Consider the following 144,179-nt stretch of genomic DNA (forward strand, 5'->3'; position numbering starts at 1 on the left):
TCCCGTCGATCATCCAATCATTTCTAGCTTCAATTCCGTCTTGAATTTCTCTCAAGGTTTGGAAAATGCTTCCTTCGATGCTTCGAAGCCGCTAGAAATGGACTCTGGTGAGCTCTCTTTTAATGTTTTTGTTAAAGATAATAAAGAAATTGGAATGTGTTTGGTTGCCGAGAAAGTTAGGGAAACAGAAATAAGAAAAAAATTAGAGTATAATTTTGTCTGAGGGCTTTTTTTATTTATTTATTATTATTATTTTTTTTTTTAAAGGGAAGGGCTAGGTTGAATTGGGGTATATTGTTTTTGGGTCCAATGGGATTCAATGGGTTTTTAGTTAAAACCCAATAATCACTAAGTCTAATTGGGTTGATGTTCATTTAACCCCACTAATAATTGAGTAGGTTTGGGTTCAATTAGAGTGAGTAGATTTAAGTGGACAAATGAGTTTAGACTTACTTTGTCACCCCTACAACAAGTATTTCTCTAGCTAAAATAGTTTTCAACCACAACACGGAAAATTTCTCGCTTGGATAACGTCCGAAGAAACGGGAATAATGTCAACAATCACCAACCAGTAGTCAACATGACGTTCTATTCATCAAGATCAATATGCTAAAAATTTTCATTAACTTTAAAAGTGGTTGTTTTAATTTTGGTTTGGAAGTGACTCACTGTTTTCTAGGATTCATCAATCACTTCTACTATTATTAATTTTTTGGGTTGTGTTAACGCAGTATTATGTCTTCTTTTTTTTTTAGCAACTTTATAATCTTGTAGGCTGTAGAGACAACTTTATAATGAGAAAAAAAATATATTATAATTGGTCCCATAGCCTATATTAAATAACATAGGCTGTAAGACTAACTTTTTGTCTTTTTCTTTTCATTTATCTAATTTTTTTATTAAATGAGACTCACGTTAGTTCAACTTTAATAAATATTATACAGTGCTTGTTAATATTTGCCTTATTTAAATAAATAAAAAATCAGGTACCACTTAAAATAGAATAAAACAATATTTTTGTTATAATTGTCCCCATGGCTGATTGTATGTAGTTGAGAAAAAGTGGTAGTCTATGTGAAAGTGACAAAAAATTAATCATAATTGCCTATATATATATATATATATATATATAACCGAAATCTTTGAACCTCTCACAATTTTTTACATTAGTACAATATTTAAATAAAATAATCATTTTATTTAAATAAAATTATTATTTTTAGTCCAAATTTAACAATGAGTGAAACTCTATCTTTCTAATAAATCTAAGGTAAACTCAAACTCATCATTATCATTTTTTAAAAACAAAATTATTTTTGTTTAATCAAAAATTAATAAGAAGTGGAATTCTATCTCTCTAATAAGTACAACTAAACCTCAAACTTAAAAGTTGATAATCTATATAAAAACAAAAATTCTGATAAGACTAAAAAAAAAAAAACAAAGAAAAAAAGAGACTCACGTTAAAAATATGACTAAAAAAAAAGACTCACATTAAATTATAAAAAATAGAGAAAGAGAGAGAGACCCCTATTAGGGCTTTCTTTCCCCTCCTCAAAGTCCTAACAATTACCACCTCAAAATCCTAAACTTAACTTCACTTTAGAATTCAACCAAAAAAAAAAAGGGAGAGAGAGACTCACGTAACAAAAAAAAGAGTTAGGATTAAGAAAAAAAAAATGACTCCTGTTAGGAGTATCTTTTCTCTCCTCAAAACCTTAGCAATTACCACCTTAAAACCCTAAACCTAATTTCACTTAAGGATTTAAAAAAAAAAAAAAGAGACTAACATAAAAGTAAATAAATAAAGACGCAAACAATCTAATTCAACTTTCTTCTTTGATTAATGAATTTTATGTTAAATTTTTTTATATTGTTATTATTAATAAAATTTCAATTCAACATATGTGGATGTTTGTTTATATTTTTATTAATGAATTTTATCTTTTATGTCGAATTTTTATTTACTTTCATATGTGCTTGAGATTTTCTTTCTATCTTATTCTTTTATTATGTTTAGAATTGATTTTATTTTGAGTATTTGGGTTAATCTCTATATTTATATTGACATTGTTTTCATGGGTTTTGTTTTTAGGTTGAAATTTCTACTAATTTTTTTTTAATTGTATATAGCAGATAAAACATCTCTATTTTTTTGGAGAAAAATTAAAGCTACAACCTATGTCTTCCAGCCTAAAGAACAATAAATTTTTGTTTGGTATGTTATATATAAATTTGTTAAATTTGATTTGATTTTGAAGTAGAATTTGGGGATTCTATAAATTTGGTTTTGTATTTATATCTTAGTAGGTTGATCTTAATTCTTCACCTTAAATACTTTTTATTTAGGTTCATGTGATTTTTTGTTTTCTTATTAAAAGTTATGGTTTTTGGTTGATTAATCATTTGTTTGGATTAATTTCAATTAATTACTTGTTTGGATTCAACATAAAAGATAATGGAATTAGGTATTATAATTTTGATATTGTTCCATGTTTTGAATTGTCTATATTGTTATTATTACGAGAAAGACATATTGCTATTCAAATTTGAAACTTGGTGTGTATTCCTCGTATCATGGTCTTTGTTTATATATTTGCAGTTTATATTAGTTTTGAGTGTGTGTATATATAACTATTAATAGTTTTACTTTATTAATTTAAGAATGTTAAATTACTTTGTAGGTTTCGGTAACTATGCACTTGCAACTCAATAACGTTCAATGTTAGACAACACTTCTAAACTATGGAAAAGTATAGAAGTTAAATATTTCTTCATTTTTTTTCAAAGTCAATAGATTTTCTGTGCATCGCACGAGTTAGCGACTACTATATATATATATATAAAACCAAAGTTTTTAACTTTTTGTTAGCCTCACAAAAACTTTGCCAAGTAGGCTTTCATTTTATTTATTTATTTATTATAACTTTTATTTTTAGTCAACAACTCACCTGCCCTAATTATTTTCTTTCTCCCTCTTCAATCACATCCCATCCCTCAACTCAACCAAACCCCACACCCGTCCTTTTTTTCTCACAAGCGCCAACCAAGAAGATGCAGGGAAAGATGTGGTCAATTCCAGTACTGGTGTAACTCTTTAGGGCATTTAGGGCATGGGATCAAACTCTTTAACGTTACGTTTGATCGGATATGCAAATTCCAATTCTGATTGACATTCAATTCGTGTTCCAAGGCAATCAGCAGAGTAAGGGTCGGAGAGAGATTAATATCCGTTTATTTTGCTGAAACTAAAATTTTTTGTGTGTAAAGTACTATAAATAAAAATAAAAGTTAGCTGTATAACAAGACTCATGAATAATATTAAAAAGTGTAATAAGACCCATTAATAGTATAAAAAATAAGCTAAATAGTAAAATAAACGGCCAAAATTAATCATGACATACCGACCCATTGTGTTTTTTGAAGAAGCTTATGGTATGATGGGAATTGAAAATTTTAAAATAGAAGAGACATACACATGGTGATATACGTGTAGGCCTATAATCGAACCTGCAATTTGGATGGTGTGTTGGCATGCCCTACCTCCTATGTAATCTATATATAAAACCGAAACCTTTGAAACTCTCACAATTTTTCACGTCAGCACAATATTTAAATAGAATTATTTTTGTTTAGTCTAAACTTAACAAGTAGTAAAACTCTATCTCTCTAACAAGTCCAACTTAAACTCAAACTCATCATTTTTTTTAAACAAAATTATTTTTGTTTAATCCAAACTTAACTAAAAGTGAAACTATATTTCTCTAACAAGTTCAACTTAAACTCAAACTCAAACATTATTATTATTATTATTATTATTATTATCTCTCTACTTCACTAACATGATATTTTATGATACAATGCAAACTTATAGCCATGGATTATTCTTTTGAATGTAACTCAATCTTTTTTTTATATTTTTCTATTTTTATTTCATATATATTTTGTTTTGTTTCAATAATTTCTAAGCCGTGAATTATTTTATTCTTTAATATTTTTTACTCTTTCAAAAGTTTTAATATCTGAATTTTTAAGTTATTTTTTGCAGTATCTGAAATTGCCTGACAAATTTTTTGTAAGCCATTACACGTTCAAACCATGGCTTTTTCATCAAATTGTAACACAAATTGAAGTCATACAAGAGCAAATAATGTAATGGTGTAGTTTCTTAAATATTATAAAATTATTCTAGTCTACTTCACAAATAAGTAGATTCTCGTGCATAGCACAAATTAGTGACTAGTAGTCTTATAGCATTGTAAGCTTTGATAATCAATAAAGTTACGTGGTTTTGACCTCAAAAGGATAAAAAGTAAAAACCTTATCCTAATGTGACTAATAAACCATCTCTTTTGATTGCACTTTATAGCATTTTGATGGTGTCGTGTTTTAGTGCATATAATTTTGCCAATCAAGCACCAGTAGTTTTAGATTGGCATTATAGTAGCCAATTAAGCTAGGTTAGGTCTCTCTCTCAAAAAAAAAAAAAAATGAAGCTAGGTTAGGTTGCTAACATTACTATTTACAATCTTTGGGACATACATTGAGTGATAGATAGTATCAGTTTGATCTAAGTGTACTACACATCAGAAAAAAAAACTTATTGTTATTTTCTCTTTGAGACTTTCATTAATTTATTTTCTGTACTACACATATAAGTAGGCTTCTATGCATCGCTTGGGTTTGCTGCTAGCAATTGTAAAAAATTGTGATTTTTAACGTGGTAATAGAATTAGTGAATTACTCTTTAATTTTCTTTTTTCCTTCTATGCCATAACACATACTTTATGCAAGACAACATCCTTTACGTATATAGAGGGGAACGCCCTTCACTATGTGCTGGTTTGGATCCAGCTTATTAGTGCTGCGTCTGCGTTTTGCTTCTTTTTTTTTTTTTTTTTTTAACCCAACCGCAAGGTTGGACTTTTCAGCCATGAACAGTGCACAAATGCACTGTTCATGAGTCCCACAAATTTTACTTTTCAGCAACTTTTTCATTAAAAATAGGTCCCACGGTACTATTCACACATTTAAAAATTATTTTGCTACAGTGTTTTCAGTTTTCAATTTTCAGTTTCAGCAAAATAAGTTCTATCCAAACGGACCCTATATATCCCATAGGATTTGATTATTAGAAATAACAAAATCAAAAAGAAGAGAATGCTCCACCACTTTGCTTCTGTTATCCCCTTTAAATCTAGTCTAATCTCTCTCTCTCTCTCTCTCCTGGAAATAAAATTCCAAAAGGATTTTCATTGGAAATTCACAATTCATATTCTCTGTCCTCCCAATCTCTTTTTAACTCTAATTTGTGATCTTTATAATAGCACCTCATGGACACTAACTAATTTGACTATCTATAACCTATAAAAAAAAAATTGATTTCATAGAATAAGAGTGGTAAAAGACATTAAACTCAATCAACCTACACAATTAAGATACTTCTACCAAGTACCAACCCTTCATGAATAGAAATTAAGCCAATCTAAACCATCCTTTTATACATATGCATGTGTTAGATGTTGAAGTTGTAAGTTATTATCAATAGTCCAGGGGCAGCGCTACGTTGTAGTCAAGGGGTTCAAATGAACCCCCTGACATGAAAAAAAAATTATATATATAATATTTTAAATAAAATAAAAAATTGTTTTGAACCCCTTATTATGAACATTTGCACACCTTGAAAACCCTGAAAGCCCAGTTGAATTCAGTTTTAAACTCCAAAAAAAAAAAAAAGAGTTGGTCTTTAATCTCAGGGAAAAAAAAAGAAAAAAAGAAAAAAAAAAAAGGCCAAACCAAACCTAAGAGGAAAAAATGTAGTCTTCTTCCAATATCCCTCTTCACTCTCCAAACCCAAAGAAAAAAGGTAGCCACTTCACCCACAAACAATCTGTTGCCATCTTACTCAGATCTACCGCCACATCGCCAACGCCTGAACAGTCCTTGATCTACCGCCACCACTACTTGATCTGGTATTTTCATCTCTCTTACATTCACTACGAGAGTGTGTGTTTATAGTATTTTGATAGACTTCTGTCAGTGAATCAGGGTGTGTGTGTGGGGGGGCCGGGGTTATAGTGTTTCGATACTTTGGTGGAGTTTGGATAGGCGTTTCTGCGTCCGCGTTTTGGTTTTTTTTTTTTTTTTTCCTCCAGCCGCAAGTGTTGACCCAATTTTCTGTGAACAGTGCATTCGTGCACTGTTCACGGACCCACAAATTTCACTTTTCAGCAATTTTTTCATTAAAAATGGGTCTCACGGTACTATTCACACATTTTAAAATTATTTTGCTACAGTGTTTTCAATTTTCAATTTTCAGCAATAAGTTCTATCCAAACGGACCCTTTATCTTTGAGTTCTGAGTCTTTGGCTAGTTGATTGTCTCTTTCTATGCACCTGTACTATTAAGTTTTTGTAGTATTTGATATTAAGTATTGAGTTATGAGTTTTTTCTTTTGCTTTTTTGAGTCTTTGACCGTAGTGTGTGGGATTGATTGTTGCTACGTTGGTGGGTCAGTACCTTAAATGAAGAGTTGTAAAGAAAATATAAAATAATTTATCAAAATGTCTAGCAAATTCATAAAAAATTGGTAAAGAGTAAAAAATATAAACTAATAAATTAAAGTATCCTAAGTAATAATAATTGAAGTTCACTTACAACAATAATTAATATGTTATTGGATTAAAAAAAAAATGTGTCAAATGAACTTATAGTGTTTTTTTTAATAGATTTTATAAAATTTATGTTTCTTATTGATCTCTTGGAACAAATATCCTAGAGCCGCCACTGCAATAATCCAACTTTAACTAATGATATTTTGAGTTGAATTATGGGTGATTGATTGATTGTCATGACTCAACTCTCTCAGAATGAGCTTCCTCATTCATACTGGGAAGCTAATCAATATTGTGGGGTTACTCTATCGAAAATAATTATTAGGGCCTCATTAATCGTTTAAAAATTCTAGATTATACTGATCATGTTATTTCTCTATTTGTAATTTTGGATTAAGTTGATTATTGGGTGTGCCATTTCTACAATCAACAAACAATATCATGTCCCTACCATGATTGCTCTGATCTAATAATAAATAGCTTCGCATCTTTAATGTCTTCTCCATGAATTATTGCTGTGAATGGACCCAACTGCTTTTCCATAATATCATATATGTACACTCCTTTTTTCCACTCTATCTCACCTGCTATTTCTCACTTGCTAGACATACTTGACCATTAGACTTTATCTCACTTGCTGTGAAGAATTTCCATAATATCATATATAGTGAGGAAGTTAGTGGGCATGAGCCATTGCTGTGAATTTCAACCATATGTCCCACTTGCTGGGAATGGACCCAACTGCTTTTCCATGAAATATTCTTCTAATGGTCAAGTACGTCTCCTACAAGTCTCTCTACAGTTTTCAATAACAACAAATAATTAAAAAAGTCATGGCAAAAAGAAAACACACTATAAAGTAGTAAGATCAACTTTATTTCAAATATAATTTATAGTTTATATTAAACTTTACCAATCAATTAAAAATTTAAAAGTATATCAAGTACTAAACAAAAAATGTCACACTATCAAGGAAATAAAATCTCTGTACATTTCAAGTGTTCAGCATATAGATTTGGACAAAGTAGAACCAAGTCAGTGGCCCTCTGCCCTCTCTCTCTCTCTCTCTCTCTCTCACATATGGCTTCCATTACCAAAGAGGTAGAGAAAGAGCTTATCCCATTCGTCCGTCTCTACAAGGACGGCTCAGTTGAGAGATTAGGGAACTCTCCCTATGTGCCTCCATCGCCACAAGACACAGAAACTGGAGTCTCATCAAAAGACATCACCATTTCACAAGACCCCTCCATCTCTGCTCGTCTCTACCTCCCAAAACTCAACCAACCCCACCACCAAAAGCTCCCCATCTTGATCTACTTCCATGGCGGAGGCTTCTGCATCGAATCCGCCTTCTCCTCTGATCACCAGCGGTACCTCAACAGTTTGGTCTCTCAAGCTCAAGTTGTGGCTGTATCAGTTGAGTATAGACTAGCTCCTGAGCACCTTCTCCCCATTGCTTATGAAGATAGCTGGGCTGCTCTCCAATGGGTTGCATCACACTTCATAGATGATAATGTTGTCATCAAAGAACCATGGTTGATCAATCATGGTGACTTTAACCGAGTTTTTCTTGGCGGTGATAGTGCAGGAGCTAATATTGTACACAACATAGCCCTTCGAGCTGGGGTTGAAGGGTTGCATGGGGGTGTTAGAATTACAGGAGCTTTTCTTACACATCCTTTCTTCTGGGGCTTAAAGCCAGTGGGATCAGAATACACTGCTGAACGTGAAAAAGGACTGGCTTATTCGATTTGGAACCTAGTATATCCATCGGCACCTGGTGGTATAGACAATCCAATGATCAATCCGTTCGGTCCAGGAGCACCAAGCTTGGCTGGACTTGGTTGCTCTCGGTTGCTTGTGACCGTGTCTGAAAAGGATAGGCTGAGGGATAGGGGTATTATGTACTACAACGCAGCGAAAGAAAGTGAATGGAAAGGTGAAGTAGAGTTGATTGAAGTTGAAGGAGAGGGCCATGCTTTTCAGATTTTGGATTGTGGGACTGAGAATGCTAATAATTTGATCAAACGCTTGGCTTCTTTTCTCCTCAAGTAAAATGATCCTTCTCTGGTGGTCTTGTTATTTGGTATCTTTTATATGTAAACCCAAATGTTAGTTCTTCAAAGTTTCAAAATAATTTTTACATTTTATATGTAATACCCAAATGCTAGACCATGGATCATTTGTACTTCGATTGCTAATGAAGATTCTTAGCAGATGTTTTTATGGAAAGCAGGCAAGTGTTTTGAGGAAACTACTTGTACACTGGCTTTACCAACTGCAATTTACTATATTTGGCTTGCCTGATTGTAATGCTAGAGCATAGAATCCACATTAATGCTAGTTCAGGTAGATTGTCTTTCACTAATTAAGAGCAGAACATGACCAAAATACATTCATAAATGTTTGGGACTCCAATCTAGCTAAGGTCATGGCTTCTAACTTCTAAGATAATCCATTCGTGACCAGCAAAAAACAAATTTTGTATCTCTTTCTGCTGAAATTTTTGCAGGTCTTTCACCATAACTGTTAGTTGCCCGGGTGGATTGGATCCTTCTTTCTAGTGAAGATGTCTTCTTCTTCTTCTTCTTCTTCTTCTTCTTCTTCTTCTTCTTTTTGCTAGCCTCTGAATTTTTGAAAAAAATAATTATTAGTATATGGTTTTTATAAATATTATTGAACTATAAGGTCATTCACTTTATTTAAATTATTTAATTATATGTAAGTTGCATTTTAAAAATCTCTAACATATATATCATTAATTGTTGATTTAATGGCATTTTTACTTTGTTCTTTTTACAAGAAGTAGAATCTTATATATATCAATCAGATTTTACGATCCGAATTCTCCAGACATTCTCACCAATTTTACAGAGAATCCCAATTTTAATAGCCCACACAGCCATAGTCCTCCATAAAGCATGGCTGCATGTAAATATTCTACTAGCCATGCCATGGAGATAAAGAGTACTCTTTCCCAAAAAGAGGACATCATCCTAGTGCCACACCTTTAACCTCTAAGATTTCTACCAATTGACTTGAGAAATAGAGGACAATAGCCCACACCCACTATGCATAATTAGTCTTTGTCTCCCACCCACCATGCATTTGACCCAACGCTAATATGGATTTTTTTTCCAATCAATAACTTGTCACATTGAGATATTTTTTATGACTCTATCCTTATTATAACACAAATTTTTTTTCACAACTATTCAAATAGTATATTGTGATTTGTGACCAACAAAGGTGGTGAAAGTAACTAATACATGTAGAAGTGGTATTAAACCTAAACGGTACCAATCATAACTTATTACTTTAATGGGAAAAAAATTATACTTTTAGCATCATTCTTAGTCTAGCTTTATGTTATCTTTATTCAAATTGTGCCAGTAATATCAATGTTAAAGCAATATTGGTTCTGTAGTACTCATGAGATTGAGACACTCTAACCATGAATAGACACACAAAGAAAAAGAAGTTATACTTTGGTTTTGAACTTTCCGCATCTGATTGCATGGCTATAAATTAAAAGGTGGGATTGCAAATTAGACATAATCATGGAAATAGGATTTTGAGTTACTCTCAGTCTGTTAGTAAAAAAATGTGAATAGATTCTTTTTAATGAGTGTCTTAAGAACACAATACAAAGAATATTAAATGTTTAAAAGAAACGAATTAAAATTGAAAAAAATTTACTGATATGTGGATACAAAATTCAAGGTTGTTGTATGTATGTATGTTTTTTTTTTTAAATTAATGTACAATTTAACTTTATTTTTTGAAAACAAAAATCATTTTTTGCAACAATGATTGTTTTTATATAGAAACTCATCAGGTTACATATAGTCTACCCTTTAAAGTCAGATTTCTATTTTTCTCAATTTCACTCAAACAAAGAATAGCAAAATGTACCAACTTCAAACGGTCATTATTTACAGCCAGATGTTTGCTTTCTTAATGAAACAAGATTCACTTAGAAATTATTTATGATGATAAATGTTCAAAAGATCATTAACTTACCATTTTTGAGCAAATCAAAACCTCATCATTTTTTAATAGCTTTTAACCTAAACTTAACCCTAATATAATTATATTGATAGCATCCATTTTTTTTTTATGAAAGATACCATCCATATTTGATTAGATTACAGTTCTAAAAACTTTTGACATAAGAATTTATCCAACAAACCTAACAGCTTTTAACCTATATATATTGCTGATTGATAATGTTTTTTTTTTTATAAATTCAATAATTTGATAAGAAAAATTGTAATTATATATGTTGCCCCAAAGCTTCTTATCAATATCTAGCATCGCAGCACGCTTAGATAGCAAATTTTTTTTTAATTTTTGAATTGTATTTGAGATGATAAATTATTATAAGAATTAATGATATTATTTTATTATACACTAATTATAACAAATCAAAAAAAATTATGAAAAGTTATTAATCCCTCATTTTTTTTCAACTATGAGTTAGATAAAAGTAAATTTATTACTGCAAAACGGAAAGATGATGAAAAATAAAAGTAAATTTGTGAATATCATTATATTTATTATTTGATTAAATAAGATTTAAAATGATGTGATATTATATACCCTTTTAGAACTCAATAAAACTAAAATGATGTGCAGTATACATATTCGGTTTGAAGTACTCTTGAAAGGAACTAGAATCCCATTTTCCAGTCATGTACTTCTCCAAAAATGATGGCAAAATGATGATACGAACACGAAGTACTGTGTAACACTCATAGGTAGAATTGCGTTATAGCCCTTTAATGAAGTGCAACTGCTAACTGATAAGTAGGTAGCATTGCTTTAAAGGTAGCTAGCATTAATTGCTTTATATAACCTTGTATGATCGTTTTGTAACTTTGTCTTTAGAGGCGGTTTAGCTTTTTAATGAAAATCCTGTTTACCAAAAAAATCTGCTAACTGATAATGCAGCTCATTCATTATTTCACCCAACCACGTTACGTGCCAGACCTCATTTTGCTCATTATATATATATGTATTGGATGGTGCTTATTAGGGAAACTGTGACTTCAATGTGCAGTTTGTTCATGTGAAAGCTTGTATGATAGGAACTGATTTTTACATTTATTTCTTTGCATCCACCCACTCCATCTCTCTGTGATTCTTGACTCTTACTCTCTGAATTCAGTACGTACCATACTACAATCTCTCTCTTTATCTCTCTCTCTCTCTCTCTCTCTCTCTCTCTACAAGGCTTCAATGGCTTCCACCACCAAAGAAGTAGCCATTGAGCTTCTTCCCCTCATCCGAGTCTACACTGACGGCTCGGTGGAACGCTTGTTTGGTTCGCCAATTGTCCCACCATCACCTGATCAAGACCCAGAAACCGGAGTCTCATCCAAAGACTACCATCTCAGACAACCCATCAATCTCAGCCCGCCTCTACCTCCCAAAACTCACTCCCCATAACCAAAACCAAAAGCTCCCCATCTTGGTCTACTTCCATGGAGGCGCCTTCTGCATCGAATCAGCCTTCTCCCTCTTCTCCCATCGCTACCTCAACAGCATCGTCTCCGAAGCCACTGTTGTGGGCATCTCGGTCGAGTACAGACTTGCACCAGAGCACCCTCTTCCAGCTTGTTACGAAGACTGCTGGGCTGCACTTCAATGGGTTGCCTCTCACTCAGCTGGTAACGGTAAAGAACCATGGCTAATCAATCATGGTGACTTCGAAAGAATTTATATAGGGGGTGACAGTTCTGGAGCCAATACAGCACATAACTTAGCCCTGCGAGCTGGGACTGAGAGCTTGCCTGGTGGTGTTAAAATTTCTGGTGCTTTTCTTTCTCAGCCTTACTTTTGGGGTTCGAAGCCAATAGGATCAGAGTCTAAGGAAGGACATGAGAAGAGCTTGACTTCTTTAATTTGGAGCTTAGTGTATCCCTCCGCAACTGGAGGCATTGACAGTCCACTGATCAATCCATTGGGGCCTGGTGCGCCAAGCTTGGCTGGACTTGCTTGTGATAAGCTGCTTGTGTGTGTAGCTGAGAAGGATATGTTGAGGGACAGAGGTGTTTGGTATTGTGATGAAGTGAAGAAGAGTGGGTGGAAAGGTGAAGTAGAATTGTTTGAAGTGAAAGGAGAAGATCATGCTTTCCATTTCCTCAATGTTGAGGCTGAGAATGCTAAGGCTGTGATCAAACGCTTGGCTTCTTGTCTCAAGTAAATCTGTTCCATCATCAAATTACTAGCTATAAGGAATATGTTTGGGACTGTAATAGCCATAATATTGAAGCATTTATGTGTAGAGAGAGAAAATTTTCGACCTATCACAAGCTCACGCGTCATTATATACTATCAAGTCCACAAATTTCAGGCAATTACAAAACGTCACGTACTGCTGCTAGGTTTTACTATTACTATTCAAAAACCAATAGAAATTTGCCAAGTATCGTTGAAATAGGGGCATAAAATGCATGCAAAAAAAAAAATCATGCATTAGCATGTGTAAGCAATGACACAAGCAATCCAGCGTGTGTAAGCGATGACATAAGTAGACCAATCAAGCTGTGAAATGTGTCACCAATCAGACTCCGCCACGTGTCACTCACCCACCCCCAAACTCCTATAAATATAAGTCTTCCTAAGGCATTTCAAGGGACACCAAGCCATCTAGAACATAAGCAGCATCAAAAAAGATTCAAAAGTACTCAGAAGTACAGAAGCTCTGCAAGAATCAAGCCTCAAAGCCTTCAAGAACTTCAACCTCAAAACCAAAGAACATTCGAAGCAAAACCATCCAAGCTATCAACCTAGATCTTGAAGTTTGCTGGAATCAAGCTCAAAAGTCTCCAGAAACCTCAACAAACCATAAATTAACGAAACTCTATCGATTCAAGCCTCTAAAGTACCAAAGAACTTCCACCACAAACCTTCGAAGATGAAGAATGCGAAGAACACGAAAAACAAAGAATTTCTAACAAGCTCATAGCTAGAGATTCATTGTAATTCTATTTCAAAGGTCTTCGATCTATCCTTCAGTCAAATTGAAGGATTTTTGGTGTTCAAGTCAAAATCATATTATTAAAATTCCAATCAACAAGTCTTTCAAGGAGATCGAATTAGAGGATCACTCTTTTGTAATTTCAGAGAATTGAAACACATATTCATAAATGCAAATTCGCATTTGTGAAACTATTTCACTCGTTTAATAAATTTCAAACTAGAAATTTAGCCGTCTACACCATGAATGCTTCATGAGTCTTGATGCTTTGGTTTTCTCCAAATCTTCCCTTTAGTTGTTTCAGTTAAGTTATGCGGTTTGATTGATCTTTGTGTCAAAGATCATTTGTAGTAAAGTTGGTTTCTTTCAAAGGGATCTGAATTCTAAGAAAAATTCTGATACCACACCAGAATTGCTCGAATTCTAATATTAAGCTGTCTGTCTATCTAACATACTCAAATACTCTTTGATCTTTTTCTTACTCTCATGTGAGATAGTGCCACTCAAAAGTTTCTGCCTGCACATGCCTAAGATCTAAATCTAACCCACATTGGAACCCGAAAAACCTGGAGATCTACAAGTCAAAATTTCTCAAACAGATATTCTCTGCTTAATGGGATGATTGGCTCAAGCAATCCAGGTAAAGAAGACTAGTTTAATTTTACTGGCTCAACCAGATATTCTTTGTTACGTTGTCTTACATACAAAATAATTAAGAAGAAGAAACGTCAAAAATTTAAAGTGAGGAGTGGCTTTCTTCATTCATGACTTGTTTGTCATTTTGCTTGTCATTACTTCAGAGTGTAAACACATAGGCATGGAAATCAGAAACACAAAGAACAGGCCCCAAATACCACTATTGGCAAAATATGTAGTATTTTACTACTATTTGAGAAATATTTAACAATTTATTACTTTTTTAGAACTCGAGTTTCACAAACTTGAATTTGGCACGTTACTCGAGTTCTATAAAAAAAAATGGCCACCATGGCACTTGGAAGTGACAAAGCCAGGATTTTAGGTTGGAGGCAAGATCAGAAGAGAGTAAAATTAATCAGAAAAGTATTAATTGATATTAATAACAAAATAAATAAACAACTATATGCAAATGTAATTTTCATAGAATTTGGGTTTGTAAAAAACACTTGGGTTTGAGACTAAAAAATGTTGGTAAGGAAAGAAAAAAATTGTTTTACAAAACAGAAGTGCTATGAGTAGTTCTAAACTATAAATTATTTTATAACTTTTTTGTCAAAACTCTAATATAGTAGACTATGAATGATTAACAAATACTAACACATAAACTCAATTTTTTTCAACAATCATATCCTACCATGCAACAATTGTGTCAAAAATTTGTGATCATTGACTTTTTTGAGGTGCTATAGTGACTAGTGAGTGAAAGTAGTTTTTTTTTTAATTTTATTCAGAAAAATAGTGGTGGAGAAGTAGATTGTATAAGTGGTTTTATTTTATTATAATATTATTATAAGGTAGGACCCTTTTTTAAAAAAAAAGAGTTGCATTGGCCCCGAATGTGAAATGATTTTTCTGTGATGAACTAATACATAGTACAAGTACAATAGGTATGTAAAAAAACTAATTGTCCTTGTGTATGCAAATAAGATCTTGTACTACATAAAGTAATATTACTTGAGAATTTTTGGGGCGTTAGGGGGCATTTGCCCCCCTCCCTTCCCTCCGCCCTGCCTAGAACTTGAGTTCCATAAACTCGAGTTCCTTACAAATAAAGTTCCACATACTTAAAATTTCTTGCTTACATAGTTTTATTAGCATGCAAACCAACATTGACTAACTTTGCTCTTTGAAGACTTCCAGTTATTGTCTTCCTTGCACCTAACAAATACACAAATGAAGAAGAAGAAACAAAGAGAATCTCCAAGTGGTTCTTTGGTATTTATTGTATGTTAGTTTAGAAAGTACGCTAATGTAGATAGAAAGCTACATCCCTCTACCCCATGTCCAGCACCACTATCAGCTTCATTGGAATAGTTTCCCTTTCGGTTTCCAATATCTTAGATAAAAGAGTTAGAAAGGCATGCAAAGTACACTGATATAATGTGTACGTGGTAAGAGATTTTTGTTTGTTTATTTTTTTGAAAGTAATAATGTGTAGCCGTGTGAGTGCTATTATAAATTTTTTTTTTATTTGGTTACAAGTCTAGTTCTTGTTGCTACAGTGTTTTTTCTCTCCAATCACCAATCCCCTCTACAAGGGACTTATTTATCTATTATATACCCTGTCCTTCTTCATCTCCACTGTCTGCGTGTAGGTCAAATTGCTGACTTTGATCCTTGTCCTATCAACACCTTCTTGAAGTTTTTAGGAGTAGCTGTAAGGCTGCTGGCCACTGTTTAGGTATCACCTCCACATTAATGCGGCCAAAGGGTTAGCTGCAAAGCATTTAATGTGGTGGTAGCAGCTTTCCCTTAGATATTTCTTAGCTTCACTTCTTCCTATTCTTCCCTGATGTTTATCCTTATCAATAAAACCTTCTGAAGCGTTATCCTCGAGGGCAGACCAATCCTTTTGACCTTTGCTTTGCTTAGCCCAGAAGGAATTCCTCCTTAAACCACCTTCCTAAACCTTTGCAGTCATAGTTTGTTCGTGGAGCTCTAACTCTTATGTCTTCCATATAATTTGTCTATCCTTGAACCACTAAGCGTCCTCGAACAAGGCCCACGGCCCAATATATATCGTTGGGCCCTTTATCCCTACAATAGCCCTTCAAAATTTCCTTCTTTTGCTCCTCGGAAAAGAAAGGGAATTTGATACTACAATCTTTGTTCTGTTCTTCCCTCACATCATTCCTATCTATGTAGGTGTCTTTTCAATAGCCTAGAAGTATGCTCCTGACGCTTCAGCATCCGAAACACCCCTGCAATTAATTCCTGCAGCTCCATGTTCCTCACATTCTACAGTACGGTGGGGATCCACCGATTGGAAATTTTTATGGGAATTCGAGCAGGAATTCTCCTGCTTGCTTTTCTCTCTCATATATATATACTGTTCAGAGACCTCATTCGCTTCACTTTATGCACTCAAAAAATTCAAGAGCTAGTCCGAAGAGCCTTTCTTCCTTCCCCTAAGTCGTTTTTAGCCATCTCTTCTTCCTTTCCTCTCTTCTGTCCTTTCTTCTTCTTCTTTTTGTTCATTTAGATATCTTTCTTCCTCGGCCTATCCCATTTCATCTCATCTCTTTAATTTCTTTACTTTTCTTTGCACATATGGGGAGATTCGCTTATTTAGTAAACACTCCCAAGGGTCTAGAGAGTTTTAAGACTTTATATCGAATCCCACCAGGGGTTTCCATTAAATACTGTAAACAGGGAGAGTGGCACACCATGAGGTAGGAGGGAGAAGTCGTAATCCCTATTATTGCCTTTATAGAGGGAGGGGTGACAATCCCCATAAGCATAGTTATAAGGGATTATCTAATAGCTCATAGGCTTTCCCTTACCTAATGTGCCCCCAAAATGTTTGGGATTTTAGGTAGTGTAGACGGCCTTAATGAGAAAATGGGCCTAAACCCCACCCATCACGATGTCAATTGGATTTACAAACTTCACTACTTAAAAGGGTAAGGATATTACCTAAAAACTAGGGTTCTCGAGGTTAGGCTCATCTCATGCTTCCCTAAATCCAACAAAGGCATGAACAAAAACTTTTGAATCATCTCAAGAGAGTGGCACGATGGCCTCCACTGCCCAACGAGAGATGGGATACCAGGTGGGGTTCTTAGGTCTAGGTTTATTACTCTAAAATCACCTCTTTTTCTCTTTTACCTCTTCTACATCCCTTTCTCTCTGTTTGTGTTTGTAATTGAAATTTTCTTTGATTCATGCCATTTTTTTGACAAAAATTTTCTTTGTTTTGCAGATAAGCACACCGTCGTTCCAAACCCAAGTCTTGTCAACCAGCCAAACCTAGACAGAATACTTAAAGCCGAGGTTTTCATTCACAATGACAGTCAGTTACAAGCGACCCACCTCGTCCTCGGCTACAACCCTTTTTTGTCTAGTTTTCAAGAGCCGAAGTGTGTGATCAGGGCGAAAGATCCACGCTTGCACTAGATAAGCATTGCTACTGCGGGTTTCCTCGTCACCGGCCCTACTCCAATAGGTGCACTTGAAGTAACCCTGCCATCTCAGTATATAGCCGGAGAAGCCACCTCTTCCCAGCTTGCTATCAAAGAAAAAAATGAGAAAGAGATAGTTGACGTCTCGAATTCCGAAGACAATTTCAAAGTTTTCAACCTACCCTCCTCCTCGGAAAGCCCAGTTGGTGACTTCAGCCTTCTTCCCCCAGCACAAGTAAGTCACTCACAAGAAGACCCTGCCATCTCGAACTCTATGGTAATCCAACGTAAGACCATATCGAGTCTTCGGGACCTGATGAAGTCCAAGACAGAAGGCCATGTGCCAAAGAAGACTGCCCAGACCAAACCTCCCACCCCTCCATCCACCCAAGCTCAACATCCCGACCCTGCTGATCTTAAAAGGAAGAGGGATCAGAGAGGTAAGGAGGTGATGGAAGGGGTAAAGAGGCACTTTTCCAAGGAAGTTGAGCCCCAAAAGGTAGCCAAACAGGCCAGACTAACGCAGACAGTGGTGGAGAAGAGAGGTGACTCTCAGATAGCTGCTCTAGCTTGGTCTCCTACCCTGTTGTTGGATAGAGCTACCCTGACCGCTGACTCCTCCATCAGGGATTTCCGACAAGGAAGGGTTGGTAAGTCCACCAACTCCCCTCTTTATCTTATTTTTATTATATTATTATATACATTTTTTTATGCTCGTACTTATACTTGAATTCTATAACCTCGGTATTTTTTGTTTTTTATTATTTGAAAGGCTATCCAAGTTGCCCATAGAGTTGTAGAAATAGTCATTAGCTCCCATAAATCAATGAAGGAGGAGGAGGCTTGGTGCATTGCTACTGTGAACGCTTTCAAGTTAGCAGAAAAAAAGATACAATAGCTTAATACTAAGCTAACTAGAGTTAAGCAGGAAAAGAAAAACGCCAAGGCCGCTTTAAACGGGGCGGAGAAGCAGGCGGAGGCTTAACGCAAGCAGCTCTGTCAGGCGGAGGACAAGCTCGTCATGGCTAAAAATCAAATAAAAGTCCTGACCAAGAAATTGGAAGAGGCCAAGAAGGCCAAGGACCAAGCTTATTGACGGTCTTGTATGGCTTGGAAGTAATGAGGGAGTTTACGCGTAGCATGCACCACTGCCAATATGGCATTTTCCAATGGTAGGTACTAAACCTCTGCTTCATGTAAGGACTTGCTCATATAATAGACTGGCTTTTGCACCCTGCCATCAACCCGTATCAATACTAAGCTAACTGCATGGGAAGCCACACTAATGTAAGCAAATAGGACCTCATGCTCCTTAGGCTTTGACATGATGGGTGGTCAAGAGAGATATTCCTTCAACTGCTAAAAGGTCAAGATACATTCCTCGGTCCATTCAAACCCTTTCCACTTATTCAACAACTAGAAGAAAGGTCTGCACCTGACCGAGAGATAAATCGGTTCAAGGTGGCAGTCATCCCTATTAATCTCTGGACTTCTTTAGGGTTTCGAGGAGGCTGCATACTGGTAATTGCTTTAATCTGGTTAGGATTAATTTTAATTCCACAATGAGTGACCATGTACCCCAAAAACTTTCCTGAACTAACCCTAAAAGAGCACTTAAAAGCGTTAAGGCGAAGGCTGTGTTTCCTCAATATTCCAAAGATATCTTCAAGGTCATTAACATGCTCAAATTCTAGCTTACTCTTCACCACCATATCATCTATATAAATCTCAATATGTTTTCCTAGTTGTGGCTCAAACATCCTGATCATTATCCTCTAATAAGTGAATCCTGCGTTCTTTAAACCAAAGGGCATCACTTTGTAATGGTAATTTCCAGTAGGAGTAACAAAAGTTGTTTTCTCTTAATCATCCAAAGCTAAGGGTATCTGATGGTACCCTTGGAAGGCATCTAAAAAACTCATTCGAGGATGGTCTACAATGACATCTACCAACTAATCTATTCGAGGCATAGAAAAGGGGTCTTTGGGGCAAGTTTTGTTCAAATCCGTGAAATCTACACATACTCGGCATTTGTCTTTTTCTTCTTCACCACCACCATGTTGGCCAACCACTCATAGTAGAACACCTCCTTAATCGCTCCAACCTGCTTGAGCTTGATTACCTCCTCTTTGACAACCTCAGAATGCTCTTTAGATAAGCGTCGAGGTGGTTGCTTTTTAGGATGATGGTTGGATTGACATTTAATTGATGGAAAATGAAATTTAGATCCACCCCAGGAACTTCATAAGCGCTCCATGCAAACACATATTCTTCCTAAGAAACACTATTAGCTCATCTTTCTCCCGGGGAGGCAACTGAACTCCTACCTGGAAAAACCTTTTCGTATCATTATTTATAACAACTTTTTCTAACTTCTCACACTTTGCCACTTTTGTTGCCTCATCCATAGATAAAACAGTAATTTTTTATTGCTATAAGCCCTCTCCAGCAAAGGTCGAGGACTCCATCCTAGTCTGATGCCTAATTGCAGCCACCAAGTATTGCCTAGCTAGCTTTCAACCACTTCCTCCACCCCGTCTCCTGATGGGTATTTCACCTTGAGATGTAGAGTGGAAGAAACGGCCCCCATGGCATGAAACTAGGGTCTCGCCACAATGGCGGTATAAGAGAAGTAAGCATCCACAACAATGAAGTCCACCTTGACCACCTTTGAACCTGCCTGGACCAGCAGTCTAATCTGACCCATTGGGAAAACAACTTTTCCATCAAAGCATACCAAAGGTGAATCATAACTTGCCAAATCTTCAGGTTTCAACTTAAGCCCCTTGTACAAATTAGGGTACATGATTTTTACTCAATTGCTCTGATCCACTAACACCCTCTTCACATCATAGCCCCCTATTCTAGGAGTGACCACCAGGGCATTGTCATTTGGCTGCACCTTTCCAACCTTATCTTCTTCAAAGAAACTCAATGCTGGTCAGACCTCCATTTCACTCCTCTTTGGCGCAGGGAAGGAGTCCTCTGCGAGTAGCTGAACTATGAACAGTACCCAAGAAAGGTGGGAGTCGGTCCTTCTCGGAGCAGGAATAACGCTAATTGTGCTCATAGGTAGCTTTGAAGAAGCATCTCTCTAAGACCCTGACCCTACCTAGCCTCATTGCCATTAGGGTGATATAAAAATTACTTTAACTTACCACCTCAAACCAGCTGTTTCAGGTGATTCCACAAAGTTCTGTAATCCTTCGTAGTATGCCATCGCTCTTGGTGGTATTGGCAATGAAGGCTTTAGTTACGCCTCGTGGGTCCCCTCCCATCTTATTTGGCCACTGAAAATATGGTTTGTTCTTAATTTTTTCTAAGATTTGATACACTGGTTCCCGGAATACCATGTTAATTACCTGAGCAACAGCAGCCCCAAATTGCCTAGAAAAATCCCACTGAGGACATTTGTTATTATACTTGTCTAACCTAAAGCCCTTCATATCCTAAGAGACCACCTTGGCCTTGCCTTTACCCAGTTGTTGGTCCTCCTCAGCCCACTTATACATGTCAATGCGGTCCATGAGTTGACGCACATTTTTGATAGGTTTTCCAATTAAAGACTTCCTCAAATCGTGATCGGCAAGTAGGCTGACCTTGAATGTCCTTATAGCTACGTCGTCAAAATTCTCATCTATTTCATTAAACATTTCCCAGTATCGATTAGAGTACGTCTTTAGGGTTTTCCCCTCTCATATAGTCATAGACAACTGGGAGTCCAAAGGTCAAGGAACTCTACTGCAGGTGACGAAACAAGAACCAAAGGCTCTTGTAAGCTCTTTAAAGGAGGCAATAGATCCTTCCTCTAGACCTTTAAACCATCTCATCACCATGGGACCCAAACTGGATGGGAACACTTTGCACATCAAGGTTTCATTTTTGGAGTAAACAGTCATCCTCTGGTTGAAGTGGCTCACATGCTCCACAAAGTCTATCCTATTATTGTAGATAGTGAACATTGGCTGAGTAAACCGCCGAGGAAGCTTCCTCCTCTCAATCCTTCGAGTAAAAGGTGACTTAGAAATCTAATTCAGGGCCTGCTCATAGTATCGTTGCCGAGGCCACTGTGAGATGGACTTTTCCCTTTCCACCTATAATGGCACTCCTCGTCACACGAAAAAGACTCACTGGAGGGAGTCCTTGACCTAGGTCGGTAATTGCTGTCACTATCAAGACTAGAAGAATGGTCAAAACTAGAGGGAGTCCCCCTACGTCGCTCATGGCATAACCTCCTACGCAACCGGTCAATCTCTAGTTGCATGCTTCTAGTATTTTTCTTCATGGGAGATGTGACTTCCCCTACGAGACTGGCGCCTACTAGTGTGTGTGGTGTGCACACTAATCTCTCAGTCCCTTCTTCACTCAAGATTAACAAAGTGATCCTAACGTTGAGACCCAACGGACTCCTCCCGGTTTGGCCCTATGTCCCCCATAATTGAACGCTAATCTCACCAAAGCTTAAGTATTTCCCATAGACAGCGCCAATTGTAAGGCCTTAATTTGGTTCTTAAATCCAAATGGAAAAGGATCTAGGTACAAAGAGCCTAATGCAATGAATTTGTAGAGAGTGAGCTAGAAAACTAGGATTTAATAAGCCAATTAGTAGTTATAGCGAGTCAAAATGACAAGAAAACATGAATAAACTGGTTTTTCCCAAGGAAAATCGTCCTTGGCACGATCTGAGAAAACTAATTCTTATATATAAATTTCTTTTGAATTTGGTTACAAGTCTAATTCTTGTTACTACAGTGTTTTTTCTCTCAAATCTCTGATCCCCTCTACAAGGGGCTTCTTTCTCTTTTATATACCCCGTCCTTCTTCATCTCCACCGTCCACATATAGGTTAAGTTGTTGGCTTTGATCCTTATCCCATCAGCACCTTCTTGAAATCTTGGGGAGTAGTTGTAAGGCTGTTGGCCACTGTTCAGGTATCACCTCCACATTAATGCGGCCAGAGAGTTAGCTACAGAGCATTCAATGCGATGGTAGCAATTTTCTCTTAGATATTTCTTAGCTTTTATTCGTCCTATGCTTCCCTAATGTTTATCCTTATCAATAGAACCTTTTGAAGCGTTACCCTTGAGGGCGGACCAATCCTTTTGACCTCTGATTTGCTTGGCCAAGGAGAAATTCCTCCTCAAACTACCTTTCCAAACCTTTACAATCATAGTTTGTTCATGAAGTTCTGACTCTCACGTCTTCCCTATCGTTTGTCTGTCCTCGGACCACTAAGCGTCTTCGGACACAGCCTACGGCCCAATATATACCGTTGGGCCATTTATCCCTATAGTACCAACTTCAAACAGTCATATATATATATATATATATATATTTCACTCACTTAAAATCCAATTAGGTCAACTTTGTGTCCATTATTTACAACCCGATGTTTGCTTTCTTAATGAAACAAGATTCACTTAGAAATTATTTATGATGATAAAATGTTCAAAAGATCATTAACTTACCATTTTTTAGCAAACCAAAACCTCATCATGTTTTAATAGCTTTGAACCTAAACTTAACCCTAATATAATTATATTGATACCATCCAAATTTGATTAGATTACAATTCTAAAATCAAACTTTTGACATAAGAATTTATCCAACAAACCTAACAGCTTTTAATCTATATATATTGCTGATTGATAATTTTTTTTTATAATTAAATTCAATAATTTGATATGAAAAATTGTAATTATATATATTGCCCCAAAGCTTCTTATCAATGTCTAGCATCGCAACACGCTTAGAGCTATTTTTTTATTAAAAAAAATGAATTGTATTTGAGATGATAAATTATTATAAGAATGATTTTATTTTATTATACACTAATTATAAAAAAATTATGAAAATTTATTAATCCCTCATTTTTTTTTTCGACTATGAGTTAGATAAAAGTAAATTTATTACTGCAAAATGGAAAGATGATGAAAAATAAAAGTAAATTTGTGAATATCATTATATTTATTATTTGATTAAATAAGATTTAAAATGATGTGATATTATATACCCTTTTACATAGATTAGACTTAAAACGATGTGATATTAAAATGATGTGCAGTATACATATTCGGTTTGAAGTACTCTAATATCCCATTTTCCGTCATGTACTTCTCCAAAAATGATAGCAAATTGATGAAACGAACACGAAGTACTGTGTAACACTCATATTTTAGTTTTTTTTTATAATCACTGTGTAACACTCATAAGTAGAATTGCTTTATAGCCCTTTAATGAAGTGCAACTGCTAACTGATGAGTAGGAAAAACTTCTACATGCATCTGGTGTATGTAATACCTTCTCGATAAGTAGGTAGCATTGCTTAAAAGGTAGCTAGCATTAATTGCTTTATATACCCTTGTATGCTCGTTTTGTAACTTTGTCTTTAGGCGGTTTAGCTTTTTAATGAAAATTTTTTTTTTACCAAAACAATCTGCTAACCGATAATGCAGCTCATTCATTATTTTCACCCAGCCACGTTACGTACCATACCTCATTTTGCTCATTATTTATTGGATGGTGTTTATCATGGAAACTGTGACTTCAATGTGCAGTTTGTGCATGTGAAAGGGTGTATGATAGGAACTGATTTTTACCCTTATTTATTTGCATCCACCCACTCCATCTCAAACTCTTGACTCTTACTGTCTAAATTCAGTACCATCTCTCTCTTTATCTCTCTCTCTCTCTCTCTCTCTCTCTCTCTTCAAGGCTTCAATGGCTTCCACTACCAAAGAAGTAGCCACTGAGCTTCTTCCCCTCATCCGGGTCTACACTGACGGCTCAGTGGAACGCTTGTTTGGTTCACCAATTGTCCCACCATCACCTGATCAAGACCCAGAAACCGGAGTCTCATCCAAAGACATTACCATCTCAGAGAACCCCTCAATCTCAGCCCGCCTCTACCTCCCTAAACTCACTCCCCATAACCAAAACCAAAAGTTCCCCATCTTGGTCTACTTCCATGGCGGCGCCTTCTGCGTCGAATCAGCCTTCTCCCTCCTCTCCCATCGCTACCTCAACAGCATTGTCTCCCAAGCCAATGTTGTAGCCATCTCAGTCGAGTACAGACTTGCACCAGAGCACCCTCTTCCAGCTTGTTACGAAGACTGCTGGGCTGCACTTCAATGGGTTGCCTCTCACTCAGCTGATAACGGTAAAGAACCATGGCTAATCAATCATGGTGACTTCGAAAGAATTTATATAGGGGGTGATAGTTCTGGAGCCAATACAGCACATAACTTAGCACTGCGAGCTGGGACTGAGAGCTTGCCAGGTGGTGTTAAAATTTTTGGTGCTTTTCTTTCTCAACCTTACTTTTGGGGTTCAAAGCCAATTGGATCAGAGTCTAAGGAAGGACATGAGAAGAGCTTGACTTCTTTAATTTGGAGCTTGGTGTATCCCTCGGCAACTGGAGGCATTGACAGTACACTGATCAATCCATTGGGGCCTGGTGCGCCAAGCTTGGCTGGACTTGCTTGTGATAAGTTGCTTGTGTGTGTGGCTGAGAAGGATATGCTGAGGGAAAGAGGTGTTTGGTATTGTGATGAAGTGAAGAAGAGTGGGTGGAAAGGGGAAGTAGAATTGTTTGAAGTGAAGGGAGAAGATCATGCTTTCCATTTCCTCAATGTTGAGGCTGAGAATGCTAAGGCTATGGTCAAACGCTTGGCTTCTTTTCTCAAGTAAATCTGTTCCATCATCAGATTACTAGCTATAATGAATATGTTTGGGACTGTAATAGCCGTAATATTGAAGCATCTATGAATGCTTCATGAGTCTTGATGCTTTGGTTTTCTCCAAGTTTTCCCTTTAGTTGTTTCAGTTTAATTATGCGGTTTGATTGATCTTTGTGTCAAAGATCGTTTGTAGTAAAGTTGGTTTCTCTCAAAGGATCTGAATTCTAATATTACGTTGTCTGTCTATCTGACATACTCAGATCCTCTTTGATCTTTTTCTTACTCTCACGTGAGATAGTGCCACTCAGAAGTTTCTGCCTGCACATGAATGAGATCTAAACCCACATTGGAACCCGAAAAACCTAAAGATCTACAATTCAAAATTTCTCAACCAGATATTGTCTGCCTGATGGGATGGCTGGCTGGCTGGCTCAAGCAATCCTGCTGAAGAAGACTGGTTTAATTTTCCTTAATCATTGTGCGTGTGATTTTTGTAGTGTTGCCCTTTTGTTGTCTTACGTGCAAAATAAATAAGAACAAAAGTCAAAAATTTAAGGTGAGGCGTGGCTTTCTTCATTCATGACTTGTGTGTCATTTTGCTTGTCATTTCTTCAAAGTTTTCCTGTTGTTTGAAAAATATTTAATAATTTATCACTTGTTTGAAACTTAAATTTCACAAACTCAAGTTTGGCATATTACTTAAGTTTTTAAAACTCAAATTTTATATAAAAAAAATGACCACGACACCTGGAAGTGACAGAACCAGGATTTTAGGTTGGGGGCAAGCTTAGAAGAGAGTAAAATTAATCCGAAAAGTATTAATTGATATTAATAATAAAATAAATAAACAATTATATGCAAATGTAATTTTCATACAAAATTAAAATTTGGGTTTGTAAAAAACACTTGGGTTTGAGACTGAAAAATGCTGGTAAAGAAAGAAAAAAAAAATTGTTTTATAAAAACAGAGGTGCTATGAGGGAGTCCAAATCTTCTGTCCCACTTTTTCTGCTCCACTCTATACTCCACTAATAAAAACTTGCCACGTGTTCATCTAATTAATTAAATACTACCATTATTGACTTATTAATGCTACCGTTATTAATTAATAATAGTATTTAATTAATTAGGTGAACACGTGGCAAGTTTTTATTGGTGGAGTATAGAGTGGAGCAGGAAAAGTGGGACAGAAAATTTGAACTCGCTATGAGGAGTTCTAAACCATAAATTATTTCACAACTTTTTTTATCAATTGTGACAAAAAATTGTTTTTTTGGCATATAGCAATTGTGACAAAAATTTGTGAAAACTTTGTGATCATTGACTTTTTTAAGGTGCTATAGTGGCTAGTGAGTGAAAGTTGTTTTTTTATTTTTTCATAATTCTATTCTGAAAAATAATGGTAGAGAAGTAGGTTGTATTAGTGGTTTCATTTTATTATAATATTTTTATAAGGTGGGATCCATTATTTTTTTTTAAAAGAGTTGCAATGGCCCGAATGTGAAATGATTTTTCTATGATGAACTAATACACAGTACAAGTACAATTGGTATGGAAAAAAGCTAATTGTCCTTGTGTATGCAAATAAGCCTTTTACTCCATAAAGTAATAATATTACTTGAGAATTTTTGGGGCGTTAGGGGGCATTTACGCCCCCTCCCCCTTCTCTCAACCCTTCCTAGAACTTAAGTTTCATAAACTCGAGATTCTTGCCAATAAAGTTCCACAGACTTAAAATTTTTTGTTTACATAGTTTTATTAGCATGTGCAAACCAACGTTGACCAACTTTACTCTTTTAAGACTTCCGATTATTGTCCTCCTCGCACCTAACGAATATGCAAATGAAGAAGAAGAAACAAAGAGAATTTCCAAGTGGTTCTTAGGTATTTATTGTATTTTGGTTTAGAAAGTACGCTGATGTAGATAGAAAGCTACATCCCTCTACCCCATGTCCAACACCACTATCAGGTTCATTGGAATAGTGTTCCTTTCCAATACCTTAGATAAAAGAGTTAGAAAGGCATGCAAAGTACATTACTGTAATGTATAAGTGGTAAGAGATTTTTGTTTGTTTATTTTTTTGAAGGTAATAATATGTGGCCATGTGAGTACTATGGGATCTGGGAATTGGGAATGGTGTCTTTCTTACATGGAACTCGAGTTCTTTCTTACATGGAACTCAAGTTCTTAAAACTCGAGTTCCATATCATTGCTAAATATTTCTTAAATAATGGTAAAATACTACATTTTTTTCAAATAGTGGTATTTGGTCATTTTGGCCTAGAGACTAGTGCTTTGAAACTTTGATGACCAAAAACACTAAAAATGAGTAAAATTTTTTTTTCTTTAATATGAATCAAGTAAGTAAACTTTAAAGTAACAACAATGTATTTCAGCTATTAAAAAAAGAACATATAATATGCGCAATGCTCATAGGTTTTTTTAAGGTTCAGTGGCTACCATTTTGGAAGGTGTGAATGGGCAACAATGATAATTAGTGCTTAGCCCTACAATTATTATCTGAAAATGAGGATAGAAATTGGGAGAAAATGATGATAAAAAATGGGGAGGATGAAAAAGTGAGAAGATAGAAAATGGGAAGAAAATGAAGATAGAAAATGTAAAAATCATTACCTGAAAATTGGCTCCAAAATTTTTTTTTTTTAAATTTTTTTCATGTTGTTTTGAAAACAAAAACAAAATCCTCCTACCAAACAAGTCCTAAGATTTTTTTTTTGTGGTATGATATTGTTTTATTAAACACTTTTGTAAGGTCACAATTTTCACTTGGACCCAACAGTGTGAAGGAAACCGGCCCAAAAAGCCCAATACATTATAGAGAATTGGCTTGAAACCTAGGTTTTATGGATATGGGATAACGCAAATGATAAGCTAGATCCGCGATTCACATGCAACAAGAGGTTTACGTAGCAGAAAGTCTCATCGAACGTATGCCGAGAACGATTTATATTGCTTTCCTTTGTTCTAAAGATAGATTACAATTTAGGGTGATGGTTACAGTCTTTTTTTCCTTTCTTTTTTTGGATCCCCCTACTCAAATGTCTTTCTTTTCCTTTTATATCATTCTCATTCTTCCCTCCATCTTCCACGTATGGGTCAAATCCATGACCAAGATACTTGTTCCATCCACCGCCCTCTTGAAGTCTTCAAACAATAGTTGTAAGATTGATCCCCACTGTTCAGATGTCATTTTTCCATTAATGCGGCCAGAGAGGTAGGTGTAAAATCTTAAATGCGGTGGTAGCAGCGTTCTATAAGATATTTCTCATTTGTTCTTCCTCTCTATGCCTTTGGGAAATACCTCTTCATCCACAAGACTTTTTAGTATGTCACTCTTATAACTATGCAGTACCTTTTGACCTTCATTTCACTTAGCCAAGGAGTTACCCCTCCTCGAACTATTTCCCTCAGCTGTTCTCGCCACAGTTTGCCTATGGGCTTTTAAGGTCGATACTGTTACTTCCAATGAACTCTCATCGGACAAATTAATACCCTCGAATTAGGCCCAAGGCCCAAAAACATATTCTAACCCTTCTACCCCCACAACTTTGAATTTTATTATTCGGTCATTGATAAAAATTCATTTGATTTAATGTGACCATGATCAATTTATTTGTAATTTGAAGTACAATTTTTTTATTATTATAACATGTTTTAAAATTTTAAAAAAAAATTCCAGTTAATGGATTTTCTTAAAATATTTATTAATAAACTATTTTAGGAAAGTTATGATACCATATTCATGAAAAATATAAAATAGTTACCAAAGAATAGTTACTTTTTTTTTTCCTTTAAAGAAAATTATAATAGGTTTAAGCGGAACCCCGTGAGATGCAGATAAGATAAGGTAGTTTTCTCCGACATGAGCGGAGCAATAATAGGGATGGACAACAATCCATCCTCCAATCCTACCCTTTCCATTGCCTTAAAGAATGGCCGATAATATAATGTTTTTATACTAAATAATGTTCCTAAAAAATACTAAATAATTCACACTTTTAAAGAGTTTTGATAACAAATTAATAATATATTTATAAAAAAAAATAAAAAGAAGATAATGGATTAATAATGCATAGTGGCATCAAATCTCTCACCCTTTTAAGACTACGTGTCGTGAAACGACTCCAACAGCACGGAAAATAGATGCGCATCCCAGCCACCTAATCACCAAATTCCACAACCAATCACAGCCGTCCATCTGGCCCCCAAAAACCCTGAACCCAAACCCTAAAAATACTCAGTCTCTCATATATTGCTCCCTTCTCCTCCAAAACCCTAGCCTCCACTCTCTCCCACACACACGCACACACAGAGAGAGCACAAAGCCATGGCGGCGCCAGCAGTGGAGTCCGTACAATGCTTCGGCCGCAAGAAAACCGCGGTGGCCGTAACCTACTGCAAGCGCGGCCGAGGTCTGATCAAGATCAACGGCTGCCCGATCGAGCTGGTGGAGCCGGAGATCCTACGGTTCAAAGCCTACGAGCCGATACTCCTCCTCGGACGGCACCGTTTCGCCAGCGTCGACATGAGGATCCGCGTCAAAGGCGGAGGCCACACCTCTCAGATCTACGCGATTCGCCAGAGCATCGCGAAGGCACTCGTCGCTTTCTACCAGAAGTACGTGGACGAGCAGAGCAAGAAGGAGATCAAGGACATTCTGGTTGGATATGATCGGACTTTGCTCGTCGCCGATCCGAGACGCTGTGAGCCTAAGAAGTTCGGTGGTCGTGGCGCTAGGGCTAGGTTCCAGAAATCCTACCGTTAGAGACAGAGACACAGAGAGAGAGAGAGAAAGAGAGAGGGAGAGAGAATTCTCGAGCTTCAAATCGGTTATTTTATATGTCGTTTTAGAACTGCTTGTGTCGTTTTGTTTCTTGTTTTGTCGTTTTAGGGAGATTAATCTGGATTTAAAATTTTGATGTGGATTTCATATTTGGCAAAATTTTGATTTATGATGAATTAGTTGTTTTTTTTATTTATTTTTTTAATGTTTGTTTGTTTCGAATTTTGATATGCTTAAAACCATGTTAACTTGTTTACTTAGTGAAATCATTAGCTGTGTTTATTGAAAATGTGAATGGAGGAGTTTTGTGTTAATTTTGTGCTGTCTGTGAATTGTTAGTGCATAATGTAGTGCCGGGGTAAAGCGGGAATGGCGGTAGAATTAACTGAATGGCAATAATGGTTTGATAATTTAGTTTGTTGACCTCAGGTGTTTGGTATTGGATTGAAAGAAAAGTCACCGATTAGGGGCTTAGGAGCTGGTGAGGGAGGGGTTCTAGTCGTAGGGCTTGGTTTTTCGGTTTTTAGTAATTTGCTTACTTTATGTTTAGTCCAATTATCAATACACTAGTTTGATACTCTAAACAAGGAGGGGTTGCTTTTGGGTAGATAGTTTTGAAAATGAGTACTACAAATGTGCAATTTTGATGCTACAAAATAAGAATTATGGCACTGGATTAGAGTAGATGATGTATTCAATAGTCATTGAACTAAGATTCTTTTTTAAGGACTAGATATCCTCATTTCTTCTTGGATGATGCTAGCAAATAATCATCTTTTTAAGGTTTATAAGTTGAGATTAGATACTTTGGGTAAGGCTTGGGTGTTTTCCTTTTTATAGAATTGAACTTGGTGAAAATGAAGAAGTATTTTTTCTGTAACGTTTGAGACTTTGAGGTGATGGAGAACTATTTAGTTGTAATAATGTTGTATGGGATCTGGCAAACTCTTGTGGTTGAGAGTTGAGACTTGAAAGTACAATTTTTTACTCCTTAACCAGTCATTTTAGTTTCATAAATTATTTGCTTTTCACAAATGATTTGGCAGCCTAGGCTGGGTGTATCCACACTTTACTATCTACTTGGGGAAATTAGTTTGTTTAGTATAATGATTAAATTTTTTTAGATTTATTGCTCATCATAGTATTTTAGTTATCTAACTGTGAAATATCAAATTCTTGGCTAGGCATCTTTATGAGAAATGATATTGATTTGTGAGAAGGACATGTTTTGAAGTTATCTGCTGCATATTTGTGCATGTTTTGCCAGTGAGCTCTAGCACAAATGGTAACGCCTTATCCCAAAAGAAAGCCATGGATGGTGAATGGTGAGATCATGGGTAACTAGGTTTTACATGTGATATGATTGTGACCATAGTTACCTTTCAAATCATGTATGGTTGCTATGTTTTCCATCTAAATTTATGTGAGGCATGGGTATTGGGTAGCCATACCTAGTAAGCTTATTGTTGTACCATGTTTAGTAGTTGCTTGTTCATGCCATAGGGTCATAATAATGCGTCCGGTGATCCCTGCATTGGATGATCAAATCATCTCTAAAGTAAAAATAGGAATTATGGAGAGGTTGACTCTTGTTGAATTTAAGGTGCATGTAATTGGAATCTCTGCTCCCCTTGCTAGTACTAGGTGGAGGGTGAGGTCGTGAGTTTAAGATTAATCGGATGTGTAAGCAACTTTCCAATAAAAAAGAAAGGAAGAGGTGTATGTCACGTGCAGGATGATCTCTATGCCTCAAAATCAGTGTTTTTAAACTATTTGTAGTGTCAATGCTTCAAAATATGAAGTTTTCATGTGTTTGATTACTGAAATCTTTGTTCAATTTCTGTCTAGGCAGAAGCTTATATGTATGGTAGTTACATCAGCATGAATTCTCAACAATGTCATTACGTTAAATTAGTTGTACTTTCTGTTTAGCTGATGGATGATCAACTTTGTATAGACTATTCTTCTGGGTGTAAATAGTCCTCTTGTTCAAGAAGCACCACGCAATTATAGGGTGGAAGGGGTTGGCAAGGAGTTTTAAACCTGGGACCTTATGATTTTTATGAGGACTTGGAAATTACTAGACCAAACCCCTTGGGATTTGGCAATTTTCATGTTATTACTTATTGTCATACGGTGAAAATAAACTTTGTAAGTTCTAACCAGAAACCACCAATTCAATGCAGAGTCAAAACCTATGTTATTGCATGATTGTTGCTCGTTGCACATCTGTCTTCCACCTGACTTTATCTCGCTAGAAGGGAGAGATTCGAAGCCCATATGCTTTATTGAGTAGGACCTAAGAGCATCCACAGTGGGCTTGCAATATGCTAAATGCAAGCCCTATTTGGCATTTAAGCCCAAAATACACCCAACAACTAGACTTGTAAAATTTACATAGGCCAAATTTTTTTGGCATAGTGCTACAGTACCATCTCACCTTTGAGATGGTACTGTAGCACTATGCCAAAACATAATACTATATTTTAATTTATTCTAGCCTCTCTCTCTCTCTCTCTCTCTCTCTCTAGTACCAGGTTATGCTCTCTCTATCCCCTCTCTCTCTCGCCATTGTTAAGCTTCTCTCTTTATCTTCGAATCATCAAGTCTCGCTCTTTCTCTCTGAATCACAAAGCCGCTGTCACCCTCTTTCTCTTGGTCCGAGCTCTCTCTCATCTCACATCTCTCTTTCTCGTTCAACGCTTGCACCGAAGCTGGGTTGGGTTCGTGGTTTGATCTGGGCATGGTGGTGGGTTGGGATCGGTTGATGGTGGGGTTAGATCGGCGTGGATCAGCAAGGTTTGGGTCGTGCTTGGTTGGCGAGGTTTGGGTTCTGCGTTTTGGTAGGCATGGGTCACAGCGTGGGTTTTTTTTTTTTTTTTTAATATGGGTTTTTGTTCCGATGGGATTTTGGTGGCAATGGTGGCGTGGTGGGCATGGTGGAGGCGCGGTGGTGGTGATTGGGCAGTGGAGGCCAAGCGGGTTTGCTCATGGGTTTCTGGCGTGGTTGTGGGTTTGAAGGATTCTCTGGGCGAGATCGGTGTGATCAAGGATCTGGTAATTATTGTAGCGGCAAGATTAGTGTGGTTGTGGGTTTGCAAATCGGATTTGGTTGTGGGTGGTGATGGGTTTACTAATCGGTTTTGACCGTGAGTTTGGAGCTGAGTTTCAGTGGTGGATCATGGTGGCATCAATGTGGTGGGCCGTAGGTTGTGGCGGCACGGTGGGTCTGGGGCTGAGTTTGGCGGGTTTGCTTGGTGGGTCAGGTGGATTGGCGTGTGTTGTTGATGGTGGAACAGTGGGTTTTTGATAAACTGTGTTGATGGCGGATCAATGAGGTTTTTTTAGGTTCTGTGTTGGTTTTTTTTTTTTTATAAACTGTGTTGGGGTTTTGGGTCTTCACGGTGGTGATGGAGGTGATGAGAAAGAGAGAGAGAGAGAGAGAGAGAGGGGGGGGGGGGAAGATAGACAAAAATTAGAGAAAAACATAAATATATTTTATTGTGTAAATATATTATTTTAATAAGTAGAATAGGAAAATAAAAGTTGGAATATTAGAAGTATTGTAAAATAATATGGTATAATGATAAAGTGACTTTTTAAAATGGTAAAATAGAATAAAATTGAAATTTTCAGCTGTGGATGCCCTAAATGCCTATTGTAAAAATGTCCCCCTTGGGCCAAGAATTTCACCAACAATCTAATAGCACTAATGTTGTACTATCGCTAAACACATGTCTATGTTCCTTCTGCTGTTTGCTGCTTCTCTGGTCTCCTACGTTTCGGTGGTATATTGTTGACTTATGGCCAATTTGGAAAAAATGAGAGTAGAGTAGAGTTGGTTGGAAATTAGGTTAATAGTTACCACCTATTGGTTAGTGCAAGTTTCAAGTTTGAATTCCCTCAAAAAGAACTTGGAGTCTAAGAAAAGTCAATTCAGCAAATACTACCTGTGTCCAACAAAAAAGAACGAGTTAAATCTTGTCCATGGATGGGCTTTTTTCAATCAACTTATTCACTATGTATACTTTTTTTTTTTGGTTCTTTTTTTAAAAGTATGATTGTATTTTTGTTAACAAAAAGCTAATTATTTGGAGTTTATTAATTTATTAGCATTTTTTTTTAAGTTCCATGTTATTATTTGTAAACCAAACACAGTAAAAATATATTCCACAAACTTTTCTCTCTACGTACAAGGTACAACACACATAAACGGCCAGTTATTTGCCACGCCTCTTTTCCTTATTTCTCTCAAGTGCAGCCAAACACAGAGCACAAAATACTAAAAGCAAGTCTGCAATGTGGTTGCATATAATGGATCCATTATCTGGGACCGCACAATGATAAGGCTATTTCTTTTACATTACGACTTACCTCTACCTATGTGGTCCTAAAAGAATTTATTCCATAACAAGAATTCTCCTATAAAAAACTTCCACACTAATGTGGCAATAATGTGATTTGATACTATACTACCATTTTAACAATATAACAAATGTAGGTTTGAATTGTTTTTTTGGGTAATTAGTGACATTAATTTGTAAGATTAATGTAATAAATTTATAGTATTCTAGCATCATGCATTTTGTCAAAATATCTCGTTTTCATAGGCTTTCGACAAATGGCATAACCATTCTTCAACATGAGACCATTTATGGAAGAATATGAAGTCCCAATCTTCGAACCTGAAACCATATGTATTTCAAATTGCTTCTATAATTGTTCGATTTTCACTAGGTATAACATGCAGAGATTCAATAAACCTGCTATTTGGGAGTAAATCTCGCTTTCACAGCTTTTTTATTATTTTTTTTAGTATAAGAATTTGCTTGGCATATATTTTATGTAGATAGTTGGATATAGATGTGGAGGGTCCATCATCTGAGCAGGCTACCAAACCTCTGAACATACCATACCAAAGTTTTGGTGCACTGTTAAAAGATGATTGTGACCCTGCTGTGTGATAATGACCAGTTGTGGTGGTTGGTAGTCTCATTTTACAGGTAATAGTAAAACCATAAAAGGCATAACTCTCACAGAAATTAAGCTTGGTTCTGGCATTTGTAACTCTGTTATTTTGTCTTTTTTTTTTTTTTTTTTTTTGGCCAAGCAAGCAAGCACAAGAGAGACTGAGTTGCACTGAAGAGAGTGATTGATAAATCCAATAACCATGATGGTTTTTTTTTTCTTTTTTTTGGTGGTGAAAAAAGATTCATTAAATCAAATTACGAATGAAAGACTCTAGGATAACAAACATCCATGCATCAACCTTAAGTAGAGTTACAAGTTACAACACAGCTTCTATATTTTGGGATAGGTATAGTCAATCCAAAATGCCTCCAAAATTAATGGACAAAGAAACCTGCAATCATTAATAAGAGTACTACACGGGTTAATGTTAGAGCAACCACATCAGTTCATCTATAATCTTCTAAAATAGAAAAAAGTACCAATTTTACACATTCTAACCCAAAAAATATTCACATCAGTTTTTGTAAAAATGTGCAAATATACACAATGGACGTGTAAATGAGCAGTAACCATGCACATATGCACGGTTATTTTTTACAGTGTAAATGACTTTTTTATTCTTTTTCGTCTCTCCTCTCTCTACCTCTAACTCACCTCACTCTCACCGATCAACTCTCTCTCATTTCATCACTCTCTCAGATCAACTCTCTCGCCAACTCATGCTGCCGACCCAAGCCCCATCGTCGATCTATTGGTTACTGGGTTTTTTTTTTCTAGTTTTTTCCCCCATCGCCGATTTGTTGGTTGTTGGGTTTTTTTCTGGTTTATTCCCATCGCCGATGGCCGATCTGTTGGTTGCTGGTTATTTTTCTATTGTGGTGGACTATTTCTGTTGGGTTGTTCTTTGGGTTTGTGGGTTCTAATTGGTTGTTGGTGTCAATCTTGTTGCACAGTTTGTTCTGATTGGTTGCTGGTGTCGATCTTGTGTGGGTTCCAATTGTTTCGATGGTGACTATGTGGTTGTTTGGGTTGTGTTGGGTCTGTGAGAGATGACCGTGTGTGGATTGTGTTGGGTTTGTGAGAGTGATGACACTGTTAAAGAAATTGAATATTTTATTTGAATAAATGTGTATAATAGACAAACTGATGTAGATGTTTTGTAAAAATAGATGTGTAAAATAGAAAAAAGTAGGTTTTAAATGTGCAAAATGGAAAAAAAATTTCCACATACTGATGTGGATGCTCTTAGATTTAATATTTGATTTCAAGCTAATAAGAGCAATTACCAATTGTGCATTCACTTCAAGAACTACATTTCAGATTTAGGATGTGCACTAGTCAAGTTGGGTTAAGTTTGAGGTATTTTTGGGTTGAGTACTCTCCGATTCAACCCAAGTCATAGTGGCTCTCAAAACCAATTTAACAAATATAGGGATCGAGTTATAGGACATCAAGCTAAATAAATAAATAAATAATTGTGTTTCTATTCATATATCTAAGTCCATAATTTAATCCATGATTACAATTTACAATTGAGTGCCATATATCAATTTCATCAAAATTAAATTTCAAAATACCAAACTAACAAATTTAAACTTTATTCCCAAAAAATAAAATAAAATTAATGAATTTAAAATTCATGTATTTTTAAAGACTATTAATAGTATGAGTTGGGTTGTTTTACTTGTGTAAAAAGTTTTGTCAACTTAATTCAACCCAAGCTTCCAAAAAAAATAATCTCCAATACATGCACTAGGTTAGATTGGATTAGGGTGAGTTTGTTTTACACCCCCCACTTTAAATCTATTGTCATCTTGTGAGTTGTGACCATCTCTTCAACACCCTAGTTAGAAGGATTCCACACAATTGTCAACTTCTTATTTTTTTTTTAAATTTTTTTAGAATTAAATTAAGAGTTTTGTAACTTAATTGGTATATGTCTATTTAATGTTTCCAACGAAGATATTTAAGATTTAAATCTCCCCTCTATATTGTTATAATTATTAAATTATTAAAAATATATATTAATTAAAATTAGATTTTTTTTCAAAATTTTATAACTTTTTAGACTTTCAAGTTTCAACAATGTATTTTTTTATGGGTTGTGTTAACGGGCACCGTAAGGTGCCCATTAACAACAATCTTTTGCAACTTTTTATTGCATTTATTTTAATTTTTCAGCTTTTTGATAGTTTTTTTTTTAATCTTTTTTGGCAATTCATTTAATAATTTTTTGTTATTTTTATTAAGTAAGACCCAATTTGAAAAATCTTAACAATTGCTGCACAGTTCTTGTTAACATTTCTCTTTTTTTATATATATAAAAAATGTTTTAAAATACCACAAATTTTACTAGATAATATTAACAACAAATATAGTAATGAATATGATCCATATATATCAACAACAAGACAAGTCAATGTAAATCTTTTTAGCATTTCCCCTAAATGAATGTCAAAAATACACTTTTTTTGGCCCATTCTTGTTGAGGTAAAAAAACCTAATCAACCAAGCAAACCCAAAAACAGAGTTTCCCTCAGTTCAGACAGACATCCAAACAGCCTCTTTAAAAAAGTGATTTTGTCTTCGTGGAGGCGTGAATGCGACCCATTTCCCAAAGCTAAAACCAAAACCCAATTCTACGCTCCCTTCACTTTTCAGTTTCCCTCCACACTCTCACCACTTTCATTCTCATTATATTCAATTTCTCTCTGTTTCAGTGACAACCCTTTGAACCAAACTTAGCATCAAGTACTTTCCCCTCAAACCCAAAAAAAAGTTTTCCCAAGGACTAAAAAAAGGTACCCTTTTCTTTTATCTTTGTTTTGAATTCTAGGGTTTCTGTCTGCTTGAAAATCTTTCTGGGTTTGAATTCATGTTCTTTTCAACTTTATTATAAGTGGGTAAGGTCTCATTTTGTCTCAGATCTGTTACATTTTGTTTTAAAGTTTGTATTTTTATGGTTGTTTTTTGTGGGTTTATGGTTGTTTCATGTTTGGAGCTGTTATGTTTAATACTATTTGTTGCCTAAGGACTGTAAATTCTTTCATTAAATGTATGCCTTTCTGGCTGTTCTTGTTTTCCTTAGTTTTTTTTTTATCAGCTTTTTTTTTTTTTTTTCATTATTAATTTGACTAGTCTCGTTTCTGGGTATTTAGAATCACACATATGAGTTGGTATAAACTACTTTGTATTTATTTTAACTATATATGTATGTATGTTTATGTTTAATTTGAAATCAAGGTGGGAATGAGAGGGTAGACAATAAATAGAGGAGTTTCACTTTAGTGGGATTAAGGAGTCTTGTGTCTGGAAATGAAAAACTTGGCAATTGGGAATCATTTTGTCTGAACTCAAGTCTTTCTCAGTTATAAACTTTTGTGGAGGGAATTTTGTTGCTGGTCTTAGCTCAAATTTATTACAACACTTTGTTTACTATCCTTTAAACCAAGTCTGTGTGTGTGTACACTACATAAACCTTACCAACTGATGTGCTATCAATCACAAAAAAGTAATTCGAAACATGTATTTGTTATGTTGTTGAAGTGACACCAATCACATTCATTATCTCATCAATTTGTAAGAATTTTGTAGTAAAGTTAGTGGTAGATTTATCCTTTTCCTTATTACCTTTGTTATTTGCTTGAAAATCGTTGTTGCACTGACATGCTTTGAATATAGAATCATTGGAGAAACTGTAGACTTTTTCTGAAGTTCCTTGTAATTCTTTTGTCTTTTTAAATATTTTAAATAAATAAAATAGTCATTCTTCCTACTGATTTCTATTTTTAATTTTTGTTTGGAGATTTAAATTAAGATGAATTTGTTGTTTGTTTCCATATATGTCTCCTCACCTAAAATTGCATTGTTCCAATTGAAAGAAAATGAACTTTTTTCCCCTTTGAACTAGAAGAATTTTAAGTTTCAATCATTCGGTTCTCTAGTTTTTTTCTACAATGTAATAATGTTTTCATTGCTCAACTATTTTCTGTTTCTTTCTCTTGCTGATAATAGTCATTTTTGTGTTGAGTCCATCATGATATTTTGGCCTTTATGAACTTCTTTGTAGTGCATTTTCTTTGTTGTTGAGAACCTTGATTGTGTAGAGAATATCTGATCTCATACCATTGTTAGTCTAAGCTTCCATATTGTTGATCATTTTTGCATCATGGAGAGTTTGAGACTTTACTTGTGTTGAGGATATTTTCTGACTCCCTCTTGCCAACATTTTGGTTGGACTGTAGCATGTTAGGAATATTTATTTTTAGTGATGATTAACAGCTTATCTTTTTTATTGGATGATGACTACAGGTCCTTTTAGCAGATTAGGACTTGGCTTGTGTCTTGTATCCCTTGAGAGTACCTTATATTACGTATTTGCTATCAATTAAACAGTTTAATATGTGTAATTTTATACATCCATTTATACATCTATATGATCTTCTGATGTTTATTTCAGTAATTTTTGAGATTAGTTCATGTTTGCAGCTTGCATTTTTAGGTTCTATTGCAATGGACGTCTCAACACTGAACTCAGAACGCAGGCAATTCTCAATTAAACTATGGCCTCCTAGCCCAAATACAAGGCAAACGCTTGTGGTGCGGATGACAAACAATCTTGCCACTAACTCAATTTTTACCCAGAAGTATGGCTGTCTCAGTAAAGAAGAGGCTGAGGAGAATGCAAAACGAATTGAGGATGTGGCTTTTGCCACTGCAAACCAAAACTATGAAAAGGAGCCAGATGGTGATGGTGGTTCTGCAGTTCAGCTTTATGCCAAGGAATGTAGCAAGCTCCTCCTGGAAGTTCTTAAAAGAGGCCCTAGAAGCAAGGCAGACACCACATATGCGAGTATAAGCCAGGAAACTTTCTTTGATATATCAAAGGGTCAACGAGCCTTTATTGAGGCAGAGGAGGCTGAGGAACTCCTAAAGCCACTGAAAAAGAAAGGAAATTCTTACACTAAAATATGCTTCAGCAATAGAAGTTTTGGTTTAGGAGCAGCCCGTGTTGCTGAGCCCATTCTGGTTTCCCTGAAGGATCAGTTGAAAGAAGTAGACCTGTCAGATTTCATCGCAGGAAGACCAGAGGCAGAAGCTCTTGAAGTCATGAATATATTCTCAGCTGCACTGGAAGGTAGTGCTTTGAAGTCTCTGAATCTCTCAAACAATGCCTTGGGTGAGAAGGGCGTTAGGGCATTTGGGGCACTCCTTCATTCACAGGATTGCTTGGAGGAGCTCTATTTAATGAATGATGGCATCTCTGAGGAAGCTGCTCGAGCAGTTTCTGAGTTAATCCCCTCCACCGACAAGCTAAGAGTCCTGCAATTTCATAATAACATGACAGGAGATGAGGGAGCACTTGCTATCTCTGAGGTTGTAGACCGTTCTCCATTATTGGAGGACTTCCGTTGCTCCTCTACAAGGATAGGTTCTGAAGGGGGAGTTGCATTATCGAAAGCACTCGAAACTTGTACCCATTTGAAGAAGCTTGACCTGCGGGACAACATGTTTGGTGTGGAAGGTGGTCTTGCTCTGAGTAAAGCTCTTTCCAAGCATTCAGATTTATCTGAGGTTTACCTGAGCTACCTGAACTTGGAAGACGAGGGTTCAATTGCCATACTGAATGTTCTTAAGGAAACAACTCCTTCACTTGAAGTCTTGGAGATGGCGGGAAATGACATAACAGCTGAAGCTGCTCCCGTGATTGCTGCTTGTATTTCGGCAAAGCAAATCACCAAGTTGAACCTGGCTGAGAATGAACTTAAGGATGAAGGTGCAATCCAGATCAGCAAGGCATTAGAAGGTCATTCCCAATTAAAGGAAGTTGATTTTAGTGCCAACCTAGTAAGAAGGGCTGGGGCTCGGGTTTTGGCTCAGGTTGTGGTTCAGAAGCCCGAGTTTAAGTTGCTGAATATCAATGGGAATTTCATCTCTGATGAAGGCATTGATGAGATCCAGAATGTATTCATGAAATGTCCTGACATGCTTGGGCCATTGGATGAGAATGATCCAGAAGGAAGGGAGGATGATGAAGAATCAGGTGAGGGTGAAGGTAATGAGGATGAACTTGAATCAAAATTGAAGAACCTGGAAGTTAACCAAGAGGATTAGAGGTTCACCTATGGAAGGTGTTTTCTTTTGGTTTCTGAACTAGTAGCCTATTGGAACATTAATAATTGTAGGACAGGACATTTTGGGTTTGCCTGTTCTGTTGAATCTAATAGTATGCATCAGCAGGTTGTGGCAATTTTTCAGTAGGGTGATAGATGCCATGATTGGTATTCTATCTTTTCTTTATCAAATTTGCTTATTTGGAAACCTGCATAGGTTAGTCATCTAATGCAATAGCATATCTTGTAATGGATCTTGCTCTAATTGTAGCCTAAGACCATTTTTTCTGTTGTGATCAATTCTCGACGGTCAAGTTGCCTGACATTTTTCTCTTCTTTTGGACCTTTTAATTGTTTTTGTAATACATCCAGCTCTACTGGTGTGATATGCATTATGAGGTTCTAAAATTCGGGTACTTCAATTGTGCTTGCTATACTTACGATTGCTAATGTGCACATATCATACCAAGTGGAGCTCACTTGAGAAGATGCCCCACTCTTCCCTCATAGTGGTACTGTTCGAATTTTTTCGTTCCTTATACTGCTTTTATATTAAAATGGAACTTTCATACGCATTACAATCTGAGAATGTATTTAATGGGAATAGGATGCTCCCGTCTCCGTCTTATCTCCTCTTCAAGGCAGGGTAAAGTGTATACTTGTGTGGAGTAGGTTGGGATTGGACAACTTGGGAAGTTTTTATTTGTCATCCTGGTTTTGACATGCACATCTAAAAGTTGAATTTATTTTATTGTTATTACGCTCTTGTTAAGTCACATTAATATAGCATTTCAGTTTAGTTTGGTTTTTTTTTTGTAATACTTTGGGATGAGAGATTTTTGTAAAAAGAGAAGTTTTGTTAACAATTATTGGTAAGTTTTTGATAAAATTATAATTTTCTTGTGTTATTAAAGTCTTGTATTTTTATTTCTAATGTAAGTGATAGATTACTTATATCTGCTTTTTCTTTAAGTCATTTGAGACATATAGAGGATGAACTATTTGTAAGGAGTGCTAAAAACAAATTCTAACACATTATATCATTTACAAAATATTTCGTCTTATATAATAATTTAATGTCTGAAAGAGAAAAAGAAGGGGAAAAAACTTGCAAAAAAAAAAAAATCGTCAAATATTCCTGCGTACTACACATCTACAACTAGTTAATATAATATAGATAAAAGAGAAAATGAAAGATGTTCATGAAAGTGTTAAAAAGAGAAAGCAAGCGTTTTGATTGTTCTTGAAAATATTATAGAATACGTAACAGAAAATATATTATAAATATAATATAAATGATAAATTAAGTTATATATACACACAAGTTAAACAAATATTGAATAAAAGTATAAATACAAACTCAGGGTTGAACATGCGAGATTGGTCCGTCTCTTTAGAGCAAGTCAAGTCAAGCGAGATGTGGAATTTTTGTTGTCCCTAATGGGGCTAACGAAATGCCTGCCATATCTTAGAAGAGATTTTCATCTTTCCCTCTAAAACATTCTCATATTAATATATAATGCTAAGAAAAAAAAAATCTCATGGCATTCTTAAATCTTAATTATGTGTAGGGGCTTCTTAGCAATTTCAGGGACTTGAATGCATAAAAGAAAAATTAAATTACATATAACGCACATCTCATAAAATTTTGAAAATTCTAATAAATAAAATAAAATTATGAAGACATGTTTGAATTATCACATCTATCACTATCAGACCATGCTTGAAGAGATTTTTAATAGGCACAAGAGTCCAGCTTTAGTTTATTGATTTGCAACTAGCACTCAGGTCTCATCTTCTCCTTTTTGCCCTAACTAACAGCAACTACAACCTCTTCACTACCAATAATATCCTACTTTATCAACACACTGGTTCAGACCAAAGAGAACCAAAGGTCATTCCATTAATTCGGATAACTTCACATTACTGCTACTATGTGAGATGTTAAGAACACCAGTGACTAGAAACTGAGCAACCATAACCGCACCAGTTCAAATAATCATCTAAAGCTTGCTGCCCCAAAATTCCAGTAACTGAGCCAAACATCGTAGCCCAAGCTGGAGCCATGTGTATAAACACTGGCAGCTAAAAATACAAGAGGTCCAGCTACTGATCTGAATATCGTATATCCATGTTTGAAATTATTTTTGAGTCATTTCAATCAAGTCCATCCACTTCCTCTTCCATTGGAATTCTGCCCTCTAGAATCAGACAATGTGCTCTGGACAACAAAGCTTGATCTCTTTTTCTTATGGGTATTCCATGTTAACAAATGCCCATTCCAGTTACTTCCTCCAGGACCCTGATATTCATGCTTCTCAGTATTTTCCTCTTCAGACTTTGGTCTCTTTGGGGTTGGGGCCAAACCAAAGGTATCTTCATTTGTCATAGGTGTGTTTTCATTCTCAAGCTCTAATACCTTTTCCTCTGCACCACCAATATTTCTAGTTGATGCATTGCCCTCGATTGCAAGATGATCTTTTCTCTTTCTTTTACCGGAAAGCCTTAACATGTCTTCTCCATTTTCCACAGCCTTCATCCACTGTAAATCACTGAGAGTATCAGCATAAACCACCTCCTTTCTTTTCCGCTTTCCCATGGAACCGCTACCATCAACACCTGGGGCCTCATCTTCCTTAATTTCAGGTGCAGAATATGCCCACTCAGGTACTTCATGTTCTTCCATAAGACGAGATCTGTATTTCTCCTTTTGTCTTCTCTCCTCATCCATTTTCTCAAAAAGCCAGAATTCATCATCTGATCGGGCAGCGAGGCGGTTGATTTCTCTCTCACTTGGCACATCTGTCCCAAGTGAACTTGTTCCTCTACGCATGATTTGCTCTAGCATCTGCCTGCTGTCCTGAGCTGTATATAGAAAGATGTGCCATGTTAACACAATCTTCAGTAAGAAAGAATGGGCAGACATTTATATTAAGCATACAACAAATCTGCTTGTTGCAGTCCTTAACAAGATAAGGAGTGGCACATATATAAATGACATTTAAACCCTAACCCCATAAAATTTTCACCAGAATATAGAAAAGGTATTTATAACATAAGTGGCAACTTTTGTGGCAGTGATGCCCACCAATTTCTCCCAGAATGGTAAAGATATATTACTGCCCAAAGTCTGAAAAAGTGAACAGGAAAAAATAATGGAATTTTTTTATAAGCAAGTTCACAATATGAATATATTATTCATCTTTCCAAAATATGTCTTGATTCTAAAATGGCATGAGTATAAACGAAGAGGCATAGTAAGGAAATCTTCAATAAATGCCCTTAACTTCATATATAGTTATGGAGATGGAGGGAGTCACAATATTATGACATTGCATGAAATTCAAGTACAACAAACCTGTGGAAGTTGTATTGAAAAGTCCTGCCTGGATCACCTTGGCATCAATGCCCATCTTCTGTTTTGCACGCTCCAAGATTGCCTCTTCAACTGATCCAACAGTAATTAACACAAATACTCTAACTTCCTTTTTCTGTCCAATACGATGGGCCCGATCTTCTGCCTGTTGATCCATTTGAGGGTTCCAGTCAATGTCAAAAAGTATTACAGTATCTGCCGTTTGTAAGTTCAATCCAAGACCTCCAGCACGAGTACTCAAGAGGAACATGAAGTAGGGAGAGCCTGGAGAATTGAATTGGTCTACTAGAGATCCTCTACTCTCAGTTTTGGTGTTACCATCCAGTCTAAGATACTTATAATTGTGAAGTTGCAGATAAATTTCTAAAATGTCAAGGAGACGAGTCATTTGTGAGAAAAGCAGAACTCTATGCCCCGATCTGTGAAGTTTTGGCAGTAAACGATCAAGAAGTTCAAATTTCCCAGATGCTCTGGCTATCTCCTCCTTGCGCCACATATTATAATCTCCCGCAACAAAAAGGTATGGATGGTTACAACACTTCCTGAGCTGCATTGTCAGGTTCTGTAGACCCTTTGATTTCCCAGCACCTGCAAATCTTCTATATTAGTGAACAGGTGGTGACTTTTGCGGAATTCAAAATTTAAAACTATACCTTCAGATGAAAGAGACGAATAAATAAACATGAAAGTAAAAATCCACTGTTACCAAAAAGAATATACAACTACCCCACAGTTTCTCTCTAAAAAATTGTAGTTTGAGCTTTTAATCCATGGGACAGCAATATTAATTGTCGTTTGCTTCGTGAAATGAGGTGGTAACTGTTTATTTAGCATTTTGAAAAAAATAAAATAAAATTACTTTTGGGAGCAAAAATGTAGAAGCAATTTTGTACTCAAAATGTTCAAAACAAAAGGGGGTGGGGGTGGGGGGGGATGGGGACACTTGGTGTTGACTACAAAAGGGAAGGTCTTGGGGAGGGAGATATAACATTGAACCGTCAGTGTATTTGCTGAAGTGGTCACTGTAGAAAATAAACCTAACATAGGCGTGCATGAGAGCCCTAGACTTCTAACAATGCATAAAATATGGCTAGATACTAAGGTGGAATAACTAATAAATACCCCCTCCGTATTTTGTCCAGTTTAGATATCCCCTTTTTTAACGGAAAATCATTTAATACCTCATCTTTCAAATGAGAATAATGGATAAGTTTTCCAAACTACCCTCCTTAATTTATATGGGGTATTGACTTTTCGAAAAAAGTAAAGGATAAATTAAGAAAGATATCAATCTTTATTGACTTTTCAAATAGAACGACATTTTGGCACATCCCAAAATAAATTGAGGCCCAACAATATGACACGAAGCAAGAAATTTTTTTTTTTTGAAATGCCCACCAAAGTTAGCACTCCTCCAAATCAGACGCATTTTGAGGAACAATTAGTGTTTTTTTTTTTTGGTTTAGCGTGTGTGTGAGGGGGGGGGGGGGGGGGTGTATTTAACTGTAGTATGGAATGATCAAATGCATATGCATTGCATGCAGGTTTGGAAGCTACAAACCATTATCTAGCCCAACTCTGCCCACATCTGTAATTTGTTGATAATATGCTTTCTGCCAAGCTGACGTATCGCATTTCAAAATGACCTGAGATTTCCCAGGAAGGTATTTCTCCACCTCATCCTTTTTCCTCCTCAATATGAAGGGTCTTATAACCTAAGAATCACAAAGTATTTTAACAAGAATGTCCAGAAAAAATTAAAATAATATACAAATTAGGAGACAATACCCACTTGATGCAGACGACGAATGATCAGTAGCTCTTCTTCATCTGTAAGAGAAACATCACCCTTACCCTTAAAGGGTGCATTAAACCACTCCTCGAAATTCTGAACTGAATTGAAAATGTGCGGCAGAAGAAAATTAAGCAGGGCCCACAATTCCTGCAAACTATTCTGTATTGGAGTACCCGTTAACAGGAGCCTCCGTTGTATCTGATAGCTGCTACAAGAAGAAATTACTTAAAGACGCATTTTCAATTTTTAAAATTTATAAAATACTCACGAAAAAATCAGCAGCATTTATCCAAAATATCTAATAACAAAATGAGAAATCAATCATAATCATCCTAGTACCAAAAGGATTACCACAACAATTTCCACAAGAATTATACACAGCATAGCTAGGTTAACACCAGAGCTAAGAGTTAAAGCTTAAGAGTAGCAACTTCTGATGGATTGTATAGTTTAGAAACTATAATATTATTATATATCTCAAATGTCGACCCCAAATTTCAGGACTAAGACTTTGTTGTTGTTGTTGTTGTTGTCAAGTGCAAATTTCTCGAGACTCCATGCATCTATGCATTTTACTTCTCAAAAAGACTTCATTTAAACCAGAACAAGTGGATCTTTCATTCAAGAATAGTGAGCAATCAGAACTAACAATGGCATCGTTCCCATTTTGGGTAGAGTTCCAAATAATTACCACTCAAGACAATTATGGCTGATAGCATAAGTTGAGCACCTGATCATTTATTTATTTATTTATTTTAATTATTGGGTTAGGCTCACAAATGTTCTTTCTAGTTTCAGAGAAATCAAAATTACAAAGTAAATATCTATATAACATTGGAAGTGAATTCTACACCATATTAATGAATTGCAAGAGTTAATAAACATCATCACATAACCATAAAACTAGGACAAGAGATATAAGTTAAAATTGGCTAAATGACTCCATAAGCAATTAGTGGAGGGTGAAGTCACCAGTTAAACCCTGTTTGGGTGGATGAGTCAGAGTTACATTTACCTTTTTTTTTCTTGAAGAATTCACACAACTTATACATATTAAACATCACAAGAAGCTCAATCAATACATACCCTGAGACAAGAGTCTTTGCAAGAACACTTTCATGATTCTTTAACCGATGCCCTTCATCAACAATCATGTAGTACCAGTGAATTTTCTTCAGAAATGCCTTATCTCTCATGATAAGATCGTAGTGTGTGATCAACACATTAAATTTGCCCTCCCCTGATAACTTTTCCCTCATTACCTTTCTCTCTTCTTGACGTCCATCATAAAGAAAAGCTGCAATACTGGTCCAGAAAGAAAATTGAAGAGTGATTCAAAGTAATCCCTCTCTAACAAACACACACACACACACACACACAGATGTAGGTTTTAAAGAATTCTTTTTGCGTACCTAGGAGCCCACATTGCGAATTCATAACTCCAATTTGGTAATACAGCCTTTGGAGCCACTATCAAGTGAGGCCCAGTCACACCCTTGCTCTCCATGAGATATGCTATCAATGAAATGGTTTGTATTGTCTTCCCCAGACCCATCTCATCAGCTAAAATTCCATTTAAGTTGTTATTGAACAGTGAAACCATCCACTGAAGCCCCTCTACCTGGTATGGTCTTAGCTCTCCACCTTGAAGCATGGATGGCTGCTCAGTTACCTGTACAACTTAAATTCAGTTAGATTCACTGATTCCATTATAAGTGATGTTTCCAGTATTTTTTTTTTCCCCAAAAACTATAACAGAGATTTCAAGTATTAACAACAAAAAACAATTGCACAGAATTTGCATACATTATTTTTGAAACATCAAGCATTCTTATATAAAATGGAGCACTTGTCAAGCATTTAGCAATCTTAAGACCGTTACTTATGCTTTAATTATAGGATTTCAACACAATCATACACTTTTTGGGGTAATTAAACATACATCCATACACAGTATGAAAAGAAAAGGGATTGAAGCAATGTACGTCATGCAGTCCACACTTAAAACAGCTCCAAGCAGAGATTATTAGGGCCTCTACGTTGGAATCTGTTCAAAATTATGCCCCACCCATCAAATCTATAGAGATTTTAGAACACAACAACAACAACAACAACAACAAATCATAAAAAAATACAAAACTAACCATACAATGATGCAGGAGGCACAAAGAGATATATATTTAAATTTAGTCTTATTTAATTTTGAAGTCAGTTGTATTTTATTTTAGGTCTAAGTACTTGATTAGGTTTATTAGTATTTTTATTTAAAGTCAAAGTTTTTTTTGTAATTGAATAATTGGGATTTCCCAAGTCAATTAGAATTTGGGTTTTCCTATGTTAGTTAGAAATGGGGTTTAGTAGTTTATATAAGGACAATAATGTACTCCTATGGCGGAGGATTATTTTGATGATGAATGCAATTTCTTGAAATTGTTCCAATTGTCTGGTACTAACTCCAACCAACCCTAGGTTCTGATCCCTAGAGGTTTACTCCTTGATGTTGATTCCAAGCAAGTTTAGGTGTTGGCTCCTTGGTTATCTATCCTTTATTTCTTGTTCTTTAATTTTCATGTTGCATTTTTCTAATTTGTACCGCGTTATACAAGTTTGATAACATAAAAAATTAGGGTTCCCAAATTTTGGGAGAGTAGATGAGTCTGGGAGACTTCCAAGAGGCAACAGCCAAAGAAGTTTCAAAGTTCAAACTCCTCACTAGAAGAGCCGTTGCACAAGTACCATATGGCATTGTTATCTTCTTAAAATTTAAATAAAGGCTTTATCGCACATTCAGATTGCAACCACTAATTAAGTTATCATTCCCCATGAATGTTCCGCAGTCTATATATTTTATGCACTAGCCCAACAATTAAAGTGCAAATCCATTCGATAGAGCAAATAGGGGGGGGGGGGGGGGTTCAAACATAGAACCTTGCACTAAAATAGCTTTGCACCAAGTAATATGATGCAGAAAATTAGGTTTTATCCTTTACCTTTTCTTGAATTGAATGGATGGCCGAGTGATACTGCCTCTGACCTTCAAGTAAATCACTAGTTTCACTGTTGCCATTGGAATCAATGATGTCCATCTCTTCCTCAGGAAGTAAATCTTGAGGAGTTCCATTGTTTGAAGCATCCAATTCGAGCAAATCAGCTTCTGAGTCTTTCAGGGCCTCTATGTCATCTGAATGTTTAGCATCTTTCTGACGTTTAACAGCAGCTCCCAAATTTACAAGAAGTTTATTTGTTTCTTCAAGCAGCATTGTCAATCGTTCATTTTTGCTCTCTTTTACCATTCTCATGTATGCTTCTTGATCATCGGACTTCAAGGCTTGGAACCTCAATTTCTCTGCCCGTGTCGCACGTTGCCTTAGCCTTTGATGCCATTGCTGCCAAAATTCTCATCAGTGGTATTTGCAGTAAATGCTATAATAGCATTATTATACACATCATTTTTGCTTATGACCTTTGCTCTAAGTGATAACTGATTACTCAGCCAGCAAAAAGCAACAATAATTTTCTCTCTATCTCTAAAAAAACTTTCACCTTCTGGAGCGAATCTCAGAAGATTACAGTAACTTGTTTCTTACTAGCATTCTTCATCAAGAGAAGATGTAAAACAAAACAAAAAAGTGTTTAAAAGATAATTAAAAAATTGATATATATATATATAGAGATATATATATAGAGAGAGAGAGAGAGAGAGAGAGAGAGAGGGAATCTCTTTATTAGCTTGATATATAGATTATCTAGTAACTGCTGTGACATTGTTACAAACAGGATTGGTTTACAAAATTCAGTTATACTCTGGTTGCAAAGTATAAAACAAAAAATAAAGGTTTGAATTACCATTCATTTTAATCTGAAATGCCTTCTGAAACAAGGACAAAACCCCTGGTAACAAAGGATGTTTTAAAGTTGCATGTCAAATAGCTAGGGTCATAAAGCATTATTGTAAAGTCACTGGAGTAGTTCCTGAGACCAATGGGAAGCCTGCTTTCAACTAACCATATTTGTCTGTTTTCTTTTTTTCTCTTTTTCCACCCCTCTTTTTAAAATATTTCCCCAGACCTTTACCACAATGTTTTTATCTCTATATCCCATTTTAAGTAGGCATAAAATGTAAAAATGAACAAATAGAGGAAGACATGTAGCATACCATGATCCCATCATTCCTTTGTCTCCGGCGTTTCATAGTATTTTGAATTTGTAATTGGAATTCACGCACTGCATTGAGTACTTCTGCAAAAAATTTTCTTTTTCTAGTTTCAATATAATTCTTCTCCTCCTCTTCCAACCTTGACAATCTCTGCATCAAAAGTTTTAACCATGTCAGCTGTGTCTTGGGACAGAGTACTCTTTCTCTACACTTCAATGATCCATATTTGGATCTTTTTATCTATATAACTCATCTATATAAATCATACTATAATTTAAACACATGAAGATAAGAATCACTGATTAGTGGCCCTTTCTAAGAGTTGCTCAGGCCAAAACTTGACCAGGTATAAATAATTTTAACCTTTATCATTGTTATACAGTATTCATTTTCTTTTCTTTTCTTTTTTTCAAGTAATCCATAAACTAATAAAATACCTCAGCATCCCGTTTCTTCCTGAATTGGTCGTCAGCATCCATGGCAAAAGCATCTCCGACACCATAAAGTGGACGACGCAGTCGCATCATGCCCCAGTCAAATAATTGCTTGTCAGGTTCTGCACAGTTCAGACGAAGCCAGTACTCTGAACTCACCTCAGATCGAACCTTGCTTTGCAATTCTGCCAGCTGCCGGGGAAAAAGGTAGTCACCAACAAGGAACATCTCTTAGCATCAGAAGTAACAAGTAGTAAAACACATTCAACTATAACCATCACTAGGAGAACTCCCTTACCGCCATTTTAAAATAAAATCCAACAACCAACATAAAAATTGGCATTTGTAAAATCATTGACTCGTTAACATAGGCCACATTTGGTTATTTCTTCATGGGCAACAGTTCTCAAATTTCTCCAAGAAACAACTCTCAGAAATCAGAATAAGTTTCTTTTGTTTTTGGGTAAGGACCAAGGAAAATCGATCCTCTCCCTGAAGAACCAATCTTTGTAACCCAACATAAAAAGTTGCTTCAAAAAGAATCTTTTCAAGGAAGTATAACCAAATGCAGCCTTACCTTTATTAGACAACTGCTATCCTCCGTTCAATGTTTAAGCATTTGTTATAATTTAGGGTATCAAGTTTACCTTTAGCCCATATAGTTCGAGCAAGCACTTTGTCTGCAGGTCCTCGCCTCTATTTGAAGGCAATACTGATTCAAGAAATAAACGCATAAGTAATCCTTTTTTTTAATAAGTAAAAAGCCTTCAATGAAAGTTAAACAAAAGTGATCCACAAGTACGCAGGCAGTGGACTAGGGTTACATAAGTAATCCATTTTGAAAGATTAGCTAGACAAAAAATTGATATTAGTAACAATTAATTTGTAAAAAGACAAAAAAGAACCACTTTGAGGGAGAGGGGGGGAGGAGATCTCAAAGCAGTTTAGTCTACTAATACCTTAGAGAAAGCCTCCAGACATTTTCCAATCAGTACACTACAAGTTCATATAGATCAAGAAATTAAATATAAAGGCGGTAAATCCATGTCAACAAGGTCTAGCAGCAGCTCCAAATTTTAATCCAACAACCACCACCATCTGTACTTCAATCGCGTATCCCTATTCCCCCCACATTATTTTTCCACCAGATAAGAACCGACCATGGAGCTAGCTAATCTCCACATCCTTATTATACCCACATCCTACATCGCAACATCTACTCTAGAATATGGTTGACAGCAAAGAAAAACAACCATAAATGATAACCAATTAATTTTAACTAGTGGAACTTGCCAAGGCTATTCTTCCATAGATCTTTGATATTTTAAAGCAGCCAAATGCCGTAAGAATGAAATTATCAATAAAATAAATAATCTATCAGCTCTACTACTTAAAAGATAAAAATGGCCATCAGAAAATAGTGAATGCAAAGATATTTAAATATCATGCACCAAAAATATGATACACAAGGTGAAGGTTCCTTAAAAAATTTAGTAACCTTCAAGCTCTGTCAATCGATGCCGAATGTGACTCTGATAACGATTTTCCCGTAATGCAGTCAATCCAAAACCTGACATGCAATTTGGACGTTGCTCCAACAGTGCATCCCCAAAGTTGGCCAACAGATCCCCTTTAGGACTACCATGATCTTCCTGCATAATAACATCAAGTTGATATTGTAAGAAACAAATTCAGAAAGACAAGTTAATCATCCTGGGACACACATGGCAGCAAATACTAAAATAGTTCAGTCAAATCTCAAGAGGGAAAAAGATTGCACGGCTGAGTCAACATTGGTGAGATATGTATAAATACATGAAAGAAATATTCAATTTGTAGGTTTCAGGTCACAAAAAGCTCCATAGCAATATGACTTTAGGCAAGACTTATTCAATAACAACATCAACATATTATTTAAAAATAAAAACTAATTGCATAGTAAATAAGATTCACTAAACACGCCTATTAAAAAAAAACTAAACACATCCATTGATAAATTAAATCCAGAATCCATATACCATATATTTAGTTACTATCATGATTCATGAATAGACTACCCCAACAAACTGCAAAAATCATAATTTGCTAAATACATGTTGATAGATCCACACGTCATATGAAATACTTAATCCTCTGACTGCTTATTACCAATATATGGAGGTATGTGACGTATGTCATACAGAGAGTTTCAAATGGAAGTGTAATAAATGTCTGGTCATAGCTCTACATGAGATAAACTTTAAAAACCTATAGAACAGATTCCCCTATTCCGTAACATCATAAATAAAGCTAGGTTTAATTACCCCTTTTGTCTTTAACCTTTGCCCCATGTTTCAAAATGGTTCCTAACCTTCAAACGTTTCAGTTTAGTCCTTAATCTTTAAAACATGTGCCAAAACGGTCACTGCTATCAACTAGTGAATGGAAAAACTAAGATCAGACACTTTTAAGTTACACATGCACCCAATGGGTCTTGAATCCACGACCTCACTCTCCACCTAGCACTTATAAAGGACAGAGGTGCCAATTGAGCTCAAGCTCATTGGCAACACTGGCAGCTAGTTTTATTCAGCTGAAAGCAAAAAAAATCAAAGCATACCTTCAATGCCTTGAAAATTGCCTCTTTTTTTTAAAAAAATGAATCAAAGAGCAAAGAAAACCAACCAAGAATCAGAGAAGTACAGCCTTCTCCACATAGCTACTTAATCTGAACATCATTACTCTATCAAACCACAAAATAAAAAAAGACCCAAAAAGATAATGAAAACAAAAAATAGCCAAACTTTAATCCAATACAACAATTGTAGGATTTTTGTAGGCAAGTAGTAACATTACACTACTAAAATTCTAAATTTCCACATACACACACACCCATTGTAAACACTCAAAAGAAACCAACAAAACAATCCCTTCAACTCTAGACAAACCTAATCTCACAAATTTCCCTCAGTTCATAAACTCCATTACAAAACACTCACTCTCACACACATACAAACAGGAAAAATCCACACAAAAAAACAAAAACAAAAACCCCAACCCTAAACCTAAACCCTAATCCCACAAAACTCCTTCAAATTAACTCAAAAGAAAAAAAAAAGAAAAAAACACAACACCACCCAAAGAGAAAGCAATTCAACCACACAAAAAACACAAACACATACACAAATCCAACAACAAAAAACCCTAATTCACCACTCCCACACACAAAATCCCCAACCCTAACCAATCAAATTCCCAATCCTCACACACCAAAAAAAAAAAACACCAAGAAACAAGAACACAAAAAAACAACAACACAACAACATCGCAAAACCAAAACCTTGCTCGCAACGGATCCGGATTCTCCACCAGCAGCAGCAGCAGCAGCAGCACCGACGCCGACGACGACGACGCCGTTTCGGGGCTCGACGGAGTCGGCAGCATCTTGGGGGGAGAAACAGATGGAGGAAACGGCGTCGTAGAGGTCAGGAGGGAGAGGGAGGTTGCGAGAGACGAGGTTGAGAGCGCAGATCAGAGACTTGGTGGTGTGGACCTGATGATGGTCAGGGTCGAGCCAGGGCTCGTGGCCTTGGGTCTGAGTCTGGCTCTCGAGCTGAGCCATGGCGGGAGAGCACCCCACCCCCAACGGTCCCTCTTTTTTTTTTTTTTGCTGTGTTAACGGATATTTGAAAAATTGTTAGTGCCAACAAATTCTAAATTCTTTTTTTGTTACTTCTGTGGGTTTATAATTTCGCTTCTCTCTCTCTCTTTTTTTTTTTTTTTTTTTTTTCTTTTGGGTTCGAAGAAAATAAATAAATAGAATGGTTTTAGGTTTCTCACTCACTCTCTCTCTCTCTCTTCGGCGCTCTTTAGGTGAAGCAGAGAGGGATGGGGTTCGCTTTTATATTTATGTTTCGTGACCAAACACGGCTTTATTTTTGTGGAATGACGAAATTACCCCCCTCTAAATATCGCTGGATGAATCCTTTGGGCCGCTTGGGCCTTTGGTGCACCGCTAAACTTTAATTTTTTTCTTTTTTCCTTTTTCCAAAAATCATAGTAGAATATTATCATTGTATTAAAAATCTAAAAATTTAGTTGGGTAACGTTTATTACTAAAAATTAAAAACTAAAAATACTGTAGTAAAATAATTTTTAAATGTATGAATATTATCGTGGGACTTAATTTTGAAGAAAAATTTGCTGAAAAAAGTACTTATGGGTCTTGTAAACAATGCATGGGACCCACAAAAAAAACGTGTGAGCTAGAAACGCATAAAACGCGCTTCCCAAACTCACACTAAGAGTGTGTTTAGATACCGTCTATTTTGTTAAAACTAAAAACTTATTGCTAAAAGTACTGTAGATAAAAATAAAAGTGAGTTGAAATAGTACAGTGGACCTATGAATAGTACCAAAAAATATATGAACAGTAACATGAGACCCACCACCAAAATTTCCAGCAAAACGCAAAAATCTTTTCTTCAAAACGCAATCCAAACACACACTAAAATATCTCAATTATCAAATTAGGTGAATGGGCTTGGGCTTTGGTGCACCGCTAAACTTGTGCCCTTGCCCCTTGTTAGTAGTGTTTTTCTTTTTTTAATTTTCCTTTTTTTTGTAAAAAGAAAAAAACCATTAGAAAATATTAATGTTTTCATTGTATCAAATTAAGTCAATGAGCTATTCTAGTCCATCACTTTTTTTTTTTTTAAGAAGCACTATGTAAATATTCAAATATCCTAATTCTCCTATAGAAAAAAAAAATCCTAAAGCTCAAACCATAATGTACATTCCTCAACATGAGTATAACATGTTTATATATTTAAATCATAATTTCTAGATTACCAAAAAAATAACTGTATAGTTTATATGAATTTCGTAAATTATATGAATAAACAAAAAATTAATCAAGATAGGTATCGGTCTATGTCATTTATTAAGATCAACCAAATTAGCTACACCTAGTCAAACTCGAGCACACTCATAACTACCAAGCAAGTCCTCAGCTTAATTATATTCGAGACCTATCAACCTAAATGTATGAGCAATGATGTGCTTCCTAGATTCTCACCTATAAATCTAAATGTTACCCCACAATTATCACGACACTAGAAATTTCAAGTAACATTCTGAATAATGTCCAACCAAGATTCAATACAAAACCTAATTCTATGCTAAAATCAAGCTAACACACTAATATTATTCTTAAAAAAAATAAAATAGGTAACACACTAATATCAAAAAAGTCCTTAACTTTGTTTTTCCTCAAAATTTAGAAACATTTACTTGCTATTGGAAACTTGATGCCAATATCATACTAATGTCTTTCTAATTTCTTTGTTTACATGTATTTATTATTAACATCAGCCATACAATTAACTACTTCATCACTAAAGTATAATGATATGAGCTAAGAGTCTTATAACTCAATGATGTTGCTTGATTCTCTCATAGAAGACAGCTTGGGCTTGATTGAATCCTCCATTCTCCACTTTAATGTAAGCAAGAAAAAATATATTAATACATATATTAGTTATGAATAAATTAAGTTCACTCCCCCAGGGATATAAGAATAAAGGGAAATTTTTTAAAAGGCTTTTAAAGGTTTAATGTTTTTTTCAATATTTTTAAATATTAATCCAACAATATGGTGCTAGTAGAAGGAACAAAACGATTTTATTTGGATCTTGAAAATTATCATGGAAAAAACTATCTTAAATGGATATCAAAATTCAAAACTCAAAGTGCTAATATTTCAAATTTATTATATTTCAAAATTACTTTCAGGTTTGGTGAGGTTATAGCTTCTGATTGGTGTCGTCTCTACAAATATGTATTTTTTTTAAAAAAAAAAGAAAGAAAAGAAAAGAAAATTCATAATGAAAAGGTAGCATGTTTTATTAATTGGAAGTTAAGTGTCATGAAATGATTTATAAGAGCATTATTTGACTTCTTAGGGCTCCTTGTTTTGAGCGAATCTTCGACAATTCTCCAAATTTTAGCTAAAAAAAACCATTTTATTTTAGATTTAAATAAAAAAAACTTAATCACGCTTTTAAATAAACTTTTCATCCTTTATGTATTCCATTTAAGTAATATTTATTTATTCTTTCTTTGTTTACAATCAAAATCTTCACCACTCATTTCTTTCAAACAAGAAAGTATCTTGTGTTTCAGGCGTATGCAGCGAGTCTCTCATAGTATGTGAACTGCCCCACATATTATGAGATAATATACACTAGTTACCGTAGGATATGTTCACCTCCAAAACAGTCTTACCTAAGCCAGTACATAAGTCAACACACACAAGTTCAAAGACCATCCAAAACAATGGCCATGGAGCCCCAAATCCAATTACAAAAACCACCAACAAACCCCAAATCACCGGGAACAAAAATCCATACCACCAACAAAACACCACTTCAGACGGCCAACATCCAACCCAAATTGTTAAACACATTCCAAATCAAACCCCAAAAATTGCCACTAGCCACCAGCCACCACAACTCACTCTACCGCCAAACAACCAACTCCAAGCTCAAACACCACCAAGAGCCACCAATGCTGTTGTGAAGCAAGATTGAGGGATAGTATAGTTTGGTATTGCATTACCAACCCCCATAAAGAGGTGGAAAGATCATATGTTTGGTCAAATCTGAAAAGAGTATTTTAAGCTCCCTCAAAAGCTTAAAAGGGCGTTAAGTTAAAGCCCAAATTTGGAGCCCTTAAAGCTCTTTTTTTGCATTTCTTGTGGTACTCCTAAAAAAGAAAATTATTTCCAAATTAGCCTAAAAAAGTTTTGCATGGCCTCCTTGGCCAACCCAGTAACCTCCTTCATTACCAGTCACGGTCTTACTCTGAAATATACTTTGCTTAAACATAGCTTTCGACCTGCGTAGGTTCTCTGTTGATGCTTTGGATCTTAGGCCAAGAGCTTGCGAGTGCAATAAGCTCCCTGTATCCTTATTTCCATGCTGCATAAAGTGCTGCTTTGGTTGTTAGAATCTGGCTAATTTCCTTCTTGTTGGTGTACTAGGAGCAGCATCCTTTGTTGATGGCCTGTCCAGTGCGACATTTTCATCACAAAGGCGCCACCATCCCAATTTGCTCGTCAACTGTGAGTGCAATGTCCTAGAATTATTAGAGGAAAATTTTGCCATCCATGACCACATTGTTGCTTCTCACCATTAATGCACTCAAACTGAACCCACCCTTCCCCCACCACTTCACAAAAATCAAAATCAACCCTGGGCTCCATGATATAGAATAGGTAATAATATCAACAACATTGACAATTAATTGGGTTGTTTGGATTAAAGTATGAAAATAATTATTTCTAGATTAGCATACACAAGCATTTTAGTAACACTTCTGATGCCAAACTTTCTAAAATATAAATCTATAAGTGTTCTTGAACCAGCAATTTTAAGTAGGGAATGAAATTACAAAAACATATCTTTATGGTACAACATTCCTGTACAGATTAAACCAGGGTACATATCATAGTTTAACATTTCTGGGAAAATACCTCAAAAAAAAAAGCCTCGATTAATGGATAAAAATTCAATTAAGATATCAGGGTAATTCCACCTTTGTAATTATTCATATGTATATTTCATACAGTCTACAACCAGATTTAATCTGGAACATGGTGACTGGATCGAGTACTTCCACCAAGTAGGATTTTGCCAAAATTCTGAATATGTAGCTGTTAGTTGACTCAAGGAAAATTTAAACTTCCACTCTCTGCAATGCTCGGCTTATTGGCTCTTGGAAATACTGAAGAGATATAAGTATTGCTTCCTATACATAAAGATGCAAATTGAGCAAAATCATGAATAGTTAGATAAGATTTTTTTTTTTTTTTTTGGGAACTGAAAAATGGAGAAAATATAAGAGTACCTCTGTTCGAATCGTTCGACTCCCCTGATGTGGACATGTGTTCAAGTATGAATCAAATACCTCCTGCGCATTTTTCCCCTGAAAGCAACATTAACAGTATTCAGTATTTTACGTTTCTCTTTTCCTCCTTTAGGCTGTTAAACTAGCAATATAATTGTGGCTGGTCATGTGAAATTATAATGGACAGAAATTTCAAGCAAGTCCAGAACTCCATTACTAAATCTAATAACCAATGCCTCCCTCAATTCCTTTTCTCATGCCATAAGTGGGTTACATGTTACAATGGATACACAAATAAGAAAAGAACAAGTGCACAGTGAGATTAGACATTCTTTTAAGTCATAAGACAGGAGTATTAAAATCCCAGTTAGAAGCATTAAAGAGAAATAAAATGATGTTCTCTGTTTTCTGTTTTCTATTTTGCAGCTCTATTCAAGAAAGATAAATCTGAAAATATCTTGTTACCAAAATCCATTGGCACTTTCTGGAAACATGTTTTCCCAAACAGGAAACCAAAAAATGTTTACAGAAATTAATCTTTCATCTAGTAATATACCTTTAAATTATTGTCTTCCTCGATGCTCTCTTCCAACCCAGCAAGTCCGCCAAAAGCAATTAATAGATGCCTAAAAATTAACAAGCATCAAGGGTAAATGCATTGAGAATATATATATTATCATGATGCATACTTGATTTCATATTGCTTCATATCTAAAACTTGGGCTGTTCTGAGAGATGGTTTTGTCATCTTTGATTCCCCAACTGCATAAGCTTAATTATAATTTAGACAATGCTAAATTGAGGGTAAGGCTGTCTACCAACCACCTCTCCCATACCCTGCAGAAAACAGGAGACTAGGTCCGACCAACAATTCTAGTACGTATTATCCCTATTGCCTACCTGGTTACTGCTTGATGCAATTTGGCTAATAAAATTCCCATTAAAAAAAAATCTAAATTTGAATTCTAAATGAAGTTGGGAAAAATAGGATGTTAAGAATACTACAAACCCAAACATAAACATAAAGCAAGGAAATATGTTGTACCCTTAAAAACAGACACTACTGAATGCCACTCACTTATCAAATCAGATCATTCAATTGCTAAAAATGCCTACTAAACAGACACTACTAAAGTTGATTTTCTTACTCACCTCTTTCTAGTTTCCTGCTTAATACGATGAACATAGAAGATCGTAAAAGTGATTTTATTTTTAGCCTTTAAAAGGCATAGATATAGATCAGAGGTTATTAACTTAAGCAGCTGAAATTTTTTCCATTGTCATCATGAGGCAGCCCACTAATTGAACTTTATATATACATATATCAGCTGGCTTAAATTTTACAGACAGAAACATTAGTTCTAGTAACCAAAGAGCAGCTAGCCAAAGAAAGTCCTACAGAAACTGACAAAAAAACTTTTTTTTTATTATTATTGATAATTATACATGAACCCAGAAGGTCTTTGAACGACCTCTTCCTCCACTTTGCCCTTACAAGGAGAAAGTGTCACTGGGACTAGAGCCCATTGGACTCAAAAACACTTTTTTTTTTTTCAATAAGTTATAAACAATCTTATTTACAGTCAAGACACCAAACAGAAACATACCTGAAAGTAGGTATGGTCAGATCTGACGAATTAACAATCAGACCATGCTCTGAGGTACCAATCAAATGGTCATAGCCACCCTGTGAATATAAAATAAGTTGATGGAGAAAGGCCATCAATGAAGGGTTACCAAGAAACAATGCTAAACAGAAAGGGGAAAAAGGGAAAAGATAAAGAGGAAGAATGAGGATGAATACCTTGTATGGGCAATCCTTAAATACTGAACTCAGATTGGAAGCATATCGAACTCTATACCCCCAATACATTCCTGATTCTTCCCTGGGCTTGGAGGGCGAGGCAATTTCACGAGGTAAATCTAGATTAATGCAATTTTGGATCATAAACTTCAGTAATAACACAATTTTTTTCCCAATTACAGGAAGATGATGCATGAAGGCATAATAAAAATGAAACTTTAGGGAAAAAGAAAAAGAGAAAAAAGATCATTGTATTCTAATGCGATGGCAGATAGAACTCACCACCAATACTTTATCCAGATACCATAGCAGGTGGGGTGAATATAATGAATGCCAAACCAACTTAACTACAATTTTTTTTTTAAAGGCAAACCAACTCAACTAGAATTTAGTTCCAAGAAAATGAATAGGTTGCACAAATGAAGGAAAAAGCTGAGATATGCACAAGGAATTAAATGATCAATAAAAATGGTCCACATGACTCAGCATTCAGAAAACAAAATAATATGATTAAGAAACCACTTAGACAAATTAGAAATATCTACTCATTACCAGTATCCAGGTTGCGGTTGGTTCCCATAGCTACAGTAACTCTTGTTCCAGGTTCCACAACTTGATCAATAACAACATGCTGCATAAATTACCAGTGAATCAATATTTCTTTCTTATTGAAAAGTTACATGCACACCTAGTAGGTCAGGAACCTCACCCTCCACCCTATTCTTACCCCAGGAGAGGAGGTTCCATTTTGAGGTAAAACTCATTGAAACCAGTGAATCAATAAATGAACAGACTTTTGGAAAACATTATATACCCTTTTATTTTACGTTATTGGGAAATTGGGGGGGGAGAGAATTATCCAATCTTCAAATGCAAGGTAAAAGTGGAAGGTGCTATCAAAGGGAGTCAGCACATATCTTCACTTAACTGTTTTAATTAGAAAAAAAAAAAATGTTCGACAGCTATTGCTTTGCATACATACTACAAGCTGACATATTAACAAGATTTAAAGGTCAGTATAAAGACAGCAACCCAATGCTAATGAATAAAGACAGCAGAAAACTAAATGAGACATGGCAGACATACACGAACAATGCCCCTTGACCAGCCCACTAACCATAAATTAAACACAACGAGCAATCCAAGTGGTTAATATGGATGAAAAAATTATGGGGAAAAAAACAAGTAGGACCATTATACATAAAATGTGTCCTGCAGAACCACAGCAACAGTGGAAAGAGCAAATTGAAGTATCTACTGAGGCACTTACATTCCAATACCCCCTACAAATGAATGTATATGGCCACATGCGTGCGCGCATGCGCACGCGTGCGCACACACACACACAGAGAACTATAGTTGACTTTAAAATAGTGTATTGGCTTTCAAGTAAACCAGGAAGTAGACAATTAAACTCCAGAAATTAAATACAGATTAAGGTTACAGGATAACAGAGCTCAATTGTTGAAGCTCATGACGTTATCATTTGTTTATCACTGCTGGATTCATTTGGCATGAACATAAATTAATAAGTTCATCAATTGTTTGCCATCATGAGTCACATAGGTTATTTGACATCCAGATACTAGATGACCGTGCCCATAAATTGATGCGTGGACACATATTGCACAACTGTCTATAAAAATTTATTTTGTTGATGCCAAATAGAGGGGGAAGAAATAATTAATTAATAACAATTGAACAAAAAAGCTTTAGGCCGAGCAAAATTTGACTGTACCTTATGTAGACCCACATCAACAAGTGTTCCCGAGTTTAGAGATCTTTCTTTTAGTGTGACACCTACAAAGTTAATTCAAGATATCAAAATTTCAGGCATACATCTAATACTATGGATTGAAGGAAACAAACATGGTCATTAAAACTAAAATTGTCAATAGTTTCAAGCTAGCTCTAGAAGAAAGACATCATACAACACAATCATGTAATGCACAATGTTCCCTCAGTTAAGAGCAAATATTTTCATCCTTGTTAAATTCAAGTCAAGAATTATAACATCCAATTTTATACATCTTAAGATCTTTGGTCAAATAATTCAGAGTTCTGTCACAATTTTCTCTTTCGACCAGATACACCTTTTTTATCATTGGTAAATTACAGACAAAGCCAATGCATCCTGAACCTACGACCTCACCCTTTACCTATAACTTATAAGAGGCGGAGGTGCCAGTTTAGCTAGAGCTCATTAGCACAACCAGACACAACTATTCAAAGACTTTCACATTTCATACAATCTCAGTATGATACTCAATGTCTTTTTTTTTTACCTCTATAATACACTAATAACGTTGCAGGTATTTCTATGCATTGAAAGCCAAAACGCTCCCTAATTCACCATCAATCATCAAAAATGTAACCACTCCCCACAAAATTCACATTTTTTAAACTAAACTATCATTACCTTCTCGATAGGGAGCCCACTCATGCTTACGCAAATGGTGCGGAGCATCAAGTGGTGGCAACACACCCTGCAAAAAAACAGAACATGAAACAAACTTCAACCCATTACACACCAATACTCAACTAAACAAAATGCACTTCAATTTATCAACAACAAAATAAATAAATAAAATCTGCATTTCAGTACCACATATCTCAAGCTATTATGCTTTGGAAACAGAGCTCTCCTCAAATATTGAGGCGTCTCAAGATACCGCAAGATCCTAATAAGAAAAGGCGCGCCGGTCTCATTCTCATCTGAACTATCCAATTCAGTAACACTGTGATCACTCTTGTTATCAAACACCACCACCTGTTTGTTTATACAAATAACAACAACAATTGAATCATTTCTTTCAATGCAATCCAAAATACGAACAAATTAGAAGAAGAAGAAGAAAAAAAATGCATAATGTTCAAACCTCATCGATTCGGAAAATCGTTGCAGCACGAGCAATCTGACCAGCCAACTGAGAAAAAAATAAATAAACAAATAAATAAAGATAATATGATATACACAGAGGGAGAGAGAGAGAGAGAGAGAGAGAGGTACGCGAGTGGCGAGTTCGAGGGATTGGGCGTTGTTGATGATGGAACCGGCGAGGGCTATGGTGACAGTAGGGATTTCCTTTGCTTCTTCTTCTTCGTGGTCGTTGTCTGCTTTGTTAGTTTGCTTCTTTTGCTTTTTCTTCTTCTTCTCGTTATCGTGAGAGTCGCCATTAACAACGAGCTCGACTTCATTTTGTGGTTGTGGTTGGGATTCGGCTTCGGCTTCTGCTTCGGCTCTCGCTCTCTTTTTCTTCTTCGCCATTACTAATTAATGTGGTGTTTGAAGAAGCTAGTAGAAAGTTTAGAAACCGCGCCTAGTTTGCAAGGGTTTTGAGTTTCAGCTTGGGAGTGAAAGGGTTTAGCCCAAGCTTATTTTCTTTGTTTATTTTGCTTAATTTTTAACTAGACATTTTTTTTATTAAAGTTATATATATATTTTTGGGTCATTAAAACTTATATATGAGCAAAAAAAATAAACCTTTAAAACAACGAGTTACTAAAAAAAAAAAAAAAAATTGAGCCGATCTCATTGCACTGGAAAGTAATAATAGTAATAAACTTCTAAAAAATATATCTATTGTGATTAAAAAAAAAAAACTCAAATTTAACTCATTCATTTCTTGTACTCATTAATGGAAGTCGGACCCAAAAATACCAAACAAATTATTAGCTAAATTGAAAATTTTCAAGCATGTAGGTCCTCTTAGGGATCATTTTGGCAATTGACAAGGGCTTATTCTATTATCAAGTTGGAAAAATTATTAGGTGATCTCATGATATAGTACTCTTTTTCCTTAAATTCATGGTGAAATATACCATGAATTTAATTAATGAGATTCATCATGAATATGAGAGGAGGAACTACTACGTTATCATGTTTCGGAAACACCTAATTACTTATCAAATTGTATTGCAAACATAAGGACGATATAATTACAACTCGCTTGGCTTATGCGCTTTATTAGTGTTAGTATTGAAATTAATTATCTTTGCAATTAAATTTAACGCATGCACCAATCCTGCCTTGTTTTACTACATTGATTTTTGTTTGCAAGACAATGGTATGTTACAGGCTGCAGATTAAGATGAAGCATATACATAGATTACAAAGAAACTAATAGATGTGTTGACCATTTAGCCTAACTACAATGGGCGCTCAACTTTTATACCCTTTTTGTATCTTCTGGTATTTACCATGATCTATGTATTTTGATTAACTGTGGAACATCCAAAAAAATGTCAATTATAGAGCCGTGTAATATATAATGTGATGTAGCATTTTATGTCTTCTAATTTGGTCCTCTAATTCAATTTTATCGTTTGACTATTAATTGTGTTAATTTAATACTTGTGCCAATTTAAACTGAACTTTCAAAATCAAATCAATTTCATTCTTACATCTCATTCTCATTTAAATTTTAACAAAAGCTAATGAATGTGGCAAATACAACATACATTAAAAAGATTAGTATTAGAAAATAGATTAGTATTAGAAAATGTAAAAAATTAATCAATTCAATTATAATTTCGTTAAAATTTAAATGGAGAGGGATCCCTACAATAATATTTTGCTTTATTTTAATAGTTTTGAGACATATTAAAATTTTAAATCAACACAATTAATTGTTCAGAAATCAAACACAATTAATAGTACCAAATTATTAATTTGACTTCAAATAACTTTGTCATATAATTGGAGGACCAAATTAGTAATTTGACTGCAAAAAAAGAATCAATAGGGGAAAATAGAAGAAAATTTTACTCCTATATATAAAGGCCAAGGGCTATCCTGGTTAATTAATCAAAATTTTACATAGCACTAGCAATGTAAAAGGTCATTCTCCCCTTTTTCCTTTTCTGGCTTGAAATACACAATAGCAATCTCAAATGTCATTCTTTCATGTTTCTCTCGTTCTAACTTGCATTATAGCTTTACCTCAAATGCCAAATGGTTAATCATTCCTAGTTCGTTAGAGCCCGATTGGTCATAGAGTTCAAAAATTGTTGATTAAACATATGTAAAAACTTTGGTTTAAAAAATATTGTTGAAAAACGTGTTTTGGTGTTTATAAAACAAAAAAATGTGCTTGGTATCAAAATTTAAATAACATATTTCATTGTTCAAAAAACATAAATATATGTTTGGTATGTTTGTTTAATTTTGTGAAAAAAGCTGCCCAAAGTTCGAAATAAATTTTTTTTAATCAGGAGAGAGTACACATCATAGAACCCGTTGTGCAATGGAGATGGTCTCTGAGATAGACTCTCAGAAAAAACCATCTTGTGCAAGGGAGATATCTCGGGTCAAGGACCACTTTGTCCCTCATGACACCAATTTCTTCCTCTCACGGCACCATAGGAGTATACTTGTAAACCATGATTCTAGCTTCAGTTCAAGCTTTCCGCATTTGCTTAGGCTTACTTCCATGGCCATCTGCACCATACATCTTGAAGCAGCTTCTTACTCTACTAGTACTAAGGAGCCAGACCAGATATACATCTATAATTTGGGTGGATAATACTTGAGAGAAGAGAAAAGAGATGGTACAGCGATTTCAAAAAACAAAAGAAAACAAATATAATCATTACTGAAACACTAAAACCTTTTGATTCAAATCAAGATTCAACTTTACATGATAATCTATTAATATCAAAATCTAAGAAAACTATAGAAGTGTTGTCCTTTGTACGCAATGTTCTAGCCTCACTCAACAAATAATTAGCAATCTTCTCTGCTGAACTCTCATCTGTTGAGTATCTCTCCCTTGTCTGTCAAGATCAGAAATTTATAGATATATTTAAATGACTTGGGTGATAATACCCGAAGAAACTTTAAATCTTTTTTTTTTTTTTTTTTAAAGTCATAATACACAAACTTCAAATCATGTAACAAGATAATACCTGAAGGACTAGTTGTATTGCCTTCCTTACACCAATGACGTCCCAGAACCCATCACTGTGATTTTATTACAATCCCGTTACATTTCCAAAATTTTCATAATTATTAAAAAAAAAAATACACACGCACAAAATAGGCTATCATTGAGAGAGAAAAATATATAAGATCACTTTTTATAAAGTACTTTGAAATAAAAACGGACTTGTTCAAGAGAAGGAAACGACTATATGATGATCACATTCAATTAAATCTTTTTTTAGTCAGTAAGTTACACGCTCAACAGGTGGGTCTTGAATGCATAACCTTGCCTTGTACCTTACTCTTAAAAGGGAGGGAGTGCCATTTGAGCTAATCCTCATTGGCCATGAAAATTTAATATCCAAAATATGGCCATCAGTTGGATCAGCCAACAATGAGCTGAATCAGGAACTAAGGCATAAGTTATCATATAGACAATTATTGTCAAAACTGAAGCCAATGAGATCTGCCTCAAATGACACTTCCTCCTCCCACAAGAATATGTGGAGGGTGAGGTCGCTGGTTCAAAACCCATTGGGTTTGTGTGTAACTTACCGATATAAGAATTTTTTGCTGAAACTGTTGCAGTGCACAAGAATTACAAAGACAAAGATCAGAAGCACAAAAACCTGGCCAGTAGTGCAAACGTCCCACTAGCTTGATTGATATGTACAACTTGACTTATATAAGGCACTGAACTGAAGCGGGAATCCTGCTGTTTAAGAAATTTGTCTCCAAGCATTCGGCCAAGGTTCAAACCTGAACCAGGGAAGAAAAAAACCTTGAGCAACTAACCATTACTTATTTATGTAATTGAAAAAAAAGTTGAAGTAATTTTGCCATTACCACAGAGACGAGTTTCCCCATCTCTCAATGGTTCTCCTGTTTCTTCAATTCGAAGTCTTTCAGAATAACTAGTTATTCTATGGTCTTCGGTCATCTTAACCTGTTTTCCATCAACACTGCCAAAACAAAATCACAACACAGTATATAAACATATAGTCACAAGCAAATTTTGAACTTGCATGGACTAAAAGAATCAATATGGAATACCAGAGGTTCAAAACAACGGGAAAAAAAAAATTATACAAGAGGCAAAGACAAACACAACATGACAAAATCACAAGCAAAAAAAATTTCAACAGTAATACATGTACATGTTATGTGTGGACACTAGTCATTGTAATATACGAAGATAACATCTAATGATAATATGATGTGATTGTTAGGATGTAAAGTTGATAGCCACCAATGTCCAGTTATATTCTACCACATACAAATTAAACATTTCATTTCAGAAGAGAATGGAAATATAAATTCAACATGTCCTTGTCATAAGAATAGCAGAAATCAAAGTAACCATTCCAACGAAGATAAAAGCGAAAGACCCCTAACTTCCATACTTGCCTACCAAATTCCCCATCCAATACACTAGCATACAAGTTTTGATCATATGTTTTCCTAACAATCCTATGCATGAAATAATGACAACATGAACACATACTTCATAACACAAGCTGAATCCCCAACATTTGCACATTGCGCAAAGAAATTTTCATCACCATCAGCCCATACCAGAAGCACTGTTGCAGTACAACCCTGCAGCGAATTGATTATTATGATGTGCAAACCACAACCTTAAATTAATAACAAAACAAACATTTAAAAGGAAGATGGAATAACCCTTTTCACGCAAGGTGTGGTCACCAAATAAAAAATACCAATCAAATGAAGCCTACAGTTTATCATGCAGTTAAATAGTTACATCCATTATCCAAGTTGCTACTGCAATTAAATATCAAATCACACTAATGAAAAAAGGAAACAAAATAGAGAAGCTAACAGCACATAAATCTACAGAAGAGGTACCTTTTTTTTTTGTCTTTTTCTCTTGTATAGAAAGATCTCTCTTGCTCTCTCACACACTCCAGGTGAAATAAGTTTATAGCCATCTAGGCGCATGCATATGCACGGATTCAATTCCTTATAATATGCATTTGAAAGAAGTTCTTGTTAATGGTAAAAGGAGAGCTATGAATGTAAGGGATGTTCTTATTTTTACCAGAAGGATTTCAATCCCCTGGCCTCCCCCCAAAAAAAATCTCAGTTAAGGTTCTTATTATTAAATATTATTTTTTAAAGAGAAATGGCATATTTCTTCTATCAGCTTACCAACTTCTATGCAAGCATGATGGCTGAAATTTGCAACTCTCTATAACCAACTTTCCTTCGCTATTGTTAAAATATCAACATTACATCAAAACACTCGACAGCTACCAGCATTAAAGCAAAGGGTTACCAGGTAGATTATTGTAGTAGATGTTGAGGACTGCAGTAAATGAGAACTCTTGGGACCACATCAAGAAATCATTCTTGCTGTGTATAACATGACTATCAGAACCAAAACATAATAGCAGAAGCAATTGCCAATAAAACAGCATAACTCCTGCAACCTTTATCACGGTTTCCAGAGAATAGCTTTAGTCAATCCAACTAGGAAATGTGTGTTTTGGATCTTTAAGTTATTACTTCCCATTTTAGCCCCCACCAATCATTTTAAAGAATTCCGAAGACAGATCATGGATATTAAGGTAGGAGTCATAATTCAATGTAGATACCTAGCCCCATCATCCACAATATTGTCCATATTGTAGCCAGTTAATGCTAGAGATGAATGAATCATTATAATTTGATACTGACAAATAAAATGAATCATTTTAAGAAGCATATATTTACCATTTCAATTAGAAGTTTCAGATAAGTTACCACAAAATGTTTAGCCAAACAGAAGGAAAATTAAATTTGACTACAGGAGAACAAGAAACTACCTCATAATTATGATTCATGCATGCTTCTGTCTGAGAGAATGCATCCCTCAGAACATCGGAAGCATCACGTAGTGATAAAACCCTCTCTCTTTTTAGTGAATCTGACAAAATAGCAGCAACCTTCTCAGGTAGAATTCTGTAGAAGAAAATTATTAACAGTCATTACTAAAGTATTAGACAACAGCCAAGTGCCACAAAAGCATAACATCTCGGTGCACAATATTGAAAAGCAGGACCAGGGGCAGACTTTTTTTTTGGGGGGGGGGGGGGGAAGGGGAGAATTTGAAGAATAGCATCTCAAAGGGCATCATATGTGAGGACAAAGGATTGTTTGAGATTCACAATCTTCAAAACCCATCATATTTTGAACCTAACCCAATCCCCCAACCACAGATTGTTGCAGTGTCAAGTCAGTTTTTGCTGTTCGCATATATGCCCAGGTTCAAACAGATATTCAGAAAACGCATAACTCTGCAGTAGCTTTCACTCTCTCTCTGTAACATTTATGCATGTATGTATATGTATTTATGAATGTGTCTCACATTTTTTTTCTTCAAACAGATGGCCAGTAATTTTGGAGAAGTAAGATGCATGATGGCCTACTATGAGATGTGGCCAGGTTCAATTCAAAGAGGAGGTTCTTTTATGGTCTGGTGCTGATTGCAGCCAACCCTAGTGGTTTTCCTCTGCTTGGTGCCAAATCCTAGTTTCCATGCTTCTTAGTGTGAGTGTGTATGGATAACAAAATTCCTTTGACATGAATTACATTCCTAAGCATTTGAAGTTGTATAAACCAGTAATTGGGTATAAAATCAAGTTCCTCAGGCTTCCATAATCACATCAATAACATAAACACAAAGCATGAAGCAATAACTTAAAAACTTGACGTGCTGAGTAGGGAAAAAAAAGGAACAAATTGATCTGTTATCTAACAATAATGCAATTTCTCAAAGAGGCAGATGACAGAGTTCATAACCCACAGCAACATAGAACATTTAAGATGAAGTAGAAAACTAACTTGCTAGCATATTTGGCAGCTCCTGCTCCACCATGTCCATCGCAGATGCCAAACAAACCAAACTGCAAGGTGTGCATTTACGTTAGTATAGCTATATCAGGTAGATGTAGAGGATCTTCATTGAAGTAAACACAACAACTCCAAAACCTTGTCAACACCAGGAAGAGGCCATTGATAATAGCACACATCTTCCATTGGAAGCTTCTTTCCTCCTCTACGCATAGCCATTGGATCTGATGCCACACCAACTCCAAAGGGGATCTGAGACTCAGTTTGAGACGTAATGTGAACCTGATACAGTATATATCAGGTACTGATAAAAAAAGGGTAGCAATTGTGGCATTAATTACATTTTAAAATAACATAAAAAAGCATGAATTATACTTCAAAAAATAATTAAATTACTTTCCTCTTTCACAGTATCATCACACAAGAAATTTAACATACTAAATATAATATATATTAAACAGAGTCCAATCAAACCATCCACTAAGTAAGTAAATTTCTTAAATCATGTCCTTAATTTTCCTTTTATACGCACACACACACAAAGAGAATGAAGTACAGACCTTATTAAAGGTTGGAATAGAAGCGCTAAAAACAAAGATAAGTATAACAACCCAACATCATTAGCTAGACTCATTTTTCTTATTTGTCAAAACTATTATCTTTCCCTTAGTATATGAAGCTTCAAAATGTCTCTTATGTTTTAATTTTAGCTCAGGGTTTCTCATAAAATTGAATTAAGTCTAAAAAATTTTTAATAGAAAGGGAATTTAAAGAAAGAGAAAAGGTGATCACTGCAAAAGGCAATATTAAGAATATTTCAAATGTTAGACTTTACAATGTGTCTGAATAATTCTTCAATAATTTAGAAAGTCCGTACTCCAATATTCAAATTGAAAACAAGCACACAAAATTCTATAATGAAGACCATGTAAATAAATAAAAAAATTACAATTCAATTAGTTAAAAAAAAAAAAAACCTTATCAAAGTATCTTTCCTATATGCAAGAACTTTTTGCCCCTAGACAATATTCAATAAGCCAAAACAGCATATCCATTCTCTCCTTTCATGTATAGTCCAGTACTCATTGTAAACATAATTATATTTATCTAGAAATCAATCACTATTCCATAGAATCAGAAATGAAAACTACAGTTCTAACTTGAAACAGGATGACATTAACTTACATATAATTTGGAGGTTGTGCCAAGAGTTATTACATTTCCACTTGCAAGCTCTATTGGGTCACCCCAATGTCGACTACCAGAATCAGGATGGTTGATTGACTGTGAATTTAAAAGTGTTCCATTTAGGCTACCCATGTCTATAAGTTCCCACTTCATTTTCTGAAACCAATAATGTAATTATACGATGATTAGCATAAATATACATCATAAAAGCAAAGTGGAAACAAAGTGGTAATAGTTATCATGTAGGTTTACATTTGAATTCCAGTTTATCATTGCATGCTTCCCTGACACCTCTGAATCCTTCAATAATAAATCACTTGGAGAAACCCTTCCAAGGGTCAGTGGAAGCCTAGATGTATTTGTTGACTGTACAGAACAACGAAGCCCACGAGATGGACCAGAGATAACCTCCAGGGTGAGGCAGCTTCCTGCACTTCTAACAGAAAGATATGATGACATGTTTTTCATACTTGGCCAATTATAAGAGATATAGAAATTGAACTTTTCATACAAGTGAAAGAGATTCAAAAAAAAAAATTACTTTGATTTAGAATATCCTTGAACACAAACTCTTGAAATTTTTCATCTTCTAAACTCTGTCTACCATGTTTTTGGATTTCTGATATTTGGTCTGTTGACAAAGGGCGCCTAAGCGTCTGACCAAACAATAAATCTTCCGGAGGATCAGAGATTAAATCTACAACCAAGCTATCACCTGGAAAGAGTAAAGAATACAATTTCGCTTTTGCTGAGGACTTAGAAGTGGAAGAGCAACTAAAGCATAACTACTAATTTAATATTGTTAAAAAGTGATACAGGGAAGGAAACATTGAATACCTTGAGTTGTATGGTGAGGTAAAGTGGGAAGCCTTTGTTTATAAATGAGTCCATGAGACCGAGGTGAACGGAAATGCCCTTCATTTTGAAGACTTGCTCCCTCCAGATCATAATCCCTTCGCAATTCATTGCTTTGGTTTCGGATAAGATCCACATCGTCTGAAACAAGCGGCCTATCTAGATCATCAACCTACCAAAGACATAATCACAAGAAGTGAACAACATGAGAAGTTAATGTTTTTTTTTTCTCTCCTTTATGAATTATAAGTCATATGCCCAGAAGGAATGCATTGTAAAATAAGCAGGTTTATAAACATATAACCACCACTGGAAATACAAGGAAATTTATTAAGAGTTGCACACAATTCCATAATTTCACTTTTATGCAATGATATCAAAATTTAAGACTAAGTTACTTGCCTTCGAAATCAACGCGAACTTTCCAATCCTACCATATAAAATTCACTTAGTACTCAGCTAAGAGGACAACTCAAAAACCCCTTAATTGTATTTATAACATTGATAGGTGTATGATATAAATCTCAAAAATAACAACAAAATGATATAAGCTGAAATCATCCTTTCCCAACCAAAAAAATATATGTATTAAAGAATACCCATTCCCATAACCAAAACTTGCATACAAAATTCACCCCGCCCCCCCCCCTGCCCCAAAAAAAATCATAAATTAATCCCAAAATTTTCAAGTCGGCTATGAATCCTCAAAAGATTAGTTAGGATCGCCCACATGTATTCTTTTCCTCCATTCTATTCTATCTAAATTCATACTATCTTTTACTTCCTTAATTGATGCGTCCCAATTTATTATTTCTACTAATGTGATTTCTAGTCTTCCTCGACCTTTTTTCATTTCATCCAAAAAACTAAGTGAATCACCAAAGTTTGCACTTTTGGAAAGTTAAAGAGTTCCCTAGCTCCACTAAGCAAACCAAGTGATCAAACTAATGTAACAGTCCAATTGCCATGAGTTGGCTCAAACACCAATCTAAACTCAATATTTCCAAAACACCCAAATTACCACGATCCAACAATTTCACAGCTCAAAACAACATCAAAAACCTAACAATTCAACACAAAACCCTAAAAAAAAAAAAAAAAACATTGCTCACACACTGATCACTCCAACAAAAACACATCAACGCATCACGAAACAAAAACTAAAACCCTTAAAAAAAAAAAAAAAAAAAAATCCAACGAATGTGAGTCATCCACCAAAAATTCTCAAAAAAAATTTATTTTTTTCCCCCGAATCTTATTATTTTCTCAGCAACCAAACAGAGCATTGCACAAAGATCAAAAAACTCTAAACCTTTTTTGAGGTAACAAAAAAAGTAAAAATTCCACAATACCTTGATGGTGCGAGAGCGAGTAGAAGAGGAAGAGAGAAAAAAACGCCATGGCTTGAAGAAGAGAAGGATAAGGAGAAAGATGAGAAGAAGCATAACTACAACAACTACAACAACAATCACAACGACGACAACATTGCTCTCTACCATCGCCATCGTCCACGCTCTCTCTCTCTCTCCTCTCTCTCTTTCTCTCTCCTCTCTCTCTCTCTCTCTCTTCCCCCCACGGATAGATAGATAAAATCAGATTGTTAATCAGGTTTTTTTGGGCTTTGTTTGCGACAACCTCGCTCTACGCTTTGAAATGGTCGCACTTTATTTTTATTTTATTTTTTGTTTAAAATTTAATTTTAACAAAAATTAATTTTAATTAGAAAGTTTTTGATCTCGTTCATTAATTAGGGGGTGGCATTTTCTTGGTTTTGGTGTACTTAGAGATAGTGATGTGTAATTAATTATTGGTTAAACTATTTCAATTTTTTTGGCCGACTTTCTGGAATTTTGGCCATTTGGCTTCCTTAAAATTCACAACTATTAATACACTGTTTGGTAATGTTGTTCTAGTAATATTATTTATATTTTTTAAATATATATATAAGTAAAAAAAGTGTGTGAAAATATATATAATATTGTTTAAACATTGAAAATTATTGTTCAAAATACTTTACCAAACATCTAAATAATTTTGTGTTCTAAATTCATTTTTAAATGTCATAATCTATTAATCTAGTAAAAAAAATTAATATTAAAAATATTGCAAATTTTAATTACCAAAAAAGTAAGGAAAAACTTAACTACGTTTTAAAGGTATTTATTAATGAACTAATTTTAAAAAGTTTTTATAAAAAAAAAAAAACAACAGTTTTTTTCAATTTTTTATAAAAATGGTATAGAAACTTTTCTTAAATGGTTTATTAACAATAGCTCTAAGAACATCGTTAACATGATTTATAAAAATAATTTAAATTCGTTTATTTATTAGTTGATTGAAACCATCAATCATATTTATTCACCTTAAATTATAAATTTTACATAAAATTGTAAAATTTGTAATGGTTTGTGTTTTTTTATTTTTTATAATGAGATTATAGGTTATCCAATTTAGATTAAGTTTTGATTTGTTTTGTTGTTGTTAAGTGTCTAGAATGGTAGTACAAGAGTCTGGAAGGTAAGTTGAGCAGTAAAAATGATTTTTTAGGTGGTGAGTTGAGTGGTGACTTTGTTCTTGTTATGGATTTGAGATGGATTAACTTCAGGGGGAAGTTAATTCGGTTAGGTGTAACTGTATTTATGCTCTAATGTTGACTGTGTCTACAACTAGAAGGAGGCCAGGGTGGGTAAGATTAACTGCCTCTTCTGTTTTTTCAGTTTTGGGCGTAAAGGGCCTGCACTTGTTAGGCCCATTGATTCAGCCCATTTGAACTAGTGCATTGATATGGTCCAATGGGTCAGATTTAGTTAGCCCAAACTTGCAGTCTACGATATGTGCCTTTCATCCCATGCTTGTAGGATTGTTTAAAATAGTTGTACCTAGAAGAAAATTTAAAAGTATGGCTATTCTATTGTGACCAACATGAGCATCCACGTTAATGGGGGCAAAAGTTTAGCAATTTAATACTCCAAAAAGTTATTTTATCTATTTTACCATTTTATTTTACAAAACACCCAATAACAGTAGTTTTATTTTAACATTTAACACAATAAAATAATATAAACAATACAATAAAATAATATATTTACTACAATAAACAACAACAACCACCACTACTAACACAATAAAATAATATATTTTTTAATAATTTTTTTTTTATTTTACCTTCAATACTTCAATGCATAATCATCTTTGGCTGTGCACTGTAGCACAACTAGCCAAATGATATGGCTATAGCTCCACCAATGCACTAACTTTTTGTGCCAATTTTGTTATATCTAGTTGCTAAATTTAGCATTTTAACTGTATGCCTCCACCAATACAAATGCTTAGGAGTCCATTCTACACAAAAGGCAAATGGCCATACCATGAGAGAGAGAGAGAGAGAGAGAGAGAGAGAGAGAGAGAGAGAGAGAGAGAGAGAGAGAGAGAGAGAGAGAGAGAGAGATTTAATACTTTGAAACTAATGTTTCCTCCTTTCACGTAAATTGTAAGTCTTACCATGTATTTAATCACTGAAATTTACTATTATGTAAAAGCAAGAAGTATTATTCTTAAAGTATTGCATACTACCACCGCACACCCTTGGTGTGATGGTCATTCCACAAGTATAAGTACTTGTGGGTTGTGAGAGGGTAAGGGTCGGGGTTCAAGTCTCTAGGAAGGAGCTCCACACACATATACATTTAGATTAGGCTATAATAGAAATTTTATCTTGTATAATAAAAAAAAGTATTGCATACTTAATTAGAGAGAGAAAATTACATTATTTTTATTTTCGCCCAATCCTTCCAATAAAAGATTTTTTATATTAACTATTAACATAGATAAAAAAAATTTAAAAAAAAATTAAGAGAAATGATTCATAATATTTACCCTTATCATAAGTATATTTATTAACTTTCATATAGAGGAAAATGTTTCCCTTTTTGGTCCAACTTAGAAAATCTAGAAATCTCAATTTCTCCAGGATTTGATTATCTTTTCTTATTGGTGTATATCATATACTTCTTCATTGTAGGAAATTATCTATGGTTATAAAGAAGGGGGAAATGTAGGATTATGACTCTGAAGAAGAAGGGCTTCCCTGAATTTTATTAGTGTATATAGCTTACCATTTGAGCGGTTGATCCTAATCTGAAAGTAAAACCAACTATTCATTTTTGTTTATCCTGGCCAAAAACCACATACAGTAATCCACTCATTGTATAAGATTGCTATGCCATACATCATATTGGTGAATATAGGTTTGGAAAAAGTTAACAAATTTTGTATTAGACCAAGTGCCTCAATTTAGTTTAAATTAGTTTTAGCATTTGGTCTAAGAGGCATGATCTTTTTCTTTTTCTTTTTTGTAAAGAAAAAAATTGTTAGAGTGGCGATCAGTGTGTACGCAATACAAGGTGCAAGGAGCACTAAGGTGTTGCTAGTGCGTAGGGGGAAACTCAAACCCACGATCTAAGTCATTTGGTCCAAGTGCCTTACCACAAGACCACCAACCCAGTTGGTGCATGGTCTAATTTTCTCATTAAGGAGAACTTGAGTTCAATTTTCTTTCCTTTATTTGTAAGAAAATAATTACAGCTAGCACTTTGAAGAAGCAATGACTTCAAAATATGAACATATGAATGTTTTTCAGGGTATGCTTTTCCAGGATGCTTTTGTTTCCATTAAGCTAGCTGAGAGAGGAATGTCAAATCTTTATAACAAAAATGAAAAAGGAAAAAAGTGATGCAAAAGAGATCTTCAATTTATGCCAATGTACTCATAGAATGAGAAAAAAGAAAGCAACCTAATATGATACAACTCATCATGGTACAGTGTAGACAAAAAAGTTTATGAAAAAATTCATACCTTAAAGTAGGAGCGCATATGGAACTGATGAGTTCTGAACATTCTTTTCAAACTTGGGGAATGAATTTTTCTCAACCTGGCCAGAGCATGTAACACTCAATTGAATACTTTAATTTAAGAGAGGGTATTAATAAGGATAGAGACAGTGAGAAATGGAATTCAGAATTCTTATATTTAGAAAGGATATTATGAATGATGATTTGTATAAAAGTTATAGATTGCTCTTTTATTAATTAGGATTTGTTGTATCTATTAGATTAGGTAAAGATTTTTAGCAGTTACAAAAGTGAAAATTTCATGCATGAAAAGAGGTAGGTTGCTACCTTTATTTTATTTTATATATGTGGACACTTTTATCGTTATGAAGTAGACGATATAGAATCAAATCTTCCTGTATCATTAAGAGTTTTGTAATTAAACCCGTACTTCTTAGTATTTTCAATAAAGAGACATTCAGAGTAAAAATCTTCAAATTTTTTATGGCAATAGACTTTTATATAATTATACATACATGCGTACAATAATATTTAAGCTTTTGTCTTTCGTATGAAAAAATAATTTAAAAACACTTTTTTTTTTTTTGTAATTAGAATACAACACAAATTAAAATTTACTGTACTATGCCTATACAAAAAGTTTTTTTACTTGAATGACTTTAAATAGTCAATTTTGTTACTAATATCTTATAAAATAATATTAAAATCATAACATAAGTACACTGCCAAATCAAGATAAAAATTTGTGAAAGGGTGTTTGGTCTTTACAATCTCAAAAGAAGGTTAAGAATCTAATATGAAGAGCTTGCTAAAACCTAATGCCCATGAAAGCCAACCTTGTGTGCAGAACTATTATTGATAATTCGAACTATGATCATTGTCACTTAAGATCCGTTTAGATAGAAAAACGGGAGGATAAAAAATATTTTAGTTTCCTCTCGTGTTTGGTTTAAAAATTAAAAAGTAGAGGGATAGAAAACGTAGTTTGTATAGATTTACTTTTATGTCCTTACTAGATTTTTTTTAAGTAACAAATTAAATAATAAAAAAAAAGGGAAGGGATGAACCCAACAACAACAAAAAAAACATATGAAAAAAAGAACAACCGAATGAAGTATAAAAAAGAAAAACAAAAACCAAAGTAGGAAATTAAATATATAAAAAATAAGTAGCAGTTGAAGAGAAAAATGACAACAACAAAAAAACACCAAAGACAAAAACTTAGTTTGCTTATCAAAAAAAAAAGAAAAAAGAAAAAGCAAAACCCAGTTAACATTCAGCGATAGCACAGCTGCACAAGGGTTCTTTTGTCCATTTTTGTTCTCTCCAGTTTTCTCCCAAATTTGGAGAGAAAACAATTTTGGTACGCACGGAGAGAAGACACCTGAACTTCACCAGTTTTTTTTTTTTTTTTTTTTTTTTTTTTCCTTCAACCAAACACTCACTCATTTTTTTTTTCATCCTCCCTAAAATACACCCAATTAAACATACCCTTATGCTCGGAAACACCACTACATGCTCTATGGTCTTGCCTAGCGTTGGATGCTGTGTAAACCAATATTAAATAATGGGATTTTTGCAATTCCACTCACTTTTTGGATTTTAAAGATCTTGTATCATGGGTTATGTAGAAGAAGGAAAATTTAGAGTTGTTTACGATGATAGCTTGGTCAATTTGGACTTGAAGGAACTAGGTGGCTCACTGGCTCCCTATGATCCATTGATTAAAATTGTGAAGTTCTATTTTAGGCTCTTTACTCAATTACGTTATTCTCACACTAAGAGAGAAGGTAATAGAATTGCTCACAGTCTAACTAGGTATGCGATAAATAACTTGGATTGTGTTTTGTGGATGAAGAATATTCCACCACAAATTTATATTGTACTTCAGGCTGATATAACCGTTTTTTCATAATATAAGTGTTTAGTATCTTCCCTAAAAAAAATTATAATGTAATATATATCTATATATATATATATTAAATACAAAACTGTTCTTTTGTCCATATTTTTCAGGTTGGTAAAACTTCATATTCCATACACAAGTTAAATAAAAATAAATTGATGTGTCTCACTTGCAACTTTCTATCTATTGATGCCTTAATATTGCAACATATATTAAAAATAAAAATTAATATTATAATTTAATATAATTAAAGAATAAATATGAATTAAATAAAATAATTTTACCTTGTTTACTAATTCCTTAATCCTTAATTGAACTTAAGAAATGTTAGTGCCATAAAAAGTTTCACAATTTTTGTGATACTAGTATTTTTCTTTGAGCTTTTCTTCTTCTCTTTAATATTGGTAAAACAAAAAAGAGGAAGGTGAGTTTGAGCCATGGGCTTGAGCAGATGACGTTTGCTTGTTTAAGGACAGGTAATAACGATATCAAACTTACAGCCCCAAAAGCAAATGTGGCGAATGAATTGAATGTAAATAATTCGAGAAAGATTGCCTCCTCGACTGAGTGTAGCAAGGATCAAGTAGTACATCATATTAACTAGAATGATATTTTAGAAGGTTTTGGAGATGAAAATATGTTTAAAAGGGGCACAGAGAGCAAGAGGGGTTGAAAAAAGATCTTAGAGAAATCTGTTACTACCGCATTGACTGCTTTGTACCTAAGTCTCTGACCGCATTTATCAGGAAGTAATACCTGAACAGTGATTTTGAGCCTTACAGCTATCACCTAGGGACTTCCAAAAGAGGCGGATGGGACAAGTATCAAAGAGAGCAATCTGAATCTACACGTGGAGAGTAAGAACGAGAGAGAGGAGGAACTATAAGAGAGAAGAAGGTCCTATAAAATGGGGGGAGGGGGGAGGATATTTGTAAGGAATCTTTAAGTAAGAAGAAATATAAACACTTGGTTCTCGGCTTGAGTTCGAGGATAAACTTCATCTTATAAACTTGTTCATTTATATTGTTTTGTGATCTTGGGCCATTGCCATTACTGTTTAAGCTCATTAGAATCAAGATTTCTAGCCCATACTCTATAAATTTATTGTATTGGGTTCTTTGGGCCTATGTCCTCCTTCTTGTTGGGCCGAGACTCAAATTGCATCCTTACAGAAGTGGTGTGGCTCCAATCATATTTATTGTTGTATCATTTTTTAACATTTCTAGCAAACTCTTTTTTTCTTTTTTCTTTTTGGAGTAGTGTAATTGTTAATACTTTAAACATTACTAGCCTTATCACACGCGCTACATGCATGCGATGATGTTTTTTTTTCTATAGTGTCATAATTTTTCATTAATTCCAATTTGAGGTTTACATGTTTTATTATTAATATTACGCATTTAGAACTACTAATACAACCAGGAGTGTCATGAGGCTAGATTAAAAAAAATCAAAAAATATTACATTTTTATTTTGTAGCAAAAAAAAAAACTTGCGTTTTTATTATATATATAATTTTTATTTTGAGAATCTACTTTATAAGTGGATAAACCAATTTAAAAATCAACAGAAGAATGTCCCTATGTTTAGGCAATATTTTAGTGGGAGTTAGAGTTATATTTTTACCGAATTGTCATTTAGTTTTGTCTTTACTTGAACATAGGAGTATAGGGACATTTTTTAACCAAAAAAAAAAATGAAGATCCCAAATAGGGGTAGCCCCTTAGAGCATTTCCAATAGGCTCTCTAAAGCCAATTATGAAGAGTAAACACACAAAAAAAGCCCTCCAACAGCCTCTCCATCTCCAATTTTTTTTTTAGATTTGCTATAGTAGCTCTCTTGACCTGGAGAGCACTGTAGCAATTACTGTAACATTTCTAAACAATATTCTCTCTTAAAATAATACCCGGTTGAATAAAACATAACTTTTTTTTTCTCTTTCCTCCCTTTAACTTTCTTCTTCACTCTCTCTCTGGCTTCTCATTAGAAAACCCTCTCTCTCTTCTCATCAAAATATAAAGGGGAATCAGGAATCAACTCTTAGTCAGGACCGGCCGTTCCACTAGGCCAATTAGGCAATTACCTAAGGTTCCCAAGTGGAAGGGGGCCCCAAATTTTTTGAAAAGAAGAGGTAGTAGGGGAAAAAAAAAAAAGTTTCAAATGAATCACAAATATCTGGCACATCCTTTTAACTAAAAAAACAAAAATTTTGGTAGATTCGATTAAACATGGGTTCTAAACAAAATCATTACCCAAAAATAACATTATTATCCTCTAGACAAACCAAAAATCAACCAGATAAACTACAAATCCGGTCTAAGAGATTAACTACAAAACAATCACAAATCAAAACAAATAAAATAATTCAAATCTCTAAAATTTTTACCTTTCTCTCTGCTCTCCGCCTCTCCCTGTCTCTGATTCTCTCCACTGTTCTCATCTGCTCAACAGCTCAAGCAAGTTTCCTCAGTTCCTCCACCTGGACCGCCTCTCTCGACTGCTCAAGCAAGCTTTCTCTGTTTCTTCACCTCTCTCAACTGCTCACCGTATCAGGTTCAGGTATAAATATTTGGGCACTTGGCTTTCTCTTCATTTTATTTGTTAAGATAATAAGATTGGGCCCTAGTTTTGTATATTAATTTATGGCTGCTTGGACTGGACATTAACTTCACGTGTGTTTGGGCCTTCAAATTTTTTTTTTTTTTATAAAGCTTGCGTTTTTTTTTTTTGGGTTATAGATAGGATTTGTTTTGTGTGTGTGTTTTTTTTTGTTTTTTGTGTGGATGGTTCTTATTAATAAGCCTTGTGTTATGGCTGACTTGCTGTGCTTAAATTTTTTTTAAAAAAATTTTAATCTTGTGTTTATATATATATATATATTTTAGTTAGTGGTAATATCTTGAATAAGTCTTTATTTATGCAGGTTGAGATCGCTAAAAACTTGTTATTGTTAAGTGAAACTACAAAAATACTTTTTATATAAATCAGGTTCTATTTCTCATTTGCTCTACACTTGAAATTTATTTTTTATTTTAGTTTTTATAAATAAATTGTTTGATTAGAAATGTCTACTAGAAAATATGCATATGGATATGAAAAACTTAAAAAAAGAAAAAAAGTAGAAAAATTAATTGAGTCTAAAAAATGATTAATGGATAAATTTGTTATTAGTAATAAACAAAATATAACACAAAACTTAAATCAAAATATCACAAATGAGCAAGAAATTCACCAAAAAGAAGATAATGAAGTGATACAATTGAAAGATAACAATGATGTTCAATTTTGCAATACAACAAATCTTAATAATGACCTTCAAAATAATTTAGAAGAAAATGAAAATAATGATGAAAATGTCATAGATGAACAAGTTCACCATAATGCTGTTCAACTAGAGGAAAATGAAAATAATAATGACATGTTGAATTATATTCCTTCAAATATTTATGATCCAGGTAATTGGAAAAATATTAACCAAAATTAAGAAATTTATTAGTAAAAAGAGGTCCAATTAGAGACAATGATATAATTTTTCCTAGAAGTGATAACACTAGACATTTTTCTACTATTCATTACACTCGAATATTATCAAATGAGAAGAAGCATGATAGAAAATGGCTAGTGTACTCAAAAGATATGGACCAAGTATTTTGTTTTTGTTGCAACTTGTTTGAGTCTAAATGTACTGGTCAACTATGTAATGAAGGAACTCGAGATTGGAAAAATATTAATCCTAAAATTAGAAACCAGAAAACAACTAGAGAGCATATTACTAACATGAACATTTGGCTAGATTTGAAAATGAGATTGTCAAAAAATAAAACAATAGATAAAAATATCCAACAACAAATTAACAAAATGGAGCATTTTTAGTTGGAGTTTGGCTCAACCACCTAAGGAAGAACGGAGAATTGATAACATCGGCTCAATCACGGAAATTGGTACCCAAAATTTGATTTAATTGGTTTTGCATCATGTTTGAATTTGTTGGTTTATTCTACAAGTTGATGATTTAGTGGTTTTGCATGATTTGCTATAGCTACTGTCTAAGTTTAGGTCTTGGGTTTCTCGGTTCTTTTTCTTCCTCTTTTTTTTGTTTAAGTTTCTGGGATTTATTTGAATGCTCCTTTTATTAATTGGGTATTTTTTATATATTAGATGAATATTTAAAAATGCACTTTGGGTGGATTAAACTTTTTATTATTGTATTGGATTGGTTTATGAAATTTATGGGCAACTAGTTCCATACCCCTGTAGCTGGGTTTGGTTTGGTGCTGAAATCTAAACTCTCATTTACTTCTCATAATAAAAAATCCCCCTTTTATAGTGAACAGGTCAGGCCTTGAGGCAAAAATGACGAACATAGTTTTTTTTTTTTTTTTTTTCCTTTTAGCCCAGTGAGCACACTCCATTACAGTATGATGTAGACTGACAATTGGGTTCCATTAATATGCATTCATGATAATTACAGCCAGTGGATGAAATTTGCTGCATTTGTTACTTTTCTCCTCCTGTGAACGTTTTCATAGGTCGAATTTTTTCATTGAACTTTTATAAAATGGTTTAAATGAACTAATATAGTTGTGATTCATACATCATTCCCGTTTCTCAGCATACATCATACAACTGATTCCAAGTGTGCAACTATTTGTTTATTGTTATTGAGCAATTCTATATCTCAGCATTATCAGAGTCTCTAAGTACTCACACAATTGTCTAAGTGTGTTCTACAAATGTGGTCTATTTTATTCTTGGTTATAAGTATTATTCACACAAGTTGCAATGATTGTGTGTTTTTTTTTATATATTATTATTACTCACTTAAGCATTGTGTATATTTTTGGTGGCAGTAACTTGGCAAATTCTTTCTATGGGTCTCAAGCAAGAGCTTTTTGCTATGCATAGCCAGAGCTTTTTGTTGTTATGAGATACGATGAGCTTGGCAAATTTTTTCCTTGGGTTGTGATACAAATTATGCACGTAATGTATAATCCACTTTATTGCCTTTTATTTTTGCATTTGTTGCTGCACTAGTTTTATCGGCTAAAGGCAGTCTTGACATACATGCTTATTAATAATGTCATGTGATGGAATAAGTTGTAATAAGTTATTGGTGTTCACTGTCAACTAAATGCATATGGAAGAGAGCTTGCTATGTTTATTCATTAGCATTATGTGTTTTTGTTTTTTGTTTTTGTTTCTAGGGATGGATTCGGTTATTCCAAGAGGCACATCATTCACTAATCTTATAGAAGATAGCTATAATGATTATATGTCTGGATCTAGGGGCGGCACAACAAATTTGGAGGCCTAAGGCGATATATTTAAATGGAGTTTTTTTGTTATCACTTAAATAATATTTAACTAGCATTCAATATCATAATTTTTTTATACCAAAAATCTATTCCTTTTATTTTGTAATATGCTTAATTTTTTTGAAAAAAATTCTAAAGTTATAACAAATTCTACTAAAAAAAACTTTCAAATGATGTAGAAATGAATGCGATTAGTGGCACTTCAAGAAAATAATTGTTGATGCCCATTTTTGTAAATCCATACCCAAAAGCCTATGAGGAAGAAAACCTAATCAAGGCCCAAAGGCCCACCAAGAAGACCAAAGAGCAAAAGCGGTCCAAAGGAAGAAATGCATGGGAAAGTGAGCTGCAGCAATACAAATCTGCCGGAGAATACAAATCTGCTGCAGAATACGAATCTACCGCAGAATACAGATCTGCCGCGGAATAGCTTCAGCGGATGAAGATTAATAGGGCCCAAGACCTTTTTGATCCATTCATCATTATTTGGCCCACAAAGGACCAAATCCTTTTGTATAAAAGAGACAGGCATGAAAGCTAATATTAAGAAGCCCGATGAAAAGAAATAAGAAACAGCAGGAAGTGTCAGCAGCAGGAATCACATGAAGGAAAGAAAAGTCAAACCAAAGAAAATGACAAATGCAGCAGGAACGCGTGAAGAAATAAGACAAAAAACACACAGCAGGACGAAACAGAACTAATCTGCTATAGCAGGAACGACGTGGGAGACAAAAACAGAAGACGATATAGCAAGTACAGAAGGGCCGGGGACCACCAACCTGTACCCAGCCAATACAAGGGAGGTGGGCCCACAGTCAAGGAGATTCAGAGGGTGTGGTTTAGTGGTGGGGGAAAAAAGGGGTCTATATTTGGTTTCCTGCCAAAACTTCTTTTGGAAAAATGCCTTGCTAGGATGATATCTTACCCAAAAGAAGTAGTGGATGGTTGGGACCATCTGATGCATGCCATAGAGTTAGGTAGTGAGGTAGCCCAATCCCTATCTGTTTGAACCTAGAGTAGAAGTATATAGCAAGAACAAACAAAAAAGATGTGAAATGAGGAATGGTGCAGCAAGCACAGTGGTCGGGGCAACCAATGGGTTAGTGGGTGGTCTTGAATGGATGCCCACAAAGAACCAAAAACAGTTGGTGAAGCCCTAAGGGTAAAAGGGATAAATCTCATTGAATTAGCTTACTATAAATAGAGATAGCCATGGATGAAAGAAGGGGGACGGGAGACCCAATGGGAAGGGGACCTAAGAGAGGAAGCACCTAAAGAAAAAGATCCAAATGAGAAAAACAATTTATGGCAAGAGAGTAGTAAGGAAACTAAGAGTTAAAAAAAAATAGAATGGAGAGAAAGAAAGGAAGTGGTAAAAATAAGAGAGAAAACACGGCAGGAATAGGGGCATGCATCAATAGACCATCTTTTCCCTCCCTTTTAGCAAACCCACTCTTTGAAGTCTCCAAAAAATGTGATAGCTAGTAGCCATTTAGGCCTATTCTTCAAAATGCACAACTTTGATGGCAAAAGCTTATGGCAGAAGCCTATGACAAGGTTGTTTAATTTGGGGTTTGGGTTCTTTCTTGGTTTACTTATTTTATGGGAAGATTCAATGATTGATTTCTATTGCAAATATATTTTATTTCTCTCTTTATAATTTATATATGCTGTATTTAGTTCTCCTATTGAAGCACGTTTTTTATCATATCTGCTGCATCAGTTGTCCTGCTGTGGTATTTTTACTTGCTGTACTTGTTATTTTGCGGCAGCACCTTTTTATTATATTTACCATGTTAGCTACTATTCTAACTAAACCTTTTCTACCGAAGCTTCCTTCTTTATTTTTGTTGTTACGTGTTTAACTCTGGACCCATTATCCTGCCACAAGTATATATATACATATATTTTGTTTCTCAGGTTCTGTGCATCTGTATAAGTATATTTATGAATATGTGTATGTATATATATTTGAGAATATGCTAACCCATGTAAGCTAACACTTGCTAGATTGGTTTTTTCTTTGGGTTTTAGATTTGTTTATGTGTAGGAAGTAGAAAAGTATTTCTGCAAAAAATAAAGAGTAGTCATTCACAACAAACAGCTTTATTAACGCAGCAGAAAGTTTAGTTGCACGACAGACAGCTTTATTATCACAGCAGAAAGCTTAGCTGCACAGCAGACAGCTTTATTAGCACAGCAAAAAGCTTAATTTTACAGTAGATAGCTTTGTTGCACAATAGAAGGCCTTACAGCAGGAGCTTTAATGCATAGCAGAAAAGTAAGAGCTGCGGCAGAAACTGGAGAAATGTTCTTTCCGCGGATGAAACAGAGGTTATGTCCACTTTGCAGCTTCTTTCCTAGGACTTGGACTCATCGTTTGCGTCCAAGCCGGAATAAGGAGGATTGCTCTTGGATCGGCCCCAACTCTCTGATCTAGAAATCTTTGGGCCTAGTGTAGCGGCAGGCGGCCCAGCCCAACATTTGCAAAAAAGGCCCACACATTTAAAGTGGCAACTTCACTGGGGAGTTGGAATCAAGATAGGGAGAATGAGATATTTCTCCCTCGCAAACATGTTTCCAAGTCCTTACCAAAGCAAAACATGCAGATGTTCTTAAATCTTCCAAGCTATACTCTCAGGAAAGTTCCCAAAACATCACAGCAGTACCATAGTGGAATCCTATGGTGGAGTCTCACGACAACATTAAAACAAAATGGTGTTGCGAAATTCTACGGCAGAATATTGCAGCAACATTACAGCAGGATAGTACTGTAGTAGAATTCTATGACAGAATATTGCAGCAACGTTACAGTAGGACAGTGCTGGAGCATAATTCTATGGCAGAATATTGCAGCAATGTTACGGCAAGATAGGATTGTAGCAAAATTCTATGGCAGAATATTGCAGCAACATTACGGCAGGACGGTACTGTAGTAGAAATCTGTAGCAGAACACAACAACGCTAAAACAGAGCAGTATCATGAGCAAAATGCTATGGTGAAATATTGCAACAGGATGTTCAATGGTGTTGCCTCAAAATGTGGTAGCAAAATATCACTACAAACACTTAGTCTTATCCTTTAAATGCCACTTGTTCTCATTGTCATGCATGTAAGACATGTGGCAATCCACTTATTCAAACATGCAACTCTTCTAAAAGGCCACTTATCACCTTTTTGCTCTCATTCCTTTTAAAGAAACACTAGAAGTTTTCTAAACTCCCTCCATCTCCACCTTCGAGTCTAGCATTTAGAAGAGAAAAATCCCTTCATTCCCTTAAAAGATTTCAATCATTTTTTTTTTTTGCTAGTAATTCTAGCTCTACTTCTCCCCAAGAGCCAAAAGCTAAAAAAAAAAATGAAGCTATAGAAGCCAAAGGAAAACCTTCATCATTACTACACTGTGGCGAATAATTTTTTTTTTCCTCTGAGAAGTATCCTTCAGCAGACTTTTTCAGAAGTGCAGAATGTCCTACTGCAAAAATTTCATAGCAGACGATACAGATCCTTCGGCAGACTATTCACAGCAAAATCTGCTGAATTTAGAAGTGCAGAATGTTTCCTCTAGTAGAATTTTTCAAAAGTTTAGAATGTCCTGCCGTAGAAATTTCGTAGCAGAAAGTACAGATGCTTCAGCAGGCTATTTACAGCAAAATTTGCTGAATTTCAAAAATGTAGAATGCTCATCTATAGAATATTTTATGGCAGAAAGTTTCAGAAGGCAAAGTGCAGCTATCTCAGCAAAATGTTCACAACAGAATGTTTTGTAGCAGAATTTTTTATTAAAGTCCAGCAAGTCTTTTTGCAGAATATCCTACTACAAAATTCAGCATCAAATTCTTGAACTTTCTAAGCGCAATCACAAATCCATCATGATTTTCTTCTACAACAAAAGTGATAATTGTCCCATAAAGAATTCATGAGAACACCAGTAGTGTGAAGATGTGTAAAAGGGTAATGGATGATTCTGCTACAGCAAGAAATTTGAGTCTAGATTTTATTCAACAAATTTGAGACTTGTTCTCAAAGCAAGAGAGGTGCATACAAAGTCTTTTGCTACTACATCAGCAAATATATAAGTATCAATGAAGAGAGGAGGGAGAAGTAATCGATTCGGCGATATAGAAACATCCGCTTTCAACCAAGGAATATAATGAAGGCATGTGACAGGGTGGTGAAGTGTCTAAACCATCCAGACCTTGGAATGAAGCCAACCACTTAGTTATTGTGTACTCTCCATAAAGAAGCCCAAATCTACCAGTTGCACAAACTGCTCTTTGTCCATTATTGGGTCTAGCAAACCGATTCAACAACCTTGAAGAGTTGAGAAGTTTTCTTTGAAGCACCTCGGAGGATTTATGCCTAGAGTGGCATTAATGATCATGATCTTTATGATATTTCTAAGAAAGAATGTATCAGATCACTTGTACTACAAACTATGCAACTCCACCAACACTCTTCAAGTCATAAAGCTCATTGATCCCATGTCTCATCCTAGAAGAACTTTGCAATAGCGACAAACTCAAAGCTCCTTCTTTTAGCTTGTGTATAAGAGGGAAATAATAGAAACAATTGCTCACATTCTGCCGTGAATAGAGTTGCTTATCTTATTGCTGCAGAAAATTATTACGTGGTTTTTATTGAAGGCATTCTGCCACAAGGGCATCCTGCCACAGGAATAAAAAGGCATGCTGACCCAGGAAGATGTTAGTACATCATGGGAAAATTCTACATTTAGAAACCTCTGCTCTTGGCTATTACTAGCCAACCATGAAGTAAGAGACGTAGCAAGCTCCATCTAAATATGCCCATGCACAAAGCAAATGAAGAAGAAATCCAAGGAATATGGATCTTAGTAGCAAAAGCCAGTAAAAGGGTCTTGGTCATCAATTCTTGGCTAGAAGCTAGTAAAGGAATCATGGTTGTGAGTTCTTGGCAAAAGCCCATAATGGGGGCTACACTCAATCAAACTCACAAAGGAGTCATGATCGCAAGTCTTTGGAAGGATTCTGCAAAGGAGCTATAGCTGCAATCACATGAAGCAGAAAATACATGGGAAGCAATTGTGCCTATGGTGGAACGAAGCCAACGCATGCTTGGGAAGTAACTCTTTCCCAAATTCTCTAGCAACGAAGAATTTCTACAATATGGCGACTTGTAGATCCATGGCATCTAATTTTTTCTTTTACTGAAGAATGCCTGAACCACATGATGGAGCATCAACACCAAGAGAAGGTGATATAAAGATCATCCAGTTGACTCACATGCTGGGGGCTAAAGCTCATTCTGCAACAAATATGGGAAGCATCCTGCTGAAAGCTAAGGGCTTATTCTCATATACTGGGGGCTATCTTATCTGCAACAAAATATGGAAAGCATCCTGCTGAAAGCCAAGGGCTTATTCTCATATACTGGGGGCTGTCTTATTCTGCAACAAAATTTAGGAAGCCTTCTACAGAAAGCTAAGGACTCATCCAGTTGTCTCGCATGTTGGGGGCTAAGGCCCATTTTGCAGCAAATTCAGAAAGGCTTCTGCAAAGCACTTAGAGTATCAATATGTAGCAGCAATATTACCCACTACGAAATAAGCATTGATTATGGCATTTCGGCGAGTATACATTCATCTGCCACTTGATCTGCAGCAACTTCAAACTTCATGATATGATATAGCGAAACACCCATTCAAGTTGTTGCAACCTACCATGGTCAAGTAACATTCTAGTCTGTGATGAAGTAGCAACATCATCTATCTTCTTCAAAAGCTTGGTGTGTTGCGTGGTTCAAGAAAGCTTGGAGGAGAACATTTAATTATGTTTAAAAACAGAGAAGTTGTGGCAGATAAGGATGTACAGGTTACGGCAAAAAAAAAATTTGGAGGAAATTAATCTGGGGTTGGACCCACAGGAACCAAGACCCATCTCAATTAGCTTAAGACTATCAGAAAAGGAGAAATCAGAATTGATACTGTTGTTGAGAATTCAAAGATGTCCTTTGCATGGGATTACAGTGAAATGCCAGGAATGGATCCGTGGCCAAGCCAGTGGCCCAACCTGCCAGGGTATTTTACATTGAGATAGAAGGGGTAAAGCTTTAAGTGGAAAGAAGCACAACAGGCAGCCTTCAAAAGGCTGCAGTAGATCATGATAAACCTTCCTACTATGCAAGCCCTAATCCTCAAAAAGCCATTGTTACTCTACCTAGCGATTAACTCATATGCCATAGGTGCATTGATTGCCCAAGAAGATGGAGATGGCATAGAGTAGCCGGTTTACTACATCAGCTGTGCTTTAAAGGATACAGAAGCTCGTTACCCAAGGGTGGAAAGGGCATGCCCAGCCATAGTATATGCCTCGCAAAGACTACGCTATTATTTCCTGGCCAACGAAGTGTGGTTGATGACTAAGTCTCATGCAATCAAAGTTTTGTTGCGGTAGCCAATTCTTTCAGGCAGAATATCCCAATGGTTGTTACAATTGTCACAGTAGCAGACTTGAAAGCGGGAACGCCCAAGGCAGTAAAGAGCCAAGCTATAGCAAACTTACTGGCCCAATTCCCGGTAGAAGAAGAATTCCTGTTGGATAATGAAGTCCCAAGAGAAGTAGCTATGGCAGAAGAAGTCAGAAAGCAATGGGTGATGAAGTTTGATGGGTCTTCTACCACCTAGTCAGAAAGGAGTCTATTGTGGAGATGTTGAAGGAAAGGTTCCAAGAGGAACAATGTGAAGAAGAATTGGGAGAAATAAGATCTGCAGAAGACTACGACAAAAATGACAAGAAGACTATGTTAAAGAAGAAAAAAGCAAACACGGAGGAATCAATAGTTGCTGTGGCAGAATGACTAAGAAAATGTTTAGAAGGTGAAGATTTCTCATGAAAGCATCCTTATTTCCCTTGGAAAAAATATCTATAGAAACACCATTTATAGGCGCCTTAAAACGAGTGGCAGACTCAGTCACGTTTGCGGAAAGATCAATTTTGCGGCAGACTCAGTCACGTCTGCGGAAAGATCAATTTTGCAGCAAAATCAGAATTTATGGCAGAATCAAAAATAGCCTGCAATGCAAACAGCAAAGGCCCAACATCCTTCTCTGCAGAAACTTTATCCTGGCAAAGCTTACATTATCAGTAAATGAAAGAGTACTCTACTATGATGAGGGCTTGCAATATTAGCTCTACGCTCTGTTTTGAGCAAAAGAAATGAAGATACTTGAATGCAAAGAGAAGAAGAAAGCACAAGAAAAGAGAGCAAAGCCACCCTTTGATCTACACACTTAGAGGAAGCTTTCCTCTTGTGAAAGAACACTACTTGAAGAAAGGAAAGTGAAGTGGCAGAGCTATTTTGATGAAACTCTTTTCAGTCATCGGCTTAGATGCGAAGGTAGTAGAAGATAAAACTTTCTCTATTTTTAGAGAATGAATGAAGCCCAAAGTGAAGCAACCTTAGGTGGCTAAAAGAAAAGAAAAAATGAAGACCGTAAGGAGGATCCTTGCTTTGCAAAAGTGTTGTTCGAGAAGCAAAAAAGGAGAGTCAAAGAATCCAAAGGGCCAATTTTGAGCATTCTACAGAGATGTAGAACATCATAATGAAGGAGAACCCAGCAAGGAAGGATTTCACGACATCTATGTCTTCTAACCATTCTTAGAGAGCAACTACACTTATGGAAGAATGAAGAAATGATACTAAGGAATATTTGGGGAAAGTAAGTTACTGAAGCAGTCAAGCCTAATTCTTCTACCACAAAATCTGCTACAACCTTCACTTCCTACCGTATAGAAATTGCTCTAGCAGAAGAAGAGGTGCATTAACGTAGAGAAATAAGTGTTTGTATTGTGGCAGAAAGTGTCTACATATTCTGCGGAAGCAGAAAAAATGAGAATTTACCCTTACCAAAGCAAAGAAATGAGTACCATTGTAGAAGTCCAAGATCACAAGGAATTTCCAAGAAGAGAAACAAGCAAAGGAATGATGAAGAAGAGAAGGGTTCACACATCATCATCATCATTGACAATCCCTTAAAATAAGGGTAGCATTGATGCCCACTCTGGCAAGGTGGCCCAGTAGTAGGAAGAAGAAGCCCAACAGCGTGGGCAGAAGAGAATTGGATAGAAAAGGCATTAAGCCTAAGCGGCAGGAATAATAGATCATAGGTCCATAAAGCAAACAAACGGATCTTGGGGAAGCAAATGGGCCTAAAAAGGCTCGAAAAGAGAGAATTAGCAAACCCATGAGCAGTATGGATGTAGAAAAGTGAAAATGGGCCACAGCTACCGCAGCAGGCTCGAAGTAATGTAAGTAAAGAAAGTAACGGGCAATGGAAAATCCATGAACCCCAAGGATGAGGTAAGAAATACTTGGGTTGGGGAAGCCCAAGGAGTTAGTAAAAGCCCATGGGAAGCATAGAATTGGAAGGGGCCAAGGATGCCCAAAAGAATAGAATGGAACAAAGGAGCCAGAATGGGATGAAGGAGCCCAAGAGTAATGAAATGGGCCGAGGATGCCCAAAAGAATAAAATGGGACAAAGGAGCCCAAATGGGACGAAGGAGCCCAAAAGCAATGAAACGGGCCGAGGATGACCAAAAGAATAAAATGGGACAAATGAGCCCAAATGGGACGAAGGAGCCCAAAAGCAATGAAATGGGCTAAGGATGCCCAAAAAAAAGTAAATGGGACAAAGGAGCCTGAATAGGACAAAGGAGTCCAAAAGCGATGAAACGGGCCGAGGATGCCCAAAAGAAGTAAATGGGACAAAGGAACCTGAATGAGACAAAGGAGCCCAAAAGCAATGAAACAAGCCGAGGATGCCCAAAAGAATAAAATGGGATGAAGGAGCTTGAATGGGTCAAAGGAGCCTGAAAGCAATGAAACGGGTCGAGGATGCCTAAAAGAATAAAATGGGCCAAAGGAGCCCGAAAGTGGTGAAAAGGGTCAGGGAAGCCCAAAACAGCATGAGTGCAAACACTGGGCTACGGGAGTGTAGCAGAAGGAAAGCATGCAGCAGGCCCAAAAGAGGCCCAGCAGGTACAAGTCAAATAATGACATGCAAGCAATCAGCAGAAACAATTGAGCTAAAAAGCAAGAGTTTTCGCATACGAATTACAGGTGCAATCCATATGCTCAGGGGGTTGAATGTTGATGCCCATTTTTGCAAATCTATTCCCAAAAGCCTATGAAGAAGAAAGCCTAATCAAGGCACAAAGGCCCACCAAAAAGACCAAAGAGCAAAAGAGGTCCATTCATCATTATTAGGCCCACAAAGGCCCAAATCCTTTTGTATAAAAGAGATAGGCGTGAAAGCTAATATGAAAAAGCCCGATGAAAGGAAATAAGGAACAGCAGGAAGTGTCAGCAGTAGGAATCATGTGAAGGAAAAAAAAGTCAAACCAAAGAAAATGACAAATGCAGCAGGAACGTGTGAAGAAATAAGACAAAAAACACACAGCAGGACGAAACAGAACTAATTTGCTACAGTAGGAATGACGTGGGAGACAAAAACCGAAGATGATATAGCAAGTACAGAAGGGCCGGGGACCACCAACCTGTACCCAGTCAATACAAGGGAGGTGGGCCCACGGTCAAGGAGATTCAGAGGGTGTGGTTTGGTGGTAAGGGGAAAAAGGGGTCTATATTTGGTTTCCTGCCATAACTTCTTTTGGGAAAATGCTTTGCTGGGATGGTATCTTACCCAAAAGAAGTAGTGGATGGTAGAGACCGTTTGATGCATGCCATAGAGCTAGGTAGTGATGTAGCCAAATCCCTATCCGTTTGAACCTAGAGTAGAAGTATACAGCAAGAACAAACAAAAAGGAACTTCGTCATGAAATGAGTAATGGTGCAGCAAGCACAGTGGTCAGGGGCAACCAATAGGTTAGTGGGTGGTCTTGAATGGATGCCCACAAGGAACCATAAATAGTTGGTAAAGCCTTAAGGGTAAAAGAGAGAAATCTCATTGAATTAGCTCACTATAAATAGAGGTAGCCATGGATGAAAGAAGAGGGATGGGAGACCCAATGGGAAGGGGACCCAAGAGAGGAAGCACCTAAAGGAAAAGACCCAAATGAGAAAAACAATTTACGGCAAGAGACTAGTAAGGAAACTAAGAGTTAAAAAAAAATAGAACGGAGAGAAAGAAAGGAAGTGGTAAAAATAGGAGAGAAAACGCCGCAAGAATAGGGGCATGCATCAATAGACCATCCTTTTCCTCCCTCTTAGCAAACCCACTCTTTGAAGTCCCCAAAAAATATGATAGCTAGTAGCCATTTAGGCCTATTCTCCAAAATGCACAACTTTGATAGCAAAAACTTATGGCAGGAGCCTATGACAAGGTTGTTCAATTTGGGGTTCGGGTTCCTTCTTGGTTTACTTATTTTATGGGAAGATTAAATGATTGATTTCTATTGCAAATATATTTTATTTCTCTCTTTATAATTTATATTTGCTGTATTTAATTATCCTACTGAAGCACATTTTTTATCATATCTGCCGCATCTGTTGTCCAGCTGTGGTATTTTTACTTGCTATACTTGTTATTCTGCGGCAGCACCTTTTTATTATATTTACCGTGTTAGCTACTATTCTAACTTAACCTTTTCTGCCGAAACTTTATTCTTTATTTTTGTTGTTACATGTTTAACTCTGGACCCATTATCCTGCCACAAGTATATATATACATATATTTTGTTTCTCACGTTCTGTGCATCTGTATAAGTATATTTATAAATGTGTATGTATATATATTTGAGAATATGCTAAACCATGTAAGCTAACACTTGCTTGATTGGTTTTTTCTTTGGGTTTTAGATTTGTGTATGTGCAGGAAGTAGAAAAGTATTTCTACAGAAAATAAAGAGTAGTTATTCACAGCAAACAACTTTATTAACGCAGCAGAAAACTTAACTGCATGGCAGACAACTTTATTAACACAGCAGGAAGATTAGCTGCACAGTAGACATCTTTATTATCACAGCAGAAAGCTTAACTGCACAGTAGACAGCTTTATTAGCATAGCAGAAAGCTTAATTTTACAGCAGACAGCTTTGTTGCACAGCAGAAAGGCCTTACATCAGGAGCTTTAATGCACAACAGACAGCTTTAATGCACAACAGACAGCTTTAATGCACTGTAGACAGCTTCTGCAGCAAACAGTTTTTCTGCACGGCAGATAGTTTTACTGCATAGCAGGAAAGTAAGACCTGCGGCAAAAATTGGAGAAATGTTCTTTCCGCGGATGAAACAGAGGATATGCCTACTTTGCAGCTTCTTCCCTAGGACTTGGACTCATCGTTTGCGCACAAGCCGGACCAGGGAGGGTTGCTCTTGGACCAGCCCCAACTCTTTGATCTAGAAATCTTTGGGCCTAGTGTAGCGGCAGACGACCCAGCCCAACATTTGCAAAAAAGACCCACACAATTGTCACATCAAGTTGTAAAGTTTTTAAGTAAAATTAATAATATTTCTAACATTTTCCTATTTGAATTATTTCTTATGATTAGTGACACATATTTGTAAGGGAAAATACTAGAGATACATATTCTTGTACAAAATATATACAAACTAATGATGTGGTAAATGATTATAGATAAGTAAAAAAGTGATATTAAATGTTGGTCACAACAACAGTTTGTAAAAATATTTTTAAATGGTTTGTAACTGTAGCATTATTCTATTCGTAAGACCCATGTATTTAAAGTTGTATTATCTTTAGCATTACTCAATTATTTGAGACTTAGTAAAAGTAGAGGAAAAATATAAAACTATTTTTTTTTCTATATTTCCATTTTTTTTTAATATATCAATTTTTATCCCAAAATTTGGGGCCTTCTAGTAGGGGGCCCTAGGAGGTAGCCTAAGTGGCCTAGGCCTAGGGCCAGCCTTGTCTGGATGAGCGTACGACTATTGAAACATATGACTACTGAGAAATTTCTATGTAATTTGAAATTTATCAAATCTATGTAAATCTTGAAATTTATCTAAGTCTTTTTGAAACATATGACTATTGAGAACTATTACCATTTGAAAAATATGAACCTTAAAAAAAAGCCTATATAATTGTTGAAAATTTTGAAAATGTTACCGTTGGGAAATTTAAAAATATAGCTGTTAGGAATTTGAAAAATATAGTTATTGGAGAAGAATAAAAAAGAATAAAGAAAGATTAAAGAAATAATAAAGAAAGAATGAAGAAATAATATTTAAATAAGATGGAGAAAAGATAGAGAGTCTGTTGGAAAGTGTATTTCAAAAAGTAGGTAGGTAAAAGGTAAATGTCACTGTTCACTCTCCAAACAGTACAAAAATATCGAGAGGCTTCCAGAGATGCTCTTAAATAGTAGTATAGATACAAAAAGTACTTAAACTACTTTACTACCATAAAAAAAAAAACTTAAAAATTATTGCGGCAAGAATGTTATCGGTTTTACGTTGACAATATAATAAATGAATAGTTGAATTGTTTATTATGATTGGAGACACGTCAATTTGTAAGATTTACTATATATAGTAGAGGTCAAAATATATTGTTAGTCTCTGAAGTTCACCCACTTGGCACTTTTTGGTCATTGAAGTTTCAAATGAATGCTATTGAGCCTTAAAGTTTAAGAAAATAAAAAGATTATTGGTCTCTAAAATTTGAATTGAGTACTATTAGTTCCTAAAACTTAAAAAAACAAGCACTATTACTCTTTGAGTTTGAGATTAAAACAAAAAAAAAACTATTGGTCAGTCCACCAACTTCTGTATGTTTCTTGACCTATGTGTCTAACAAAACAACATAGATCATTTTTTAAATTTCAAGAACTAATAACACTTGTTTTTAAACTTCAAGTTTCATTAGTGTTTGCTTGAATTTCAGGAACCAAAAGCACCTAGTAGGTAAACTTTAGATACTAACAATATTTTTTAGCCAATAATAAAATTTACAGTATCTATAATATCACTCAATTCAATAGGCAAAAATTCAACATTCAAATGCTAAAAAAGGACTTGCTATCTTCTTCTTTTTTGATGAATAGGACTTGCTATCTTAACATATAGACATGGACCATCACATATTACTCAATTGATGACTAAAGATTCGGAAATTCCCTCCAAACTAGAACCATTCACTAACCACCGTATAAAGCTTGTTTATTAAAAGTTGCGTGTGCGTGTGTGTGTGTTTTTTTTTTGGTGACAATGGAATCCTTTGTGGCATATGTGTCATTATATGGGTGATTCAAGTCACATCTCCCCCTTCGTACCATCTCTTTATCTAAAAAAACTAAAAAACTAATAAGAAGTAGCTATCTGTTACTATAAGTGAACTTATGCCGTCCTCTTACATAATAATGAGTCTCTTTAATTAGGCTTGCGGTATTTCTACCATACACAAGAGAAAGTCTTATGTTTCATTTTTAATATTGAATCTTTTTTGACACATTAGCATATTCTGTGCGGTTAGGCGAAGGGGTTATTCTTCCTTTGGGGAGTTTGAGGTTTTTAATTTTTTGGAAGGTAACCTTTGGAGTAATTTTTAAACTTTTTTATTTGTTTATCTGACATAGAAATCCTACTTAGCTTAGTCTAAGTGTATACGTGTATGAAATTTCTTCTTAAAGACTTAAAACCCGGCTCTTACCACCCCTCCCCACTTCACAAAATCATTTTATGCTTATGGAGTGACTATTATGCCTAGCGGTGATATTTTGGAACTATTGATTGCATTGCATTGCATTTTATATATTAGAGTTAAGGCTTCGTGAGTTTATTTACAGCGGTGATGGGTTGTGTATGTGAGTCAGTAGCGAAGCCAAGATTTCAGTCTACGGGGGTGTAAGATAAAAAGACAGTATTAAAAGAAAAATAATTTAAATATATTAATCCATAACAGTAACAAAATAAATTATAAATAAACAATTGTAATTACAAGTACATGTTTCATATTGTTAAAAGAAAGAAACAAAAATAACTAATTCATAGTTACTAACAGTTGAAAGAAGATATTAATGTAAATCCATAAAGTTTTTTGAAAGAAGAAATTAATGTAAATCCATAAAGTTTTTTTTTAGAAGAATAAATACATAAAGTTTTTCAATGTTATGATTGAAAGGAATATGCCAAAGCATACGCAAAGTAAAACTTATACATGTTTAGCAAAAGATTTTTTTGGATGAATAAAGATTCTATTGTTTTCCATTCTCCACTCAAGTTTAAACAAATGTTTTTCCATTTTCCTAAAAGCCTTTGTCAAATGTCAAGTACGCAGAAATATTGACCCTTTTCTACCTGTCCCCCTTCCCCATTCTTGGATGGGATGGGAGCAAATGTACGTCTTGTAGCTTATAACACAAATGAATATTTGATAGAAAGTCACAAGGTTACAAATTCCTCAAATTCCTGTTTGGTCTCCTGAAATATTCATTTCCTTGATAAAGAAGTAATTGATATTCCTAATTTTTTTTTTTTATACAAGATATAATTTTTACTCTAGCCTAATCTAAATGTATGTGTGTGAAGCTCCCTCCTAGAGACTTGAATCTCAGCTCTTGCCTCCCACACCCCACAAGCACTTATACGTGTAGAGTGACCATCGTACCAAGAGTGTGCACTAGTTTCCATTTTTTTTATAAATGTAATATTATATTCTTTGCTTCTCAAAGAATACAAGAATCTCATATATGTGGACAATATTATGAAAGGTTTGATGGTTTTGACCCAAAAAGTCCTCTCGCAATTAGAGAAGAGAAAACTCTTAAAAGAACATAAAGTTAGTATTTTGTGAATAGTATTTGGTAATTTTTGGTTTGAAAGAATACATGCATACATACATACATATACATACATACATACATACATACATACATACATACATACATATATATATGAGTAGAGAGTTTGTTTATTGTTTGGGTAAGAAAACACAATTTAGGGCATGTTTGTTATGTATGAACATACAATTTAATGGAATAATTCTTCTATTATTTGACTATGTTCTTCCTTAGAGAGAATAGCAATTCACATTTTTTAAAATGAAATAAGAATTTCTTGTCAAAAAGTCTATAGCAACTATTTATTAATGTACACAATGCATTTATTTATTTATTTATTTTCCTTTGAACATAAGACTTCTAAGACTTATAGATGATTGTGGTATTTTTTAAATACATGAAATATTATGCTATTGAGATTCAAAACATTTGAACATTTTATCACTATTATATATGAATGGTTGGATTCATATTTTAAGAAACATGTATAGTTTTTAATTACAAACTTTTGAGCAAAACATTATGATTGATATTTAGGCACTTGAATTTAGAGTTTTTTGTTCACAGAAGATAGTATCAAATATATCTTTTTAATATTATGGAGATATAAATTTGAATAAAGAAAAATAATATTTAATTATAAAATTGTTCAATTTCTAACAGGATGCTAAACTGGATCCACAAAAGTGTAAATAAAGTTTTATAAATATGCTTAATTTAGGAAATCTGACTCCAATACAATTTCATTCACCTATCGTATCAATAGGTGGAATGAAAATTCAGAGTATTATTCATGTGTTGTAATCAAATAGATGAATAATAATATTTTTCATTTCAATTTCTTATATTTCTTGTAATATTGATTTCTAAATGTATCCATAGTATTGGGATTGTGTTGAATTTTATTTGTGAGTTGTAGATGGTATTGAGAGTTTGTCTTGTCAACTTCGATATTCAAAATTTGTTGAGCACCTGATTACTCTTCCATATGTATAAAATCTCTCATCCTACTTATACCAAATATACCAAGTGTGTGTAATCCCCGGTTTTGGAATATCCCTACCTAGCTAGTAATTAACTTTATGTCCATCTGATAGATATTGATAACCAGTTGCCGTGACTACTACGTGTAGCACCTGGTTTCGATATTATCTGAATTTGCACCTTTTTTGGCAACCAGTATTTGGCAATTCCATAATATTTTCATTGCTATCTAGAGTTTTAAAAACTTACGCTAATATTTGAGAAATATTACATCCATAACATTTCACAACAATTTTAAAATAAATTCTAGATGGTAAATTATATTGTTATTGGTTAGTAAAAATGTGATGTCAAAGGTAGACTCAGATTAGAATCAATAATAACTTGTAATCTAAGATTTTTTTTTTTTTGGGTGAAAATATTGTGCACTTAGCTTTATTCTTGCTATTTGTTCTATTACGTGTTGACTAAATCTTAGCTTTGCCTCAGCTGGATTGTGCTTCTCACTTGGCATGGTCACTTATAAAGCACTCTACAGGTCAACTAAAAAAAATTGTGGTTAAGTTAAGCATGCATATACTTTGAATAAGTATATATTTATTTTATTGCTGGTAGATTTAAATTTAGGGTTGTGCACTTTTATCATATGACCGACCGACGGCTCACCTGCACAGGCACCAGTGCCTTCATGATCATAATACACCGATTAGGTTTTATAGGTAGGTTTTGAATCCATATAATTTAGTCAACAACAATGGACTTAATTACCAGTTACTTGAAACAACTAGAACCCAAATAGTGGATTATTACTTGACCCAAACAAACATCGCTTTCCTAATCCCCTAGGGCTTAACTATGCCAAGTAGTTATGGCCTATAGGCTACTATGAAATATTTACTCATGGGCGGGCAAGCTCTTCTATTCTGGACTGAAGTGCAATTCCCACTGATACAAATAACGAAATTTATTTAATTAATACCTATCATTTTATATTATATATAATTAACCTTTGGTAGCTCTGGGTGAGGATGCATGCTCATCAACCCTCAATTTAGTTAAAAAGCTTCATTATTAATACATTTGAGTATATATATACATTTGTGTGTGTGCCGAGACTGAGTGAAAGAGAGAATGAAAGTTGCATCAGAATCCATCAATATATTTCTTAGATTAAGTAAAGAAGGATCTTTAACTGTGTACGTCATGTCTCCTTGGCCTTAAGTAAAGCCTAAAGTTAAGCCTTTGATATGATTTTTTTTGCCTATAATTCATATTTTAATTAAGACTTTATTGAGAAAGACAAGAGAATCCAGTTCATGGCTTACACAAGCACATAAACAAGGCACTGCCCATCAACCTTTTTGACCATGTTAGTGCCACCTTTTCCTTCCATTGTGATTACGTTTTCCTTCTCTTTTCAAAAATAAAATAAAATAAAAATTCAACAATACTATTGGAGTCTCAACATGCTAATGTGGCAAATTATAATTCATGTCACATTGGTTTCATGTGAGATCACTCTTTATATCTATTCTATTTTACACTAATCACAACTTGTTACCTGTTATTAAAAAAAAAATTGAATTTTGTTGTGTATCTTTAATACTTGTTTTTCTTTTTTACTCAAAAAACTCATGAGTACAATTCCATAAATTGTTGCAAAATGGGTTCTCCGACTAAACTTAAATACACAATTACATTGTAATTAATTATCATCGGAAAAGATAGCACTGTTAGTACTTTAATATTGATCAATAATACAATCATAAGTTTGAATTTAAATGAAAAACTTAATAAATTGCATCTAAGAGCATTTGCATTAGGTTTTGCAATTTTTTTTTTTTTTCTATCTTAGCATAAGAACCTACTTTTTCCATTTTACGTATTTACTTTTCAAAATATTCCCTATCAAATTATTTATTTTACATTACATTTCATTAAAATATTAATTTTTTTTCACACATAACAACCACCGCATTCTCTTTCTTTATTCTTGAAATACATAAGAAAATAATAAACAACTAAATACAAAATGAACAGTATTTTTATAACTTTATATAATTACTATAATAAACTTGTAAATTTACACCATTATATACTAACCGATATGTGTTATTTAAGGTAAAATTGTGTAAATTTTACGCATCTTTTCTGATAAATACCAACTGATATATGAATGGACTAGGTATTACGTTATCCAAGATTTGCCCAACAAAAACAAAATAATGAAACCTATGTAGCCATGCAAACATGTTATGCAGCTATTGGTCAGTTCATGAGTATATACCCAAAAATTTAAGGTATCGAGCCCATGAAAAAACCTTTGAGGCAACATGTAAACGTCGCAGTCCCAGATTAGCATTGCAGAAAGTGACCAGACACTCAGCTTTAATCTCAACTGGCATGCATGATTATACTGCTTTTAGTTTTACATCACTATATATTATAATAATTATTTAAATTTTAAAAAATTCAATCACATTCATGCTGAGAGTTCCTGCATTGGTCTGAAAGAATTTAATATTACAATGAGTTGAAAAACTACATGTGGCATTGTAATTTATTTATAACCATACCATATTTGATAAAGGTATTCTCTAAAAATATAATATTTGATAAGAAGTAAACAGACAAAGAGAATATTTTTCATTCTTTATATAACCGCGTATAAAAAGGTTACAGCCGTATATGACTATTTAAGATGACGCGGTAACAAAATTCTATTAAAGAAATATGCTTTGAGCTCTCAAGTATCAAGGGCTATAACCTAGGCCTTTCCTCGTATCTTCCCAAAGCTTAAAGACATTCTTTAGCCTCTCAATATTATTATTATTATTATTATTATTATTATTATTATTATTATTATGTATAAGGGGGATTCTGATTAAAAGCTTATTTAAAACAAGTTGCTCCTATATATGCATTGCTGAATTAAAATTTAAAAAATTTAGAACTCATAAATGTTATATGACATGAGCCTAAATCAGTAAATGAGGCAAAATTAATTTATGTAATTTGTGATAACAAATCACTGTTAGAGCCTTAGAAGATGGTTATAGAGACTCCGTGACATATTATAATAACTAGTGTATACCCTCTAGCTAAACTGATAATTAAAGTCTATTATTGTTGAATACAAGATTTAAAGTTCAATTCCTGTCTACACCTAAAAACTAATTGGTGTTTTGATTTGACAATAAAAAGTAAATAGCTTACATTCAAACGGAAAACTATAAACAACTACATGAAACTTGAACTAAGAAAACTATAAACAACTATATGTCATATTAAGATTATGTTCTATGAGTACAAGTAGGATTAGGATTCATAGTACAAGAAACTTGAACTAAGATAATACAATGAACCTTAATTAAAATACAAGACAATGGGTTTGGAGCTTGGGAGCTTGTTATATCTAACTTCCCACTCAAGCTCAAGGAACATGTTTGAAATCAACTTAAATTCGAAAGGAGGGAGTGATATGGATTAGATGGAATGCATATAACAATGTAGTCGATACCGTATCAGTACTGGCCGTACCAGCCTGTCTGTACCGTACCAGTACGTATGCTGGTATCGAAATACCAACGTTTCGTACCGGTTTAAATATCGACCATACTGGCCAAATACTGACTGTATTGGCCATGTACAGGCCATACCGGCCGATTTTGGGCAATACCAGCCGGTACAGAAAAAATCTTTTTTTTTTTTAGTTTTGTAATTTTTGAATTTTTGTAAAGACAGAATGATAACTTATTTGGATTAACTTATTAGTATAATTTGTTTTCTTAGTATGCAATAAATAATTAAGTTTTCTATTTTTTATATTTTTTTCTTTAATTGATGCTAAAGTCTAAAACCATGAATAATTTGTTCTCAATTGAAGTAATGTTTTATGGTAAACTTTTGTATTTATTATAATATATATATATGTATGTATACACACACATATACATACACACACACACACACACACACACACACATATATATATTTATAAATATAAAAAATAACGGTAAACCCGAAATGGTACATTGATATTGACCGGTACCGAAATATATTGTTCCGCTAGTTAAACCGGTAGAGCTTTTAGTACGAGATTAACTCCCTTGTATAATAGTTTTGTTTAGCACAATGGAAAAAGAGTGAACCGTGCTTTAATACCATATTAAAAGAGATCTCTAATATAATGTTAGAATAAGATAATATTATAAGTAAAGAGAAGATGAGATTATCAAAGTAAAGAGTAGATGAGAGAAAGAAAGAAGTCAAAGAACACATAGAAAACACAGTCCGATTAGTGGCCTACATCATCAATGGGAAGTATTTAATGAATACATCATTAATGTGAAGGTTTATGAGTTGCATCGAACTTATTGAATGATAAGTACAAAAGATGAATCATTCTACCGTTAAGTTACTATCCTGGACTAATTCTGGGAATAGCAAGGAGCCAAGGACTATGTGCACAAGTTGGATTAGAATTCATATATAGGACAAGGAACTTGGGCTAAGACAGTAGAATGAATATTGATTAGATTAACACAATTAATGACCACGGAGCTTGGACCTTGATATTCAACAAAAATAGTTCTTCCACTAAATTAGTGGAATGATTCTACTTATAAATTCAACAAACGATTACAGAATGTTCTTCTTGGGTGCGCTTCTTCAGCAACAATTTCTATATAACTATATCTAGCAAAGCACCCATCGGTACACACAACTATTGTCTGGAACTGGTTTGGTATATATGGTCATACCAAATCTGCTAAACAATGGATTATTGTTGAGTATACGCTAGTGTGTAAAGTCCTACATTGAATATTAATAATGAGAATAATAAGTAGTTAATGTAACATAATTGAGCTCATTCCCATAGGCCAAGTTCAAACCTTTTAGGTTAACCTTAGAATATGCTAGGAGACAATAAATTTAATCTTAGAATTTCATTAATTAAAACTTTTCATCCTCCTGACCACAAAAAACTTACATACAAAGCCTTCAACATTTGAATTTAGCAATAAAAGAGAACTGTTATTCTTAAATCACTAGTTTAGAAGAATAATAAGAAGAATTAATGCTTTAAATCACTAATTTTTAGAGAACGACAATGACTTAGCATGAGTGTTTATTCCCCGTTAGATCTAATAGAAATCAATGGTTAGAAAAAATGTGTAACTTTTGTTAAGTTACACTAGGTGTAACTTAAACTTTTCTCATAATAAGAGTTACATATTTTCTAAGCCATTAGATTGAAATAGATCAAATGGTCAAAAAAGAAACTAATTATTGCCGCTATTCTAATTATGATCTAATTTGTTATTCCTTATTTATGACACTCCCTTACCTATATTATTTCTTATTTATGAGATTCTCTCTCTCTCCCTCTCTAATTCACTACTATACATTTCCATTACCAGGACATTATTAGGTCTTCTTTTGTCCAAAATAGGACGAATCTAAGATCCTGCAAGAAGAGAGCCAATGAAGTCTACCATAGAACATATGTCACTATGGCCCAAAACATAAGAACGTTCAAACAAGGTTCTAACAAAGACAATTCTTGCTATCGTCAAAAAGGCATCTACACCTTCAAAAGCACAATGATTTCTCTCCCCCCACAAAGTTCACAAAAGGCATAATGAAGCTTAATTCCAGACAAATGAAGAATATCTATCATATCAATTCCACCATCTCGAAAGTAGCTTAACAACGCTATTTGACATTACATTACCCATTGAACCCAATTACAGATAATTAATTTTAATTATGACTTCTGATTTACGGTACAATCCTTTGTTAATTAATTGAGCAAATAATTTCATAGCACATAGGCTCTGCATTTTCTCAATACAATTAATTAATGATTTTCGTACAGAAACCACATGATCAGAGGTTAAGCATAGGATAATATGCACTTGTCAAGACAAACAAATATAAGGAATGAAATGTACATGAGTTGAGTTCCCTAGTTTTCTAGAATAAGTCACTAATTTCTTGGATTTTTTTTTTTGCCGCTAGCGACTTGGTCGTGGAGGTGGAATCCTATGGCAATGGAGGAGAGAGAGAGAGAGAAAAAAACTTGCAGAGGAGAAAGAGAGAGAGAAGCGTATAACCTTTTTTGGGTTTAGAGATAAGTATAGAATGTCATATATACTCACTCCGTCCCACTTTGTTTGTCCTCATTCTATTTTGGGATGTTTCAAAATATTGTCCTATTTCTTAAAAATAAAAGTTATTAGTTTGCTAATATTCCTATCATACTCCTACTTTATTTTCAAAACTATTTGAAAAGAAAACTAACTAATATTTGTTTTAAAAAATCAATCTAATTGAGGCACCTTTTTAGTTGCCTCATTAAGAATAACTTCTTTTTTTTAAACTGATAAATTTATTTAAAGGTAGTTTTGTAAACTTATACATTTTTATAAGGCAGACAAGACAATAAATAATGTTCCCTTAAAAAGTTTGACTTTTCAAACAGGACAAACAAAGTGGGACGGAGGGAGTAAAAGATAATAAATGAGATCCTAATCAGAATAAGCATTAATGAGTGTTTTTATTTTATGTTATGTTATTTATTGTTGGACTAGGATCTACTTAAATCAAATAGTTTAAAAAATGTGTAATTTGAACCCAATACATACACACATATATATACTTATGATTTTGTAGGTGATATATTTGATGATTGGCTTGTGTTTCATCTTTCAAGAGTTTAGTAGTGTTTTTTTTTGTGTTTGTGGGGGTGGGGAGGAGAATTCATGTTATTTGCAAGTGGGTTTCGGACTTGAGGTGTTTTTGTTTTATGAAAAGGCAAAAGTACATGAGTGGATCTAGATTATCAACTTGCATGGATTTTGGGGTGTACGTTTTTATTCATGAAAATTGCTTCTTTCATCTTCGTTTGGGATGCCGGTTGTGTAATTTTGATATTAAGTGTGTGTTTGGATACCGTTTATTTTGTTGAAACAGAAAAATTATTACTAAAAGTACCGTAAATAAAATTATTACTGAGTGATTGAACTCCAGTGCTTAGCACTACATTTTTCCTCAATACGCTGCCCAAGAAAGTCCATGCATAGAATAAAGAGATAGGGAGACAGAGGTATCCCCATTAGACAGCCGGGCATGTCTTAATGAGAGTATAATTTTATTCTAGACAAAGTAAAACAAAAATTAGAGGGTTGGAAAGCAAATTTGCTCTCCTTGGCGGGGCGTGCGGTTTTCATCCAAGCTTCCTCAACGGCTATTCCTTCCTATGTACTGCAGTGTGTTGCTCTTCCGGGTAGAGTGTTGGATGGTATAGATCTGGTGAACCGCAACTTTTTTTGGGGCACTATGAAGAATCAAAGAAGGATGCACTGGGTTGGGTGGAAAAAGTTACTAAGACTAAGGAGGAAGGAGGCCTTGGTCTTCAAACGACAAGAGGGAGGAATACCGCCCTTCTTGCAAAATTGAATTAGAGATTGCACACAGAGCAAGATATGCTTTGGGCTAAGGTTTTAAAGCAGAAATATTGTTCTGGTAGGAGAGCTAGGGCCATAAATGTAGATCGTCTCCCTTGCTCTCAGGTATGGTCAGTTATGAAGAGAGGTAGGGAGGTTTTCAACAAAGGTAATATGTGGCTGGTTGGCAGAGACAGTAATCAGAGTTTTTGGTTGAAAAATTGGATCAAAGGGGGTCCCATTCGTCAAAGGATCCTAGGCCCTTTGGCCCGTGAAGCTGAATTACTTGAGATTAAGGATGTTTTAACTGATTGGGTTGGGATTGGGATCGTATTCCTTTTGTGCTACCTGTGGATATTAAGAACTTGATCCTAGCTACTCTGGTGTCAATCACAAGCAGAGGGACTGACAGATTAGTTTGGACAGGTAGTGCCAGAGGTGGGTTTGATATGAAAAGTGCTTAACAATTGGCTGATTATACTAATTATATGCCTGCCTTGTCTATGGGGTGGATCTGGAAAATTAACACCTTACCTAGAATCAAAACATTTATTTGGAGATGTATGCACGATAGGATTGGTGTGAAAGGGTATTGGGATTGATGATTTATGTCCTATTTGTCAAGAAGAAGAGGAGTCGGTGTTGCATGCTCTTCGAGACTGTGCTCGGGTTAGGGCTGTTTGGTTGCAACTGGGAGTTAGGTACACGAACCAAGCCTTTTGGAGTAGCGACCTTCATGAGTGGCTAACAACGAATGGGAGTAGGGGTAGCAGGGCAATGTATGGGAGGAATCATTAGAGTATGCTTTTCTCCTTTGCAATTTGGATGATCTGGAAAAGCAGAAATCAGACGGTTTCCTCTGGTAAAGCTCAGAATTCGAAAATTTCTTTTGAAATTGAGAATCTGTTCACTGAGTTCATGTATTGTGCCAACTCTCCAAGGTGTCCTGTGCCAAGGGTGGTAGTTGCGTGCCGTTGGGAGAAGCCACCTGAGGGATGGATTAAGCTAAATACGGATGGATGTGCTGTAGGTAGTATGGGTTTAGCTGGCTGTGGAGGAGTTATGCGTGACAGTCATGGGGAATGGATTTTTGGGTTTTCAAGGCATATAGGGATCATGAACAGTTTTGTGGCCGAGTTATGGGGATTAAGGGATGGGTTAATGTTGTGCAGTAATTTGAATATTCCCTCTCTTATTGTTGAATTGGATGCTAAATCCATTGTGGAGATATTTTGTAAGGTGAGCTATGTCAATGATGTGATTTCTCCCATCTTGGATGATTGTAGGATGCTCATCACCAAGTTTCAGCAGGTGCAATTTAAACATTGTTTTCGCCAGTCGAATCAATGTGCAGATGCTCCTGCAAGGCTAGGCGCTAATCAAGACTTTGATTTTAGAATTTTTGATAGTCCGCCTGTGGATGTTTTTGTTTTCTTTGAACAAGACAACAATGGTTCGTGCTTTAACAGGCTGTGTCCTGTATCTGTTGAGTTTTCTTAGCTTAAAGTTAGTTGAAATAGTACAGTGAGCTCATAAATAGTATCAAAAAATGTAATAGGCACATAAATAGTACCAAAAATTGCATGAAGAGTACCGTGGGACCCACCATTTTTCAGAAAAACGCAAAATTTTTTCATCCCAACGCAATCCAAACCCACACTAATTTGGATGAGGTTTTGCTTGATATGGAATTTTTAAGAGGAGTGGTGTCAATGGGGTTTCGGCCATTGCTAGGTAGACTCAGACCTTTTATTGGTTTACCGAGTTTAGCCACGGAGCTGCATTGCGATGTAGTTATCTTGTGAATGTTATGAGGTTTAGAACTTGTATTGGCCCGTGGTTTTTAGTTGTGGCATGCTTTAAAACTGGGGAACGAGCATTCGGCCCATGTTAAGGGGTTTATGGTTTGGGAAATTTCAGTCTATTGCGTACAAAGGGGTTATTAAAGACTTGGGCTTTGCTCCTATTAAAAAAAAAGACTTGGGCTTTGTTATTAATATGGGCAGGATATTTTGTTAGAGGAGAATAAATAAAAAAATAAGGTCAAGGTCTCATATAACACATTACCTGATGATCTTCAATATTTCACATCTTAATGATTTGTGTAGACGTTGTTGTTTAGTTCAAAAGCAGTTTCTTTTCATATTTTGTAAATCTTGAAAAAAAAAAAATTGGAATTGAAATCTTTGCCATATCTTACACTTTGCTTCTTCCTTGTTCTTTGTAAATTGTTAGAAAGACTTGTGATAATTTGGTGTGAAATAAGCTATCTTTTGTTAAGTGTTTTAGTGTGAATAAATATGAAATAAGATGATTTCCTCGTGATAAAAGGTTTAGGGCTTTATTTTATGTGTGTGTTAGAAATTAGGACTGTTTACTAAGATAAATCCATTCCTTGTCTGAATAACAAGTCAAAACCTTTGAGCCACGAATAGTCATAGTCAAATACCAAGACCACAAGAAACAACATAACCCGCGAACCCCATTGGCATAGATAATAGGTAATAACAGGTGCTTCTTGGAGAGAGAGTGCTTCTTAAATAAGATGATTTAATTCTTGGGTTTTTCTTGGATGTATTAAACAAGAAATAGCCAGTCTCGAGGTTGATAATCCCACAATTTGTGGTAAAAATTTAAAGATCAGGTGCAACACAAGTTAAGGGTATGTTGTGATAATTTATTTCCACACAAGGATATGGAGTGTAAAGAACAGTGGAGTAATTTTTCTTTATATTATTGGTTTATTTCTTTCATGTTTTTAGCCACTCTGTTCAGGGGATTGGGATATCAAATTGTTTAGACATGATTAGGTACCGGTACACACTATTGTGTTTATCTTTGTAAAACTTTACTTTACTTCTATTAATGTGATTTCTTTTATTTTGGTAGTTTTTTTACACTGGATTTAAAGGTGGAATTTGTAATTTAATATACTAATCATTAGGGAAAATTACACATTTCCACCGTGAGCTATATCATATTTTATACTTGCCATTATGAATTACAAGAATGTATGATTGATCCCCTAAAATAAAACTTTACCTCTCTTATCACTTTCTCAGTTAAATCTGACGAAATGTAGCATTAAAAGACCAACTAACTTTCTACTGTTTGTTTTAGAGGGAGGGTAATGCCAAATTCTAATATACTTTAACTCCAAAACAGATGACAGAAGGCTAAGTGTTACAAAGTTATAATTTTAGAGGGGGGGTTAATAGTGCATTTCAATAGTTCAAATGGCAAAGTGCAAAATGAAGTATAGTTTAAAGTAGAAAAATGTAATTTCTTAATTTTTTTAATTAATAATTTTCATTCATGGACTCAAAGAAGTGTAAGATTGGTGAATCTATTATATTAAGACACCTCAAGGTAAATTGGTGAATTTGCTATATTAAGTCACCTTAAGATACGGATAAGTCGTACGATTTTTCCGATCCAATAAAGCAAATTTTATACGAAGAAAGATTTGGCTTTTTATTCCACTTGATTGACACTTTAATAATCAGCAACATAAGTAGATCATATTTCAGTTGAAACTGTCAGTTGAACATTTCTTTGAAATATTGCTGCTTTAGTCTAATTCTCATGAACAAGAAAAGGACATTGGGGCCCGGATAACTGTTTGCATTGCTCTAAAGTCTAAAGTGCTACTATGGTTCAATTCAAGTGGGCAAGAAAAAAGGGGCTGAGATCCTAATGGGATCAGCTTATTACTTCCTAACTCTCTGCAGTTGCATGCAATTAAGACCATTTTACAAGTCTAGTGCTATTTTTCTGTTTAACTTATTTTTTATTTTTTATTTTTAATCTCATATGACATGAGCATGAGTACTAGAAAGTAGAAGCTACTTTGGGTATTTGATATTTTATGCAATACTAATTAATCAGCATTCATCTTTGGACGGTTTGTACAATGCAACTTGTATACCCTCATGTGTCAATTCACCTTTGCATAGTTGCATCATCCATTATGCTTCAGAGTTAAGCAATGATGTTTTCTTATGGTGGAAAATAAAATTTTAGCTAGAATCAATCACGCTTTTCCAATAGCTATACACACAAGCAACTCATAGTACACCCCATGCGTATGAGGAGTGGAGGGGTCAATGGCTAAAGGCCATTGGTGTCAACAATAACATACTGAGACTGCAAATGAATCCAATATTTAGACAACATATCTTGCGCATATAAGGGACTAGCTCTCTTCTGATTTGCTTCTTTTACTTCAAGTGAAGTTAGATATTCTTATCCGTACTTTACATTGAGATTAGGCATGCGTATTAACTGAATGAATCTTTACTCCCTATAAAGTTAAAATAATAGGAATTTCAAAAAAAAAACAATTCTTCTCTCTTTCCATAACAAAATGCTTATATCAAAATGAATAATGATTTCTTTTTGGCTAAGAGACATGGGATCTATGTGTAATACCACTCTTAAATAGAGTCAGCAATCTTGTTTTCTACCTAGGGAGTTTTATAGAAAATAATAACTTCAACTTCAATGTGAAACGTGATGTCAGCAATCCTCCAAGAGAAAAACATTGTTTTCAAGCAGCTCCAACAACAAAAGGTCAAGAGATGTGATGATGTTTAGTTCGAAAGATACGTAATTAATGAAAAATTATTTAGAATGACGCTAGATTATATTGTTTTGTTCACAGATCATGTGTCCCTGTAGGAAACAAAGTTGTTGACATTTAGGCTGGGTTTAGATTGCGCTGAAATGAAATTTCGGTGCGTTTGCGTCTCTGTTAGTGGGTTTCGTGCACTGTTCACGGGACCCACAAATTGTCAAATTCAGCAAAATTTTTACTAAAATTGGGTCCTACGGCACTATTCACACATTTAAATTATTTTGTTACAATATTTTCAGTTTTCAATAATAACCGGTATCCAAATAAACTATTAACCAAAAAAAAAAAAGTTTATACCTCTTCTTTTACATAGAATTTAGCCGTCTTTTAACTAATTGGGACTAAGACTTGATTGTTGTTCTTTATATAAGAGTTACTCTTCCTTGTTGAAATCGCTGTCTACAATGCTAAAACATGGAACAGAAACATATTTGAAAAAAACAACAAATTATTTTGGGTAGAAATAGCATTTTTGGTTCTCAATAGACAATTGGTTGAAAGTAATAACTCTTAGACAGATAAATACTTTAGAGAGACTCCTTAAGTAATTAATATAACATATAGAGACAAACTTAACCTAAAAGGCTTAAACCTGGCCTATGGATATAAGCTCAATTATGTTACATTAACTACTTATTATTCTCATTATTATTATTCAATATAGGACTTCACACACTAGCGTATACCCAACAATAATCCATTGTTTAGTAGATGTTGGTGTGACCATATATACCAAACCAGTTCCAGACAATAGTTGTGTGTACCGATGGGTGCTTTGCTAGATATAGTTATATAGAAATTGTTGCTGAAGAAGCGCACCCAAGAAGAACATTCTGTAATCGTTTGTTGAATTTATAAGTAGAATCATTCCACTAATTTAGTGGAAGAACTATTTTTGTTGAATATCAAGGTCCAAGCTCCGTGGTCATTGTGTTAATCTAATCAATATTCATTCTACTGTCTTAGCCCAAGTTCCTTGTCCTATATATGAATTCTAATCCAACTTGTGCACATAGTCCTTGGCTCCTTGCTATACCCAGAATTAGTCCAGGATAGTAACTTAATGGTAGAATGATTCATCTTTTGTACTTATCATTCAATAAGTTCGATGCAACTCATAAACCTTCACATTAATGATGTATTCATTAAATACTTCCCATTGATGATGTAGGCCACTAATCGGACTGTGTTTTCTATGTGTTCTTTGACTTCTTTCTTTCTCTCATCTACTCTTTACTTTGATAATCTCATCTTCTCTTTACTTATAATATTATCTTATTCTAGCATTATATTAGAGATCTTTTTTAATATGGTATTAAAGCACAGTTCACTCTTTTTCCATTGTGCTAAACAAGACTATTATACAAGGGAGTCAATCTTGTATTGGAGGTTCTATCGGTTTAACCAGTGGAACAATATATTTTGGTACCGGTCAATATTGGTGTACCGTTTCAAATTTACCGTTATTTTTTATATTTATAAATATATATATATGTATGTATATGTGTGTGTGTGTGTAATACAAAAGTTTACCATAAAACATTATCTCAATTAAAAACAAATTATTCATGATTTTAGACTTTTGCATCAATTAAAGAAAAAAAATATAAAAAATAGAAAGCTTAATTGTTCATTGCATACTAAGAAAACAAATAATACTAATAAGTTAATGCAAATAAGTTATCATTCTGTCTTTACAAAAATTCAAAAATTACAAAACTAAAAAAAAATGGATTTTTTCTGTACCAGCTGGTATTACCTAAAATCGGCCGGTATGGCTGGTACATGGCCAGTACAGTCGGTATTTGGCTAGTATGGTTGGTATTTAAACCGGTACGAAACGTTGGTATTTCGATACCAGCATACGTACTAGTACGGTACAGACAGGCTGGTACGGCCAGTGCCGATACGGTATCGACTACACTGTTATATGCATTCCATCTAATCCATATCACTCCCTCGTTTCGAATTTAAGTTGATTTCAAACATGTTCCTTGAGCTTGAGTGGGAAGTTAGATATAACAAGCTCCCAAGCTCCAAACCCATTGTCTTATATTTTAATTAAGGTTTATTGTATTATCTTAGTTCAAGTTTCTTGTACTATGAATCCTAATCCTACTTGTACTCATAGAACATAATCTTAATATGACATATAGTTGTTTATAGTTTTCTTAGTTCAAGTTTCATGTAGTTGTTTATAGTTTTCCGTTTGAATGTAAGCTATTTGCTTTTTATTGTCAAATCAAAACACCAATTAGTTTTTGGGTGTAGACAAGAATCGAACCTTAAATCTCGTATTCAACAATAATATACTTTAATTATTAGTTTCGCTAGAGGGTGTACACTAGTTATTATAATATGTTGTTGGGAAAAATCCTAATCCCCTCTATGTCTATGTGTGAATTAAGATTAATGACTATCAAGCAATAGCAATATTATGACAAAAAAAAAAAAATTCCAGCAAGCACCACATAAATACAATCACATAAGAGCACCAAATCTTACGTGGAAAACCCTCCGGTGTAAAGGGAAAAACCACGGGGCAGCTCCGAAAAATATCCACTATGAAATAAATATTACAACTATCAAGTTTATGCTAAACTTAAGTCCACAATAAATTGGATATACAACAAATAAATCTCAAGTAGTAAATACAATCTCACCACAAAGCCAGTAGAAAAATCTTTCTCTGAATACTCTAACTCTCCATGGTTGTAGCACTCAAAAACTCTATGAAAACTCCACCAATTTATCTTCTTTGTGTGTAACTTGTTTTCTCCTTTTTCTTTTTCACTCTCTCACACTCTCAATGTGTTTCTCTCTATCTCTTCACTCGGACTGCACCTCAAATGGCTGAAGCTCTCTCCATTTTTCTGTGTCTTGCTCTCTCTGGAACTCACACCAAAAATGGCCGAACGTGGGTCTCTGTTTTTTGCTTCAGCTCTCCCAAGGCCGAATGGCCTTTGTTTTCTTGAGAAAGCAAGCTCATTAATTGAGCTTTGACCCATGCATGTGGGCTGGACCCACACGGTGCTTTGCACCCAACATATGTCACGGAGTCTCTATAACCATCTTCTAAGGCTCTAACAGTGATTTGTTATAACAAATTACATAAATTAATTTTGCCTCATTTACTGATTTAGGCTCATGTTATATAACATTTATGAGTTCTAAATTTTTTAAATTTTAATTCAGCAATGCATATAAAGGAGCAACTTGTTTTAAATAAGCTTTTAATCAGAATCACCCTTATACATAATAATAATAATAATATTAAGAGGCTAAAGAATGTCTTTAAGCTTTGGGAAGATATGAGGAAAGGCCTAGGTTACAGCCCTAGATACTTGAGAGCTCAAAGCATATTTCTTTAATAGAATTTTGTTACCGCGTCTTCTTAAATAGTCATATAAGGCTGTAACCTTTTTAGACACGGTTATATAAAGAATTAAAAGTATTCTCTTTGTCTGTTTACGTACTTTTTATCAAATATTATATTTTTAGAGAATACCTTTATTAAATATGGTATGGTTATAAATAAATTACAATGCCACATGTAGTTTTTCAACTCATTGTAATATTAAATTCTTTCAGACCAATGCAGGAACTCTCAGCATGAATGTGATTGAATTTTTTAAAATTTAAATAATAATAAATAATTATTATAATATATAGTGATGTAAAACTGAAAGCAGTATAATCATGCATGCCAGTTGAGATTAAAGCTGAGTGTCTGGTCACTTTCTGCAATGCTAATCTGGGACTGCGACGTTTACATGTTGCCTCAAAAGTTTTTTCATGGGCTCGATACCTTAAATTTTTGGGTATATACTCATGAACTGACCAATAGCTGCATAACATGTTTGCATGGCTACATAGGTTTCATTATTTTGGGCAAATCTTGGATAACGTAATACCTAGTCCATTCATATATCAGTTGGTATATATCAGAAAAGATGCGTAAAATTTACACAATTTTACCTTAAATGACTCATATCAATTAGTATATAATGGTGTAAATTTACAAGTTTATTATAGTAATTATATAAAGTTATACAAATACTGTTCATTTTTTATTCAGTTGTTTATTATTTTCTTATGTATTTCAAGAATAAAGAAAGAGAATGTGGTGGTTGTTGCATGTGAAAAAAAATTGATATTTTAATGAAATGTAATGTAAAATAAATAATTTGATGTGAAATATTTTGAAAAGTGAAGACGTAAAATGGAAAAAGTAGGTTCTTATGCTAAGATAGACAAAAAAAATAAAAAATGCAAGACCTAATGCGAATGCTCTTAGATGCAATTTATTAATTTTTTCAATTAAATTCAAACTTATGATTGTATTATTGATCAATATTAAAGTACTAACAGTGCTATCTTTTCCAATGATAATTAATTACAATGTAATTGTGTATTTAAGTTTAATCGGAGAACCCATATTGCAACAATTTATGGAATTGTACTCATGAGTTTTTTGAGTAAAAAAGAAAAACAAGTATTATAGATACACAACAAAATTCAAATTTTTTTTTTAATAATAGGTAACAAGTTGTGATTAGTGTAAAATGGAATAGATATAAAGAGTGATCTCATATGAAAGCGATGTGACATGAATTATAATTTGCCACCTTAGCATGTTGAGACTCCAATAGTATTGTTGAATTTTTATTTTATTTTATTTTTGAAAAGAGAAGGAAAAGGTAATCACAATGGAAGGAAAAGGTGGCACTAACATGGTCAAAAAGGTTGATGGGCAGTGCCTTGTTTATGTGCTTGTGTAAGTCATGAACTGGATTCTCTTGTCTTTCTCAATAAAGTCTTAATTAAAATATGAATTATAGGCAAAAAAAAAATCATATCAAAGGCTTAACTTTAGGCTTTACTTAAGGCCAAGGAGACATGACGTACTCAGTTAAAGATTCTTCTTTACTTAATCTAAGAAATATATTGATGGATTCTGATGCAACTTTCATTCTCTCTTTCACTCAGTCTCCGCACACACACAAATGTATATATATACTCAAATGTATTAATAATGAAGCTTTTTAACTAAATTGAGGGTTGATGAGCATGCATCCTCACCCAGAGCTACCAAAGGTTAAATATATATATATATATATATATATATATATATATATATATATATATATATATATAATGATAGGTATTAATTAAATATATTTCGTTATTTGTATCAGTGGGAATTGCACTTTAGTTATCAGATTACGTACCTATAGGCCATAGCTATTTGGCATAGTTAAGCCCTAGGGGATTAGGAAAGCGATGTTTGTTTGGGACAAGTAATAATCCACTGTTTGGGTTTTAGTTATTTCAACTGGTAATTAAGTCCATTGTTGTTGACTAAATTATATAGATTCAAACCCTACCTATAAAACATAATCGGTGTATTATGATCATGAAGGCACTGGTGCCTGTGCAGGTGAGCCGTCGGTCGGTCATATGATAAAAGTGCACAACCCTAAATTTAAATCTACCAGCAATAAAATAAATATATACTTATTCAAAGTATATGCATGCTTAACTTAACCACAATTTTTTTAGTTGACCTGTAGAGTGCTTTATAAGTGACCATGCCAAGTGAGAAGTACAATCCAGCTGAGGCAAAGCTAAGATTTAGTCAACAAGTAATAGAACAAATAGCAAGAATAAAGCTAAGTCAACAATATTTTCACAAAAAAAAAATCTTAAATTACAAGTTATTACTAATTTTAATCTGAGTCTACCTTTGACATCACATTTTTACTAACCAATAACAATATAATTTACCATCTAGAATTTATTTTAAAATTGTTGTGAAATATTATGGATGTAATATTTCTCAAATATTAGCGTAAGTTTTTAAAACTCTAGATGACAATAAAAATATTATGGAATTGCCAAATACTGGTTGCCAAAAAAGGTGCAAATTCAGATAATATCGAAACCAGGTGCTACACGTAGTAGTCAGGGCAACTGGTTATCAATATCTATCAGATGGACATAAAGTTAATTACTAGCTAGGTAGGGATATTCCAAAACCGGGGATTACACACACTTGGTATATTTGGTATAAGTAGGATGAGAGATTTTATACATATGGAAGAGTAATCAGGTGCTCAACAAATTTTGAATATCGAAGTTGACAAGACAAACTCTCAATACCATCTACAACTCACAAATAAAATTCAACACAATCCCAATACTATGGATACATTTAGAAATCAATATTACAAGAAATATAAGAAATTGAAATGAAAAATATTATTATTCATCTATTTGATTACAACACATGAATAATACTCTGAATTTTCATTCCACCTATTGATACGATAGGTGAATGGAATTGTATTGGAGTCAGATTTCCTAAATTAAGCATATTTATAAAAATTTATTTACACTTTTGTGGATCCACTTTAGTATCCTGTTAGAAATTGAACAATTTTATAATTAAATATTATTTTTCTTTATTCAAATTTATATCTCCATAATATCAAAAAGATATATTTGATACTATCTTCTGTGAGCAATAAACTCTAAATTCACGTGCCTAAATATCAATCATAATGTTATGCTCAAAAGTTTGTAATTAAAAACTATACATGTTTCTTAAAATATTAATCCAACCATTCATATATAATAGTGATAAAATGTTCAAATGTTTTGAATCTCAATAACATAATATTTCATGTATTTAAAAAATACCACAATCATCTATAAGTCTTAGAAGTCTTATGTTCAAAGGAAAATATATAAATAAATAAATGCATTGTGTACATTAATAAATAGTTGCTATAGACTTTTTGACAAGAAATGCTTATTTCATTTTAAAAAATGTGAATTGCTATTCTCTCTAAGGAAGAACATAGTCAAATAATAGAAGAATTATTCCATTATATTGTATGTTCATACATAACAAACATGCCCTAAATTGTGTTTTCTTACCCAAACAATAAACAAACTCTCTACTCATATATATATATATATATATATATATATATATATATATATATATATATATATGTATATGTATATGTATGTATGTATGCATGTATTCTTTCAAACCAAAAATTACCAAATACTATTCAAAAAATACTAACTTCATGTTCTTTTAAGAGTTTTCTCTTCTCTAAATGCGAGAGGACTTTTTGGGTCAAAACCATCAAACCTTTCATAATATTGTCCACATATATGAGATTCTTGTATTCTTTGAGAAGCAAAGAATATAATATTACATTTTTAAAAAAAATGGAAATTAGCGCATACTTTTGGTACGATGGTCACTCTACAGGTATAAGTACTTGTGGGGTGTGGGAGGCAAGAGCTGAGATTTAGGTTTCTAGGAGGGAGCTTCACACTCATATACATTTAGATTAGGCTAGAGTAAAAATTCTATCTTGTATAAAAAAAAAAAATTAAGAATATCAATTACTTCTTTATCAAGGAAATGAATATTTCAGGAGACCAAACAGGAATTTGAGGAATTTGTAACCTTGTGACTTTCTATCAAATATTCATTTGTGTTATAAGCTACAAGACGTACATTTGCTCCCATCCCATCCAAGAATGGGGAAGGGGGACAGGTAGAAAAGGGTCAATATTTCTGCCTACTTGACATTTGACAAAGGCTTTTAGGACAATGGAAAAACATTTGTTTAAACTTGAGTGGAGATTGAAAAACAATAGAATCTTTATTCATCCAAAAAAATCTTTTGCTAAACATGTATAAGTTTTACTTTGCGTATGCTTTGGCATATTCCTTTCAATCATACTCCCATCCCTGATTAGTTTGTTTGTGTAATTTATTTTTGTAAAACCACAAAAAAAAGTCCATGCATGTCTCTATCTCAATCTATTGAAAATCAAATCAAATATCAACTGCGAGGAAATTAAAAGCAGAAAAATCATAACCTCATGTCATGTCTCACATGAAAACAGATGGAATATGGTGATGAAATTTGCATGTAATGGCTGTCCTGATTCACGTTATAAAGGGTTTTATTCTAACAAACACTACATAATAAGTTGCTGATTACATGGGTCAAATTAATTTTGGTTTATACTGGTCGGTGTTACATAGTTCCCTTGGTTTTTCAGTGATCTCATTAGCCCCCCAACATTATTTTAATAATTTAATGAACAAAACTAATAAAGCAAAACAGAGAAGTAGAATTAAAGTAATAGATTTTGTTCATGCATGTGTTATAATCATAGAAAGGCAACGTGCAAAAGCTAATGCATAGTACATACATGAATTTGCGATGTTAACTGTCACTTTCCTCTAACGGTGGAACTATAGCAAGCTTGTATCTGTAAAAATTTCTATACTTGGTACAAAGCTCTTAATTGTAGCAGCTTTAGATTTTATGTCTGAACACCAATTTTTTAAGGCTAATGACTCTATTATGCTTTAAGCAATTAGGCTAGGTCATTTTGTTGTATCCTCACATGGCTTAGGGTTGTGATTCTAAGGGCTATGGGTTCAAAGCCTAAAAACTAGCCGACAAGCATTAGAATTAGTGGAGGATCACACTGCTTTCTTCTCTTTTGTCAGAGGTCTTTTTAAGAACATGTATGTCTTCTTTATATGTCCGTACAATTAAGGGTAGCGACAAACAATATTTGGGCTAAGTGAAAAGCCACACTCACACTCACACTCACACTCACACCCACACAAGAGATAGCAACTTGTGTTAGCCAAAAATCAAGTCAATATTTTATTTCATCTGTTTAGGTAAAAGGGTTTTCTTAGAGAAAGGAACAAATAATTTCCCTTCATTATAAATAACTCTCTTGTAAAATTATTAAGAATTTTACCAACATGTGCACACAATAATATTCTATTTTTTTTAAAAAAAATTTCGAGAATTAAAAAAGTTTTACAATTTTTTTAATTTTTCATAAAATATTTTTAAAAATAAATAATTTAATGTGTATCTTAAGGGCACACATTAACCGAACATAATTATTAAATATGAGAATTATTGACTGATTAAATTTTATGTAGACTTTTTTTTCATTTAAATAATTCAAACACCGATAGATTTTGGAACAATCTATGTGTGAAAAAAAAAGGATTCTACCTAACTTGGAAGTGAGAAAGCATCTAGGAAAAATGTGATTAAGAGAAAAATGTGGATGAAGGAAAGGGAAGAAAATATTTTTGAAAAAAAATCTAATTTAAAATTTTTAATTATTTAAACAGAAGACTTTGCTGAGGGTAATAGTCCTTTGGGGAAAAAATAATTCTATTAAACTAGGCTTTAGTTAGAAAAAATTGTAATTACATTTTTTAGTCCATTAAATATTGAAAATAATTTTATTCTTACAATTAATATTCTTAAAAAAAGTTTTGAAAAAAATACTAATTATGAAATAGAAGAATGAATTATAATTAAAGAGAATATCCATTTTCAATTGTCGAAAAACATTATTAAGTGATATAAAATTGATTCTTCAAGAAATAAAAACTTGTAAAAAAAAAAATGTAATTATAAGAGGCTCAATTATAATTGTTATTCTTTTAGAATACTGAATTAAATACAGTACACATATTTTTGCTGGTCTTGTCCTACCTTATCATGACAATATTGAATATTTGAATAGAATGGCACAAAGATAATAATAATGCAGGCCTTATGGGGTGGGACTCACAATGACATCCGCTAGCTTTATTTGAATTTCATGGCCGAAAATAAGGCCCTTTGGATTCTGTTACTATTTCCATAAAAATTTTCCCCAAACATAATCATTAATCCATGCAGCATGCAGCATGGAGTCTCCCCAGCTTATCAAAGAAAAAACATTAGTTTTGAAAAACACCCACTTCTAATTTTGACTAAGTTACCCTTACCGTGTTATATTTCCATTATTCTCTCCAAAAAAGAAAAGAAAAATGTTATATTTCCACTAAGAAAAGCATTATTGAGTGTTTAGGATAGAAATTTGGTCAATTCTCTTCTTTGGTAGGCAAGAATGATGTGAAATTGAATAAAATTGACTTGGAGACAATTCAAAGGGCGTGGGCTGATCTTTTTTTCTTCTTCTTATTGTTATTCCCATTTGAAAAACCTTGTTTCTGACTCGTAAAACATATGAACCATACATAAAACTAATAATAAAAGCTATGGATGGTTCATGGTTGTCATATTTATAAGATATAAAAACAAAGCAAAAAATGAAAGAAAAAGAAATCGCTATCAAGAAATATTTGAGGGAATCCTTTTGTTCATGGCCTTTTGTTGGCTTTCTTTTGGAAGGGAATTGAAAAGCTGGTAATTTTGTAGCAATAAAACACTCCATCTGTATTCCCATCTGTCCCTCTCCTCAACTACATAAATGCCCACAAAAGGACATTTTCACCAGACACAATTCCTGCCCACATGGGATATTGACATTGGAATTTTATCTTGAAACTCTTATTTTCTCTCTTGGTAATAATGTTTAAATTCAAAGTCTAAAAATTAAGTTTAAACACATTTACTTAATAGGAATCACCTTTTGCTCGCACTTTTTTTCTTCTTCTTCTTTTTTATATCCTCTTTTGTAGTGTGAGGTAGTATATAGAATTGTATAATTCAAGTGGTGTAAAGAGGCCCCTACCCACCTCTCTCTCTCTCTCTCTACAATACACCTCAAGCACCTTTTTTTTTTTTTGGACATAATACCTCAAGCACTTTTTGGGACTACAAATTCACACCCCACCCCTCACTTATGCCTCATGTTCAACTTCACTCTTTTCTTTCTCTATCTCTCCCTGTCCCTTGCAATACAAAGTGCCTTTCATTGTAATCCAAAAACCCAACTCCTCTGTTCTTCCTCTGCCTCTCCCTTTCAAAACAGCAGCCTTTTCCTCTGTTCTTCCTCTGCCTCCATTTTTATAAACCTTTTTGCCTTTCATTTCAAAGATTCAAAGCATAAGCTATTGTCATGGCAACAATTGTGTGCCAAGGCTTGCAGTCATGCCTAGACTCCCATCTCGTTGAGCCAAGGACAGTGAGGCTCAAAATGCCTTCAGCAAAACCACACTTCTCTCAACCCCTTGAAATTGCCTTAAAGTCTTGTTTTTTGGATTCCAACACCAAAGAACTTGGAGACAACAAGCGCCATAGTAACATTGAAGAAATCAACTCCAACAAGCCCTATACTCCCACAGACAACAAAACCTCCTCAAATCCTGACTTGGGTGGTTGGAGTTTCCTCCAATCTCTCGGTACAACCTCATCACAAGGTCCCAAAGTGGAAAATGAAAACCCCACCTATGTCCATCCTCTAGCGAAAAGGTCTTGGTCCATGCTTAGTGAAAAGAGCTTGGAATTATGCACCGAAAATTTAGGCAACGAGACAGGCACAGACATCAATGAAAGCAGCATTTTCTCATTGCCGTCATGGGATTCATCAAGCTCAAAGAGCGGGAATATGCAACAAAAATCACGTCAACCTTTGGGGGCCAAGTCTAGAAAAGCGAATCCTCTTAATTTTCCACCTCCTCTGACAACGATAAGCGGCATGGAATCTCTGCGATTCAGGCCCCACCGTGAAGATGGGCGGCTGATAATCAAAGCTGTCAAGGCCCCAGCTAAAAACACTTATTTTCAAGCCGAACGAAGCCATGGCCGCCTTCGATTATCCTTGTTGAAAACTTGTCCCACTCCCAGTACAACTAATGTTGACATGTTAGAAAAAGTATGCAATGATTTAGCTAGTGAAGAGGAATATGGAAAAGACGGACTTGAAAATGACATGACCAATGAAGAAAATACACATGTGGAAGAAGAAGAAGGAGAAGAAGAAGAAGAAGAAGAAAAAGTAGCAGTAGTAGTTGAAGAAAATGAAGCAAATGATGTTGAAGAAATTAAGGGTGTGTACTTGGGTCGTGAAGAGAAAGATGATAATAATGTGAATGATTGTTATTGTGAGGCTGATATGGGAATAGAAAAGTATGAGAGGCAAAGAATGTGCAAAGTAGGTGAGCATCATCAGCATGATAAGAAAAGATTGTTAACTTGGAAGCCATTGTTGGTGGCTACATCCTAAGCCTAAAGCTTTATTTTGGATCTCTCTTTATCTACCTAGCTATTAGCAATATTACTAGATTCCACAATTTTGTGTTTTGTCCCATTGCCTTTTTTGTCTCTCTTTTGTTTTATGGATTCACATATTTCCTTAATGTATGGTTGTGTTAGGTAGTTATTATCGTTACCTACTCTCTCTCTCTCTCTCTCAAAAACACATACTGAGGGAGACTAAAATTATCTTATTGACATACCATGTGAGAGCAATGACAAGCAAGAATTAACCATTTGACTTTTTAGGTAATTTTTCTTTCTATATTTGCAAAACGATCACAAATAATCCTATTCCATTGAACATTTGATTTAATAGATTAATCATAAGGAATATTTAACATATAATTGATTATACGATTAAGATCCCTCAAATATGAATACGATAATCCTAAAATAACAAATGGAAATGTTAACTGATATCTTAAAGGAATTTATTTGTATCAAAACTTTTTAAAAATGGTTTGTTAATAATTGTTTTAAATTAAAGGTACCCTTTAACTGGATCCTACAAATATCGATCAAGATAAAAGCATTATGTGCTTCATCTAATAGGTGTTGACTTGATAATAGAAAGTTGTCATTGCGAAGCTGAGATCATAGATTTTAAACCCTATCATTTTTTATTTTTGAGGATGAAAAAAGCCAATGCTTTGAGCTACTACCACATGCCTTATGTGGATTTTTTTATTATTATTTAAATTAATCACAAAATTTCTCTACTACCTCAAGATGTCTGCAACTAAAATGGTCGTTCAATTAACCGTTTCAATCTTTTGGATACCAACTTTGCGTTGGTTATTAAATTTAACTCTTTTATTGAATATCATCTCTACATATGATTACCCCTCAAAATTAGAAAATTTGTTTTTCTCTCGCTTGAAGACGAGAGATTATGTGTGTAATACCGAATTAACACAAATAACTATTTCATGCACACAATGGCAGTTTAATCACATCCTTCCAAATGGCTTTACAAGTGTGTAGGAATGTAAATGAGCTGAGTTGAGCCTAGCAGTAAAAGTTTAGATTTGTTTATTTAGTTTATTTCAAATGCAAGCTAAGCTCAATTTTATTTCTAAACAATATTACATGTTCAAACTTGATTCATATTTTTGTGAACAAGTTTGACATTATTCATGAACTATTTAATTAACTTATTATTTTCCATTATGTAGTAAAACCATGACTAAATTATTTTATCATTTACAAATCTATTAATTTTTACTACGAATGAATTATTTATATTATCAATAAACTAAAAAAATAATAATTTGATATCATTTGGACCTATTTACAAACTTACACAATCCATTTTCAAGTGTGTAAAAGTATATTTTTAGACAAATGTAATATTATGTATAGTTAAATCAAATTTTATTTTCACGACTTTGCTGACAAACATATTATTATGTTAAACTTAATTGGCTTAATAATCATAGATAAACTTGGACTTGAGCCTGACTTGTTTGCTAATCAAACAAATATAAACAAACTTTTTCTTGAGCTAAACTCATGTAGTTCATAAGCAAGCTGATTCATTTACACCCTTGATCAAGTGTGAGTGAAAAATAACTTCTTTTGGTCCAAAGCAAAGAAATTCAACGTAAGAATGGTTTACCTTGGACTTTTTATGTGGTCCATCAATAAACATATTGTTGTATTTGAGTTTGGTTGATTTAGGGCCCATTTGGTAGAAAAGTCTGAATAATATTGTTTGTAGTTTTTTGAAATACGCGTGGGTGAAAATGTGTGTGAAAATGTATATAAAGTTGTTTAAAAATTGAAAATATGTGTTAGAATCAATCTGCCAAACAACCACTTAATATTTGTTATAATTATGTAGTTGAGTGATTAAATTATCATTCCCTAGCAATTCAAATTTTTAGTACACTCAATAATTTAAGATGGTATATTAAAACAAAAATATTCATGAATTCGATCATTGTCTCCTCGTTCAAACTCTCATTTAATTACAATGAAACATAAATCTAAGTTTGAGCTAGATTTATTTGTTGCATAAATTAAGAGTGAGAAAATTCATGAATTCCATCATTGTCTCCTCATTCATACTCTCATTTAACAAAAATGAAACATAAATCTAAGTTTGAGCTAGATTTATTTGCTGCATAAATTAAGAGTGAGTGAGAAGCCAGATCCTTTCCAAAAAAAAAAAAAGTGAGAAGCCAGATGAAAACTAATTCAGCTTGGCTCATTTACAAAAGCTATAGGACAGTTTCCATAGGTATCTTGTTTCGTACAAAGATTGGGGACCAACAGATCCAATCACTTTAAAAAGCAAATCAGCAACAATGATTCATGGTAGCCAGAGAGCACCAATCCTCTTATTATGTCTATACTGGAGTGTTTATAGTTGAGTACAGTACTGTGTCCACTGCCACATCAGTCCCTCTTATTATGCAGTGGAAAAGATAAACTGATAAAGAGGTACTAGTGCAAGTTGGGGTGTACGAAAAAATACCAAACCACATGTGGGAATATGGGAATACGGGCGTGGGTCGCACATTAACCCCCATCATTCACAGACCATTTTGCAGTGCAGGCGGATCATCCGTACTTCTCTTCCCTTTCCTTTACGTGCTAGTTTTACGACCACTCTTAATCAACAAATTCCAAAAATACAAAATATCAATGAAAACCGTTCTCTCTTTCCTCTTCGTTCATTATGAATCTTTCCACTGTTCATGAAAACAACCCTTCAATTGTGTTGGTAACTTTTATAACAATTGCTTTGCCAACATGTGAGGTTTACATGTGGATCGCATTCATCTCCAATAACCGTCAATTGTCGATTGATGTATAAGGATTTCTTGTATCGTTTCACGTGACGGCAAGAGCTTTGCAGAGTCGCCGCACTTTAAGCCTTTAATAAATGTACTGTACCCATGATGATAGTCTCATCAAAACTCAAATAGCATGCGTACTCTTTTGATATACATTCACCAAGTAATTACGTAGAGGAGTTCTCTTTTGGGGGGGGGGGGGGACTCCCAATATGCAATATGCTAGTTAAGAGTTTTGAACTCAAAATCTTATAAATTTAATGAGTTTTTAAAAATATGAGCAGAGTAACTGCACTTTAAACCTTTGATAAATGTACTGTACCCATAATGATAGTCTCATCAAAGCTCAAATAGTATGCATATTCTTTTGATATACATTCACCAAGTAATTATGTAGAGGAATTCTCTTTTTGGGGGGGGGGGGGGGGGACTCCCAATATGCAATATGCTAGTTAAGAGTTTTGAACTCAAAATCTTATAAATTTAATGAGTTTTTAAAAATTACTAGACCAACTCCTTGAAGGTTTTTTTTTTTAATTTTTATTTTTTTTACAATTGACAGTATAATTCCACCCCGAGACCACTAAAACTGGGTCTATGAACCCCTTAAGCCTTAAAGGCTTGAGGAAGTACCAACTCGCCTAACGTGGGCGGTAACTCTTTGGAGTTAATTGAGACAAATCAACTCAGTTTTCCAACCTCCTCCCAATTATGAAATCTAGATAGGAATGTGTTTGTATTTTTTTAAAAAAACTATTTATGAAATGAAAGCATTATATATTTATATACAATATTTCTTGAAGCATGACTGATAATTAGTTAACATGCTGCACGAAAGAAAAGAGGCCGGGTATTTCAATCATTTTTTTTAAAATAAATAAAAGTGCAATATCTCCATTGTACCATTCTTTTAATTAGACTTTAATCCAGGTTAGATAACCCATTTCAATAGAAAAACGTAGTACATATTTTTTTTTAATGGAAGTTGTAGATATACTACCTTAGGTGTTCAAATACCTAGTTTGATTGACTAATAAAATACAAACAGTGTTATTTTTTTAAATAACATTTAAATTCAATGAAAGTATGTGTTTCAATTTAATTGGAGATTTAATAGAGGAATTATGTAATTTACCCAAATCTTTAATTCGTGATAACCGCTTTGTGCAAGCAGCTAGAGTATACCTAGTTGTTGTAGAAAGAAAATAGTCACTCGACTTTAGGATCCAAATTTTATTATATAGTAAATGATATAATAAAATTTTATATGTTAGATAATCAAATAATTAAAAACCAAAAACCTTACTCAATCAATACATCTTTTTATTTTTGGTAGTGTTATAAATTAATTGAATCTAAAACTTTCAAATTTACATCACGTCTCAAGCCAAAGAACTCATCACCCGAATAGCTCATCACCCAAATAGTGGTTTGTTAAAGCTAGTTGATTCCTTAAAAATCATAAAGCAAGTAACACAAGTTTTTTTTTTTTTTTTTTTTTTTTTTTGTAAAAGATTTTTTTTTTGTTGTTGAGAAGCTGTAAAAGATAAATTTACTCAATAGACTAGAAACTTTTGTTTCACAAACACAGGTACATTGATGCCAATATGAATCTATGGCCTTGATTTGAAAGTCCAGCGATGTCAATGTGAGTCCATCTCCCCAAACGTCTACTCTATTCCAAACGAGAAGCACGTGTTGACAAAAGAAATTACATGCACAACTTTTTTTTGGGGTAATATTAAATGCACCCAACTTTTCTATCCAATAAACTCAGCGAAGTGAAACCAAAAAAAAAAAAAAAAAAACCACAAGTTGCAAAAGCATCCTCGTAACTTAATCAGATTTTTTTAAGAAATAAATTTTTTATCCCAATATAAATCAAAAGCTGCTGATGCAATTCATAAAAAGTGATGCATATGGTTACAGATTATACATTAAGAAAGAGAAAAAGAAAATCATTCTGTAGGCCACATTTTTTCTTTTCTATATAATATCTTACCTAATCTTAATCATTCATATATATATATATATATATAGATAAATTAAGTATATGTATGGACAAAAAATGGTGTAAACCAGAATTCTTCTATAAAAAAAATTGTATATAGACAAAGATTCTTAAAAAAAAAAAAGAATCATGCCAAATTAAGCTAGGATACATAGAATCTCCTATTCAGTGGAAGATAGTGGATTCCTTGTTTACATGTTTTTATGTATGTATGGATCTGATTAATAGATGCTTTTAAGATATTTGTTAATTAATAATTTTAAGAAATATTTTATATTATATTTATGTAAAATATAAACAATTGTAAACAAATTTATATAAAATTTTACTTTTTCATAAAAAATATTTCAAAAAATATTTCCTAAATCAATGCATTTGAGTGCTTCTGTTAATTTTTCCACATGTATATTCAATCTTCAAAAGAATCAAAACCATTCAATAAATTAGGTCAGCTCCATAATGCACAGAAAACCAATCATGTTGGCCCATGTATAAAAATTAGGTAAAGTTTGTAAATGGTGAGACAATGGTGAAAGAGCGGTGCATTCTTATTGGGTTTTGTGGAGTCTTCCAATAAAAGAGCTGATCTATTGGAAGGGTTTTTGTCATTACTTCTTGTTGGTTTTTTGTCTGTGGATTTCTTGGTGATTAAGGGACTTAAACAAAAGCTTCGACTCTCATTTGTTCATCCCACTTAATTGACTTCCCACTATCTTCTTTGTACACCAAAAGCTTTGGAAACCCAATTATACTTTGACACATGCTAAGACAACTGCTTATAACTTTTTGTAGATCAATTTTTAGGGTGGGTTGGGATGGTTTTTTTTCCATTACTTAGCTGGTTTCATTATCGGTTTTTGGCAATTTAACAATTCAATCATATCATGGTGCAGCTTTTACGTGAGGAAGATATGCCAATACATAGTCAAAATTGAAAATGAAACTTAAAAAAAAAAAAAAAAAAATCCAATAGTTAGAAACAGAAGAATGTTAACTTTTGTTGTATTTCTTGAAAATATCAAAAAATTTCAATTATTGAATTATAACATTTTTGACATTCGTCCGCACGATTTATCTAGTTTCGTATATTGAGAACTTATTTAACAAAAATTAACTAAAGTATAGTTGTTTGTAATTTATAATCAATATATTCTAAAAAAAAATTTATAACCAATACATGTTAGTAGGGGGATCCTTGAAATTTTTAAAAGATTTGGATTTAGACTTAATTTAAGGGATTTTTCTTCTAATAAAATAAAAATTTTAAGGTTTTTTTTTTTTTTAACATTTTTGGCGGCCGTGGAGGTGTAATGGAAAAAAAACACTTTTTTTTGGTGGGTCTAACCGAGCAATCGCGTCACCAACAAAAGAAAACTCCTTTGGCAAATGGCACAGAAAGCTACCCATCATAGTCATACTAGTCCTTTATAACCCACCACAGCATCCACCCCCACCCAACATTGGATATATATCAATATTAGAAAAAAAACCAGCTCAGAAGGACAATACGGAAAATTTGACTACTCTTCAAGCTCTTCTAATGGATAATGCAGTCACCAGTGAATGAGTCTACTTATAGGTCCACCATAATTTATTAAAATTGTATTAAATGGTGTATTTTATTTATTTATTGGAAAAGTCAGTACATCCTTTTTGAAGGTTTTAAAGGGAGAGAAAAAGAAAAAGAAAAAAAGAGAAAGAAGAATATATGTCACATATATTGATTGAAATAACAATTAAAAAGCCAAAAGTTGCATGGTTCTTTGAGAAAAATTTGAATAATAGAAATTATTGATATATAAAATGTGGATCACGAAATTTGTGAATCGTGGCCTCCTTTTTCTTCCTACAAATCTGTTCCACGCGTATGGATAAGTATGTTTTTCAATGGTGACAAATCCTATCTAGTTGGACTTAGCTCTTAAATTTCACTCTTTTGATCACAATCAAATTGCCCCAATTGACCTGTTGGCTTGAGGACAGTATTAATGGCCATTAGGAGACAATACTTTCCAACAATTCCATGAAAGAAACTTAGAATATGTTACACATAAAGATACTCTTTCACACACACACTAGTCACAAAAGTGAACATTCGTTTTCGGCCTCATTGTTCAAATTCTCACAATTCTTGTGGTTGCAAACTCACTCTATCAAACCTCATGTATGTGTGGTGAGGGAGGGTGTTGCAGTTGCACTCCACATTAAACACGATTGAATGAATGCCTTTGAACACTTCGAACCTTTCATAAATGGTCATACATGTCGTCCACCAGACCCAATTGTCTCTTTCCTTAACATTCAAGGTTCAAAAATTGAATGTGTGTGTGTGTGTTACACAATTTGAGTGGTTTTAGTTTAGAAGCCAGTTGTACATTTAGGGCTTCAAACGACAAAATGTATGATTGAGTAGAAAATTACCAAAAGAAGTAAAGAAAAAAAAATTTTGGCTTCCATGTGATTGTCATTTAAAAAAAAAAAAAAAGAAGATTCTTTTTGGCCCAATTGCAAGACGTGGAGGTGATTCACATAAAAGTAGAAATTATCCACTCTGTATATAAGATATGCATGGAGAAACTTTAATTTTATGTTTTCCTTCTCTCTTAAAAAAAAAAAGTTATATTGACATTGCTGCTACACACCAAGGGCCGCCAAGGACCATTGGACCAACATTTGATCACTTGCACAGTGAAAGATCTTAAAAGAGTCCTCACGAATCCAACAACAAATCTCTAAAGATGCATGAATTCACAGAGTGAAGCATTTAAGATGGAGGAAAAAAAAAGCCTGGTTCAAAGGGATTCGATAGAATATCTATCATGAGCCTAGTCGGTAGGCACACACTAAAAGCACTAAATTTCTTCCTCATTAAGGGGACACGGTTCTTCCATTCCATGTAGTTTGATTTACTTAAGACCATAGATTTGCTTTCAATCTTTTTCGGAATTGATTTTATATTTCCAAATGTAATCTCTTTTCATTTAGTTTTGGTGAAATACAATTTGGTAAAAGGGATAATTCTTCAATATATCCGAGAGTAATACTCTCTCCTCTCGTGTGTCTTACTAATTGAATACATAATATAGTTCATCATTCACATAAAATGAAGGAGCATTACTCTCATAGTATTATATAATTTTTGATAAGGATAAGAATTAGCATACCAGCTTTCTTTCATTCAGACTTCAAGTTCCTAAGAATTAGCAAACTTTGCAAGTTCCTAATTAATACTAGACCATGGCATGGGGGTGCAGGCACTGATGATTTAGGTCAAATAAAAGCTAAAATGAATTTAGGCAATTAATTTGATATCTAGATTAATCTTCTTTTTCATTTGGGCAAGTTGCCTAATCACAAGTGTGTTTGAATTGGGATTACATGATTGTCTAATGGTAATGATATCTTTTATGATGCCACTTGTCTGTGGTTTGAACTACACATCCCTCCCACACTATCTCAAAAGAAAGTAGGTCTAGATTCTTTTGCCACCCCAATCATTAATATTGTTAATCATAGAAGCAAAAAAATACACAACCCAAAAAAAAAAGCAAAAATATATGTATAATATGTAAAGGTAAAGAATTTAATGAAACTACATTTGACTTTTTTCCCCCTAATCGTTAAATAGGAGTGGCAATTTCTATTAGCACGTAGTGTTTATGTCATGTCAACGCAGGAATATTTGGCTTCATGACTCACCTCTAACCCCACCAATTTAATAATTGTGTCAAAACTCTTCAATTTATACATGACACCTTTATTAAGAGTGGACACAACATGACACAGGTAACACACAGATTGTGGTACATTGACACAAGCATGATCCATTTGAACTCACTGAAAAAAAATACCCAAAATGATTAATATGTTTTCATATTTTGTAAGAACATATTTTATTATCGTTATAAAAAAATAATCTATACAAATTCTATTTCCTAGCAACATCAACTAAAAAAATAACAATATATAGTTTAAAAGCTCTAATTTCAACCCAATGAGGTTACACCGAAATTTAGAATACACAATCTAAAAATAATAATAAAACAAAAAGAGTTAAGAGCCTTTGAAGTTCCAATGAAGAATTTAAGAATATAACTTTTAAAATTATTCTAATTTCTCAAATTTATATTTAAAATTCAAAATCATATAATGCAGGATAAAAATGACATTAATTTCTTTATACGAATTTGGTCATTTTGAGTTGATTATAAATAAAGCAAGTTCACATGAACTTGACCCAATTATTTAATTGTGTCAAAATGAGTTGACCTGTTTTGACACAAACTCATTTATATTGCATTTGTAATGAGTGAAAGTGGAAGGAAAAGAAAGGAATAGGTAGAAAAAGACTATCTTGATTTCAACTAGAAAAATAAAATTAAATAAAATATTCCCATTTATTCCCTTTTTACAAACTAAACAAAGGAAAATTTACTTATTTCTTTTCTCCTTCCCCCCAATTTCCAAACATATATGAGGATAACATTTTCTTTGACCTTTTTTTATCCTTTTCTCTTTCTTTTTTCTTTTTTCTTTTTCTTTCTCCCCCACCCCACCTTCGCCCTTGCCCTCGCCCCCGCCCCCGCCCCCGCCCCCGCGGCCAGTTGCAAGCAAACAACGTGTAACACTAAATACTAACTCACAAAAAATCATATCATGTTCGTATCAAACTTGGTTACCCTTATGTTTAGACATGTTAAAGCACAATAAGTATGCATTTGAAGTTTAGTACTGGCCAAAAAAAAAAAAAAAAGTTTAGTAGTGGCCCTACAGTAAAGTGCTCGAACCCATATAATGATATTTTCTTTTCATGTTTTTCATGTCTCTCTCTTTCTCTCATTATTATTTATGATATTGGTATTCATCTTTTTCATCATGTTGATCTCCCAGAATCCAGGTCTTTCACGTCAAGAGGTTCTCCTTTTACTACAAAAGTGAAAAAGACATGCACACACACAGACATCTTTTCCATACACACTTTAGTCTCTTCGTATATCATTCAAAATTCAGTCCCTCAATCCAAATATATATATATATATATATGCTTTTTCCATCATTGCTCTTTCTGTTTCCCAAAAAAAACTTTCTTCCATGCAATATTCAAAAAAATTAGGTGAGAAAGATTAAAAAAAAGATTTATCTAGCTAGCTTTTGCCATTCTTTGACCATACTGACCAACTAGCTAGCTCAAAATGTTGCCACTTGATTGCATGAAATCTGTCTGGGGGAGCAAGAAGAATTTTTTTGGAGATTTTTTATAATCTATCTTTATAGGAAACCCATGCCAAGGCAGGGGTCCAATTGTCCATTCTGTAAGTTGAGTAGGAGACATGTGGAAATACAAGGAGGCCCATTAGCAACATTTGGGTGACTTAAATTGCTCCATGTCCCTGGGCTGCACACATTAATCATTCATTTCACAAATTCAGCCTTGTTTTGACTTTTAATAATGCCCAATTTTAAACATGTTCAGTGTTATTAAAAGCTACAAAAGAAGAGATCTATACAAAACCACAACCCCCAAAAAAAAATGCACATAATTAAGGCACATGCGACATTTTAATGTGAAAATAAAGGCCCTAATGTGAAAATAAAGGCCCTAAAAAGAAAAGAAGAGATGCTCTAATCGATGCACTATTATTAATAATCATTCACCTGACTATTCCCTTAAGTATGTATAGTCCCACGTTTCACACACATCATATTATTCTCTTATAGCGGAATCTAAGATGCTAGTTCAAAGTTTTGAACTCAGTCTCATGAATATCATCACATCTTAAGAATCACTAATCCTGCCATTTTGGATTATAATACGTTTTTTGCTTGATCTATCGAGTATTAGGCCTATTGGAAAACTTATTAGATATTTTTTTGGATATAATTGAACCCTTTTATTATTATTATTATTATTATTATTAATTATTATTCAAGCTTTTACAAGACAAGAAATGTAAAAGGAAACATCCAAGCCAAATGGGCCATAAATATCCGAATATCAGACCCACATCAGATTCTGCCTAACAAAATAAATTGACATTCGCGGTCACAGATTCATAGCACGAGAAAAGGATTTATCAACTGTGATTTTTTATTCTCAAAAAAAGAATTTGATTTTTTTTTTATTATTTTTTTTTTTGTGCGCTGGGAGGGAGTCTTCAGTCTTCACTTCATTGCTGAACTATAATTGGACTGTCTGATTTTGATATGGATGATGAACTGACATTCTTTGTTAGTACAAATTTCAAACTTGATACGATGATGTGAAGCAATTATATATGTAGGCTAAAAAAAAAATATTTGAAGTCAACAATTGTAGGCTAAAGCTAAACAGTCATCTTCAAGTTTGCGCCCTAGTCGTTCTTTTATAACCCAATATCTTCTCCACTTTTTCCTGTAAAAATCCTACTTGATACCTAAAAATATGGCTACAAAAGCTTAATGTAAAACTTATTTAGAGCATTAGCATTCATTTCTTTCAATTCTATCCTATTTTACTATCAAAAAATCACTTTATTAATTATACAATACTATTTTTCAATATACCCAACATCCAATCTTCTATTTTTTTATTCTACTCATTAAAATAATATATCTTTACAATAAAATATATTTTTTCCTTTTTTTTTTTTTCTCAATTTTATCCTCCTTCCATTTTCACTATCTTCCAGACTCCTCCTCCGTCGTCCAAATCAACTCAACTCCTCCATAATCATTCATCCATATCAACCCAAATCGGTGAAACTGAAAAAAAAAAAAAAAAAAAAAAACCATCACGCCGATCACAACGCCTCTCACATCCAATGCCGATCACATATACCAACAAACCCAGAAAAAAAATCCAGCCAAATCAAAATCCATCATCAAACCCACCTCTGCTGAGCAAAATCCCCCAAGCGTCATAGCCCCAAATGTCAAAGCCAAAACGCCAAACGCCATCAGAACAAATCCTAGCAAACCCCATCAAAAATCGGAACAAATCCATCAAAATCCATCATCAAACCCAGCAAACCCATCGGAACAAATCCCCCAAACGCCAACCCAAATCCAACCCAAATGCCACCCAAATCTGAGCCAAACGCCAGAAACCCATGAACAAACCCACGCCGGAAACCCATGTTGTTGCCTCCACGCCGTTGCCTCCATGCCGTTGAAGAAAAGAGAGCAGGAAGAAGAGAGAGTACAAAGAAAGAGAGAAAGATAGAAAGAAAGAAGAAAGAGAGAGCAGGTTCTGACTTCTGCGGAGAGAAAAGACCATGGACAAAATAAAAAACAGTTTTTTTTTTTTTTTTTTAATTTTACCATTGAGCTACAGTGCGATTCTACATTTAGAATCGTACTGTAGCTCAATGGTATTTTTTTTTTTTGCCATTGTTGTATTTTACAACTTTCAATGGAGATGGCATTTGGGCCTCAATTGTAAATAAATTTGGGATTTGGCATGCATTTGAGATTTCCCCCATTCAATACTGATACTCTTACAATTTTTAGACGCAGTATATTAGATTTTCTTATTAAATTCAGATGCATGAATGGATTAATTTAATTGTTATTGATAAAGACAACACTAATTATGTTTTACTAGTTTGTAATTTCGTGCATATACATGACAATTACAAACAATCACAATCATACGATTCAAAATATACATTTTTTCAGAAGAAGTTCAAATTATAAATGGTATTAACTTACACTTTTTTTAAACCATAAATTTCTAAAATATGTAATGATTGTGTGTGTGTGTGTGTGTGTGTTTTTTTTAATTTAATTAGTTTTAGACTTTTCGATTTTTGCACCCAATAATTTATTTGCCACAAAAATTAAAAATTTAGATGGACACGTGGCGAAAAATTAGACTCTAATTGAAAACCAATTTTAAATCTAATTGGATTTGGACTCTTCGATTTTTACACTCAATAATTCATTTGGCACAAGATTAAAATTAAATGGGACATGTGGCACAAAATTGATAATCCAATTAAAATCTAATGAATTTTCTTTAAGTTTTGGCTATAGATATAGATCGGTCAATTTAACCAAGTATTTGAATTTAATTAAAAAACTTAATGCACTACACATAAGGTAAGTTTTACCCAAAAGTGAGTGATACACACAAATAGGAGTGGCAAAATTGGACACGACCCACGAACCTGACACGACACGATACGAAATTAGCAGGTTATGGGTTGAAGTTTAATGGGTTTATGTCATATTCGGGTTGACACGACTAACCTGTTTAATAAATGAGTTGGGTTAGTGTTTAACATACGAAACCCGTTTGATCTGTTTAATTAAATGACATTTTACTAATATACCCTTCAAACTTAAAGTATATAAACTTATTAGTATATGTGGTTTATTTTCTTTGATATATTGTAATTGATTATTTGTGATATTAAAATATGATTTAATTTTGAATGATTATTTGTGACGCAGTTACTTATTAGTTTTGAATTTTATATTAAAAATATCTATTTGCTTGTTTTTTCATATATATATATTTTTCATTTTGATAAAATTTGATAAATAGGTCGATACGATTGACCTATTTAATAAATGGGTTGTGTTAGGGTTGAAGAATCTTGACCCGTTTAATAAACATGTTGGGTTAGAGTTGATCTATATAATCGAATACTTATGCGTTAAGTTGACACAACACAAACCCGGCACGCGAACACGAATTACCACCCCTACACACAAGTATCATATTTACATTTTTGAGCTAGTTGTTGTAGGGTTGTAGCTACATTTATTAAATTATATATCATATAGTCATATACTATATAATAAAAGTAGGGTCTAATAAACCATGATTATGCCAAATGATTATCTTCTCCATACAACAAGTGGCTACACTTTCATTAATTTTTAAATTAACTTACCTTGTTAATTGTTAGCATAATTATTTTTATCTAAAACTATACCAACTAAATTTCAAGAAATTATTGGGTTTCAGTTAACTCAATTGGTAAAGTTTCTTATGGTCGAATAAGAGATATGAAGTTCAAAGTCTGCCAACACCAAAAATCAATTGATATATATCTTAGTCCGATGATAAGAGCAATCATCATGAAATGGACACCAAAAGTTTAAATTCTATTGTATCTATTGAACAAAAAAAATCAAGAAATTAAATATTCTACTCTAAATAAAATTCAATTTATCTTGTTAATTATTAGGATATGTTAATTTAGGTAAAACTCTTTTATCTAATTTGTAAGAAATTTAAAATTCTACTCCAACTAATATTATGTTACAAAACAATTCAAGAATTTTCAAATACATTTAATATTTTTTTATCAACAATTATAATTTTGTATATTAATGTTGAGAAAAAAAATATATTTTTCTTCCTTTATGTTTAAGGGAGTTCACAATTCCACTATTAATCTTTAAAACCAACGATTTCTCCCTCTATGTTTGAAAATTGAGCAAATATCTCAACTAATGAGCAAATACCACCCAACCACCACCTTCACTAACGTCCTCGGTCTCTAGTGGCCAACCATCACCGCCAATTGTTGCCACTGTTGATCCCTGATCATTATTTTTTTTTTAATTTGACAATTTCCTTTTTTTTTATTATATATGGTGTTGGGAGATGAGAAAATGTGTGAAAGTAGTAGAAAATATGTTTTTCATAGCATTTCAAGAACACAAGCAAACACTTGAAAAAAATTTATTTTTCAAAAAATAATTACACCAGAAAAATGTTTTACGATTGAAAATATTTTCTGTCAAACCAAATACACCCTTAATAACACGCAAAATATATGTGCTGAAATTAGTGAAATAAATATTTTAAAGCATATTTTAAAAAAAAAAAAAGGTTTACATTCTCTTTCTAATTGTGTGTAATATAATTTTGTTGGTGCAAATAATAATACAATAGAAACATAATAAAAATTACAACATATTTTCTTGGAGTTACATGTGTTACTTGGATTTTTTTTTTTTTCTAGATGAGCTTAAATTAGTGAAAATAATGAAATATTTGACAATATATCCAAGCAAAAGGTTTATATTGTTAACTATAATAATGTAACAATTTTCATTTCATTTCTTTATAATTAGTAATTATGTGTAATAGAACTTTTTTGGTGCAAATAAAAAAATATATATATATTTTTTCAATATTTTTTCTTGGAGTTAAATGTGTTTTGAAGATTTTTTTTTTTTTTTTGCCCTTAATGGGCTATGTGTCAATTCCTCCTACATTACGAGAAATATTAGGTCCACTAGGAGGACTAATGTCATTTATGCAAATGCATGAGTAAAATTCCTAATCAACACAAGAACTAAAAATAAATTAAAAAACTATGTTTTCTCAAAAAAAAAAAAAAACTACTAGCTAATGTCACATTAGCATAAATAATAATTTCTCTTACATTACACATAAATTTCCACATTTATAAATTAACAAGGACTCTCTCTTCTTATTATTATGAGATTCCAAATTTAGTAACATACTAACTCCTGATTTGCTCCATTAAAATCCCATATCTTTTTCAATAAACCTGCCAATTTATTATTCATTAAATTATCAAAATATCATTTAATATTAATATGCTCTAACAGAAGTTGATTCCCCAAATTTTATAACTCATAATTTAAAATTAATCCCTATAATTTTATACATAACAAATTAAACCCTATAATTTCTAATCCTATTTTATATTATATGAAATGCAGTAGAGTTTTACGATTAAATTTGCAATGCATCCATAGTTAAATGCTTATGAACAATTGTGGGACTGGCTATTCTTCGGTGACAATTACACTTTTGGCATGTCTAGCCAAATGATGGGTTGCATTGTAATTGGGTCATTTTTCAAACCTTAGGGTTCTTTAATTTCAAATTCGAATATGGGTCACTTTAATTTTGATACAAAGTTCAAGTGGTCATATTGCATTTTTCCCAAAATTGGAATTGAATTGTGCCTTGGGCCTAGGCCCGATATCCACTGTATATAAATCAAATCACCCTGGGCTGGGTTCCACTTTCCTGAAAAAACTGTAAAATCAGAATCAATAAAGAAATAGGTAAATAAATTGAAAAATAGGTTTTTTTTTATATAAGAAATATGCAAATTTTATTAATTCGAAGTAGCATCTTGAATCACAAACGATTCAATGAATGGTGGACAATCCTCCATCTATGTTACAAAAGAAACAATATCTTTAGCATAGGCTACCAAAGTACGTGTTGGTTTATTGACCTGTCTTCTCACATGCGAGGATTCAAAAGCACGAAACTTTTGTAATTTAAAGCAAGTGCTTGAGACTATATTAGAAATAGAAATCAAGGCAGCAGTGAAGTCTTCAAGAGCATGACAGACGGTGCTTGAGTCCAATTCAAAAATGACATCCTTGACCCTGACGTCTCATGCAAAAAGAGTTGCTTCCTCCGTTGTCTTTGTTTCAGCTTCTAAAGGGCTTAGTGGGGAGAGGAAGGCGTTTACTCATGGCAGCAATCACCGATCCTTCATGATCACATATGACAACACTAGGTTACATTTCAATGCAAAACAATTACACAAAATTAAGTTCAAAATACATTATTGGTCCTAAATTAGAGCTCATGAACAATTTTAACTTTGAAATTTAAAATAATCACTTTTATCCCTTATAGATTAATGATGTGTCAATTTTTTCTGCTTACCCAAAAAAAAAAAAAAAGATGTGTCAATTTTTAATTTGGCCATATCATCTAAAAAACCAAAAACAATAACTTTAAACTTTAACGATTAAAATTGCTAATAAATTAATATACCATAATAATTGTTTCTCAAAAAAAAAAATAGCATAATAATTTAATAATGTATTTAAACCCAAAATTAATAAAGAAAATTTTGAGATTGGGCCTTTTGGCTATACAAACCCAGCCCATCCAAAATAACACTATATAACGCTCTTCCCAACTTACCTAAACCCTACTCTCTCCGTTTTCTTGCATAGCAAGCAAGTACACCGCCACTAACGCACAGGTTCTCTCTCTCTTAGGGTCAGGGTTTATCTGGAATAGTAACTCTGTTTGGTTTCCAAGAAAGAAGATCGAGAGAGAAGGAAAATCAAAACCTTATATTTATGCATGTCTTTTCGTCTCTTGCTTTTTTTTTTTTTTTTTTAGATCAAAGAATTGTCGGTTACGTTTCCTGGATTTTCTAGAGAAATGAAGATTTTTGGATTTTTATTGAAATGGTTTTGTCTATGTGAAGGGTCATTTTGATTTTCAGTGTTTGATGCTCTTTCGCTCTGACTTAGATAGATAGGCCTAGTGGTTGTTTTAATATCTAGTTGAGTATGTTATGTGAATTCTTTTATATATATATATATGCCTTCATCACACATCACACGCTCTTCGCCCGATGATGCTTTTTTATATTTTGTTTTTTGGGTTTACATGTTTACTCATGTCAGTTTAATTTATTTTTTATTTTAAGAAGAAGTTATATTAGTACTTGACGTGCAGATGTTAAAAACAGTATAGTAATAAAAAAAAAATGATACTTTTGTGAAAAGCAGTTTTTTTTTATAAAAAAAAAAAAAAAGAAGAAGAAGAAGAACTTGTAGTAGGACTTGAAAACTAATTTAAGAGAGAAATGTGGAGGTGGGAGGAAAAACTGTTTTTTTATTTTTTTATTTTTAATTTAGCTAAAAATTAGGAGCTTTTAAATTACTAATTTTACATGTCTAACCCTATGATTTAAGCCTTTGAAATTTAAGCCTTAGAAACGGATGAATTTAAGGGTATTTTGGGCATTTAAATTGAGAATTCCATACAGAAGAAGTCACTAAAATAGTAGTATAGATAACGAAGGATATCTTTCTATTGAAGAGCCTTGGACTTGCCTCTAACAAGTAAAACCTATGGGCATAACCCCACCCGCCCGAATGAGTTGCCTCTTGCTTGATAATCCCCTTTTATATGTATGTAGAAACCTTGGACTCGCCTCCCCTTTGTGTGTGTGTGTGTGTCTATATATATAATAATAATAAAAACTTAGGGAATCTTTCTAATGAAGAGCCCTTGGACTTGCCTCTAGCAAGTAAAACCTACGCACATAAGACTCCACCTGCCCAAACGAGTTGCCTTTGGCCTGGTAATCCAGGGGTATTCATCTTTGATGGGCTAAACGGTTTATGCTCATGCCTAGGAGTTGTGTATAATGTAGGGAATCTTTCTATTGAAGAGCTCTTGGAGCTGCCTCTAGCAAGTAAAACCTACGCCCAAAAGACCCCACCCACCTAAACAAGTTGCCTCTTGCTTGGTAATCCAGGGGCATTCATCCTTGACGGGCTAAGCAGTTTATGCTCATGCCCAGGAGCTATGTAAACTGTAAAAATATTAACATCTTTGAATTAATATCTTTTCGCAATAACCATAAAACTTGTGTGTTATTAACTGTTTCATGTTATTGTGTGTTGCAAAATGGTCCTGTCAGAACCAGGCCATGTTTATCCAGACACTTCAATTTGATTTGTTAATTCACTGAAGGCTCTGAAATATTTTGATGTTGTTTAAAATGCAGTTTCTGGAGGTTTCTAATCTGTTGAATTTAACCAATTCTTGATAATGGCTTGGCGTTTCTGGAGACCCCAGGTTCTTACCTTTTATTTTGTTACCTTGCTACTCAATTACTCTATTCTGTATTATGTCTAAACTTTAATCTTTGAGAACAGTTTTGATGAAGGTTTTTGTAAAATCTTTTTGTGTTATTAACAGGGTGGCATTGATTCCAGGGAGGATTCGGAGGAGGATGATTATGGTGAAGAGATTGTGAATGGGGGGTCAGTTGAGGCTAGCACTGAACCTGATGGACGTGATTACAGAATAGATTCCAATGCGAATGATAGTGATGACTCTGATGGCGAAAAGCGGGTTCTCAGGTCTGCAAGAGATAAGCGCTTGGAGGAAATGTCAACCACGGTTGACCAGATGAAGAATGCAACGAAAATAAATGACTGGGTAAGCTTACAGGAAAGCTTTGACAAGATAAATAAGCAGCTGGAAAAAGTCATGCGTGTCACAGTCTGTAAAGGCCCCCAACCTTTACATAAAAGCACTTGTGCTGATGGAGGACTTCCTGAGTGAGGCTTTGGCCAACAAGGATGCGAAGAAGAAGATGAGCAGCAGTAATGCCAAGGCCTTGAACTCAATGAAACAGAAACTGAAGAAAAACAACAAATTGTATGAGGATATGATTAGTAAGTATAGAGAAAATCCTGAGATCGAGGAGGAAAGGGATGAGGGTGATGAGGAGGATGAGGATGAAGAAATTGATTTGGAGATTGAAGAGGATCTGACAAAGATTGAATTCAAAGATTCTGAGGATTATGATAGTGACAAGTTGAGAATAGCGAAGATGATGATGATGATGATGGTGGTGGAGAGTGGGAGAAGAAGAGGAGCAAGAAAGATAAGCTCATGGATAAGCAATTTAAGAATCCTAGTGAGATCACATGGGATACAGTTAACAAGAAGTTCAAGGAGGTTGTGGCTGCTCGGGGTAGGAAAGGAACTGGAAGATTTGAGCAGGTTGAGCAGCTTACCTTTTTGACCAAGGTTGCTAAGACCCCTGCCCAAAAGCTGGAAATTCTATTCAGTGTTGTCTCAGCACAATTTGATGTCAATCCAGGACTCAATGGCTACATGCCTATAAATGTTTGGAAGAAATGTGTGCATAACATGCTTGAGATTTTGGACATTCTTTTCCAGTATCCCAACATAGTGGTGAATGATATGGTGGGACCTGATGAGAATGAAACCCAGAAGGGACCAGAATATAATGGTACTATCCGGGTTTGGGGAAACTTGGTTGCCTTTGTTGAAAAGGTAGACTCTGAGTTTTTCAAGAGCTTGTAATGCATTGATCCC

At 34.2% G+C, this 144,179-nt stretch overlaps 8 protein-coding genes and 2 pseudogenes across 10 annotated transcripts; 7 read left to right on the forward strand and 3 right to left on the reverse strand.

The window, feature by feature from the left end:
- Positions 1 to 7,609: 7,609 nt before the first annotated feature.
- On the forward strand, positions 7,610 to 8,847 carry LOC142623641 (2-hydroxyisoflavanone dehydratase-like). The gene has a single exon (XM_075797084.1). It carries the CDS (start codon positions 7,696 to 7,698, stop codon positions 8,668 to 8,670), a length of 975 nt encoding a protein of 324 aa, XP_075653199.1. The 5' UTR covers positions 7,610 to 7,695; the 3' UTR covers positions 8,671 to 8,847.
- A 2,811-nt stretch (positions 8,848 to 11,658) lies between these two features.
- Positions 11,659 to 12,875, forward strand: LOC142626118 (2-hydroxyisoflavanone dehydratase-like; annotated as a pseudogene).
- An 11,466-nt stretch (positions 12,876 to 24,341) lies between these two features.
- Positions 24,342 to 25,609, forward strand: LOC142623856 (2-hydroxyisoflavanone dehydratase-like). Its single transcript, XM_075797329.1, has one exon. It carries the CDS (start codon positions 24,421 to 24,423, stop codon positions 25,387 to 25,389), a length of 969 nt encoding a protein of 322 aa, XP_075653444.1. The 5' UTR covers positions 24,342 to 24,420; the 3' UTR covers positions 25,390 to 25,609.
- Positions 25,610 to 29,653: 4,044 nt separating this feature from the next.
- Positions 29,654 to 30,379, forward strand: LOC142624601 (small ribosomal subunit protein uS9). Its single transcript, XM_075798248.1, has one exon. The coding sequence runs from the start codon at positions 29,729 to 29,731 to the stop codon at positions 30,164 to 30,166; it is 438 nt and encodes a 145-aa protein (XP_075654363.1). The 5' UTR covers positions 29,654 to 29,728; the 3' UTR covers positions 30,167 to 30,379.
- Positions 30,380 to 37,710: 7,331 nt separating this feature from the next.
- Positions 37,711 to 41,604, forward strand: LOC142624709 (RAN GTPase-activating protein 2). 2 transcript variants are annotated; one of them, XM_075798425.1, is made up of 2 exons: positions 37,711 to 37,956; positions 39,631 to 41,604. In XM_075798425.1, exon 2 carries the CDS (start codon positions 39,668 to 39,670, stop codon positions 41,267 to 41,269), a length of 1,602 nt encoding a protein of 533 aa, XP_075654540.1. In that variant the 5' UTR covers positions 37,711 to 37,956; positions 39,631 to 39,667; the 3' UTR covers positions 41,270 to 41,604. The 2 variants fall into 2 exon arrangements, with proteins under 2 accessions (XP_075654540.1, XP_075654539.1); XM_075798424.1 differs by having other exon boundaries at positions 37,712 to 37,956; positions 39,644 to 41,604.
- Positions 41,605 to 42,810: 1,206 nt separating this feature from the next.
- LOC142623858 (putative ATP-dependent DNA helicase CHR12) lies at positions 42,811 to 54,888 on the reverse strand. Of its 2 annotated transcripts, none has more exons than XM_075797331.1 (12): positions 54,349 to 54,888; positions 52,528 to 52,681; positions 51,677 to 51,741; positions 51,033 to 51,221; positions 50,596 to 50,745; positions 49,430 to 49,825; positions 47,852 to 48,111; positions 47,526 to 47,744; positions 46,437 to 46,644; positions 46,206 to 46,359; positions 44,627 to 45,232; positions 42,811 to 44,133 (listed from the first exon to the last, which is right to left on the reverse strand). In XM_075797331.1, exons 1-12 carry the CDS (start codon positions 54,628 to 54,630, stop codon positions 43,430 to 43,432), a joined length of 3,387 nt encoding a protein of 1,128 aa, XP_075653446.1. In that variant the 5' UTR covers positions 54,631 to 54,888; the 3' UTR covers positions 42,811 to 43,429. The 2 variants fall into 2 exon arrangements, with proteins under 2 accessions (XP_075653446.1, XP_075653445.1); XM_075797330.1 differs by having other exon boundaries at positions 46,437 to 46,647.
- A 3,532-nt stretch (positions 54,889 to 58,420) lies between these two features.
- LOC142623666 (uncharacterized) lies at positions 58,421 to 64,108 on the reverse strand. The gene is made up of 11 exons (XM_075797106.1): positions 63,731 to 64,108; positions 63,600 to 63,647; positions 63,326 to 63,490; positions 63,140 to 63,206; positions 62,459 to 62,520; positions 61,273 to 61,351; positions 60,721 to 60,839; positions 60,524 to 60,603; positions 59,473 to 59,542; positions 58,917 to 58,994; positions 58,421 to 58,817 (listed from the first exon to the last, which is right to left on the reverse strand). Exons 1-11 carry the CDS (start codon positions 63,986 to 63,988, stop codon positions 58,746 to 58,748), a joined length of 1,098 nt encoding a protein of 365 aa, XP_075653221.1. The 5' UTR covers positions 63,989 to 64,108; the 3' UTR covers positions 58,421 to 58,745.
- A 2,171-nt stretch (positions 64,109 to 66,279) lies between these two features.
- Positions 66,280 to 74,179, reverse strand: LOC142626358 (protein phosphatase 2C 70). The gene is made up of 13 exons (XM_075800181.1): positions 73,894 to 74,179; positions 72,524 to 72,713; positions 72,228 to 72,401; positions 71,939 to 72,114; positions 71,684 to 71,842; positions 70,637 to 70,780; positions 70,490 to 70,551; positions 69,472 to 69,607; positions 68,148 to 68,242; positions 67,490 to 67,605; positions 67,273 to 67,402; positions 66,628 to 66,682; positions 66,280 to 66,495 (listed from the first exon to the last, which is right to left on the reverse strand). Exons 1-13 carry the CDS (start codon positions 74,044 to 74,046, stop codon positions 66,343 to 66,345), a joined length of 1,743 nt encoding a protein of 580 aa, XP_075656296.1. The 5' UTR covers positions 74,047 to 74,179; the 3' UTR covers positions 66,280 to 66,342.
- Positions 74,180 to 123,145: 48,966 nt separating this feature from the next.
- On the forward strand, positions 123,146 to 124,527 carry LOC142624145 (protein FANTASTIC FOUR 3). The gene has a single exon (XM_075797663.1). It carries the CDS (start codon positions 123,354 to 123,356, stop codon positions 124,458 to 124,460), a length of 1,107 nt encoding a protein of 368 aa, XP_075653778.1. The 5' UTR covers positions 123,146 to 123,353; the 3' UTR covers positions 124,461 to 124,527.
- Positions 124,528 to 142,877: 18,350 nt separating this feature from the next.
- LOC142623216 (eukaryotic translation initiation factor 3 subunit C-like) overlaps positions 142,878 to 144,179 on the forward strand; it is a 4,813-nt pseudogene continuing 3,511 nt past the window's right edge.

Source organism: Castanea sativa, chromosome 2 (assembly GCF_040712315.1).
Source record: "Castanea sativa cultivar Marrone di Chiusa Pesio chromosome 2, ASM4071231v1".
NCBI lineage: Eukaryota > Viridiplantae > Streptophyta > Magnoliopsida > Fagales > Fagaceae > Castanea > Castanea sativa.

What these genes read in the sequence shown, in the direction of transcription:
- LOC142623641 (XM_075797084.1), top strand. Translation starts at nt 7,696, where the DNA reads ATGGCTTCCATTACCAAAGAGGTAGAGAAAGAGCTTATCCCATTCGTC.
- LOC142623856 (XM_075797329.1), top strand. Translation starts at nt 24,421, where the DNA reads ATGGCTTCCACTACCAAAGAAGTAGCCACTGAGCTTCTTCCCCTCATC.
- LOC142624601 (XM_075798248.1), top strand. Translation starts at nt 29,729, where the DNA reads ATGGCGGCGCCAGCAGTGGAGTCCGTACAATGCTTCGGCCGCAAGAAA.
- LOC142624709 (XM_075798425.1), top strand. Translation starts at nt 39,668, where the DNA reads ATGGACGTCTCAACACTGAACTCAGAACGCAGGCAATTCTCAATTAAA.
- LOC142623858 (XM_075797330.1), bottom strand. Translation starts at nt 54,630, where the DNA reads ATGGCTCAGCTCGAGAGCCAGACTCAGACCCAAGGCCACGAGCCCTGG. An exon ending in TCCATTCAATTCAAGAAAAG is followed by an intron (nt 48,112 to 49,429) that starts GTAAAGGATAAA and finishes TAAGTTGTACAG; the next exon opens with GTAACTGAGCAGCCATCCAT. An exon ending in TTCGCAATGTGGGCTCCTAG is followed by an intron (nt 47,745 to 47,851) that starts GTACGCAAAAAG and finishes TTTCTGGACCAG; the next exon opens with TATTGCAGCTTTTCTTTATG.
- LOC142623666 (XM_075797106.1), bottom strand. Translation starts at nt 63,988, where the DNA reads ATGGCGAAGAAGAAAAAGAGAGCGAGAGCCGAAGCAGAAGCCGAAGCC. An exon ending in CCCTCGAACTCGCCACTCGC is followed by an intron (nt 63,648 to 63,730) that starts GTACCTCTCTCT and finishes TTTTTTTCTCAG; the next exon opens with TTGGCTGGTCAGATTGCTCG. An exon ending in TTGATGTGGGTCTACATAAG is followed by an intron (nt 61,352 to 62,458) that starts GTACAGTCAAAT and finishes TAATTTATGCAG; the next exon opens with CATGTTGTTATTGATCAAGT.
- LOC142626358 (XM_075800181.1), bottom strand. Translation starts at nt 74,046, where the DNA reads ATGGCGATGGTAGAGAGCAATGTTGTCGTCGTTGTGATTGTTGTTGTA. An exon ending in CAAGGATATTCTAAATCAAA is followed by an intron (nt 72,115 to 72,227) that starts GTAATTTTTTTT and finishes TTAGAAGTGCAG; the next exon opens with GAAGCTGCCTCACCCTGGAG. An exon ending in GATTCAGCTTGTGTTATGAA is followed by an intron (nt 67,606 to 68,147) that starts GTATGTGTTCAT and finishes TTGTTTTGGCAG; the next exon opens with TGTTGATGGAAAACAGGTTA.
- LOC142624145 (XM_075797663.1), top strand. Translation starts at nt 123,354, where the DNA reads ATGGCAACAATTGTGTGCCAAGGCTTGCAGTCATGCCTAGACTCCCAT.